The following is a 144,179-nucleotide window of genomic DNA, read 5'->3' on the forward strand; positions in this document are numbered from 1 at the left end:
AGTGGAAAAGACCTGTCAATCTTTCTATTACAAACTATATTTTCCATCAGTAATAGTTATCACCATATCTTACCTCTAACATTAGTCCCCAATGTGTTGCTTCATCACCATCATCATCATCATCATCATATCAACACCATCACTGACATGCTGTGCTCTAAAATTGGTGAAACACTTCACATACACCATCTTGTTTGAGCCTACCTTAATGCAGTTTGAGGTCAGGTTTAGGATTCCAAAGTGCAGTCCAAGGAAGATCAGGAGACAGAATCAGCAGAAAAGAAAGAAGATGCAGCCCAGCCAGTTCTATTCTCTTACTCAATTCTAGGTCTGGCTCATTTTCCATGGACAGTGCTTGTCCCAGATGTAAGTACTGTTGGATGAGCCCAAGAGATGGCTGGACATTCAACTCTATGTCATAGACAGAACAGTAGGAATTATATGGCTCAGTTAGCCCATCTCTTTTGGATGATAATGAAATTGCTTGAGTTGGTTATTTAGTATTCAGGGCTTGATACAATCAGCACAATTTCACCTCCAAAGAGCAGCATCTGGAGGACCTCACCATCTAGCCCAGGGGTAGCCCTTTCAGGAAGAAGATTCTCCAGCATCAGCACCAACTCATCAAATAAGGACCCCAGTGGAAAAGCAGCCAAAGACCAAGTAATTATAACAGCAGCTCTTCAGGGAAATATGTAACAGCAGCTCTGGCTAATTGAGAAGGCACAACTCTATGGGAAACTGAACTGACAGAATCAATTAGTCAATGAATAAACATTTATTAAATACCTACTATGTGTCAGGGATTGTGTAAAGAGCAAGAGATACAAAAAGAGGCAAAAGACAGCTCCTGCGATTAAGAAACTTACAATGTGAAGGGGGAGACAACATGCACACAAATATGTACAAAGTAAACTATATTCAGGATAAATAGGAAATAATTAACAGAGGGAAGGCACTGGAATTAAGAGGTGTTGGGGAAAGCTTCTTGTGGAAGGTGGGGTTTTAGCTGGGACTTGAAAGAAGCCAGCAAAGTTAGTAGGTGGATCAGAGGAAGAACTGTTAGCAGAATTTCAGCTGGCAACACCTTTAGGAGCATAAGTAGTCTGTCCTAGGGAAAGTTCCCACTATTTCACTGGTATCCTGTGGGAAGTTGTAATCCTTTGCATATGGGGGATTTCCCTTTAATATGTAACCCTGCTATTATATTTTAATTGACTGCATTTTGCCTTTAATGAATACCATGTCACTTGGTCTAGGATAAGATATATTGGTAAAGGCCAAGATATGATTGACCCCCAAATTCCATAAACCTGGGTCTAGCTGAGAGGGCTCTGGGCAACACCAGTAACTAGGCTGCTGCCATGTTTCTTTGTGAATAAATACTTACCTGAGGCTCTCTTTCTTACCAACAAAACTGGTTCCCCACCATTAATCACCCGTCTTCTTGGGATGGGGCTTCTAGTACCAACTGCGGAACTTCCCTAAGACCAAATACCTTCCCTGGAAAATAAGATGACCAAATTGACCTCAGCAATGAAAATCTTCGTGTATCCAAGGCTAGAAAAACAGAGTAACTATGGTTAAGACTAAAGCATTCTGAGTTTGTCAGAAGGTAGTGTTGTAAAGAGTGATTTTTATTCCCCTCCAAATTCATGGTAGAATTTTCTCTAGAGGAAACTGTGTTTTCATTCTTTGGTTTCTCGGGTAACAATGTTTTGTTTATCTGGTGTCTTTTTTTCTATTTTTGGAAGTGTACAAGGCCCTCTTTTGGATATTTGGTTCTCCTGGGGGTTTTCTGCATGTGAGGAGAGTTTCTTCTTCTTGGCCTTTTGGGGAAATAAATGCACTTGGTGTTTCTGGTCCCACAAAGTGCCTTTTGCAGAAATGGAGTCAGGTTGCAGATATTTAAGGAAGTCATTTGGAGGATGACAGTGATGAGTTAGTAAGGCATCCCAGACAGAGGAATGGAATGGCACTTGATAAAAGGTGTGGAGCATGCGATACAAGCCAACCCCCAGAATATATACCTGACTGGAGGAGAGTGACTGAGTCAGGGGCTAACGGGAGATGACGTTCATTAGATCACTGGACTTGGCGAAGAACTTGATAAATGAATGAGAATACTAGAGGGGGGAAAAAGGCTTGGAAAAACAATTAAGAGCTATGGAAGAAATAATTGGAAAGGGAATGAAAAGCATGGCAAAGAGATACAAAACTTTACCCAAGCAACAAACTCCCTAAAAATTAGAATGGAACGAATAGAAGATAATAACTCCATGAGACAACAAGAAATATATAAAAAGTCAAAAATTAATCCATGTACAGTGCTTTGTAAACTGTATAGCACTATACAAATGTTAGCCATTATATATGCTTAGCAGTGATATTGCTAGGTCATTGGATATCCAAATTTTAGTTACTTTTGGGGTATAGTTCTACATTGATTTTCAGAATAACTGGACCAATTTACAATCCTCACAATAGTGCATTAGCTTTCTTGTACTTCCACAAAACCTCTGACAATTGTAAATTTCCTTTTCTTTGTGCCATCTTTGCTAATATCATGGACTTGATATGAAGCCCCAAATCATTTTAATTTGCATTTTTCTCATTATTTGTGATTTGACACATTTTCTTATGGTTGTTGATAAATTGATTTCTTCTCTTGAGAACTGCCTATTCATATTCTTTGGCCATTTACTTACTGCTGTTTTACTAGATTCTTGCTCTTATATATTTGAATCAGTTCTCTATGTATCTTGGATATAACACTTTTATAGGAGAAACTCGTAAAGATTTTTTTCTCCCAAATTAACTGTTTCCCTTCTTATTTCATCCACATTTATTTTTACTTGGGCAAAAGCTTTTCAGTTGTATGTACCCCAAACTATCCATTTTGTCTTTTGCCATTCTTTTTCTCAATTGTTTGTTCAAGAAGTTTTCCCCTATCCATACTTGTAAAAAGATATCTTCTTCTATTCTCCTGTCATTTGTTCATGATATAATCCTTGGTGTCTATTATGTTGTATGGCATGAGGTAGTGGTTTAATCCTAATTTCTGACAAATCTGCTTTCCAGTTTTCCCAGTAGTTTTTGTGAAATAGTCTTTGGATTTATCAAACACTAGGTTCCTATGTTCATTTGCTTCTGGATCTTCTGTTCCTCATCTGTCCCACTGGTCAAATTATATATTTTTTAAAGCATTACCAAAAAGTTTTTGGTGATCATTGCTTTGTAGCATAGCTTGAGCTCTGTTACTGCTAGGCCTACTTTCTTCTTGCTTTTCCCCCTCTCCATGATTTCCCTTTGGGATTCTTGATCTTTGTTCCTCCAGATGAATTTTATTATTTTTTTCCCCAGCTCTCTAAAGTAACCCTTTGGCATGGCACTGAATAAGTCAATTAATTTATGTCTCATTGTTAATTTTATTATATTGTCATGGTCCAACCCTGAGTAATTAATATTACTCCAATTACTTAGGTCTGTCTTTATTTTTGAAAAGAGTTTTTTATAACCGTATTCATAGAATTTCCATGTGTATCTTGGTAGGTGGTCTCCCAAATATTTTATATGTTCTGTAGTTATTTTAAATGGAGTTTCTTTTTCTATTACTTCCTGATGAATTTTGTTGATAATATACAGAGAGGCTGATGATTTATATGGGTTTATTTATATGCTACTACTTTGGTAAAGTTATTAATTTTTTAAATTAATTTTTTACATAAATCAGTAGGATTCTTTAAGCAGACCATCACATTATTGGCAAAATTGGTAATTTAGTTTCCTCTTCACTTAGCCTTATTCCCTCAGGTAGTTTTTTCTTATCTTATTGCTATACCTTGTACTTCTAGTGCTCTATCAAATCATGGTGATGGCAGTGGATATTCCTGCTTTATTCTTGATTTTATTAGAAAGATCTTTAGCATTTCTCCATTCCATATAATAGTTTCTCCTGCTTTTAGATGGGTAGCATTTATCATATTTTAAAAGTTCTATTTATTTCTATGTTTTAAAAAATAACATTTACTTTTGACATTCATTAAAAAAATTTTTGTTCCAAATTCTGTCTCTCCCTTCCATCCCTCCCACAGTCATTAACAAGGCAAGCAATCAATTTTACACGGGAAGTCATGCAAAATGTATTTCCATATTAGACATGTTGAAAAAAAAGGCAAGAAAAATAAAGTGAAAAAAAGATATGCTTCAGTTTGCGCTCAGAGTTTCGTCAGTTCCCTCTCTGAAGGTGAATAGCATTTTTCATCATGAGTTCTTTGGAATTGTCTTGGATTATTGTATTGATTAGAGTAGCTAAGTCCTTCATAGTTGATCATTGTTATAATATTGCTATTATTATGGAAAATGTTATCATAGTTCTGTTCACTTCAGTTTTCATCAGTTCATAAAAATCTTCCAAAGTTTTTCCAAAACCATCTTCCACATAATTTCTTACAGCACAATAGTATTCCATCACAATCATATACCACAAGTTAGTCAACTATTCCTGAACTGATGGGCATATCCTCAGTTTCCAATTCTTTGCCACCACAAAAAGCAGCTATAAATATTTTTGTACATATAGATCCTTTTTTCCTTTACTTTAATCTCTTTAGGATACAGACCCAATAGTGGTATTGCTGGACCAAAGGGTATGTACAGTTTTATAATTCTTTGGACATAGTTCCAAATTATCTCCAGAATAGTTGGATGAGTTCACAACTCCACCAATAGTGCATTAGTGTACCTATTTTCCTATATCCCTTCCAGCATTTATCATTTTCCTTTTTTGTCATGTTAGCCAATCTGAGGGGTGTGAGGTGGTACCTCAAAGTTTTTTAAATTTGCATTTCTCTAATCATTAGCAATTTAGAGCATTTTTATATGACTATTGATAGCTTCTCATATCCTTTAACTATTTACCAATAGGGGCATGACTCTTATTTTTATAAATTTGGATCGGTTCTCTGATCCTTTAAAAAGGAGGCTTTTGTTAGAGAAAGAGAAATCTGCTGCATTTTTTTTTCTGTTTCCTGCTATCATTCTAATTTTGTCTGTGTTAGTTTTGTTTGTGCCAAAACTTTTTAAATTCATGTGATAAAAATTATCCATTTTATTTCCCTGTTCCTTTCTATTTCTTGTTTGGTCATATACTCTTCCCTTTTCCATAGATTTGTCAGGTAAATTTTTACCATACTCCCGAAATTTACTTATGATATCAGGTATCTAAGTCATCTACCCATTTTGACCATATCTTGGTATGTAGTATAAAATGTTGGTCTATGCCTAATTTTTGCCAAATTGCATTTCATTTTTCCCAGCAATTTTTGTCAAATGGTGAGTTCTTGCCCCAACAGCTTAGATCTTTGGGTTTATCAAGCACTAGATTACTATTGCCATTTACTACAATGTATTGTGTACCTAATCTGTTCCACTTTATTTCTTAGCCAATACCAGATTGTTTCGATGGTTATCACTTTGTAATATAGTTTGAAATCTGGTGCTGCTAGACCACCTTCTTCACATTTTTTTTCATTGATTCTTTTGATGTTCTTGACCTTTATTCTTCCAGATGAATTTTGTTATTATTTTTTTCTTGCTCTATAAAATAATTCTTGGTAGTTTGGTTGTTATTGCACCGAATAAGTAAATTAATTTAGGTAGCATTGTCATTTATTATATTGGTTTGGTTTACCCATGAGCAATTAATATCGCTCCCATTATTTAGGTCTGTCTTTATTTTCATGAAAAGTGTTTTGTGTTCATATAGTTCCTAGGTTTGTCTTGATAGGTAAACTCCCAAGTATTTTTTACTGTCTGCAGTTGTTTTAAATGGTATTTCTCTTTCTCTCTCTTCCTGCTGGGTTTTGTTGATAATATATAGAAATGCTGATGATTTATGTGGGTTTATTTTATATCCTGCAACTTTGCCAAAGTTGTTCATTATCTCAGCTAGTTTTTCAGTTGATTCTCTAGGGCTCTCTAAGTTTACCATAATATCATATACAGAGTGATAGTTTTATGTCCTCATTGCTTATTTTTATTTCTTTGATTTCCTTTTCCTGTCTCATTGCTACAGCTAACCTTTCTAGTATTGAATGATATTGGTAACAGTGGACATTCTTACTTCACCCCTGATATTATTGGGAAGGCTTTTAGTTTATTTACATTTCAGATACTGTTTGCCCTTGGTTTTAAATGGATACTACTTACCATTTTAAGAAAGACTCCATTTAGCCCTTTGCTTTCTAGTGTTTTTAATAGGAATGGGTGTTATTTTTTGTTAAAAGCTTTTTTTTTTTGCATCTATTGATATAATCATATTATTTTTGTTGTTTTTGTTGTTAATGTAGTCAATTATGCTGGTGGGTTATATAATATTGAACTCGCCCTGCTTTCCAGGTATAAATCCCACCTGATCCTAGTGTATGATCTTGGTGACATATTTCTTTTTTTGCCTTGCTATTCCTATGTTTTAATATGGTTGTTTTAAATTAAAAAAAATTTTAAGACTAAAATTTTAAATTCTATCTTGCCCTGGCTAGAAAGTACAAGGACCACTCATAGATATAATCTCACTCTGACTGGCACGAGAACTTTGACTTGTTCTGTTTCTGACTGGGGTTGATTTGTCCATTCTTAGACAAACTGGTGGGTGGTGCTCCTGAAGGCTTACTATATAAATACCAAAGGATCAGCATAGTCCTCTGCAGTTCAGAACTCTTGAGGGCAACAGATCCACCAACCTTAGCCTCTCCAGTAGATGGGATTGAAGACATGTAGTACCACACTAGGCACTTTAAAAAATGGTGGTTTTTTTAAACAAAAATTGCTGTCAAATCTTGTCAAAAGTTTATTCTACGTCTATTGGCATAATATTTAAATTAATTTAATTTTTTTGAATAAAGGCCATGTTTATAGTTTTCTAATATATTGATAAAATCTTACATTCCTGGCATAATCGATACTTCACCTCTTGGTCAGTAGCAGCTATGCATAGATCTTAAACCTTTAAGGGACTTTACATCTAATCCTACTCCATTACTTTACAGATAAGGAAACTGAGTTGCTTCATTTTTTTTTATTCCTGAAGACAGATTGGTTTTTGAACTTGGAGTCAGAGGACCTGGGTTCAAATTCTTAGTTTATAGAACTAAGGCCAAGAGACTTGCTCACCCAGGGTCATTTGATTTTTAAGTGTCTGAAGCATGATTTAATAATAATAATAATAGCTCACACTTACATAGGGCCAAGTGAGTGCAGAATGTCATGTAGGGCTGTTTGACTGGAATGGAGAATATGAAACAAGTTGTGATTATTAATAAGGGAAGTTTGCTAAGAAGGGGAGAATTGGAGCAGGTCCTAATTGTACTTTTAACATTATAACAACAAAGCTAGAAATTATATAGCATTTAAGGTGTGCAAAGCAGTTGTACATATGTTATCTCATTTGAGTCTCCTAATAACCATGGGAGGTAGGAAGTATTACTATCCACAAAGAAACTGATCTCAAAGGAAGTTTAGCCACTTGTCTGGGGTCATACAGCTAGTGAGTGTCCTAGGCAGGATTTAAACTCAAGTCTTCCTGACTCTAGGTCCCAGCCAGGAGCCATTAAAAAGTTCTGAAAAGCAGAGTCTTATGTCCAGAATTACATTTAACTAAGATAATCCCTGTGGTCTCAAGTAGAACAGACTACGGAAGGAAGTGTCTGTAGGTAAAGAGGCTAGTAAGCTTTTGCAATGGCCTAGCTAGGCATTTGTTGGCCGCCAGTCAATAACATTTATTGAGTGTTCACCACATGCGGAGTACTATAACTAGGTACCATGGGAACAAAAGGCAAAAATCAGACCCCACTGATATCCTGGAGTTTACAGTGTGAAGTCCCTGATCCAGGGCCCTGGATGTGGGAATGATGAGAGTCACATTTAAAGAAGTGGCACCAAATTTTTAGAATTCTGGTAACAGAGTGGATATGTGGCATGGGGAGAGAATTGCCGAAAGTGGTGGCAAGTTTTTGCACCTAGGGAAACAGAAGAAGAATGCTCTAGACAGGAAGGACAGGAAGTGACTGAATCCAAATGGATTCAGTCAAAGGGCCACACTTGAGGACCTCGAGAGTCACATGTGTCCTAGAGGCTGCAGGTTCCCCACCCTGGAGATAGAAACATTGCAGACAGAGAAGGCAGAACATAGAGCTGGGGAAATGGACAAGGAATATTGTGAGCAACGTTCACCTATAAGAGGTAACTGAAACTGACTGTGCAGCTGAGCTCTCTGGAATGGGTGGTATGGGACTGAAGCATTGAAATTCCTGATATTGGGACAATTAGTAGTAATGGGAAAGAAGGGAAGAGAATAGACCCAGATCTATGTGGTCAGAGGTGTGCTGAAAAATGATAATAAATTTTAGCCAATCTGGTAGGTGTAAAATGATATCTCAAGGTTGTTTTAATTTGTATTTCTTTAATCAATAGTGATTTGGAGCATTTTTAATATGACTATAAATCATTTTGATTTCTTCATTGGAAAACTGCCTGTTCACATCCTTTCATGTACAATCACTTTTTTTTATTGTACTATGTTATGGAAATGCTTGCTTTATTTCATAAGTTAAAAATAAAATTAAAAAGAAAATTATAATAATCCAAATACTGAGACTAGAAAGGGTTTTAAAGAAGAGAGGATGTCCAGTCTTGTCAGAACCAGTGGGCGGAGCCTTGTATATTGAATCTTGTTAGAAGGAGGTCACTGCAGATCTCAGCAAGAGAAGTCTCTGTTGGACTGTAGCTGTGAAGCCAAACCTATTTTATTTGAAATGCATGGGCCTGTGTAGGCTTGTGAGGGCAAGAAGGGGAGTCTTTCAGAATAAAATACAGTACGGCTGGGCTCCTCTATAAAAAAAAAACGCAATATACAAAAACCTCGGTTTACAAAACAACTCAACAAGGGGCTAGTATTAACATTTCCAAAAGGTTTTCTTTTGCTTTAGCAAACCATTCATAACAATTTGACTTACCAAAATTTGGTTCATACTTAGGGTGAAGTAGCTTCTGCAGAACAAGGTGTACCAAGACAAGATGGTATGGACTAGAACTGTGATTTTATTGTTATAGGAAACTCTAGATAAGGAAACTCCCTCCAGTGGTGTAGATTGGCGACTGCTAACGAGTTGTTAAGGGTATTGAGTGGTTAAATGGCTTGTCTAAAGTCAGAAATGGGACTTGAGCTCAGGTCTTCCTTCAGTTCATTAAACCACCATAGGGTGTCGTTCATACTGTGCTGAATGAGCCCAAATCCAGAGAAGTAGTGAGAATCCCATCCTGACTCTGCAGGAATTATCTTCCATAATATTATTTGGATTCCTGCCTACTAGCTCTCTTATCTCAAACTTTGTCCTGATTGTTTCTTTTAAACCCATATAACCATTCTTCTCTAATACACTTTCCCCAGTGTTCCCACTTGGAGTACATAGGTCTTTAGCTGACTCGTGGCACTGCTCTGATCAGGCTGCTGTTGGAGACTCTGCGTAGGAGGGGTGTTCTTCCTGCTGCCTGATTCGAGCTTCCAGTTTTCAAAGAGGAAATGGGGGAGGGGGAGAGAGGAAAGAAGGGAATGCAGGAATGGTATCCAGCTGGCTATTGGCTTTCCAGACACCCTCACCAAGGAGTAGTTGCTCAACTCTTGATTTTGACCTGACAGTATTTCATTGCTTTCATCATTGAGTGTTTCAAAGCCATTTCAAACAAGGATCTGAATTCAAATAACTCAAAGCCTAAATTCTGAGGGGCCACAGAGAAATATCATCTCCTCTCCACGCTCCCGCCTCCTTGTCAGTGAGCTGACAGGTTGATTACAGTACAGCTCAGTCTTAAGACTGTAATATTATGCTCGAGACCCTTATACAACACTCAATAAATCTGCTGGAACTAAATAAATAATGAATTTATTTAAGTCCATGTACAAGTGAAATCCAATACAGCTATTACAAAGCATTTTTTTTTTGCAAAAAAAATATCCATACAGTGATGTGAGCTACTTTGTTACACTAGGATTTTACTGGAAGAATACTGTCCAAAACACTTAGTGGCACACACGCATTCACAGAGATTCCATGCAAGCGGAATGTGAAAAAGGGCAGCTCTGGGCCCCTGTTAGCCTCCCTCCTCCTGCATAGTGGCTTTTTGCCTTGACACATTTAGATAGCTAAGACAAAAAGGACGTTTGGGGATTGAACGAGCCAGATAGTTCCCTCAGCTCTCTATTTCCCTTTCTGTGTGAGTCGATTATGGCCTCAGATTGTGGAAAGGGAAATCAATTACTTTTCATACTGGACACAATTGTAAAAACCTATTAAATGGGAGCACGATAGGAATAAGTGCCTAGAAGAAAGCAGGTGCTTACTTTGCTCCGAAAACCAAACTTCTATTTACAAAAAGCCAAAATTCTCATTTACAACTTGGTCTCTATAACGTGAGGCAATGGTACGGAACTTGTTCCCTCTATCATTAATCTACTTTAGAATTCAGTTTTTCTTTGAGAGCAGCATAATGGAAAAGATATAACTTTATCCATAAATATGGAGTCATGTGTGTATGTATATATATATATTAATTTTTCTTTTTATATAAATGTATATATACAGATAGATATGCTCTCTATATAGCAAGTGCATATATACTGTGTGCATATCTATATATGTATAATCATACATTGACATAGATATATATATGGACTGTATATATGAGGAAAAGTTTGCTTTTTAAGTAGTGTATAATATTATAAAGACACACACTTTATTATGACATCTGAAAAAAATCCAATGAAATGTTGCTTATTGTTATACCAGTACAATGTTAAGAAAGCAAATACATTGTCAGATATACAAATTCACAAATTACCAAAAAAAAAAAAAAACCCCAAACAAACCCAAACAACATATCTCTTACCTTTCCACTAGTGCATCCTCTACACTTCCCCACCTTCACCAGAACTGCTTACCTTACACTGCAGAACACTAAAATTCGTTCAAGGTACTGCCTAACTCTTGGGTAGTGCATCCCAAATGTTTAATCCTTTTTCTAATTGAAAAGGGTGACCTAATTGTTAAGAAGATAGCTTTGGTGGGGATATGGGAGTTAAAAATGTCCATTTTCTCAACTCAGGGAGCAGTTGTGTCACAGTGACAATACTTCCAATTAATATCATGCCATTCTCTACTCTTTACATGACCAACCCACAATAAAACCCATACACTAGCCTTCCAATGTGGGAGACACCCATTTTAGAGATCAGAAAACTGAGGCACAAAGAAATGGAGCTTAAGGTCCTAGAACTAGGACCAGAATCCTGCCTTGAATCCACTGATCCTACCTGCTTCTGCTCCCTTCCACTTCCAAAACCACCCACTTCTCCACTATGATTCGACGTAGTCATTGGCTGTACCCCAAATGAAGAGGACTGCTTTTCCTTAGTTTGCTTGAGGGGTATCATTGCTATAATGAAATGGTAGCAATTAACCATATTTACATTTCTCCACGCCTTCCTTTTTCCCTCAGATCTAACATTCCTTTGAGTTGTTGAGTTAGGAAGCTGGAAAGGGACCAAAAGGATGACTTAGAATAACCTCTTTACAGATAGGGAAACTGAGGCCCAGAGGGGTCATGATTTGACCATGATAACACCACCAGCTTGTGGCAAGAACTAGTGTTAGAACTGATGTCCCATCAAGGTCTCTCTGGGTCACTGCTCTTTCCACTAGGTCACATGACTCACGTAGCCTGGTCTCAGGCAGAAAGCCACCTAAGTTTCCTTTCCCAGGAACAGCAACAACCCTCAGACCAATAGCAAACACTCAGCACCATGCTACTTACTGCCTTTCCCTCCCCATGTTCAGTGCTCCACACCACACATTAAAAGGAAACACCCACAACTTTGCAGACCACGAGAAAGCTGTTAGTCAAACCATCATCGCGATCTAATAACAAATAAATTATTTTAAAGGTTACAATGCATTACATTCACTCTGGACATACACGAACTATGCTCACAGGTTAGCTACCAATCGTCTGACAACTTCCCAGAAAATGGTTGGAAGCACCAATAGAAATAACCAACAAAGGTGTGAGAAAAATATCTTAAGATCATCTGAGTAGAGATTACTACTATTTTTTACCAAAAAGAAGGCCTCATCTTGGAATTATAAACATAAGCAGATATAAATTTATCTTTTACAAATATATATATGGTTTTTATGGAGTACATAAAACAGCATTTTGAGAGGTGGCAGTGGCCTCAAACGCATTCATTAAAAACACTAGGAGACTACAGTATATTTTTTTAAAGACCTCTCTGTAGAGCATCATGGCACAACTTTGTAGTTGCGCCCACACCTGAGAACTAGAGCTAAATATTTAATAGAAAAGAAAATAATATTCTTTATGCAAATCTGTAAGGTGGGTTTTTTTAAGTGAAAAGCAATTATAAATTCAGCACATTTTCTGTTTTTGCATGGATATGCCAACACTTCATTCAGAAGGAAAGATGATCCCAAATGCTATAATTAATAAACAGATGAATACACTCTCCCCTTTCCCTTCTGATCCAGTCCCTGCTGTCCCCCTCCCTTTCTCCAGTTCTAAAATCCATTCCTGGAGACATAGTTCACTGGGATTGCCTCCTGACTGAAGCTCAGCTCCTGCCTCAGGACTGGTGATAGTGATGATAGTGGTGATGGTGGTGATGTTCGTGGTGGTGGTGATGCTCATGTCTCTGAATGACAGGAATGACGTAGCCCTCATTGGTTAAGACAGGGGGTAAATCCCGGATCACCTCGTGCTCCAAGACAGCAGGTTGGGAGTGAGTGGCTTTCAGAGGGGAGTGGGCATCCTTCGCCTTCTGTCGGTACTTCTTGTGAGGGTGTAGTTGTTGCTGGAGGTGGTACACATCCTGGGCTGCTGGGGAGGGTGTGGCTGGCAGGTAGTAGTTAAATGCTTTCCCTGGCTTCCCACTACTGTTGCCACCTGTCATGGCTGGCATTTTGCCAGAACCCTTGGGCGACTTCAGGAACTGCTTCTCTTGGCCTTTTAACCTTTGTTGCATCTCCAAGATCCTCTGGCTGGGTTCAGCAGCTGGGACAGAATAATCAGCAAGCACCTGCGACCTCCGGTGATGCACCATGTGGGCCTCGGACTCCTGGGAACGTGACCTGTTTTGGGAATGGGAGGGTCTGCCGTGGTGTTCTTGTTTGGGTTGTGCTGGAGGGGAACCTGCACATAGAAGGGGATAAAGGGTTAGGGCCTTTCTCCTAAGCCCCACCCCCTCCATACGGGAGTATGAAAATTCATATAGTCAGTGCTTAGTGCAGTGCTTGGCACATAGTAGGTGCTTAATAAATGTTGATTGATTGATTGTCTTCTTGTATGCTTTAAATGCATTCATAGATTTCAAGGTGGAAGAACCCTTGGACACCAACTAGCTCAAATCTCTCATTTTTAGGCAACTAGGAGGCACTTTGCATAGAGCATGGACCTGGAGTCAGGAAGGCCCAAATTCAAATCCTGCCTTAGAAATTATTAATTACGTGACCCTGGGCAATTCACTTAACCTGTTTGTGTCAGCATCCCCTTCTGTAAAATGGGGATACTGGTTAAGGATAGAATAATATTTGAAAAGTACTTTGTAAACCTTAAAGCACTGTATAAATGCTAGCTATTACTATTCAGATTAGGGAACTGAGGCCCAGTGATAGTGAATGCTTTTAGTAGGTTCTCTGACTCCAAATGCAGCATTCTGCTGCACCATGACATTGTATCAAAGGTAAATTTTCAAAAGCCTGGAGTTGACTCATACATAAGCTGTGGAAATGCCCGAGAAAAATTACCTGAAAATGGCTCTGAGTATCTGTGTCTGCCATTAAAGATTTTAAGTACAGATTCTATCTTGAATAATATGGGAAAGCCAGACAATTCAATACTGGGCAACTTAAGTTTATCCATTTTTAAGAATTCCCTTCAAATCTCCTTATTTTGTTTTTGTTTTTGTCTGAACCTCTGAACTTATCAGTATAGAAAACTCCTAGTGAAGAATTCCCCTCCACTAATGCAGATCAGCAACTACTCTACAATTTATAGCCTGAGAAAGTTTCCTGGCAGTAATAAAAGGTTAAGTGACTGACCCAAGGTCACAAAGACAGTAGTATCAGAGATGGGTCTTGAATCTAGAGCATCCTGACTCTCAGGTTGTTCCTCTCGCCCCCGCCATGCTGCCTCTTGAATGTCTTTCAAATATTTTAAATAAAAGCCAATTTAAAATGATTTAGTACAATTTTAGAAAACAGGCATCGTTCCTTTCTAAAGTGTTCATTTGGTGTTTTTCCCCCTCTATTCACAAGCCCCACTGCTGATGGAGGAGGTATCTGATAGGAAATACCCTTTAAGTAATGCATTCATCTGACCTGTTGTTAGAAAAACAGGATAGATGAGTTAAACTATTGGTACTTCCCGAAGGGGGGGAAAATTTGGATTTAAAAGTCATTAGGTGCTTTGGATGTTATGCCTCAATGTTTTGCTAATCCCCTGGGTCAGGATATTTCAAGAACATTTCTACAATAGTGTTTCCACTCCATGCTATTTAGATTAAAACAATCCCCCTCTGCTTTTTCCCTTTTGCTTTTCTTACGTCTTTAGAGACTAACAAAATGTAGCAGAAAAGACTGGGAAGAGGCCATTAAGAGCAAAGCAGGAAGCCTTTTGCTAGGAGCTCTCTTTCAACATGTTAAAATAGAGCATACTGGTTCAAGAAACAGGTCATGATGAAAATGTTTTGTAACACAAGGTCAAGTTGTATATTGACAAATGACCACCCACACCTGTATGTGTGATTTCCTACCCTAAATGTTTGCTTGAATTATACGATGATAATAATAATGATACGAGGCATCTTATAGAGCATTCATCATTATCCCCACTTTACAGATGAGAAACTGAGGCTGAGGAGGGTTAAGTGGGGCCACATAGCTAACATCTAACATAGGATTTGAACTTAGCAGGATTTAAACATAGGTCTTCCTAATGCCAAGACTGGCATGCTATCTACTACATCCATAGTAGTCTATGTTGCAGCTAGCTGTCTATGTATACAGGGCCCCAATAAATAACAGAATCCGCTTCTTCTCTTTAAGAGAATGACCAAGCAGTATAATCTCTTTATCAACTGGAGTGTATTGACTGGTGCTTAGTCACTCGTCATTATAGATGATCTTTATGATGGCTGATTGACCAGGGATTCTTGTTCAGGTACCACGTATATTAGATGCCTCTGAGGTCCCTTTTAGACTCTGAGTTTCTGTGATAATTTGTGGATATAAAAATCTGGAAGAATCTAGGAATTACATGGGATCTTTCTTCCACCTATTGATAATACTATTATTTGACATATAAAACAACACGTTGCCTTATAAGCTGAGATGGAAGGATGCCACTGGCATTTTCCCGCAGTGTACCCCAGGAAGAAATGTCCTGCTACACTGAGACTCGTTGGTATATGAACACATACTTTATCATAGGTAGATAATTTTATATCACATGTAGTCATATGGAGGCAGCTAGAGGGCTCAGTGGATTTAGTGCTGGACCTGGGGTCAGGAAGGCTTCAGGTCAAAACCAGCCTCAGACACTTACTATCTGTGTGACCTTGGGTAAGTCACCTAAGCTCTGTTTGCCCTAATCCACCAAAAAAGGAAATGGCAAACTACTCGGGTATCTTTGCCAAAGAAAACCCCAGGAATAGTATGGTCCATGGGGTCAGGAGGCATTGGACATGACTAAAGGACTCAACAACAACAACAAAGTCATAGGGAAGAGAGGCTGGAAAGGTGAAACTCTCCTAATTGGCTTGCATTCATTTTATAAACCACACATTCAATAAATAAATGGGGCATGAGTTTCCCTGAACTCTGAAGAGTGATGATAAAATTAGATTTTATTTTATAGGAGCTTTAGAAATCCTTATCCTGTTTAGCTTCTGGATCCCCAAAAAAGAGGATTATCTGCATTTGAAGGTTCCTTGTATCTCATTTAGACTATCTACCTGGCCCAAACTTTGAAGTGTAGTTCTCAATTCCAGCAAGATCAAGGTAATGGTTTCTTCTCTCAGTATTTTCATCAACGCAGTACTGCTCACGCACGGTGTAATGGTGGTGGTCATTGTTTGGCCTCCTGTGTGGGTAGGAAACGAACAGGACATGAATATATTAGTTACAAGACAAAAACCATATTGAAGTAAAAATCCACACACACACATCCATAATCCCTACTTAAGTGTCTGTAAGAGGCTGTGTGATAAAGTAGAAGGAATGTTATTCTTGAACTCAAGAGGCCTACTTCGGAATCCCAGCTCCAATATTTATTATCTGTGTGACCATCTTCAATTCACTTAACCTTTTTGAGTTTCCTCTGTCAGATAAGAATAATGACATTTGCACCACTAACCATGCAACTATGGGGTGAAGAGTAGAGAAGAAGGGTTTTCAAAAACTTGTGAGTGCTATGTAAATGTAATTTATTATGACGATTATTTCATTTGTACTTAAAGCATAACAGAGGGCTAGTTGAGGTGTTAAGGCATTACAGTAATAATAGCTTGCATTGAGATGGGTTAATTTTGAGAGTTAAAATGATTGGCTTAAGATCATTTAATTAGTAAGTGGTAGAACTGGAAAAAAATAAACCTGGGAAAAACAAACTGGAAAGAAAGAGCTGCAGCCAAGTCCAGTGTTCTATAGGCAATGGACAAGAATTCATTACGCACTACTATATGCAAGGCACTATGCTAGGTGCTGTGGATACATAGACAGAAAAAGTGAAAACAGACCCTGCCCTCAAGGAGCTTATATTCGAATAGGAGAAACAGTAGATGTGTATAGAGGTATATATAAGGTACATACAAAGTAAATACAAGAAAACCTCACAATGGGATATACTAGCATCTGGGAGAATCAGGAAAGAGCTTCTGTAGAAGGGGATATGAGTTGGATCTTGAAGGAAGTGGGGAAGCCAGGAGGTAGAAATGAGGAGGAAGGGCATTCCAGACATGGGAGATATCCAGAGCAAAGGCACAGACACAGTGGATAGAATGTTATGTCTGAGGGACAACAAATAGACCAGTATGCCTGGATCATAGACTATGTAAGAGGGGATAATATGTAAAAAAAAATTGGAATGACACAAAGGGGCCAAGTTATGAAGAACTCTAAATGCCAAACAGAACGATTCATATTTGATCCTAGAGTAATAAGCAGCCTCGTGAATTCATTGAAGAGGGAGGTGACATTGTTGGACATTCACTTTAGGAAGATAACTTTGGCAGTTGGAAAGAGGATGGAAGGGGGTGAGGAAAGACGAGGCAGGTAGACCAATTAGGTGATTACTGTAATAATTCAGGGAAGAAGTGATGAGGCTTTGAACTAGAGCTGTCATGGAGAGAAGGGGAGAAATACAAGAAATGTTATAGAGCTAGAATTGGCAGAATTTGGCAACTGATTGGCTATGTGGGGTGAATGAGTATAAAAAGTCAAGGATAATATTGAGATCATGTGACCCTGGGTGACTGGAAGGATAGTGGCATTCTCAACAGTATTTGAGAAATGTGGAAGAGGCATGGATTGGGGGGAGTAGAGGGGAAGATAATGAGTTCTGTTTTGGGCATGCTGATTTTGAGCTGCCTATGGGTAATCCATTTTGAAATGTCTAACAGGTACTTGGTAAAATGAGATTGAAGTTCAGGAGAGAGACAAGACCTGAATAAATAGACCTGGGATAAGTAAATAGGGAGCTGGATAAATAGAGGCTGAACTTCATCAAGCTGACAACCAAATATATGGGAACTGATGAATTAATGAACTGAAAGAATATAGAGAAAAAAGAGAAGAGGGCCATTGGAGGATCCACTCACAGTAGTCAGTGTGATGTGGATGCAGATCCAGCAAAGGTGACTTAGAAGGCACAATCAGAGAGGTAGGAGAAAGATCCAAGAGAGACTAGTATCATGAAAACCCAGACAGGAAAGAGTACCCAGTGGAGAAGGAAATCAATAGTGTCCAATTCTGCAGAGTTCAAGAAGTATGAAGAACAGGCTGTTAGACTGGACAATTAAATGAAGACCATTGGTAACTTTGGAGAGAACAGTTGAAGTTGAACGATGAGACTGGAAACCACCAAACTTAGACAGCCTTTTCATGTCAAGATGAAAAGGAGAAGAGAGATACAGGACGATAGCTAGCAGAAATAGCAGCTTCTAGTGAATTTTTTTTTTAAGGATGCCAGACTTTAAGTGTATTTAAAGGTAGTAGAGAAGAAACGAGTAGACAGAGAGAAAATGAAGATTAGAGAGAGGAGGTATGAAAGTGGGGTCAATCTGCCAAAGAAGATATGTGATACTGCCTATAATGGGGATCAACAATTTACAGGAAACAAATCACATGATACATACTATACCGCATTTAGACACTTTAAGTGAATAACACGTATAAGAGGAAAAACAAGGAGGAAGTAAATTATTTAAGGGAAGTATTTTGTATTTCTAAATAGGTTTTGATCAATGGGCACACACCCCTACTCATTTAGGGCCATTCCAAAATGGAAGACTATCACTCTTTGAAAGAGACTGGGAGTAACGCACATGCCATCATCCCTTCTTAATTAAGCCTACTGAACACAACAATGAACCAGCTAGAAAGCTTGTTTTGCTTTTTTTGGAAGGTAGAGAAAAGCCAATAGGGCAGGATTTTGTTTATTTGACTGAGCTTAAGTCAGAAACCATGTGTTCACAAGAAGAATGGAGCCCCTGGTTCTTGCATATGAAGTATAATGAACAGAGGGGCACATCCTGAACACTCAACATCTTTTTCTGGTGGTCATCATCTTTTTAGTGTGGGGCTTCTCACTGGGTGTGACTTGACCAAAAATAGAAGCTTAGCCCTGTTTGCTTATATCTCCATGACCTTTCCTCATATGAGATGAAACCAAGGCACCTTCTGGTCAAGAGACTACAAACTTTTCAGTGTCTTACCTGACATGAGCAGATAGTCTCTTGTCTGCGATCCTCATTTCTTCAGGGTGCTCTCCTTCAGTTTTACATCGAATAGCTTCTCGATCTAAATGACACATAATTAAAACTGCTTTACAATGAAAAGTGACATGCGGTAGTCTACCAACACACACATATATTAGGCACATTTACCTGGATGTCCCTCCTTCCTCTTATTGGAGGGTTCTGGGCTCACAGTCAGTTTCACCCGGAGTGTCTTACTGTTGGTGGAGGAATGGTTGACTGAAGCATCTACAACTTCATAAATGGTGTGCATCAAGCTGGACATGTCCTTATGTAAGGATCAAAACAAGAGAATATCAGTATCCAGAATTAATGAATACCTTATCTCCAAAAATAAGCAGCTAGATGGTGCAGTGGATAGAGCACTGGGCTTGTAATCAGAAGACTCATCTCTGTGAGTTCAGATCTGGCCTCAGACATCAATAGCTGGGTGACCCTGGGCAAGTCACTTAACTCTGCCTCAGTTTCCTCATCTGTAAAATAAGTTGGAGAAGGAAATGGCAAACTACTCCAGTATCTTTGCTGAGAAAACCCCAGAGAGGATAACAAAGAGACGAATCTGACTGAAATGACTCAACAACATATATCTCCAAACAGCTTAATGTTAATCACACAATGCACACAGTCCCCACTTTGTTTTTCATTTTCAATTCATTCAAACAGCTCTGACAGAACTCTAGCATCATCTATCTAGTAGTCAGGGATAGAATTTCATCTTTGATATAGACTTAAGTTTAGTTCCAGCAACTCCAGAGAAAAGGGAAGTATTCTCATTGCTGTTAGAATGACATATCTCTAAATGACTGAAATTTCAAACAGATTTTGGTCTCAACACAGGTTTGTTTTTCTCTTATTCCTAGCCCAAACTCAAGTTCTAGATGCCTAGTTCACTTAGGAGGCTGGGGTGGTCACTTTAAAGTGCCTTAGCCATCTGAAGCTGAGGAAAAAATATAAAAGGACCTTCTGCACATGCCACTGAACTGACGGTGGGCACCTGCAAGGCCCTGCTAATGGAATCACCACTGTCTTAGGAGGAAATAGAGCAGTGAGTCATCAAAGGAGGTCACTGGCATGGGCAGATATGCAGAAGAGAAAGAGAAGAAAGTTGATGAAGTTGTGTTAACTGTACTAAGGGCAGCTAGAGTGACTCAGTGGATACGATGGTTTCAGGGAGACCTAATTTCAAATCTGGCCTAGAAACTTAGTAGCTGTGTGACCATGGGTAACTCACCTAACCTTGTTTGCCTCAGTTTCCTTCTCTGTAAAATGGAGATTATAATAATAGCATCTGCCTCTCAGGGTTGTTGAGGGGATCAAATGAAATAATAATTGTGAATCGCTCAGCGTGGTGCCTGACACACAGTAGGCGCTACATTAAATGTTAATTATTATGATTATTATTGTTGCTGCGCATCCAAATCTTGGTTGACTCTACCCAGTCCCTGTATACAAGGTCATATAGTCTATCTTTCCAAGTGCTCGGTCTATTTTCCAGGTAAAAACAAATATTACCTCTTTGGTTACTTTTCCACTGTTGTCAAAGTCATACAGGGTAAATGTCCATTCTTGACGATTGTCATCTTCCACTGAGACATCGCACTGAAGTTCCTGAAAACAAAGATTTCCTTTTTTACCCAAAACCAAAAATCCTCAATAGAATATGTGACATCTTTGCTATATGTAGCAAAAAATGGGAGCATGTTTCTGTTCCAGTTTTATAGAATATAATGGGAGGAAGGAGGAAGCCAACAATTTCTCCCATTTATTTTATGATGTGCATCTTACATGCTTTATGTTGGTCTTTCTGATTTTGTTTAATTTTAAGCAAATACCTAACTGAGCAGATATGATATATAAAAATCCAAATTTACAAAACCAATTAAAAGATTATTTGATTCCTTGAGAGTATTTTAATAAAATCATTCCATTTGTGAAAATTCATTTGACATTAGGGAGCACAGTGGATAGATTGCCAGTCCTGGAGTCAAGAAGACTCATCTTCGCGAGAACAAATCTGGCTTAAGACACTAACTAGATGTATGACCCTGGGAAAGTCATTTTACCCTGTTTGCCTCAGTTTCCTCATCTGTCAAATAAGCTGGAGAAAGAAATGACAAACCACTCCAGTATCTTTGCCAAGAAAACCCCAAAATGGGGTCATGAAGAGTCAGACAGGACTGAAATGAATGAGCAATGATAACAGCAAAAAAAAAATGGACTGGGTCGAGAGTTTGGATCACATCCTAAGCCTTTCACTTACTGAGGTAACCTAAGTTTTCTCATCTGTAAAAAGAGGGTGTTAGATTAGATGGTCACTAAGATTTCTTCTGGGCCTTGACAGTCTATGCTTTTTCAGAAGATGTCTATTGCATGAAATGAAGCATACTTGTGTGGGTTTTATGTTAGGGCTAGGCCTTTAATCATTTGTAGGAAATAATTTTCAAGGTCTGAAGGAAGGTCTCTAGTGCTTGCAATTTAATCTTTATGTTACTTTAAATAAGAACTTTAAATATTCCATCAGAAAAACCTTCACTTCGGAGAAAACATTGGGCCAAATTCTTCTCCCTCCTCATTCTGGGTCAGGGCTAATATTTCAATTTATCAGGTGTGGAATGCAGGGAATGCCCCCCCCACCCTCTTTCCGATACTCTCTGGGAGTTTCTACTTTGGCAATGTAGATTCATGTGTTCTGATGTTATCACTGAGATCATCATTCCTATTTTGCCGATGGGAAAGTTGAGGCCTCAAGAAGATTAAGGAAGTAAGTTACAGTACAGAGAAGAATGGGGGGATTACGACCATAACTCCTGCCCCTGGGTGCCACACTAATGCTGTCCCCAGTGATCTATGGCATACATTGTTGATAATGCCAAGAAAGTGGGTTATCTGTCATATACTATAAAGTTAATAACTGAGCATCATTTTTTAAAGTTTAGAAATGGAAGTGGTGAGAAGGAAAAGCAACATCCTTTTATTCCCCTCTACTTCAACTGTAGCTTACCTTGCAAAATAATAACTTTTTATTCCAATAATACCAAATACCTTACAATGGGCGCCTTGTGCACAAGCCAAGGAATTCTAAATTGTTTGTTAAAGTTTACTTTATATCATTTCTGTAGTACAAAATGTGCAAAGCCAAGCAAAACACTGAATTAAAAAATATTTTAATGCAATGCAAAACAATTTTAGCCTTATTAGCAAAATTCCATGGCAGGATCCTTTGCCCCCTATAAACTTGCCAAATTTAAAGTCAATTCCACTACATTTTAACACACTGTAATTTGCTAGAGTATAAAAGAGAATTTTGTTCCTGAAAAGTCAAATTGGAATCCAAATTTAAGGACCAATATGTATTTTAAATACACTCAAGACCTGATGAACTAATGTGTAGAGAAAGAAACATAGTACAAATAAAACAGATAAAGACACAACATACATCAATATTTAACCGCTTCTTCCCCATTCCTCGGTTTATGTCTTTATTTGCAATTTTTTCTCCATCTTCTAGATTAAAAGGCTGTATGTAACCTTCACATCCTTCTATTTTCTCAGGAGGAAGAGCAACTGTGAGACCAAAAGAAAAACTGGTAAGAAGAGTATAGAATCTCTCTAGCTTAGTTTTTAATTCAACCATGCTGAATATTCATAAATGACACTAGGGGCCAAGGAAGGACCATCCTCAAAAAGATTCCGAGGGTGTAAATATCAGGAGTCAGAAATATGGATCTGTGTTCTTGCCTTCTTAGTCTCTCTCACCCTAGTCCTTCAAGGCCAGACTCTAGGCAAGGGAACAGTATGGAAGAGAAAGGGTTTCCTTCATCCTTCTCTATGAAATAGCTTTGATTGGCTCTTTTAACAAGATAATAAAGATCTGTTTGGGGAATAAATGGTTCACTGCTAAGTGGATGGTATACAGAGAGAATAATCCCAACCCATTAGTAGAACTTTCTCATCAGCGCCTAGAGATATGATCTTGTCTCTCATGGTTCCTCCTCCAGGGTGGTAGAGAATGGAGTTAGGAGCATAAAGAGAGAGTAGAAAAGGGAAACAAAATGGTAGATGGGCAAGGGAGTATTAACCAAATCACAAGAACCTCATGAATGATCACAGAGTTTTTGTAACTCCCCCTGCCCCTTACTCCTTCTATTTAGGAGTTACTCAGTAAGTAGAGCACCAGCCCTGGAGTCAGAAGGAGCCAAGTTCAAATTCGGCCTCAGACACTTGACACACTTACTAGCTGTGAGACCTTGGGCAAGTCACTTAACCCCAATTGCCTTGCCTTCCCCCCTCCAAAAAAAATTCCAATTTAGGATTCTTATTGAGGGGATCTAAAGTAGAATACAAGGAGTGTAGAGTAAGAAGATTTGGGTTCAAATTCAGACTTTATGGCTTATCAGCCGTGACCATGCCAATCATTAAACTTTTCAAAGCTTTAGTTTTCTGCTCTGTAAAGTGGGTTAACAATTCTTGAAAAAAAAGTTTTATGGTTGCCTTTCATTTTTGTACCACAATCATTTACCTTTGACCCTTCTCATCTTAAAAACATCCTAACAAGCAAAAATCCCTGGCAAACACTTAAGCACGGCTGACATAGTAAACATGTTTGATGTTCAACATTTACAGTCCCCACCTTTACACTGGGAGGAGGGAAGTGTTGCTTCTATCTAGTTTACAGGGTTGTTATGAGGGTCAAATTAAAAACCAATTATGTCAAAGTGCCTTGTAACTATCAATTACTATATAAATGTAGACCGCTGTTTATTGTTATCACACATCGTCCAAACTTACAAAAATCAAGAAAATTATTCTTAGAAAATTCAGGCAAAATTTTGATTCTCTGAAAATTCAGATCTGTGTATAAGCCTGTAGGATGTGGGGAAACAGTAAATGCTTAAAGCATGTTGTAAGCTGCTTTTGAAGAAGTAATTACTTAAAATGAAAATAGCAAATATGTGTGTAGAAAAAGGTTGGCACTAAATGCTAGTTAGTTTAACATCTTTAAATTGCAAACACCATATTTTTAACCAAGGCATCAGTCCCAACTCTGCCTAGATTTAAATGTAGGAATGCTGATTATTTGAAAAGTTGATGAGGGTCTGCATCTCAATCCAGATTTCCAAAAGGCTATTAATGCTTCCTCTAACTTTTGAATACACATGTGGATGTTTTTAAAGTACTGGACAGGAAAGTGAACTTTTGAGTTTTCTCCCTAGCTGCGGGAGCAAGATTATGTACTTACCCTCCAGGGGGCATTGGTCCTCCCGAAAATGTCCCTCTTTCAGTTCCCCATTCAGTAGCTCCTGCAGGGAGAACAAGGCCCAGCTGTAAGTGAATATGCAGGATTTCAGCTGCAGCCCCAGTGAAAACAAACAGTTACAGGCAGAAGCATTTCCTACATCTAGAGGTCTGAGATGTGAGATCTGGGAACAAGTCCCATCATATGAACTGAACATCTGCAAGGGTTATTGTGTTACACTGTCTGGGTCCAAAAAATTTAACAACTGCCAAATCTTTTATGCCTCATTCAAGTTTCAGATTTTCAGAAATCAAAATACCACACATACTCTATTATATCGTCAGATTTCATTGTGACAGTCTTTATGACAAAAATAGGTTTGCTCAGTACATGATGGCTGACATGTCAAAAGAGGCAATTAGAGAAAACGCTGGTGAAAATGACACAAATGGCCTTCACTCATCTTTGCACCAAAATACAGAGCTTTGCACTCCATCAGTCCTAGATTCTTCATGTTGGCCACACATTTATCTCTCATCTGACGACAATGATACAATACATCTGAAGATCCATTGCTAAGGGGTGGGGGGAGAGAGACAGAGAGAGAGAGGGAGAGAGAGACACAGAGAGAGAGAGAGAGAGAGAGAGAGAGAGAGAGAGAGAGAGAGACAGAGACAGAGAGAGACAGAGAAACACACACACACACACACACACAGAGTAAGTTTTGGTAGAAAGTTCAGCCCCCTTCCCATCCCTGCTGATGACACTTTCTTCTGGAGTGGAATATAAGGAACTTAATTGTCCTGCTCAGTGATACTGTTCCCATGTATAATACCCAGGGTGGGTGAATTTCTCAGGGCTCTGAATTTTCTCAGTTGCCTCTGAGTATGAGGAGATGAAAGGTGAGCTCTATTGTGGATTTCCATGGGGTTTCTAAGGGCCAGAGTGAGGAAGCTCCTGCCTTAGAGAGATCTCTAAATCACTTCTGGCAACAGATTTCTGGATCAGATATGAGTGTGGGGAAGACTTCAAGAGCAGGTGAATAAAGAAAACAACATAGAAATCTTATAATGACAAACAATAAATTCCCAAATAGGGAAAAGTAAGATAGGAAAATATCATTTTGAAAGCACTCTTACAAATCCTTACACAATAATTTACAAAAAATGTAAGACTCTTGCTCCACAATTAGCACAGAATTATTATTTTTCATCATCTTTCTGTTTTCATGCAACCCCTACCTACTGTCACCACGTTCTCAATAATAGCAAAGTAATGCTCAGAGGACTGGCCCATGCCATGTAGCGGGGCTGGGAGGGGCGTCCCATCCTAAGGACAAATCCAGTGAGGGCATCCTTAAAAGTTGCTGTGTAGGTGAGAAACTGATCTTTTTGTTCCAAGCCTTAGCTGAAAATACCTCTCCATCGGATGAATATTGGCCTCTGAAAATGTGCCATCTCTCTCAGGTTGTTTCGAAGTGAATAATTACTGTGCTTGGTTAACTGCTTCAGACATTGCTATCATAATTCCTACAGTTTTATTATTTCTTCCTGACAAAGAGCTTTATCCTGTGTAACTCGAGAAACCTCATAATCTCCCTTTCCGATCTTCTGTGTGGCTTAAGTCCCAAAGCATCAGTGGCGCTCCGTAGAATCTGTCTTGGGCAGGAGGCCAGAAGGATTTACCCCAGTGAGGGCTTCTCAATTCTCCAGCTGCCTCCCTGTCGGGGTATTGCATCATGAAAATGGTTTTATCTCCAGCCAGATGCCCATAAACTGCACGCTGCCCACAGATGGAGGTAAATAGCCAGGGATCTCTAGGTCCCTCCTGCGAGCAGCTGTCATTAATCAGGGTCCCCAGCAGGAGAGCGGCCAGGAATGTTCCCCAGCACCAGACAGGGCCCTTTCCAGTTGCCCTCTGCTGAGTCCACATGGATGTTTATGAAGGGCCAATAAACCAGAGCTGGGAGGACTCCCTTCCCCCACCCCCCAAGCAAGGCTTCAAAATTGAGGCCTTAATAAAATCATCCCCCACAGTAAATTTTGAGTATGCCTTGTTATTTAGTTAACTAGAAGTTACCATATTGATCCATCACTTAAAAAAAAAAGAGAGGGGGGGGGATGGGGGTAGTGGGGAGGCAGAACCTTTCAACTGAAAGGTTAAATTCCAGGAACAGAGCTGCTGCATTAAGGAAGCACCGGCTTTGTGGGTTCCAGGCCAACTATTGCCTAGTGTATTACCTCACCATATGGTTGGGGTGGCTCCGGGCCCTCACCTTCCAAGGACTAGCATTCTGTTTTGGAATGACAAGTATTTGTGTTTGCTGAAACTCAATGAGGGAGGCCCATCTCCCCAGAAAGGCAGCCAGGGCTTCTAATAAAAGGAAGTGCCAATCTGCAAGGATTTGGCAGCCCAATTCGGCCCGGATGGAGGAGTGAGCCATCCAGCCTTTATGAGGGAAAGCTTGACTCTCTCCTCTCCCGTGTTATGTCTCATTAAAGATACACAAACCCCCAAAGGACACTGAAACGTTAATGAAATCCATCACCTTTGCAAATGACTGGTTGAGCCTTTGTTTATAGTGAAAGCCAGTTAGGGCTTTATTCTACAGTTACACACAGGGGCTGCGCCACAAGGACAGAGAGAGGTCTCTGATCGGCCTGATAGGCACTTGGAAAACAAACAAAAGAATCAGCTGGCTGTTTGTTCCTGTTTTTGCAACATCACTGCCAAGCATCCTTCAGCCGGGCCTTTTACCAGCCTTTTAAGTGATATCGGATTACTCTGAGGTTTTCATTGCTAAGGACCCGGTGACATCAGCCAAATCTTCAGCTCTCTCAACCCACCCCCGCTGGTTGGGGGAACACTACAGATCTTTGTTTCAACCTTTTCCTCTCAAGGAAAACCAGGCAAACTTATCAGACTATCAGAAATTCCACCTTTGGGGACTTGCACATGTCAGTCAGCAGGACTTAAAAGGAAAGGCAGCAGACTCCACAGAAAGGTTGAAAATGCAAAGCTGCTTAAAAAAAATAATTAGTTGGCTTTGTGATAAATGAAGAAAATAATTTCAGGAGTAACATTTTCCTCTGGATAATGCAACAGCTAAAATTAAACTAAAAAGAAAACCCTCCCCCCAACCTGTCCCCTCCTCCCTCAAAGTGTGCAAACTGTGGTTTTACAAAAGTTCGGAGGAAGAAGATTTTGAGACCACCATACAAAATTCTAAGAGGCCTCATTCCCCTCTCTCTCTGTCTGTCTTTGGACATTGATTTAGCACTCAAATAGTTACACAGCATATTACAGGCTCATGTGAGCCCAGAGGTGCGCAGGAGCCAGAATAAAGCAGCTAGTGAAAGCCAATTGTTAAATTTTCAACATGAGCATTTGCACCTCAGAAGCTGGCAAACACTACAAATTAGGCCTTGATTTATTGTTCTGTTGATTGTTCAGACTTACGAAAGTGATGGAGAAAATGTTAATAATGGAGATTAAATTTAAAAATATATTATTCTGGGGCAGCTAGGTGGCACAGTGGATAAAGCGACAACCCTGGGGTCAGGAGGACCTGAGTTCAAATCCAGCCTCAGATGTTTACTGGGTGTGTGACTCTGGGCAAGTCACTCAATGATGATTGCCTTTAAAAAAAGTAGATTATTCCCACACCACAACACCCCTGAAAGCCAGTTGATAAACATTTACCAGCACATCCCTTTGTGAAGTCCATAGGCCGGTAAGGTAGGTATTAGGAGAGAGGAGAGAGAAAGAGAGAATGACTTTTCCAAGGTGACGTGGCTGCTTACATCAAAAGTACGTGGTAACCCAGGTCTTGATTCCAACACCAACATTCTAGCTACGCTACCACTGTGGGAGCACCATTGTTCCAAGTGAAAATAAGGAAAAATAAAAGGGGTTTTCCTTAAATGAGTGAGAAACAAACTTTGGAATATCTTTCAAGTAAATAGAAACAAGGGTCTTCATGTATAGCAGGTTTTGATCATCAATCCAGGGAAAGTGTGGAAGGTTAGATGTTTCATGTGACATCCTCCTGTTGTGAATCATACACATTCCTTACTTGGAGGTCCATCAGATTTTTGGGATATCACTACTGTACCATGTCAGTGTAAGGTCAGAAAGAGGTCATTTCTTAGCTCAACTTGAGCAGTCAGGAAGAGTTCATCCAATGCCTTCAAATAAAAAAAATCCAACCCCTTCTCACCAGTGTGAGGAATCTATCATTATATAAAACCCTCCTATAAACGTTTCGTGGAATGAAATTAGGCACGCTAACTTTGATAAGGGCAAAAAAGCAATTGTGATGAAAAATGGGATAAGAGGTCCTGCTAAGCTTTCTGAAATAATCTCCATAGTACCTCCTCCCCAACCCACACCGTTCTTATTGCTCTAGGTCCCTTTTACGATAGTGGATGATACCATCATGTATGGGCTGACATAACTTTGGAATCAGTTCATTTCCGCAGGCAGTAAAAGTACATGGACTTGAAATGTCATCCATTTTTCTTATTTTTAAGTATTATTTCCTTTCTTCCATTAACACTGCCTTGTCAACCTAGCAAAGTAGCCAACTGAACTTCAAAAGGCTCTGATTTACCACACCAGCTCAAAAGACTTAAAATATTTTGGCTAGAGTTACATATCTAATGAATTTAACTTGGGGTCATATCTAAACAAGTTTCTTACTTAACAAACAACCTCAACTGCCCAGAACACAGGCACCAGAAAGATGTTAAGGGTTTCCTTGGGTTATCTGACTGCATTTCATCAAGGGTTCAGATCCTAATGGATTAAAAAAAAAGGCAATAATTTTTCAACGAAGTCAGCTTTTTTTTTTTCCCCAAACAGCCCGAAGATGTTTTTATGGAAAAGTTTTGTGTGTGTGTGTGTGTGTGTGTGTGTGTGTGTGTGTGTGTGTGTGTTTACAAAAAAAAAATAACCTAACCTGTTTGTGGCAAGGAACAACTTTACCCCTCATCTGTGACTGTCAGCATTTAGGTGAGGGAGTGGTAAATCTAACTTTGTGAATGGGTTATGGTCCAGAAATTAAAGTTTTTTTTGAAAAGCTCCTTCACAAGTAGATGGCCTAAGCCTTGGAACTCAGTCTTCTCCACTTGAACAATGTTATAAACAGTTCGCAAGCCAAACCACAAACACCTATTGAACCTTAATGCAGCTGAATTGTAATCCTAATAATAAGATGGAACCTTACCAATGCAGTGGCATAATGGATAGTGTCCTGGACCCAGAGTCAGGAAGACCCAAATTCAAGTCCTTCCTCTCATACTTACTAGCCCTGTGACAATAAGCCATTTAATTTTACAGGCAACTCCATAAGGCTATAAATTATAGACCATTTGTGATTTGCATTAGTGGAGAGAGACAGTTTCTATACCAGCTGTTCTAGCAACAAGGAAATCACATGTCCCTGACTATAATGACACAGAGTTTGTACTCCCAAACTGGGATGATATTAGGAGCACATCTCTAGGACTCTAAAGAAGTACCTTTCCCAAATTGCAGGAGTGGCTCTACTGAGACTCAAGGCTCCCTTGGGAGGGTGGCTTTTGGTGGGAACCACGCCAGTGGTAGGAAACTGGTAGGAAACAGGAACTTTGCCAACTGCTCAGATGTAGGGATTCTAGAAGTTGAGGGGGAGATGTTCTGGAAATGTATAGGTCTTTTGTGAACCAGGAGTTGCCTAAATGTACAGTTTTCATTTAAGCCATGTGGATTTTATAAATGGTTCACCACCGGTCATGCTCTATTTTCAGCTGATTTGGGGGAGTCAATATTCTCGATTCTCAGTACTAGGATCGATCTTTAATGATTAAGGATGACTTGGTTAAGATGTAGGATCCTTCAATGATTCCTCTGTAATATCACATAGAATACAGTTTCAGCTCTGAGTTCACGTCATTCAAGAAATGTTCAATGTCGTCAGAATATTGAATATGTATAAATTACTTTATCACGAGATAACACACTACTGTTGAAATTTTAACATCTTCTAATAATAGTAACTTCGGATATAGAAAGAAATTTTTCATACTTTGAAAAATTATCATAAATTAAGAAACAGTTTGGGAATTGAAAAAACAGGAAAGATGGTTTCTAGATTAACCAAAAGGTAAGTAGATTTCAATCAATCAATTGACAAGTGTTTATTGTGTCTATGATGTTCTAGTCCCTGTGCTAGGGTTGACCTTTCATACTGGCTTGGTTGCTGAAAGCTTATTATTGTAGTTATTATTAATAGTAATAAGGAAAGGCAACAGGCATGTATAGAGAGCCAGCCTCGAAGCCAGAGAGACCTGGTTTCAACTCCTGACTATGACACATACAGTCCCTGTGACCTTGGGCAAATTTTAACCTCTCTGTGCTACAAGCAACTGTAATGCTCAGCTGCAGAGAAAGTGACTATCTGCACCGTAGTAAGAGTATCCTTACCTGGAGTTTCCCTACCAGGGGTGCGGAACCTGTGGCCTCAAGGCCATGTGTAGCCTTCTAGGTTCTTGGATGCGGCCTTTTAACTGAGTCTAAGTTTTACAGAACAAATCCTCTTGTTAGGGGGATTTGTTCTGTGAAATTTGAATTCAGTCAAAGGGCCTCACTTGAGGACCTAGAGGGCCATGTGGGGCATTGAGGCTACAGGCTCCCCAACCCTGACAGGTCCAACCTCTCCCTAATTCCTAGTGATAATAATAATAATAATAATAATAATAATAATAATAATAATAAAGAAAATATTTACACATGACTAAAAATTTAATGCTGCATTGCATAGATGTGCTTCGTAAACTTACTCTGTGTTTGCTGTCAAAAAAAATAACAAGAAAATATAAATTTATTGTTTTCGTTAGGTGAAACAATCTAAATTGTTTTTTTTGGAGGGGAGTAATGGTTTTCCTAAAATTGGCAAAATATCATCAATATAGCCGTGATCAATTACTAAACTGGAGACGTTTTACTCCCAATGACTTCAAAAGAATCTGCTTCAAATGATTTTGCAAATAAAACAAACAAACCATTGTTCTTTTTTCTAATGTGCTCTTGATGTAAAATTAATCTTGAGGGGAAAAAGGGGGCCAAGGAGACTTAGTGCTTTTAAAATGCACAGTCTGTTCCTTCTAAAAATTACATCTGCATCTATCTCTAGGTTGTGAAGAACACGTATTGAGGTTATATGACAAACGACCAGAATGTCCTTTTTTGTTGAAAACAATTAAATCTAGTCTTGAATAGCGATTTAAATTGTGATTTAAAGGAAACCCAACCTAGTTCCAATAAATCTGCCCCTCTCCTGATCGAAGGCTGTTTTTGTTCAATATAAGGGGCCAAGAACTTTAATTACAATTTATTAAATCGTCTGTAGATCATTTACATCTGGCTGGGTTGGCCACACTAAAACAGATGTGATGCAGTGGTTCAGACTCCAACAGCTATTTCCTAAGTACTAAGATCTCTGGGTCTCCAAGGGCTCCAGGCACCGGTAACTATTGAGAGACACAGCCGTTTTTTCCCATTGGCTGGCTTTCCCCTTTTCATGATCAAAGCCAGACTGACTCTGGAAACTGTCCCTGTTTAAAAAAAATGCTTGGATGATCAAAGTTCAGTCTTTCACATTATTCTCAGCATGTTAGCAGTTCTCATACAGGCAAAGTGCTATCATTCCTATATTTACCACCTCCCACAGCACAAAGAACTCAGCTATCTTCTCCTCAGGCTTCCAATAAAAGAACATTGGAGGTGGGGGTGGGGTTGGAGTGGGGGGGGGGCGGGGAAGGAGGATGAGGAGATTTAAACTGTGTCCAGTGTTACTCTGATTCACATTTATAGCAGATTTGGGCTAAGTACAAACCATTGTTTCCTGGATCCTTGTACCAAGGCTTAATTCTTTACATATTCTGACTCAAGTTTGGAATATAAATTACATTTCCCAATAACAGCTAACAATTGCTGCTTTTATAACTAGAAAAAAAACCCCTTATAATAAAAGCTATATTCCACACAGAATGAAAGTGTTCCAGTCCTTTTAACAGGAAACCATCCCAGAGGAGTTCTGTGGATTTTTACACTGATGTTTGAATCAGTTTGGGCGGGGGGAGGGGAGAGGAATCAACAGTCCTCAAAGATCCTAAGTCTGATGAATTAAAACATTGAAAATAAAAGTCCAACGTCTCATTCAACGTCTGACTGCTTTAGGCAGTCAGAAACAACAAAAAATTCAGTTTAATGCATGTCATTGTAAAGGAGTGGACAATGGGGGGTGGTGGTGGTGGTGGTGGTGGTGATAACTGTTTCCTGACCAGCGAATTTCTTCTAAGAGGGGAGGAGGAGAGGCTGCCCAGCCTGGAGAGGTTAGCACCTCTTGCTCTTTATTTTCCTCTCCTCTCAGGCATCTTGCTCAGCGCTTTGTAGAATAGAGCTGACTGTTTGGCACCAGAAGACTCTTCCCTTGTAAAGCCTGTTTACTATTACTGAGACAATAGTGGCCTTTGACACTGAAGTGTGACCCTACAGGATCTCCTGTTTACAAGGAGCCTCTGAAAGAGTTTCAAAGTAAATATTTTCTAAGGGCTCCACTGAGCAGGGGCCATTAGGATGCCTTACCTCATTTTAAATAAGATTAGAGAAGTCCCAAATCTCCCACATAGCATGTGGGTATTGGCTGAGCTATTAATAGGTACAAATTATTATTAAATACTTATGTTGTGCTAATCCTAGTGATTTTGGGGCACACTTCCCAATTGTTTGGAGAATAGCTTAATCTCTCATGGGGCCACGATTCATTTTCTACTCATAATTGCCAGCTTTCATCAATGTACAGGCTCCTAGGTGGCCAAGTTACCAGATTCTGCTTGGTTCTTTTCCGGCAACATTTTCTCCAATCTGGTTTTCCTTGGCATCCTTTTGTTATATTTATAAAGAAAGTGAGGTTATAAGTACTCAGTTATTTATATATTGTTTTCTTCATTAGAATGTAAGTTCTTTGAGGCCAGGGATTATTTTTACCTGCCTTGGCATACCCATCCCTTAGCACGGTTCTTGACCCATAGTTAGCACTTAATAAATGCTTCTTTATTAACTAAACAACTGTTCTCCAGGATAAGGTGGGATAACCTTTACAAAGCAAATGCATTCTCAGGATGCCAGGCACTGGTCATTTTGGATCCTAGGGTGACCGAGAATCTCTAACCAATCCCTCCCTCCCCCATGTCTAGGAAAAGTGCAAACAATGCAGATTTCTCACTCCACAGGGTTCTGGGCACAAGGCTGATTGCCCCTGTGAGGATCAGCTCCTTGGCTACTCTCTTGAGGGTCTGAGACCCAGGGATCATCAACTGAACATCAATTCAATTGCTGACATTTTACAAATGATGGTAAAGTTAATGATGAGAGACTAACTTGATTTAATTAATGAACATCTGGCTCTAGATATCCAGCCACAGCTGTCTGTAACAAAGTCAGAGAACAGTGATATGCCTTCATGCTTTGCATAAGATAGCAACCATCCACTCTCACCTGACTCCTGACCCATGTGGTCATACTACTAAGGCCAAAGATACTGCCAACTTCAATCGTCAAGGTCTTGAAAGGAAAGTAGAGATGTGAGAGGGAAATCTGCGGTCAGGCAAAGAAGCTGATAGACCCAAGAGTCAAAATGAAGGTCTTCAAAAGTCATTCTTCAATACATAAGGGAGTCAAAAGATTGTAAACTGGTAACAATCACATAAAAATGCTCCAAATTCATAACGATGAATGTGAATCAAAACAACTCTAAGGTTTCACTTTACACCTGATCAGTTGTCAAAAATGAGAACAGTTACTGTTGGAGGGATAGTGGGAAAAAGGCATACTAATGCATTGTTAGTGTGTCTGTGAATTGGTCCAAACATCCTGAAAAGCAATTATACTTAGGCTAAGAAAGTTACTAAATGTCCATGCTCTTTGACCCAGAGATCCAAATTTTGAGCATATATTCCAAGTTCAATGATAAGAAGAAAGGCCCCATAAACACCAAATATTTTTAGCAAAACTTTTTGAAGTAGCAAAGAATTGGAAACAGAGTAGATGCCCAATGACTAGGGAATGGAAAAACAAGCTATAGTATATAAATGAAATAGAATACTATTGTGCTGTGATAAACAGTAAATATAAACACAGAAGCATGGGGAAGACTTATATGAACTGATTCAAAGCAAAGTAAGTAGAACCAGGAAAATAATACACTAGACAACTACCACAATTTAAATAAGCAAAAGCCAAGTGAACAAATAAAAAAAAATTAAAACTGAATGCTGTGAAAGTATAATGACCAAGTCATATTTTTGGTTTATTTGGTTTTTTTTTCAGTTATGTCTGATTCTTTGTGAGGTGGTTTTAGGGTTTTCTTGGCAAAGATACTGGAGTGGTTTGCCATTTCCTTCTCCAGCTCATTTTCCAGATGAGGAAACTGAGGCAAACAGGATGAAATGACTTGCCCAGGGTCATCTAGTTATTAAGTGTTTCAGGCTGGATTTGAACTCAAGATTCTTCTTGAAGTCTTCCTGACTGACTTCAGGCCCAGCACTCTATTCACTGAGCCACTTAGTTACCTAATGATTCCAATGACCAAGGCTGGCCTTAAAGAAGAAATACGAGAACGTAGCTAATCCTCTCTCCTCCAATTTTTTTTGTAGGACTATAGGTGTGGAACAAGGCATATAACACCTCATGTAAAACATTTTTTGGTTTAGTTTTTCTAAAGTATTTTTCTCTTTTTAATTTTTTGTAACTCTCTGGGTAGGGTAGGGCACATACGTTGGGAAATATAAATGATGTAAAAATAAAATATATGAATAAAAATTCATTTTAAAAAAGGCATAAAGGTGTGTTGCCACCAAATCTGCTGTTATGTTACTTCCCCTTTCCCTGCTTTTTGTCTTCATCCTAAAAGGGATAATGCATATTGTCAAATCCTAAGTTAAGGGACAGTGTGTGTATGTTTGCTCTCTCTCTCTCTCTTTCTCTCTTTCTGTGTGTGTGTGTGTGTGTGTGTGTGTGTGTGTGTGTGTGCGCGCGCGTAGAGAGGCAGTAGGAATGAATATAGTCTTAAAAATTACCAAGTATCTTGAAGCCAAATGAACAGTGGCACTAAATCTTTGATAAATTGGAGTATAGAAACATGTAAACCAAGATTTGATTAACTATTCATGAAAAGGACTGTCTAAATTAAAAAAAAAATTAAATTGCTAAATACAGCAATAAAATTAATAGCCTAATTAAAAGCTCTATTCATACACTACTATTTGATAAAATTAAAAATTAATAATTTCTTTTTTATCTATAAATAACTAAACAGATGAGTATTATGCATTGGATAGTCATTGTCTGACAATCTTCCCTGGAGAATCTGACTCTTTCTTCTGGGATATATTGGCAAACTCTAAAGAGGCAGGCTGAGGCTGGAAGAAGATAATCCTCTGCTGTTTCACATCCCTATCTCATTCCTTTTAGAGCAGCTCATAACATGAAAGGAACTGATCTAAGCCTCTAAAGTGGAGACTTCTTTCCACGATGAAGGTCAAGATCTACAATCCCTTCACTCACGTTTCAAGTTGAACACAGGAACTCTTGACTGGTTTTAGCAACGGCAACTGTCTCTCATTCTTTCTCACTGAAATTGCTAGGTACAGCCGGCTGCTCACAGTCACCTGCCTGTGCAGTCTAGGGAGAACATTGTGAAGTGCTGGACAGATGGAGCAAGGGGAATGCAAGAATGTCCACCACAGGACACTGGAGGATAAAGAAATTATCAGAGAGATAGAAGAAAAACTAGGAAAAAAAAGGGTCGTGGAACCCAAGGGAGGAGAAAGTATCAAGGAGTAGTGGTGGTAGCTGCCAGTGACCAATAGTTAGATAAATGATAGCTAGGTAGGTAGATTAAATAGATAATAGATTGATAGATTGATCAATAGATGATAGACATATAGATGATAGATGAATTGAAAAATAGATAGTTGAGAGATTGAAAGATAGAATATTTCTAGAGAACTGTTAAGTTCTGGGAATATAAATACAAACCAAAAGAAATAAAGTCTCTGATCTTCAAAGTGCTTATATTCTAACGAGAAGGAAGGGGAAGCTAACACATAAAAATATTGAAAACTGAGAACAGTGTTAGCAGAGTATTGGGGGAGGGGGTGACATCAGAATTCAGGAGACTGAAGGAGTGGATATGAAGTAAAAGCAGCGAGTGAAGAATTTGGATTATTTTTTTTCCCCCTAGAAATTTAGCAAAGAGGAGAGAGATTTGAAGGTAGCTTTAGGGTTGTAGCAGCTACTGGTGAAAGGTCGTTTTTAGGCTGGGGAGAACTGAGCATGTTTCTAGGAAGAAAGGGAAGCAGGCAGCAGAAAGGAAGAGACTGGAGATGAAAAATAGAAGCCTGGAGAAAGAGATGGGATTTCAAGGGTGAAGAGGAGGGTCACTTCATCTTCTGAAACTGGGTATAAGATGAAAGGACAGAAGGTGTGGAGGAAGGTGGGATGCAGGAATTCAGGAATGGAAGCCTTAATCCTCTTAGGAAAGGATGAGGTGGAAGTCACATGTTGAGAGAGGGGGATCTTGAAGGGAAACAAGTCTTGAAATAGTTGCTATGGGGAGTGTGATAGGTAATCAACTAGAGACAACAGCAGCAGAGAAGAACCAACTGTGTTTATTTGTTATGCTTAGTAAATGCCTGTCATTGACTGATTGGTTAGACTTGGCATTGTCTCCCAACTTCTCCTTCACATTATGCCTTACCACTCCTCTTCCCAGTCCCTTCTTGGGATGAGAAACAGAGCTAGTAGCATCTCATCTTGTCATTCACTATCCAGGGGGAAGTCCCTGCTCTGCACCTAGATTTGGATTTAGAAACCTGGTTTTACTTGGCTTTGTACTGAGAGGAAGCCAACTTCTCCCTCCTTCCAATTCTGCTCCAGCTTCTGTTACTACCTTCACTTCATAATCTTTATTTTGCCTTGACTTTGATCTCACCCTCCATTCATTTTACAGAGATTTTTTTTAACTGTAATTTGACAGCGATTTGAGAAGTAGCAGGACACAGTAGCTAGAGTTCTAGGGTCTGGAAAACCTAGGGTCAAAACTCACCTCAGACACTTCCTGACTGTGTGGCCTCTCTGAGCTGACAGCAGTGCTCTAAGACTATAAGTTACAGACAGATTATGATCTGAGTTGGTAGAAGAGGTTCCCACAACAATGAAAACACAGCTATCTCTGGCTTTGTTGCCATTTCTTCTGTCTTGAATTGATGTTTAACCTTACAACACTTAGGTCCAGGTTTCCAACAAGGCTGTAAGCTAGAAGGCCAGGCCTTTACCTTATACATTTTTGGATCCTCCCCCATGTTTTGCATATAGTTGATGGTGAGTTCACTCTTTCTTAAACCCTCTTGATTGAACTTCACAATTTCTCTCACCAGCCCCACCCTCCACCAGCTCCCACATTCAAAAGCTTGACATTCTCTTCGACTCTTTCCAATGCCTCACCACACACCAATTTTATCTACCCATAATTTCTGGAATCCATCCTCTCTGCTCTATTCTCACTGCTGCCATGCTAGCATAGACCATTATTACTTCTTTGCCTAGACTATTGCCAATAACCAGCTAACGGAGTCATCTGCTTCTAGTCTTTACCCCCCTTCCTTCATAGTAAAACCAGAGCAATCATATATATACATATACATACACATATACATAATACACACACACACACAGACACATATACACCTTGGCTCACAAATTTCCCATTGTTCTTCACAAACTCACTGGTTAAGGTTAAAGTCCTTTGTCTAACATTCAAGACCCTCTAAAGTGTGGTGCTTTTCTAGCTTTCTAGCCTTATTTCACATTGCTCCTTTCCTGCCTTCCTCCCCTTCCCCCCTCCCCGGGCAATCTTCTTAGTCTAACCTGAACTACTTTCTCTGCATCTAGTTGCCCTTGACGTCCAATCTCCTGTTCCCTGGCTCTGGGACTACCCTTCCTTCCCCTGTTCACCAGCTGAATTCCCACCCACCATATAGAGTAAAACTCAAATGCCATTTCCTCCATGAAGGTCTCAGTGATCCCTCCTGTCAATGGTGAACTTCTTGCTATCTCATGTAACATTTGGTTATGAACCTTTCTAATGCATTTGTTGTAAGACATGGCATATTATAGTTACCTGTGTTTCTTATTCCATCATAAAACTACAAACTCTCATAAGGGCAGTGGACATGTCTTCTATATACTTTGTTCTCTACCACTGCCTGAGACACTGCTTAAGTGGTGAATTGATTTGTTGAAAGGCTGAGATGAGAATGCCTAGGATAGTTAATTCTCCTTTTATCACAACTTTGTGATGCAAAGAAGGTAGGCATAACTGTAGGACAGCAGTGAGGATTGACTCAATGATTTCGGTGGGATGGGGAATTCTCTCTACCAAAGCAGACTAGTATCTTTTTTTTTCAACCAATCAGTAAATATTATTAAATGCCTATTATGTGCCAGGTACTGTGTTAAGCTCTGGGGATACAAAAAAGAGGCAAAAAACAGTCCTTGCCCTTACAGAACTCACAGTCTAATGGGGAAGACAACATGTAAACAAATATATACTAAGCAAGCTATATCTAGCATAAATAGGAAACAATTAAGAGCAGGAAGGCACAAAGCATGGGGTTTAGGAGGAGTTGGAGAAGGCTTCCCATAGAAGTTGAGACTTAAAGGAAGCCAGGGAGGTCAGTAATAGGAGTTGAGGAGGGAGAGTGTTCCTGACATGGGCCACAGCCAGAGACAATGCTTGGAGCTGAGGGATGGGATGTCTTGTTTGCAGAAGAGCCAGGAAGGCAGCGTCATTGGATTGAAAAGTACATGTTGGGACGTAAGGTGTAAGAAAACCAGAAGGGTAAGAGGGGGCTAGGTTATGAATGGCTTTGAATGCCAAACAAAGCATTGTATATTTGCTCCTGGAGGCAAGAGGAGCCACTGGAGTTAAGTGAGGGGTGTGTGTGTATATGTGTGTGTGTGTGTGTGTGTGTGTGTGTGTGTGTGTGTGTGTGTGAGACATGATCAGACCAGCACTTTAGGAAATTCCCTTTGGTGGGTGAGTAGAGGATGGACTGGGAGTTGGGAGAGACTTGAGACAGACAGACCCACCATCAGGCTATTCCTATAACCCAGGCGGGAGGTAATGAGGACCTGCAGTAGAATGGTGGCAGTGTCAGAGGATAGAAGGGGACATGTTCAAGAGATGTTATAAAGATGAGGTTGACAGGCCTGGGCTACAGTGTGGATATAGAGGACAAGAAATAAGGAGCCTGGGATGACTCCTAGGCTGAAAGCCTGAGGAACTGGAGGGTGGTGTTTCCATCTACACTAATAGAGAAGTAGCAGGAGAGGAAAGTTTAAGGGAAAAGATAATGAGTTCTGCTTTGGACTTATCGAGTTTAAGATGTTTGCTGGACATTGATTTTGAAATGTCTAAAAGGCAGTTGAAGATGCAAGATCTGAAGTCAGCCAAGAGATTGGGGCGGGATGGGTAGATTTGAGAATCATCATCATTGTTGCTGTTTAATTGTTTTCAGTGGCGTCCAACTCTTTGGGACCTCATGTGGGCTTTTGGTGAAGATACTGAAGTGGTTTGCCATTTCCTTCTCCAGCTCATTTTACAGATGAGGAAACTGAGGGAAATGGGGAGAAGCGACTTGCCTAGGGTCACACAACCATTAAGTGTCTGAAGTTAGATTTGAATTCAGGAAGACATCTTCCTGACACCAGGCCTAACACTCTATCCACTGTGCCACCCAGCTACCCCACCTCGTTATCAAGATGGGAATTAAATCTCTGGGAGCTGATGAGCTCACCAAGTGGAATGATATAGAGGGAGAAGGAAGAGGACCCTGAAGAGAACCCAGAGGCGGCACCTTAGGGATAGTTAGAGGGCATAATCTGGAAGAGGATCCAGTAAAGGAGACAGAAAAAAAGCAGTTGGACAGGTAAGAGGAGACTGGGAGAGAGGCCGAAAGCTCAGTGTGATTCAGGGATTTGTCCAGGGCCCCCCACAAACAGTGCATGTCAAAGATGAGACTTGAACTCAGGTCTTCCTGATTGGGAGGCCAGCTCTCTATCCACCATACTATGCTGCCTGTACATGCATGTGTGCATACACACACACACACACAACTTTGCACTTGCCTGGTTTCACACCCCACCCCCCAAAATGAAGATTTTATTTTCAGCAGGATGTGAAGGTTATTAGCAAGTAATCCATTCATTCATTGCCTGACTCTTGGCATTTTCTTTGGCTGTATCCCATGTGAGTATGTGTGTGTACATATATACACACATGCACAAACATGCACATACATGCCTTACCCTTGCCTGGTTTGACCACCTCCCCTGGAAACAGAAATCTTTTCCGCAGGATATGAAGGTTGTTAGCAAATAACCCATTTATATTCATTGCCTGACTATTGGCATTTTCTTTGGTTTTATCCCATGTATCTGTGTGTGTTATGTACACATACACACCAGTGCACACATATACACTCACACACGTGTGCATACATGTATGCGTATCACATACATATCTAGCTATAATTCTATCTGTGAATCTACATCTTCACCTAAAAATGGGTGAGGATTATGAGGAAGAATGGTTCCATGATTTAGGATCATAGGATTTCAAGCTGGAAGGATCCTTAGAGATCATCTAGTCCAACTTTCTTACTTTATGAATGAGGGAACTGAGGTTCAGAGAAGTGGCGACTCTCTGAAATGCCCTGAGGGAGTGAGTGGCGGGACCATGACAGCGTTTTGGCTCCTCTACTGTTGCTGCTTAAAGTTAAACAGTCAGTAAGCAACTGCACCACAGCTGGAATCCAGGTCTCCAGACGCCTTAGCCCTCTGCTGTCTTACAAATCCTACTTGAACGTATTAATGTCACCAGGACTTGCTCTGCACAATCCTACAATAAAGTAATGTAGGTTGAGTTAATGGGAGTTTGGCAAAACCAGCAGAATTTGAACTGCATTTTGTCAGAAAAGAAAAAAAAAATAACAACAAATCCTGATGTGCTCCTTTAGTGAACAAAATGAGGATTTTATTGCCACCCCTGGTATGATGCTTCCAGGTCTTGCTCTTTATTTTGTGTGCATGTTTCTGGCTGTATCTCCTAGCACGGGGGACTTGGCCCAAGCTGGGAGACCATCTCTCTCACAGCAGGGCTGTGTGCTCTGAAGAAGGTCTCTGGAATGTGGAACAAATCCCTTCAGCTTTATCAGCTATTGCGTGCACACCATGAGCGTGCTGGATGGGCCAGATCTTGGAATGGAGTGTTAAGAATTCACTGTGATCGCCAGAAACAGGGTGAACATCCTGTTTGAACTGTGAAACTCCTTTCCCACACTACTCTTGGCGGCCTTTGATATGGATTTGCTCTGTTTTCTTTGCGTTATCCTGTGGTCAGTAGGTTTTGCCTAATAGGCAATGTGAGTCTGGATTGAATGTGCAGAGATTTTATGCCCCACTTTAAAGCCACAGAGAGAAGAAAATCTGGCTTGGAAGCCCCTACATACATCAGCTCTGTTAGTGGATTGAAATGGCCCCACTGGTTTCCAATGGGGATGCTCATTTTCAGTTTTCATTTTATTCAGTTGAACAATTTCCCTTGGAATTGCTTCAGATAGGGAACATCTGTTTCATTTGAGCATTGTTTATATTTTTTGACTGATGATGATATAGAAATGAGGCTAAATATGCATGTTAACACGCTGGAGACCAAACAGGTGGGTTACCAAGTTTCTAAAAAGTTTCGTCTCATGCCTTAGCTCATTGGCAAAATTCAGAAAGGCATCGGCAGCCTTCCAGTTGGTGATGACTTCTTGCCCTTCCTCCTTTCTCTTTAATGTTTACATTCTTTTAGGTTGTTCTCTCAAGAAAGGAATCATTTTTTGGCTGTACTGTGCTTCTTAAGAAGTTTCTTGAAACAAAAATCTGTGGAAACAGTTCTTTTTGTTTGGTACAGGGGTTTTGTGGATTCCAAGGAAAACAGACCACCCTTAAAACACTGGAATGTGTTTGCTCACAGATTACAGATGAGCCTCGCCTTGAGGATACCTAATATATATGAATATACATATTTTCCAAAATAAATGAATTAAGGAATGACTGTATTACAAAAGGATTCTTTCTTTTAAGGATTCTTTAAATTAGGAGCTGTCTCATGGTACTTGAAGTAGGATTTTAGTTTTTCAGATCTTTGAAGAAGGGGTTCTTTCACCTTTTTTGGGGGTGTCCTGGACCCCTTGGCAGTCTGGAGAAACTTATGAATCCCTTCTGAAAATAATGTTTGTTAAATATATAAAATAAAATGCTGAGAGTTACAGAGGAAATCAATTATATACTGAAACACAGCTATCAAAACTAAATTAAAAACATGTTCATAGGAGCAGCTAGGTGGTGCAGTGAGTAGAGCACTGGCCCTGGAGTCGGGAGGACCTGAGTTCAAATTTGACCTCAGACACTCGATACCTGTACTAGCTGTGTGACCTTGGGCAAGTCACTTAATTCCACTTGCCCTGCCTTTCCCCCTCCAAAAAGAATACAACCCCCCCCCCAAAACAATCAAAAAAAAACACACACCAAAAAAACCCTGTTCATACACCCTAGGTTAAGTATCCCAGCTTTGAAGGATTACTACTTAAAGTGAGGTCCATTTGCATTTGCTTGGTTTCACCCTTTTTTAGAAACATATCTTGTTTTCAGCAGGATGCAAAAGTTTTTCAGCAAGAAATCCATTCACTCATTGCTTGACTTTGGGCATTTTCTCAGGCTGCCCCCCATGCCTGGAATGTTCTTCCTCCTCATCCCTGCCTCCCAGCCTCCTTCAAGTACCATCTAAAATCCCAGTTTCTATGGGAAGCCTTCTTCAAATCCCTCTCAATTCTAGCACCTCTGCTGATTATTTCCTATTTATCCTGTATACAGCTTATTTTTGCATAGTTGTTTGCATGCTGTCTCCTCCACTAGACTGTAAATCCCTTGAGGAAGCTTCCTTGAGGAACAGTCCTTTGCCTTTCTTATGTACCTTAAGTGTACAGTACATGGCACACAGTAGGTACTCAACAAACGTATGTTGTCTAAGCAGTTTCTTTCAGAAAACTGAATGCATGTATTTCTGAAGATAAATCAATCTTGTTCTAGAGAATATGTATGCTATAGTCAGTGGACAATAAGTATCCCAGTTTGGCTGGAGGAGAGAATTCACCTAAGCGTGTTTGAAGCCAAATTGGGCAAGGCCATAAAAAAAACAGAATAAGAAGTTAAGCTTGGGGTACTGGGACAAAATGAAGCAGTCCTTGCCCTTAATCACCTTGCTTGATATAAAGTAACCAGAAAAGAAGAGTTAGAGGAGCCCAGGCAGCAGAGGATATCCTGGAGGTGGTCCACAATGTCAAAAGGGGCAAAAAAAAGGTCTGGGAGGATGAAGACTGAGAAAAGGTCACTGGACAGCCATGGAGGATACCAATACCAGATAACCAGGAAAAGAGCATCTTTACTCTAGTGGTGGGTTGAACGCCAGACTGCAAGAGAGAGAAAAGAGTTGGAGAAGAGGAAATAAAGGCTGTGAAAGGGAGAAGAGGAATAAGGGGAGACCCTGAGGTGCTGGTAGGACTAAGTGATAAGTCTTCAAGGACAGGGGTGTGACGATTAAAAAGGTTAGAGACATAGTTTCTGGGTAATTTAATCATTTTATTAGTAAGGCCAGCATATTATTAATAAGAGAATGGTCATTTGGCTATCTCTCTCTTGGACTAAAGACAATAATGGTGGTGGGTTCACAGTTTATATACCCTTCAAAGAGTTGCTTGGTTGGATGTTGTCCATTCTCGAAGAGGATCAAAATGACATCACTATGCTAGAGTCAAGTTTCAATTTATCTGACTGTGGCTGGTCAAACCAATATGAGCTCAGAATGCTCTACCACAGGATGGGTACAAATAGTCCGTGTGAACATTTGGGGTGGATACTCCAAAATTTCTCATCCCGCATTTCCTTTGAGCTGTCTCAATTCTGCTTTGCTCATAGAGCACAGCACTTTCTCTGATGTGGGGACACCATGCTGAATGGTCCTGTGCCAGTGTCTCCCATGTCACACAATCAATTCCAAAGTTCTTTAGAGAGACCTTGAGAGTGTCCCTGTATTGCTTCTTCTAACCACAATGTGAATGCTTGTCCTGTGTGAGTTCTCCATAAAATAGTCTTTTTGGCAAGCATATATTTTGCATTTGAACAATGTGGCCAGCCCATCAGAGTTATACTCTCTGAAGCAGAATTTGAATGTTTGGCAGTTTAGTTTGAGTAGGGACCTCAGTGTCTGGTACCTTATCCTGCCAGGTGAACTTCCTAAGACAATTCAAATGGAAGTGATTCTGTTTCCTGCCATGGTGCTGGTAGACTGTCCAGGTTTCACAGGCATACAACAATGAGGTCAGCACCACAGCTCTGTAGACTTTCAGTTTGGTAGTCAGTCTAATACCTCTCCTCTCCCATACTTTTCCTTTGGAGCCTCCCAAACACTGAGCTAGCTCTGGCAATGGTTATGTCAACCTCATCATTAATGTGTACATCCCTGGAAAGTACACTACCAAGGTAAGTGAACGTATCCACAGCATTCAAAACTTCTCCACTTACTGTAACTGATGGTTCCACGTATGGATGGTGTCAAGGTGGCTGATGGAGCACCTGTGTTTTCTTGGCCAAAATTAGCACAAGCAGCAGAGAATTCATCCACACTTTGTTACATCTCAGCTTCAGAGGTTGCATTGAGTGCATAATCATCCACAAACAGAAAATCACGCACCAACACTCCCTCTACTTTGGTCTTGGCTTGTAGCCTTTTCAAGTTGAAGAATTTACCATCAGTGCGGTAGCTGACCTTGTACCCTTCAAAGAGTAGGTGTTCAATGAGGGGCTGAGAGTGACATCATATCACCCTTGGACAGAGAGACTTATATCTATACCCAGACCATCGCCAGCCTTGGGCAATCTATTCAAAGAATTTATGCCCTACCCAAGCCTGAGCAGAATGCAATGGCTAGGATAGGCTAGAATCTTGAACAAGAAAGTCCAATCTTATTATCAGCAATGTCCTTCAAGATGCTGAACTTTTAAAAATCAGGAGTTTAGAAGAAGGGGGAACTCTGGATCTCTCCAAATCATTGGTTATTAATAATCATTTCTCTCAGGGGAAATCTAGATGGGCGAAGTGGTAGAGAGTGATGAACTCAAAGTCAGGAAGATGTAGATTAAAATTCCACCTCAGTCAATTGCTAACTACATGACCCTGGGCAGATCCCTTAACTGTTCTTGTCCTCAGTTTCCTCACGTGTAAAGTGAGGGAGGTAGACTTGGATGGCTTCTAAGGTCCCTTCAAGTTCTAAATCTCTGATGCTTTGACCTACTCATGTATTTTAGCCAATGGAAGAGGAGCCAGTATATAAAGAATTTAAAGATAAGTGAGATTGAATGTTAGAATGGGCAAGTTCCAATAGCAGACCAGATAGGGTGGGATCAAGACTACAAGTAGAGAGACTGGCAAGGAGAAAGGTCACCTCTTTGTCAGGGATTGGAGGCTGGCATGTTAGAAAAGACATTAGAATAGTCATTGAGATCCCCAAATATGGGGGTAGGTGTTGGGGGAAGAGGAAAGCCACTATGTCTAGAGAATTCCTATTCGGGTCCCTTTCCAGTTCTCATACTGCACAACTCTTAGTACACCAATTTGGTTACAATGTGAGGTTCATTTAGGGGAATTTGGGAAGGCAAAAATGGGGCAAAACTGTAAAGGACCTTGACTGCTGGACTAAAGAGCTCTTGGACTTTATACTGAAGTCAATGAGGAAGGTTCCTGAGCAGCAGAATTAAATGACCAAAGTGGTATTTTAGGAAGATTAGTCTGACTGCAGGATCTTCTTGGCACTGACAGGCATTATCCATTCTTCACTGAAGTCTGATCTAACACACACGTTCAATTTCTGGCAGATCCTAGGTTTTAACAAAACTCTGTGGTTTTCCTAAGACCTGACTAGCACGGCAAACCACATGTTTCCTGTGTGTCCAGGTGAATACCTAAAGATACATTTGTTCCTTTTAATACAAATGAAAAAGAGTTTTCCAAAATTCTACAGAAGGTATTTACAGGATGCTCCGTGTGAATGAATCCTAAGCCTGAGCTGATCACTTTCAGATCCTGTCACTCTTTGCTGCTGACATGAGCTATGGGAGTTATGAATGAGCACTTCCTTTTATACTCACATATAACTTATCACCGTATTTGGCAAGTGGTTTGATTTTTCAGTATTCTTTTGGAACTCATTTAGCATCTCTGGTTTCACTTGGATAGTGCAAAGTTTATTTCAAAATAAAGGTTTGTTTTCTCATGGAATTCTGAGGGTTTTGCTTGTATATAAAAGAATTTGGAATTTTAGTGTTTCTTTTTTGCTCTGATGACAAGTAGCATCATTTTATGTACTCATAGCACAATGGCAAAGGCTTTGCTTATATATAAAAATTTCTGTCAATAGTCTGACTTTAGTTGTTTAAAAGTTAAAGCTGCTTGGCTTGTGTGAGCTGGCTTGTTCAAAATACTTTAGAAATGTTGACTTCTCTGATTGTCAGGCTGTCAGCACAAAGCTTTGGAGATCTTTGGATTCATGTTCATACCCAATAACCTGATAGCCGTCATTAGAATTTCCCATTTTCCGTGAGTTGTCTTTGGAAACAAACATATATAATTGTTCTTTTCCATCCCCATCCTCCACTTAGGATGAGTGCTAATGAAGATAATGTATAGTAATTATAAAAAGAAAACAAAACACTGGAAAACCTCTAGCATGAATAAATAGAATGATATATTCTTTAATTAAAGAACAGATTTAATAGATGACTATAAAGAGGCAGCATGGCATGGTGGATTCAGGTCAGTCATTTTTCTGTAATGTTTGACTGTTTATGACCCTATTCGGGGTTTTCTTGGCAAAGCTATTGGAGTGATTTTCCATTGGAGTGATGAATCTTCCTGCCTCCAGGCCTGGTACTCTATCCACTGCACCACCTAGCTATCCCTTGCATGGGATACAATGCTGGAACTGGAAACAGAAAAACCTGAGTTCAAACCTTGCTACTGACATTTATTAGCTATGTGACCTTGGGCAAGTCATTTAACCTCTGTCTGCCTCAGTTTCTTCATCTGTAAAATGAGGATGATGGACAAGCTGGCCTTTGAGGTTCCCTCTAGCTCCACATCTATGGGCCCTGGGCCTATAAGCATTTAGTTTTTCAATAATATGAGTGATAAATCAAGTGATGTCTAAAACATTAAACATACATTTGTTATGAAATCTATCAGGGCAAAGTAGAAAGAATAATCACAGCGTGCACACTGTAATATGCACATTTGTGCAAATGTGCACATTTGTAATAGTTCTCATTGATTCAGACAAAAAAGGGTCTGCTGCTTCCAATGAAGCCAAAGCATCCAGTTGGATCAGGGTGTATTGGGAATTCTAGAAACTTCCAGCTGCAGCAGCTCCTAGGGTTCGTGGTCCTATCACCCCAGAAGTCTCTCTACCATCATATTTTAGAATAAAATATGAGGGAAAGGTGAGAGGGCAGGGGTATATAAATAAATATACTAGTTCTCTCCTTGAAAAATTGTATATAAATCAAACCATACTTCTAGCACTTCAGGGGGAGTATGACATTTAAAAGAATCTTGGGGTAAATTTTTTTTTGTAAAGTAAAAAGTCCTCTAGTAATGGAAATAAACATTCCTTGATTTATCTTTTTTTGTAGGCCGAGTCTTTATAGTGTTAAGTGTCAAGATTCCTGGCTTAGGACTCAGAAGATCTGGGTTCTAATGTTGATTCTGTCACTATCTATGTAGCCGCAGACAATTCCTTCACTGTTTTGCTCCTCTTTCATCATCCTTATGATGAAGGGTCTAAAAGCAGATTTTGAAATATAAAGCTTCTTCGAAGTAAGATACCATGGTATTTACTCAGCAATTATTTTTCTGAATCGAGATGCCCATTTCGTAAAAGTTTATTTAAACAATCAGTTGAGGTAGAAATGCAGTTACAAATTTCCTTTTTATTTTTTTTTATTTTTCCTTTTTCTTTTATTAAACTGGTCCTAAAATGAACTTATCAGTAAATTGTTATTTTCCTAGAAGGCACCTTGAACTTTCTAAGTTTTGAACTTTGAACTTTTGAAATACTTATAGGTATGTAAATCAAACTTTAGCCTGTAGTCAATAGGCATTGGCAGCTAGGTGGCTGAGTGGATAGAGTGCCAGGTCTGGAGTCAATCAGGAAGACTTACATTCCTGAGTTGCTGAGACACTTACTAGCTGCGTGACCCTGGGCAAGTCACTTAACCCTATTTGCCTTAGTTTCTCCACCTTTAAAATGAGCTGGAAAAGGAAACGGCAAACTACTCCAGTATCTTTAAGAAAATCCAAAAAGAAAATCCCATGAAGAGTCAGACACAACTGAACAACAACTGTGGGCATTAAAGTATTTGGCTCAATACATTATAAAATAATTAAAAATATAATTAATTTAAATTATAAAATAATTATAAAAAGTTATCTTCTACTTAGACAAGCCAGTTAGTATTCTCAAGTCTATATTTAAGCCAAACTGGACTGCTCATTCCCCACTGACTACCTCTCCCACACACAACCTCACTTACAATCAAATCCACAAGAATTTGTTAAGCACCTACTATGTACTAAAGCCAGCACTAAGAGCTAGGGATACAAAGAAACAGTCAAAAAACAAAAGAGCCCCCAAAACAAAAATTTCTGAAGCTCACAATCTTTTTTTTTTAAATGTGAAATAAAATTTATCACCACTCAAATGACATCAATTCAATTGAAAGCATTTACAACAAATTACCTTACATAGAAAATTATTTCATGTTTATCCATTTTGGCACTCTATACAATCTACATCCAGATGCTTGCCAACTAATGAGACAGACAACATGCAAACTGTATACAAATAAGATAAATATGGGACAGGTTGGAGATAATTAACAGGGAGAAGGCACTGGCATTAGGGAGGCCTAGGACAGTATTCTTGCAGAATGTGGGACTTCAGCTGGAACTTAAAAGGAGCCAGGAAAGCCAGGAAGCAGAAAGGAGGAGAGAGACAATTCCAGATGGGGGGGAGGGGCAGCCAGAGAAAATACCCAGAGTCAGGAATTGGAGAGCGCAGTTCCTGTCAACATCCATGCCCCCATCCTCTCCTTCACTACTGCAATAGCCTCTTAATTGGCCTCCCTATCTCAACTCTTATTTCCAATCCGTTCTCCACAAAGCCTTCCAAGGGATATTTTAAAAGTCTGACCACATCACCCTCCTCAATAATAAACTCTAGTAGCTTCCTATTGTCTATAGGATAAAATACAAACTCATCTGTTTGGCATTTAAAGGCCTGAACAACTTAGTCCCCACCTACCTTTACAACCTTACATTGTATACCCTTACACACTCTACAATTAGCTGAACTTCCCCGTTTGGTTATTTTTCCTGGTGCATCATACATGGGACCTCATCTTCCATCTCCACACATTTGTACATGTTGTCCTCCATGCCTGGAATGCACTCCTCCCTCCACCCCTTCTCATAAAATCCTGAGTTTCCTTCAGAATTACAACTGATATGCTGCCTCATACAAGAGCCCTTTCTTGAGCCTTCTGGTTGCTAGTGCTTCTTCTCTTCTCCTCCCACTTCCAAGAAATTACTTTGACTCATTTTTTTATATGCTCTGTATTTATACTTTTAAGGGTACATGTTTTCCCCCCAACTAGAATGTAAGCTTCTTGAAGGCAGGATCTTTTGCATTGAATATGAACTTCCATTGCCTAGCACAGTGCCTGAAATATGGTAGGCACTTCATAAATACTTGATGGTGAGTTGATTAATTGTCCTCTGCTTTTCTGCCTCTCTACCTTCTCTCATATTTCTCCCCCACGCCTCTGTAAATATTAAAGCACCATATAAATATGATGATGATGATGATGATGATGGCGCCTGAAATGGAATCCCATCACCTGCCTCCCAGGGTTATTGTGAGGATCAAATAAGATAATAGTTGTAAAGATGATGATGATGTCTGCCTGTTGAAATCCTTCCCTTATTTTACATCAGGCATCATTTCTTCTATGACACATTCCTCGATCACCCCAGTGGGAAATGCTTTCTTCATCCTCAAACTTCTCATAACCCTTGGTTTGTTTATCTCCTTTGCATGTGCTACAATTTACCTGATATTACAGCTATTTCCATACATATCTGGACAGAAACTATGGCTTTGCATCCCTAGAACCTAGAGCAGTGCCTTAAGCATGGCAGATACTTGAGAAATATTTATTGAACTGTATTGAAATAACTAGTTTTGTAGCACTCTAGGGACCACTTTCTAAATGAGTTGCCAGAAATTTTCAAAGCAAATTAATTCAAATTAATATTTACAATGCATGCAACAATTCCTCTATCGCACCAGGTCTGCCATTTATTAGCTGTGTAACCTATTCGATCTCTTTGCTGCCCTCAGCAAACATAAGGTGGCTGATGACTGCCAAAGTGATTTCTGGTTCTCAATCTCAGGATCTGATTTCTCGTTAACAGGCACTTTGGTACATCTCTGCTATAATTAGAATTGATATTTACAATGATCTGGAGGTGCTGTGTATACTGAAACGCCTTCTTAATCATAAAGGAAAGAAAAGGAATCAGGTTCAGTTTGGTTTTGGTGTTAGGTGTATTTTAATCCTCTGAAAACCGATAATCCTTTTATGGTGTGTGAGGCATGGCTGTTTGTTGACAAACATAAGAGAACTTACACATCTCCAAAAAGATGGTGTCTTTTTAATAGGGGAGGGTTGTGTTTTGTTGTGGGAAGAATCCTAGATTTAGTATATTTAACCTCTCTGAGCCTCTGTTTCCTCATTTGTAAAATGAGGTGAATGATGCTCATGCCACCTATTTAAAAGATCTCCTTAAAAGGTTCTGCCAGTGCTCAAAATGTTTTTGAAAGTCCTCTTAGAGGACTGTAGTAAGAGCCAGACTATGCGCCACATAACTATAGATGTTTGCATGTTGTTTCCCCCATTGAACTATGAGCTCCTTCGGAGCAGGGCCTATCTTTTGTCTTTCTTTGTATGCCTAGCATTTAGCAGAGTGCTTGGCATTTAGTAAGCAGTATTAATAGCATTAACAAATTAAATAAATACCAACTAATATAAGAAAACCAGGTTCATCATGGTCCTACTTTGTTGTTGTTTGTATTGTTTTTTTTTACAAGGCAATTGGAGTTAAGTGACTTGCCCAGGTTCACACAGCTAGTAAGTGTCAGATGTCTGAGGCCAGATTTAAATTCAGCTTTTACAGACTCCAGGGCCACTGAGCTACTTAGCTACCTTGTCCTACTTTGTTTTTGACCAAAAATAGGGATGTTGAGCAACACTCATCACTCACTTTACTCAGCAGACCTGAATCTGAATACCTTTTAGTTGTTTCCAAAAATCAAAGCCACTCTCCAAAAAAACCCCGAGGCTTTGGCACTGGTGGCTATTCCAAATAGCATTGTTTCTGGCTTAGATGCCAATTCTTAGAGAGGAAGCTTTAAAAATGCTTTTAGTGGTAACAGCGTCGTTGGAATAGGGACATCATTCCCCGCAAGAAAACTCATTTCATTCCAGAATTACTGTTTATGTGCCTACTAGGGGCAAAGTGCTGAAGAAGGTATAAAGATAACTAAGAGATGGCAATTTGCCCTCAAGCAGCTCATGCTCTAGTAAGGAAGTTCTGCTATGGTTGTTAAAAATCCTGATGACTTTTATGGCTCCATAGAAGTCTTGTATATTAAGGCTTTCTAATTTCTCCTTTTTGTGAAAGGCACCATGAAAACTTGGGAGGCATCATGGACTTCTTGCAAAAGTTATCAAGTGTTGACTTCTCTATTCTCATAATGTTTCTCTAGATTACTTTTCCTCCCGTTCATGTTAGTACTACTCCAATCCAAGCCCTCATCATTTTACTCAATGCATCTGTGATCTCATCAAAACAGTCATTCCTTTTAACAACAAAGAACACAGCCCGTTTATGCCCACCCATCCTTGGCTATGCCTTCCCATAAGCTTGCTACGAAGGGACCTATACACTGTGCAAGGAGTCTTCCTTGAATTTTCCTGATTTTATTTGTCTGGAGGGAGTTTACCTACAGACCATTCAGGCTTTATATCAGCTGTCTCTCTGTGCACCTTTTAAAAAATTTGTATATTTTATTTATGCTCTTTTTCCTACCATTGCTTATCTGTGTCATGTTGCCTCATGCTCATACCCGTTATATATCTCTCCACTGACCTTTGGGTGATCCTCAAGGTCAATTCTTTGGAGACAATAGTATTCCACAACTTGAAGCCAAATTACATCACTGGAAGAATATTGTTAAAAATGTGCACCTTTGGGAGCAGCTAGGTGGTGAAGTGGATAGAGTATGGGCCCTGAGGACCCGAGTTCAAATTTGGTCTCAGACACTTACTAGCTGTGTGACTCTGGGCAAGTCACTCAACTTGGCCTCAGTTTCCTCATCTGGAAAATGAGCTGGAGAAGGAAATGGCAAACCCTTCTAGTATCTTTACTAAGAAAACCCCAAATGGAGTCACAGAGAGTCAGACATGACTGAAATGACTGAAAAACAAAAACTGGTTAAAAAATAGAAAACTAGAGCAAGAATGAGGAACAACCAAATTCAATAATCCAGTCTTTGATAAATCCAAAGAAAGAAACTCTTGGGTAAACACTCCCTGGGGAAACTGGAAAACAATTTGACAAAAAAATAGGTTTAGATCGGCGTCTTAAACTATATACCATGATATATGCCAAAGGGACATGATTTACATATAAAATATCACATTGTTTAAAAAATAATAGAGAAAAATGGATGGATGTTTCTTTTACAACTAAGGCAAGGGGAGAAATTCTTAGCTAAACAGGGGCAGTGGAATGATGGGCACATGATGATGGAGCTGTGAACTGGTCCAACCATTCTGGAAAGCAATTTGGAATTATACTTAAAAAGTGCCTAAAATGGCTAGAGCCTTTGACCCTGAGATCCTACTGCTAAGTATCCAACCCAAGGAGATCAAAGGTAGAAAGTAGGGTATTTTATATACATATACCCATATAATTATTGTTATTCAGCCATTTTTCTCTATTTTTTAGTGATGACCTTTTATATTTAAGTCAAGTGTCCATTTGGCACATAGCATGGTCTATACTATAGGGCTTCTTAAACTTTTCCCATTCAGGACCCTTTCAGCACTTCTTATTTAAGAAGTACTGGTAACTTAGTATAAGACGCTGGTCTAAACCTAATTTTTGTCAAACTGTTTTCCAGTTTTCCCAATAGTTTTTTGTCAGATAGGAAGTCTGTACACATAAACATTCACATATACATACAATGTATATGTATGCAATGTATACACACACATTTATAGTCACAAACCAGCTTGTTATAGTTAAAGAACTGCAAACAAAGTAGGTCTTCAATGACTGAGGAATGGACAAATTGTGGTATTTGACTGTAATGAAATTTCAGTGCACTAAAAGAAGTGATGAACATGAATTCAAAGAAGCACAGGAAGATTTATATGTACTGGTGCATAGTAATATAATTAGAGGCAAGGAAACAATATCTACAATGACTACAACAATGAAGAGCAGTAAAAACATGCTGAATGGTGCATCACTGTGATAGCAAAGTTGAGCCTTGAAGAAGTGTTGAGAAAATGTACCTCCCTTCATTGCAGAGGCAGGAGATTACAGGTATGGAATATTGCACATACTATCAGATACACATGGATGTGTTGGCTGGCTTTGCTTAACTGCTTTTCCCCCCTCTCTTTTAAAATCTTTGCTAGAAAGGATGGCTTACTGGGTAGGAAGTTGGGTGGGGAGTTGGGTAAAGCGGGAGGAAAGCTATATTTGGAAATGAATGTTATTTCAAATCAGAAAGCATCACTAAAAACAATTAATTTCATAGAATTTTAAGTCCTTAATCAAGCTCTTCTTTGCATCTGGGCAGATCCTATGTGGCATTGTGCTCATGGTTCAATGATTTTAGAGTATCGGCCATGTCATAAATATTGAATAATAGAAGATCAGAAGACCCATAAGTCTTTGTGCCATCCTTTAGCAACAGTATTAGAGGGTTATTGTTTTTGTTTTTAATTCTGCCAAAGAGATAAATCATTAATCAGCTCTGAAAAAGAGCAGAGGTGAGGAAAATGGCTGCCTTCTTCGCCTTCACTGGAGGCTTTCCTGGCTGGCTGGTGATGACAAGTGTATGGTGATGTATGGCTCTAAAATTATGAACAGCTTCCTGTGCCTAGTGGGCTGATCTGGTGGCTCCCAATGAGGCGTGCTTCATTGAAAGTGCCCACGTCTCCCCCAAAACGCTCTTTCTTCAGAGAATTCTGACTAAAGTAGACAGAGTGAAAACATTACTGGGGGCTCTTTGGGGGAACTACTTCCCCCAGTCTCACTTCCTTTTCTTTCTTTTACTATATCATTTATATATCAGTTGAATTCTTTTTATGTATCAGGTCAGAGAGAATGAGCAGCTTGTCTTGGGACATTTAGAAAAATCCTCCCTTTCAGTAAAGTCTTCATTTTAACTGACATCACTCTCACTCTGAATACATATGTATTGACACTGAGTGAATAAATCAAAAAGTGTTTATTAAGTACTTAGTTCCTATGTGCTAAAGGAGGCAGCTAGATGGCTCAGTGAATAGAGCCCTGGGTCTGATGTTAGGAAGGCTTGAGTTCAAATTCAGCCTCTGACACTCACTAACTATGTGACCCTAGGCAAGTCACTTAACCCTGTTTGCCTTAATCCATTGGAGAAGGAAATGGCAAACAACTCCAGTATGTTTGCCAAGAAAACCCCATGGACAATACTGGCCTGCTATGGTCCATGGGGTCACAAAGAGTTGAACGACAACATGTGTTAAGTGCTGAGGATTCAAAGAGAAAGGTTAGCTAGGGGTGGGGAATCTGCAGCCTTGAGGCCACATGTGGCCCTTTAGGTCCTCAAGTGCGGCCCTTTGACTGAATCCAAACTTCACAGAACAAATCCCCTTTTTAAAAGGATTTGTTGTGTAAAACTTGGATTCAGTCAAAAGGCCTGAGGACCTAGAGGGGCCTGGAGACCATAAGTTCCCCACCCATGGGTTAGACATTCCCTATTCTTAAAGAGCTGAGATTTAATAAAGGGACACACATCTAGGAAAGCTTAGTTTCAGGGAAAATGGATCCCTTTCCCTCTTAGATATTTGTGCCTCAGTTTCTCTTTTGTAACTTTCATAAACTCTCTTGAATCAATTCATTAAAGAGCATTTATTAAGCTAGATCTAGAATTGGAAGGGACCCAAAGATCATCTAGGACCAATCCTCTCATTTTCTAGGTGAGAAACTTGAAGCCTAGAGAAATTAAATGACTTGCCCAAAGTCATATAAGTGGCAAAGGTGAAATTTGAACTCAGGTCCTGTGGCTCCAAGTTCAGTGTTCTACTATAAAATGCCAAGCACTGTACCAGGCACTGGGAATGCAAAGACAAAAAGGAAAGGTCTTATTCTTAAGGAATCTAAGTTATTTGAATGAAGCAATACAGACACACACGTACACACACACACACACACACACACTAAATACAAGGTAACACTATAGATTATTCATATTCATATTCACACACACACAAAATACAAGGTAACACTATAGATTATTCAAATTCATATTCACACACACACACACTAAATACAAAGTAACACTATAGATTATTCATCACGTAGAGAAATGATTTACTAAGTAGCTAATTCTCAATAATCCACACAATTAACACTAACTCCTTTAATCTTTCCTTATAGAGTCAAGTGTCTAGCCTTTAATTAGGCAATAATTCTTACACACTCTGCACTCTCCTTTTCTATTCTTGGTTCCTTCTTTACACACAGAGTCCAGAAATGGAAGCACAGTGAAAAGGATTGTTTTTCCAGATCCTAGAAACCTTTATAGTCACCCATCTGTTACTATGTTCCAATGTCATGTCAGATATTACTATAAAAATGCTCATAATGTCAATTATGAAAGGCAATGTGATACAGTGGCAAGAGAGAGTCAGGGGACCTGGGTTCCAATTCTGTTTCTTTCATATATATGATCTTGGGCAACTCATTTAACCTTTCTGTACCTCAGTTTCCTTATCTGTAAAATGAGAAAGTAGGTTTCAGTGATTTCTAAGTATCTTCTAGCTCTAAATTTATGATCCTGGAAACCATCATATAGTCTATGACATAAAAGTAGGGACAATTGGAATAGGAAAGAAAGAAGAGAGAAGGGAAAATTTAGGAAAGAGGGACATAGCAACCGGGCACATACCAAATGCCCAGTGGCTACAGTGTCATCTTTGTTTTTCCTTGAATTTAAAGAACAGTTATAGTAAAGTGTGTCCATAACCGCCATGGAGTGAACAGGACTTTGCCCAAGGGTTTGACCCAATAGAATGGAAGCTTCTTGTGGGCAGGGATTTTAAAATTTTTGCCTTTGTATCTCAGCACTTGGAGCAATGCCTGGTGCTTAATAAATGCTGACTTATTGAATGATACAGGAGGTTCTCATCTGAGAAGGGGGGTGGTAGGTCTTCTCTACAGTTGCTACCACCACTTCTCTTGGCCCACTATGTACAACTATCCAGAGTTATTCCCCTAACCCCAGGGTTCCATCATTATCAGGCCCCTCCCTCAAGGTTCACCTCCCCAGCTAACTGCCCCTAAGGGTGAGGGTCAGATGATCCTTGCAGACAACTGCACCAGTGGTCTGACTGTCCCATGTACTGCTATTTACCCCCACTTCCATTACCCTGCCCCCCCAACTGTTTTTGCTCTTGGTAAAGAAGACATTCCCGGTTATAGTTCTGTAATACAGTTAACTAGGTGGTGCTGCGTTGATGGAGTGCTGAGCCTGGAGTTAGGAAGACTCATTTTCATGATTTCAAATCCAGCCTCAGACACTTACTAGCTGTGTGATCCTGGGCAACTCATTTAACCCTGATTGCCTCAGTTTGCTCATCTGTAAAACGAGCTGAAGAAAAAAATGGCAAACCATTGTAGTAACTTTGCCAAGAAAACCTCAAATGGTGTTACAAAGAGTTTGACATGACTGAAACAACTGAACAAACAACAAAATAAGGAGAAAACTGGAGGAAAGATATTTCAGGAAGATGTGAGAAATGAGAGCCTGTGATAGAGTTGGTCAGCTTGCTTGGGTGACTTTCCAGTGGCAATTAGTTTCCAGCTAAGTTTATAATGAAGAAAAAGTAATTAGAGAGCAGGTCCCAGAGGACTGATGGTGCAGACACGGTCTCTAAAGAGTACACGTTTACTTGACTGGCACTCACATTTATTAAACAAAAAGTAGGAATACGCTTTTTTCATCAGACTGAGTATGGTAACCTAATCAGCTTAATGCCCCCTGCCAGGGCTGCCCAGAAGCCTCACCAGTTTGCTCTCATTCCAGGCTAAATGTGTCCTTGATTTCCCCCCTCCCTCCTTCTAAGCATAAGTACTCTGCTAAATGAGTGCTAGAATATAAAGAATGAGTATGTGTGAACAGAGTTCTTAGGACCATAGGTGGGAGCTGGAAAGGTCCTCAAAGGCCACGTGGTCCAACCCCTTCATTTTACATGGGAAGAAATTGAGTTATAATATGTAGTCTTGGATTTGGAATTTTGGGGTTTGAATCTCGGTTTTGTTCCCAGAAGTCCATGGAACAAGTCACTTCACTAATCTGGGCCTTGAATCCTTTATTTGCCTCCTAGATGAAATTCAAGTTTCCTTTAAACTCAAAATCTATACTCCTGTGACTTAAAAGAAAGGGGAAGTAAGACTTTTTGGCATAGCAGCCAGCATGAATAAAAGCATGTGGATGGAAGAGGCGAGACTTAGGCTCACAGATGTCACAGACCCAAATAAGGGGACTGGACTAAATGATCTCTCAGCTTTGTTCTGGCTCTAAAATCTTATGATTCTCTGACCCAAATAAAAGGAAATAAAATTTATGTGACATACGGGTAAAATGTTGTTGTGTTTGTCCTTTGCTCTTGAAGAGGACCATGACATCAGGGAAATGATGACATGACTTGCAGTTGACTTTGACTTGAGTGAGGGAGGGCTGTGCAAGGTCACCAGCCTCACTTTCTCCTCCAGAACCATCTGGATCCAGTAACCTGATATTCATCAGGACAACTGGAGATGGCCCAGAATGCAATGGGAGACCTTGGCCCATTTAGGCTAAGATAGATAGGTAGGTAGATAGATAGATAGATAGAGGAGATGGAGAGGAAATAGATGGATGATGGATGAACAGATGGAGAGACAGATAGATAGATGACTATATAGATGGTAAAATAGTAGAGTGTGTGGACTGGATGGTCTGTGTTTTCAGGCACATCTGTGCCTGGCTGAATTGCTATGTCCAAAGTGTATTTGTTCATTCATTCAACAAACATTTTAAAGTATTTACAATGTGTAAAATGTACTAACACTTTCAACATGCAATGCCTTGTACTAGATGATAGAGGAAAAACAAAGAAGCAAACTATAATCTTTACCTTTAAGGAGTTTCCCGTCTAGTAGTGGGATATGCTCAGATAAATAAATAGTAATTAGGATATGACTGGGCAAGTAGGTGGCTCAGTGGCTAGAGCACTGGGCCTGGAATCAGGAAGACCTGAGTTTAAATCTGGCCTCAGATACTCACTAGCTCTGTGACCCTGGGAAGTCACTTAACCTCTGTTTGCCTTAATCCACTGAAGAAGGAAATGGCAAACCACTCCGGTATCTTTGCTAAGAAAACCCCATGGAGAGTATTGATATATTATGGTCCACCAGGTCATGAAGAATGGGACATGGCTGAATGACTGAACAACAACAAATTAGGGCATCATAAGAGTAACAAAGCAGACAATGAGGAAGCCAGTTTGGCTGGAGCACCGAGTGTGTGAAGGACAGTAATGTGAGACCGTTCTAGAAGGAAGCTTGGAGCCAGAGTAAGGAGTTTTCTCTTTATTTGGTATGCAGTAGGGAATCACTGGAGGTTTTGAGAAGTGGAATGGCATGATCATACTCAAAGATCAATCCATTAATGATATGTAGAACTTATTGGAGGACGAAAAAAAACTGGAGTCAGGAAGACTGTTACGGTATTCCACAACCCAAGCTGAAGGTAAAGAGGGTCTAAATTAGAATAGTAACAGAAAGGAACAATTAGGAGGAAATGGATGGGGAGTAAAGGAGAAGGGTTTAAATAGAATATGTTTTGGCGTGTGGGAGAAGGAGAAGAAAGAGCCAAAAATGATTCAGAGATTATAAGCATCAATCTAGACACCGAGGAATGTCCATTTCCTAACAGCCACATTCCCCTGTGTGGTGTAGAAAAAAACACCAGGAATCAGAAAGTCTATGTTCTGTTCCAAGCTCTCCAAGCTCCATGTTCCTCATCTGTAAAATATGGATAGTAATGATTGACCCATCTACTTCAGGGAGTTGTTGTGAAAATCAAATAAGACAGGAAGTAGAAACACTTTACAAAATATGAAGGACTATACAAATGTAAAGCATTAAGGCATCAAACTATCCATGGCATATCCTTATAAGAAGATTCTAAGCTGAACTTTCAGTTAGGATCCATTAGCCAACCGTACACAATCCTGGTAAACATAAGGGTGGAAAATGACACAGAAAATTTGTATCAATATCAATAAATAGTTTGGTGCCAATAAGTAGATGAGCTAAAGTCTTATCTAGCTTCTCTTATACTCAAAAGAAACCTAAGATATAGTCATTAGGCAATATGAGAATTTTTTGGAAAGTGGTCCTCTGAAGGAGGATGGGTGTTATCAACTCATGTGTATCATATATGCAGTTATTGGGGCAAGCTTCCACTCTGGGGTGTGGGTCCTTGAACCTAAGTCAGTTTCTCTCTCTCTCTCTCTCTCTCTCTCTCTCTCTCTCTCTCTCTCTCTCTGTTTTAGTCTCTTTCTCTCTCAGGCTCTCTCTAAGCCTCTTCCCCCCGTATATTTTCATTCATGCTGGTTGCTATTCCAGAATGTCTTGCTTCCCCTTTCTTTCAAAGCACAGGATCACAGATTTTGAGCTTAAAGGGACCTTGGGGTTCATCTAGGAGGCAGTATGGAACAGTGGATAACTAGCTGGGCCTACAATTAGGAAGACCTGATTGGGGATACAAAGAAAGGTAAACAACAGTCCCTGCTCTCAAGGATCTCACAGTCTAACGGAGGAGACAATCTGCAAACAAGTATGTACAAAGAAGATAGGTATAGGATAAATTTAGATAATCTCAGAAGGAAAGTGCTGACCTTAAGGAGGAGTAGGAAAGGATTCTTGCTGTCTTGTTCAGTCATTTCAGTTGTGTGTGACCCTTTGTGACCCCATTGGGGGTGTTCTTGGCAAAGATACTGGAGTGGTTTGCCATTTCCTTCTCCAGCTCATTTTACAAATTAGGGAACTGAGACAAATAAGGTTAAGTGACTTGCCCAGGGTCACACAGCTAGTAAGTGTCTGAGGTCAGATTTGAACTTAAGAAGATAAATCTTCCTGGCTGACTTCAGGCCAACAGTTTTGGGGACTTTTTCTTCCAGCAGAGTTACACTTTGCAATGCATTAATGCATTTGATTTTCTTCTTATTGAATGTAGGAATGCTAAGGGCCCAAACTAAAAGAAAAAAACAGAGCTAGTTGTTAGTGGTGTCCTTACATCATGGCAAAATTCATATTAGACCTCACATTTCCATGGAACTCTCAAGCTGACAAAGCATGTTCCCTTACAACAATAATGCTTGTGAAGCAGTCTTGTCTCTCCCCACTCTAATCCATCTTCCATTCATCTGTCAACTCCCCATTTTACAGATGAATAAACTGGAAGTCAGAGAGGTGAAAATCATGTGCCTAAGATCATATAACTAGTGAGTGGTAGAGACTTGAACCCAGATCTTCAATTTGAGGTCTGGGATTGCTTCTGCTATGTCATGCTACTCCAATGAAAAGGATAAAATGTGAGCTCTGAAAGACTACAGTAACAATTATGAATTATTCTTTTTCTTAAACCAGAGTTATAACTACAAAAGTTCACAGACAACTATACTTAGATGAAACATCTACATGCTTGGTGCCAAAAGTGAATTCCTCACAGCATATTCTAAAAAAGTTCTATCCAGAGTCTGTATATTTGAGAATTCCATTTTCTCCAGGGGGCAAATATTTACTCCTACGCGAATTATGAACTTTATCCTCTGGATTCAAGAGGAAACGAGATCATGGTTATATGCATGAGTGTGTGTGTGTGTGTGTGTGTGTGTGTGTGTGTCTATGAAAGGATCCAAGAACATTTTGTTTTAATAAAAAGCCAGTTTCACCTACATAGAGCCATAACTAAAGTTTGGCAAACATAGGCATTCCTTCATAGGCTCTAAGGTGAGCCCATCAAACCACTGGCATTTAAGGCTGCAATCTATACAAATGAAGTGAAATCATATAGGATTTACCCATATCAGTCTTCAATTTTTCATGGTCCCATTTGGGAAAAAGGCTGAATGGATGGGTGCCTGAACACATAAGGTTAGAGGGAAATTTATAAGCTTCATCTTCGTTCTTGTGTAGAGTTTCAACTTCTAAGAACTGACTAGTGTAGTGAGGCACACTGGTTGTAGTGATGCCTGGTTTGGGGCAGCTAGAAATGCAATGAACTTTTTATATGAATGTGGCTATCTGTTTCTACCTTAATAGTTTGTGATGGTCTGGCCCACTTTGGTGGTTATTTTTTTAAACCAGAGTTATGACTAGAAAAGTTCGTAGCCAGGGCCCTCTAGTAAAGCAGTGAGACTAGTTACTCACAAGGGGCAGCTAAGTGGTACAGTGGATAGAGTGCCAGACTCCTCTTCCTGAGTTCAAATCTGGCCTCAGACACTTCCTAGCTGTGTGACCCTGGGCAAGTCACTTAGTCCTGTTGGCCTCATTTCCTCATCTGTAAGATGATGAGCTGGAGAAGGAAATGGAAAACCACTCCAGTATCTTTGCCAAGAAGCCCTCAAATGGGTCACAAAGAGTGGGACGTGACCGAAAAATGACCAAACAGCAATAGTTATTCACAGAGGCCTGTGTTGGTCACCTACAAGGAACTCTGTGCATCAAAGCCATAACTTAGCCATAATTGCCATCAGGGCAAATTTAGGTGAGGGGCAGGGGAGTGACAAGGGTGCAAAAGATATTCCCTCTTCAAGAGGAGTGGGGCAATCCAGTCCATTAGTTAGAATCCAGGCTCCGCCCCTCAGGGGTTGGCTGGGGGTGGGGGGGGGAGGGAGGAGAGAGGGACAGCAGAACTAGCCCTGACTGGCCAGGAGGGAGGTGTGGGGATGGCGCCTGTCTGCCTCACACATAACTTAATCTGCACCAAAAAAACAGTGAAATAAATTTCAAAGTGCGATTAATATCATCTGTCTCCAGAAATAATTTCAAAGGAATTACTATGATGAAATAGGATGCTATTTTTCAAAAAGTTCGTTTTTGTACAAAATTCCAGACTAATAGCTTCTAAGAATGGAGCAGAATCCCTCTTTATTTCTCCTAAATGAACACAAATGCTCATTTGAAATAATTAAGAACTAGATGGTTATTATAGTACTGTAGTAATGACGATGATGATGGTAGTAGCAGGAGACACACCTGTGATCTGTAGCTCTCAGTGACTTTCAAACACTAATTTTAAAAAGCTTCTCAGTGTGACTGGACACAAGTAAAGAGTGGACAGCAAGGTCTGGACACCATAGCGAAGTGGTAGTCAGAAGGTGTGTGCTCTGCCGTGCATTGGTCCTGTGATCTTGGGCAAGTCACCTAATTGCTCTTCACTTCATCTGTCAAGTGGGGATAGGCCCTTCCTCCTTCCCTTAAAGAATTCTCACAAAGATTAATTGAGATAATATTTGTGAAAATGACTTGGAACTCTGAAAAACTATAAAAGCAAAGTTATTATTATGAACTGCTTTCATTGTTACAAGGGAGGGTTCTACAGGACTGAGGAGCATTTTGGGAAACTATGGTATTTGAAAAAAATAGAACCATCAATAAAACTTTAAAAAAAGAGCAAAAACTGACACAAAACACATAAACAAAGATATAATTATGACCCCTTGTTAGCCCAAGAAAGTTAATACCAACTTGGAGGAAGGTCTCCAGTAAATTGCCTTTAGGGGTCTGGCTTAGTCCCAGGTCCTGTACTTTTCAACATTTTTATCAATTCCTTGGATGACGGCACCTGTGAAATCTGAAAATGACATGAAACTGGGGTAAAGTAATAAGCATTTATTAAGCTCCTTCTATGTGCCAGGCACTGCACTAAGCTCTTCACAAAGATCTCATTTGATCCTCACAGGAACCTATGTGCTATTATCAATTCCATTTTACAGTAGAAAAAACTGAGTCAGGTAAAGGTTAAGTGACTTGCCCAGACTCATATAGCTAGGAAACCCTAACCTCTCCAGGTTTCTTACACCTCCTACCCTACCATGTACTCTTTGAAATCTACTGACACTGGCCTCCTTTCTGTCCCTTGAATAAGACACCCCACCTCTGGGCTCTGGACATTTTCACTGGCTGTCCTGCAGGACTGGAAGGCTGTCCCTCCTCATGTCTGCCTCCTGGCTTCCCTGACTTTCTTAAAGTCTCAGCTAAAATCCTATGTTCTATCGGAAGTCTTTTCCAATTCCTCTTAACTCCAGAGCTTTCCCTCCATTGATTATTCCTCCTTTTTCTGTATTTAACTGTTTGCATGTTGTCTCCCTCATCAGTCTGTGAGCTCCTTGAAAGCTGGGAACTGTCTTGCCTCTCTTTGTATCCCTAGCTTTGCAGTGTCGGTACATAATAGGCACTTAATAAATGTTAAGGGACTGACTGGCTGAAGTGATTGAAGCTGGATTGGAACACAGGTCTTCTGAATTTAGACTCTGTGCTCTATCCACTTTGCCACTTAGCTCCCATTGCAGCACTGGAAAGGACAACAAACATTTTGCAGGATGGAGTCCAGGTCCAAAAAGATCTCAAAAGGCTGTAAGCATGGACTGAGCAGAATAAAATGAAATTTAATAGGAATAAATGAAAGGTTCTACCCATGGGTTCAAAAACCCATCTTCACAAATACAGCATAAAATATGGTGTGATTAGATCACTGTTTTTGTTAAAAAGATCTAAGGGAGTCAGTGGATTGAAAGATCGATGTGAATCAACAGTGTGACGTGGCAGCCTATAACTTTAATAGGTAAGACTTGGCTACAACTTAGTAAAGTGAATCATGAATCTCCCTGATGTGTTTGTATTATTTGAAATCTTGCTGCATATTTCTTTTGGGCTGGAACCAATGACTTTATTTTATGTAATTTAAACTCTGAATCATGTAAATTCAAATACATATGACCATTTTGGGGGACCCATTGTTCACACCAATTGGGACCTGGTTTGTATTCCATTATTTAAGCAATACCCTGACTATTCATCAAAAAATTAACTGATAGTACAAGTCAATCTAGGTATATAATTTTCTTCCAAAGCGCACATTCTTCTCTGGATAACAGGGATCTCAAAATTTTCTCTGACCTTGGTTTCTTCCCTTTGATCAAACTGTCCACGGGACAAATCCCCCAAATTCCTGGAGTCAACTATGACCAGAAGATAGCCCACTGGTATGGTTGTGGGGTAGATATGGTTCACTAGGACCACCCAAGTGCATACTCTGAGCAGTTCTGAGTTCCCTCTGGAGCCTTCTCAGAGTGCCCAGGGGAACTCTTCAGCAGGTGGGACACCACTGATAAGGGTCCTTTGAAGGGCAAATTTCCTTCTCAGTTGTGACTATGACAAGTATCCCCTGGTCAATATCTGTGGCACCCAATGACCTTTAGAGTCACTATAATTTTTACAGCCCCTCTTGTGGTATGTAAGGACTCCTAGTTTTCAAGAAAAAATAACGAGGAACAATACTGTCAAGATGCTAATAACTGAACCAATTTAAAAAAATCTAAGTATCTTTTAATAAAATATTTAATGCTGATGCTTGAGGAAAAACATATTAAAAAAAGAGAGTGAAACAAGTGATAGAACTTTTATGGAGATGTTGCAGGGGACTTTGGGGTGCTTTTAAAAATTATTTTTAAATTCTGAACTTAAACAGGAAAAAAAAGAAAGATAGCATTTCTATACACATAATAGAATGCAAAAAGAGCACTCTCTATGAAACCATGAATCTCCATTTTACATTCCTTGCTTAACATACATGTATGACTCATACATAATAAATTCTACAAATTAGTATCACAACTGTCTCGCTCATCTGCATTTCTTTCTGTTCTCTTCTATGTAGGTTTAAAAATATGTGTGTATACATATATACACATGTGTATATATGTATGTATATCTGTACATATATATATATATATCAATATCAATGATCCTCTTTTTTTTGTTATCACTACTGCTGATCCTCCCTTCTATCTTGGGGGCACTTTTAAGAGATTTAAGACCCAGTTTACTGAAGTCTAATTTAAAGGCTTTTCTCTTCCCTTGTATGAGAGTGTCACTAGCATTGCTTGTACACTAATCAGTCTGCTCAGGGTTATTTTTGGGTGTCATAAATAAAATAAATAGAGATATATGAATAAGAAACTTTTTTTCATGTAATTGAGCAAAAATTATTAGAAGAAAGTGGGAGTGGTGTTAAAGAAGATGTATGTGAGAGAAGGAATTGCCTAAGCAGGAATTAACCATGTCTAGAATGGAAAAAAGAAAGGAAAAAGAGTATGGGAATACTTTGAGGGAATAAGTCATCTTGATTATTATAAATACCCAAATTAACTATAAAGGACATATGAAGAAAAATTCTATCTGCATCCAGAGAAAGAACTGATAAATAGAAGCATCTATAGAATGATTTTACATATATAGATACACACATATATACACACACACATATATATATACATATGTATGTATACACACACACATATACACCTATTTGTGTCTAATGGTAGCCTTCTCTAGGGCGGGGGAGGGGTAGAAAGAGGAAAGAAAAAAGAAATTTACATGATAACTTGATTATATGTTTAAAAGGGATAGCAAGTTGTACATAATGGATTTGCAGTTTCATGAGCAATTATCTTTTTTATTATACTATGTTATGGCAGTGCTTGTTTTATTCCAAAAATTTAAAAAAATTAAATTAAAAAGAAAACTGTGAGAATGTAAGGTCTTGGAGGGCAGGGATTGTTTTTTTTTGCTTGCATTTGTATCATCAGTGCTTAGCATAGTACCTGGCAGATAGTAAGCACTTAATTAATAAATCTTGACATGACTTGGGGTCCAATGGGCAACCCCCTCCCCCACCCCCCACCAGATGATTTCATTTGAAAAGAATGCATACCTTTTTTTAGTCCCTCCCCAGCTTCCCCACTCCTAAGTTAATGCATTAGTACTCACCAGATAGCAAACATTCAATAAATATTCCTATTTGACTCAGTAGCTTTTCCTTATCACTGTACCTCAGTTATGACAAGGATAAACGACCTACTCCTGTTAACATTTTTTTTTTTTGAGGATTTAAGTGACCAGACCTAATGACTGGAGCCTCTGGTGGGAACTTTAATAAGGACCCCCCACAGGGTTAAGAAAAATGCCTTACACATAGTAGGTACTCAATAAATATTTACTGAATTCCAGTGAGTGGGAATTTTCCTAAAGATACTTGTCCACTGGGAACTAAAACCAACAACTGAACTTAATCCAGGCTTTCAATCATTCTTCCTCAAGTTGGGTTTGGCCTATCCATCTATATACTAACAATGCTATATATCCCATTACCCACCACTTGCTTCAGACACATATGGGGTTTCTAAGGGAGCCAAAGTAGGGTGATGGTTCCAAATGCCCCCTTTAAAAAAAACATACAATTTTTAAAACACCATTGTACTGCAAAATCAGAGGCAATCACAACTCCCAAACTGTGACCAAGTCCCAATGTCTATGGGTGACAGTAAGCACATCTGCCTCCGTATGTCTAAAGAAATCAAGTTGTTTTTTTTTTCTTTAAATAAAAAGGAAAAGAAAAAAATCTGTTAAGGTAATAAAGGCACATTTTCTACATGTTCACCATCTGAGTGGAATTTGATTTCAAGGTGATCTGAAAGCCGGGTCTGTCTGGAAACACTAGGGCAAGCTTTGAAGTCAAAGTCTCCGTTTCAACAGCTAAACAGTTTCAGATGTGACAATGTAGTTTTATGGGCTTAATAATACCTACATATGTGCAGTTGAGGTCCACAGAGGGTAGATTACAACAATAATGAAAGATGGTTTCCATTCTAAAAGGGGCCTACTTTTCAAATGTTATTCTGAACTTCTGATTTTAAAACGAAAGGCTTAAAGGGCTATGAAAACCCAGGCATTCTTCCTGGAGGGGTGGGGGAGGGAAAAGGGGTCGGGATACAGAGTTCCTGGGTAGAAACTTCTAGGTCTTTCGGTATGTTTCTTTTTAAATTACACCGAAGGGCCAGGTTTTTAAAGAGGCTCCACTACATTTTCTACTTATTTGGATGCTTGCTTAAATCAGAGTTTTGTTGTGTTTTTTTTTTTTTGCCTGAACCAAAGAACAGATGCTAAATTTAAAAAAATGAGAAACTTTGGGATCAATTGGTCTTCTATCAAAAACATATTCCCTACTCTGTGAATGTTAAGTTCTATCATTTTCCACGAGATTATTGGGGAGCATAATAGTAGATTAGAAAAAAATCAAATTGCCCTTTCCCTCCCACTAGTCTCTGCTTCCCCTCTTTGTCTACAACTGACCCTTTACTCTCACCCCCATCAGATCTATTGCATGGCTGAGAATCATTTAGCAACAAAGAATGGGAAATGCATCATCATCATCATCTCCATCCCCCTCCCCATCATTGTGACCTCACAATAATTATAAAGAGCTTCCATTTCTATAGCACTTTATGATTTACAAAATACTTTCTTCACAATCCCATGAAATAAGCAGTATATTATTTTGCTCAGATTATGCCTAGACATAGTGCTTACAGAACACTTTCACAAATACTTTTTCATTTGATGTTCACAACAGCAATGTAAAGTAGGCAAGAAAGGTATGAAGTACTCAGACACTCACATTCATCTGTGATCTCATAGGTTTGGATGTTACCTCCTACAGGGGTGTTTGCCACCTATCCATACCTACCACCCTAGTAAATTTGTTCTCCTGTAAATTTGTCATAGGGTAGCTAGGTGACGCAGTGGATAGAGTGCTAGGCCTGGAGTCAGGAAGACTCATCTTCCTTAATTCAAATCTGGCTTCAGACACTTACTAGTTGTGTGACCCTGGGCAAGTCACTTAACCCTGTTTGTCTTAGTTTCCCCATCTGTAAGATGAATTAGAGAAGGAAATGGCAAACCACTCCAGTATCTGTTCCAAGAAAACCCCAAATGGGGTACTGAAGAGTCAGATATGGCTGTGTGGCTGAAATGACTCAACAACAACAAATTTGCCACTTGTCGCCCGTGTCTTCATATTATAGCTTTAGAGCTAGAGGGGATCTCAGAGGCCATCTAGTCCAACCTCATGACTTTACAGATAAGGAAACTGGGGCCCAGAGAAGTTGTCACTAGCCCAGGGTCACTCAGGTACTAAGGACCAGGCGGGAGTCAAACCTAATCCTCCTATAAATTCATTGCAAGAGCTTCCTCCCACTCAACATGCTAGGGGCCTTCCTTGACTTCTCTTGATATCACAAGACCTATAGACCATATTGGCCATCCAGTGGTTATGCCTTGCTTGGTGATGAATTCGTTTATAGGAGTATTACAAATGGGGAGACTGAGGCTTAGAGAAGTAAATGACTTGCCCAAGTTTACACAGCTATCAAGTGACTGAGCTGGGGCCAGGGCTTACTTGAATCCAGATGTTCCAATTCCCAGCCCAATGCTGTATGAATTACACCATGATGCATAAAGTAAATGGCATGCTGGGAGCATGGGGGTGTACACACACATTCATACACACAGATAAACACACCCTTTGATTCATAGAAATTTGTTTATTAATTCAACAAGGATTTGTTGAGCAACTATCATGTGTTCATCAATATGGTAGAAACTAGTTCACTGGGTTTGTGCACCAAGCTAAGCTTGTGGGTTTCATTTCCCTGTGTGTCAGATGGCTTTTCTTTGTCTTATAACTGCTAACTACAACCCAATCTCAGGAAGCCATTTAGAAAATTTGTGTCACTGAAGATACCAGGGATGGAAGAGAGAAATTTGAGGTAGATCCTTACAGCTGGAAAAATTGCTCAAAGCATATGCCTTAATAGTACTTTGTGTATATAAAGAAGATTCACAGGCAATACTAGAAGCCAACCTGGAACATAATAGGTACTTAATAAACGCTTACTGACTAACTGACTGACCAGGGAGTTCCATATACCAGTGACACCAAAGGACCGTTCTCTATTCCTATTCCTAAATAACTCCCCTGGTTCCAGCAGAGGATTATTGTGAAAATCAAGTAAGATGCTAGGATCCTAGATCTAGAGTTGAAAGAGATCTCAGAGGCTATGTATTTCAACACCCTCATTCTATAGATGAATAAACTGATATACAAGGAGGTGAGTAACTAGGCCAAGGTCATGGAACTAAAAGGGTGAGAGTAGGGTTGTGCTAGCAAACATTTAACAACCGGTTCTCTTGGTGGGGAAGTGGGGTAGAATGTTCCTATTAAACTTAATATGAATTACTAATATTTTCTCCATTACTTTGTTAAGTCTAGAAATCAACAAGACAATAGAAGAAGTCTTGATTTATAGCTTTGCCAATTTCTGAGGTGTAAATGCCTACACTGAAAATTTAACAAGCGGAACCAGTTCCAACTGGCTCCAGAACACCTTTTGTATCAGAAACAGGATTAGAACCCAGTTCCTCTGATTCTGGAACGAGTACTATTTTCATTATACCAATATGGGAAAATCTTTTCAAATTGGAAACCAAATCAAACCGAACCAAAAAACCTCCTGAATCTTATGAAATTACAATGAAAGAATAGCAATGAAAGTGCATTAGTCCTCCTCCTTTTCAGAGTTAGGGGACTCTGGATGTGGGACACTGCATATAACGACGGCCTCTTCTAATGAGCTGGCTAGCTTCGCTTAACTGTTTCTCCCTCCCCTTTGAAAAAACTTTTTTTTAAATAAGAGATGATATTTTGGATGGAGTAGAAGGGAAGTATATTGAAAAATGAATAAAATATAAAAACAGAAGCTTTTAATGAATTGTAAACCTTTAAAATGCAATACAGATGAAAAGGATTTATATCACTTTAAACTTTTATAATTTAACCCAATTTTCTAAAAACTTCACAATTTCTATTAGTTCTTCCTCCATATCATCAAGTCAGTCTTCCAGGAAGATTGTAGTATTAGGAGCCGAAAGTGACTTCAGAGATCATCTGTTCCTTTCCCCTCATCTTATAAACGGAGTCATCAAAGCCCAGAAATATGATTCCATTTGCTAGAAGTCATAAAACTAGGAAGCAAAATTTGAATCTGGATCTTTTGATTCCAAATATGGATATCTTTTGTTTCATACCAGGCTGTGTTTAAATGGACAATTCGTCATCTAATAGGCAAGGTGATGCTAAAAGTTAATGTCTGTTATTTTCTAAATAAATTATTATAAAGGTACAGATACTGCTGCTATCAACCATACTCCAAGACCACTTATAAGTTTAAAGACAAAATTTTCTTTGTACTTTTAAGCATACGCAGAAATCAAACTTACAGCCTACTTTAAAAATCAAAGCAAGAACAATGGCTTATCAGAACCACAAGACCCACTAAAATTGTCTCTATATTTGAAAAAAAAATCTAACTTCGAATCTTTTATTTTTAGAGTTGGCTTAATTGAGTTGAATTGTGTAAAATAAACGCCCACAATCACTCTATCTTTGTTCCCCAGTACAAGGGAAAAGCTCATTGGGACAATTTTTGCTTTCTTCCCTGGGTGTCGAAACCTCATGTTTCCTATTTCAAAGGAAGATTAATTCCAAAGCTGGAAAAGGATCCTACTACATTTTACATTTTTAAATTTAGAAGGCACCATATATTAAAGTGCAATGTGAATGTACTTAAGAAAGATAAACAAACTGAAAATGTTGAACTGGTTATATTTGATTACAGCATTAGGACCCTGAGGATTAGGCTTTTTTGAAAAAACAGTAATAAAACTTTTTTTTTTAAAGCAACCTACATAGGTTTATGTGGAAACATACCTTGCACACTACAATTTAATAACCTTTAAACCCAGCTCTGTTGTTGTTGGCTAGAAGCTACACAAGATCAAACGGGGAATGAAATCCAGCAGACTAAGCCAAAAACGTCTGCAGTAAGCCTCAACTTCAAGTCATGGTATTTTCTTTATGCTTTGATATCTGGCAACAAGGACTTAGATGAATTTTAAAGGGCCAGAGGACTATAAGTAATTCATGCAAACACGAACCAAAATCCCCCAATAAATTAAAAGAATTTGGTCAGGACCTCACATGATAAAGATTAAACACACACAGACACACACAGATACATATACGTAACACACACACACACACACACACACACACACATATATTATAAAATAACTTACACCCATCTTTACCGAACAATAAATTATCTTGTATCAGAGATGGCAATAGTCCTAAAACAGTAAAATGGTTTGAGAAAATCCAAGTTTGAACAGGAAGAACTGTGAATGACAGAAAAATGCTTACAGCACTTCTCATACAGGGGTTTTGACCATTATAAAGTTAGGGACACAAGGAAAACCCCAGTGTATCTTAAAATAAAGATGAAGCTTGGTTTTACATTTTAAAACTTGAAAGTTGGAAAAGAACTAGGCTTAACCCCTATGGTTCAGACTTCAAATGATTCAAATACATTCTTAGAAGACAGATACATGTAGTCTGTATTTAGGTTAAGAGGGGGCAGAATTTCATAATGGACTGAGGGCTGGAATGGATGTCACAATGACTGGGGATAAATCCTACCGGGGATAATTACTTGCTGTACGATCATGGACAAGTTGTTTAACTTTTCTTTGTCAAAGTAACTTTCTGCAGCTGTAACTTATAGATACTTTGGTAGAGAAAGTTCCTACACTAACAAAATCGAAGGTTTTTGGCATTGATACATAGGTATAGATATAGTTATGGATATGGGAATAGTTACAGATATCAATACAATTATAGGTATAGGTGTAATAGGTATGGATAGAGGTATAATTATAGGTATGGGTAGAAGTATGGGTATGGGTACAGGCATAGACATGGGTATAGGCATGGATAGTATGAGTATAGGTATAAACATAGGAATAAGTCTAGGTGTAGGCATGACTGCAAATATAAGTATAGTCATAGGTATTATAAGTATAGGTACAATCATAAGTATAGGTGTGAGTGTAAGTATGGGTGTAGTTGCAGGCATAGATATGGGTATGAGTATAGTTATAGATATAAGTACAGTTATAGGTATAGGTAGGAGTATAGGTAGAGGTATGGGCATGGCCACAGGTATGAGGATAGGTATAGTTATAGGTAAAGGTATATGTATATGCATGTATTTGGGTCTGTGACCTCATGAATATAAGGAACTCTCAGTGACATGTGTGTGCATACACAACACTGATACATATGCACACACATCATTATAAGTACATGCATGCATATATACACCAATATATTTTTCTAAGAGAGACAGAGATGGACAGAGAGGAAGAAAGGGGGAGGGGAGAAGGAAAGGGGCAGCCTGGTAGTGAGAGCTTGCCTTGAAGTCAGGAAAACTGAGATTCAGGTCCTGCTGTGTGACCCAGGGCAAGGCACTTAAGCTCTCATGCTTTAGGCAGCTCCCCAAGACACTAAGTGGTAGAGAAGTTGCCCACCTTCACTGGGTAGAGAGAGTTTCCTTCTCAGGGAATTCCTATACTGGTGAAATCACAGGTGCAGTCCCTACCTCTCCCCTTACATAAATAGCACATAACCACATCACCTCAAGTCGTGATTTCATCAAATCTCACAAGTTTATAAACTAAGTGGGCAATGAGGTAGATTGTTTCAAGAAAAAGAATCTTAACAAGTTGGTCAGCTCAGAAACCAGCAGAGCCCAGGTGTGGGTGGTGGTGGTGGTAGTGCGTAGCCCCTGCACTATCTAAGGTATTCTCATTCTGGTAGCCCCAAGCCTGATCCTGTCATGACAGATCCTCCCCATACTCCTTTGTCATCCACTGATCTGGGGGAATTCCAAGCTGGGCGATGGCCTCTCCTGCCTCTCTGTTCTTCAGCTAGCTCAGCACCTTCATTCTCTACACTGACTTTTCCTCTTGGCTCTTCTTGCTGGACCTCAGAAGAAAAAGGGAAAGAAAGAAGAGAAGAAACAAAAATAGAAGCCACCTGGTGGGGAAAAAAAGTCCCCTAGAGATAATCTCTCGGGGAGTGTTCTCATCTATGAAGTCAGGAAAATAGCATTTGCCCTCAGCTCATCTCACAGGAGTGTTGTGAGATCTAATGAGAAAATGTTTGTACAGTGCTTTGAGTTCCTCGGATGAAAGGCACTGTGTAAATACAGAGCATTATTATCTTAATTGAAGGCTGGAAGCAGCAAATATAGTTAGCAGTGTTTTGACTGGGAGGCTCTTCTTTTGTGGGAAATGCTTTGATTTATAGCTAAAAACAGTTCAGCACACAGCTCCTGGGGATTGGATCCCATGCCCTAACTTTTACATTCCTCACCTCCCACCCCTCCATCTCTGAGGCAGTGGTACATTCTTCACCCCAAATATACATCTAATAAACAGTCAACAGGGGGGTAGCAAATTTGTGCTGTATAAGAAAGAGTTAAAGAAATAAAGTGGCACTCCACATATCCTTCCCAAATTATGCCCAAACATGATTGAGACATTACTATACCCTCTGCCTGTGTTTGTTTTTATAAAACCATAGTTGGTTGCATCTTAAAATACATTCTAGACCCTTTCGGATAATTGAATGAAATGATTCAGGAGCTATATTTACCTTTGGTCCTAAAAATAGTTAGTTGTGTTTTTTTTTTCTCTTTTGAAATAAAAAAGTGGGTCATTAAGAAAAAAATCAGTGGAATGAGAGCAGATGGCAGTGCAATCCACTGTGTGGGTTTCAGTCTGCTAGGGGATGCCAATCTCCTCCCGTAGTCTTCACATCCTGGAGCAGAAGCCCAGGAACTCTCCAGAGTTAAACAGGGTTAGGTTAGGTCAGCAGATGGGAGAGCTCCAAGAAAAATCGGGTGCTTCTGGCATTGGTGCTGGTCCTTCAGCAGGTGGCACTCTCTCCTGAGATAAAATCTAGTGTGGTGTAAAGGAAGCCTGGCTGAGGGGAAGACACCAACACTATATGCTTCTACTCATTGACTCTCCCATGGATGGGCCCTGGCTTGTGAACATGCAGGTAAGTTGAGATTTAGTTTCCTGAGCAAAGTCAAATTCAGGTAAGGACACTCAGTTATAATTCTTCCTCAAACTGCAATTAATAGGAAATCCTGTTCTAGAGCTGACGGGCTCCAATTTACACACCAGTTGTGTTCTGAGTTTGTTTGGAATACGGAGTACATTTTTTTTTCCTCACAGAAATGGTGTGACAAAGGACTATTTTTGTCAATCCTTTTCAGTCACACCTGACTCTTCATGACCCCATTTGGGGTTTTCTTGGTAAAGATAATGGAGTGGTTTGCCATTTCTTTCTCCAGATTGTTTTACACATAAGGAAACTGAGGCAAACAAATTAAGTGACTTGCTCAGGGTCGCATAGCTAGTAAGTGTCTGAAGCCAGATTTAAACTCAGGATAAGTCTTCCTGACTCCAGGTCCAGTACTCTATCCATTGCAGTATATAGCTGTCCCTGATAAAGGACTCATAAGGTTCCACAAAAACCTGCTTGGCCCACAATGTGGCAACTACCTTAATGAATGCTTCTCTGAGGAGTTGATCATTGCCTTATGGGTTTCTCTTGTTCTTTCTTTTCTGCCTTTTGTTCCAATACAACCCAAAAAGCATTTATTAAGTACTTATATACCAGGCTCTGGGGATATCAGTTCACTATGAAAAACAGTCTTTGCCTTCAAAGAGCTTATTATCTTCTGGGCTAACAATGGGTAAATGGCAAAGAACATACAGAACATAATTTAAAGAGGGTGGGATCTGGGGGGAAGACATGTCAAAGTTGTGAGGGAAACCTGAAGTGCTATTGACCTTTAACCTATTATTACAGAGGCAGCCTGGTGGAAAGAATAGTTGCTAGACATGCTGGGAGGAGAGCCAGGTTCAAATACTGCCTCTTATACTAGGTATGTGATGGGTAATAAAATCATTTAACCTCAGTTATCCATGAAATGAGGTTAATAAAAACTTATAGGGTTATTGTTCGAGAATGGTTATAAAAATGTGAGCTGTTGTGTTATTTTCGTGGGGGCCAACCTTATAGGATTTAAAGGCAGCCAAGTAGCACCATGGACAAAGCACCAGGCTAGGATTCAGCAAGAGCTGAGTTCAAACCCAGCTTTGAGCTGACTAGCTGGTGTGACCCTGAACGAGTCACCTAACCTCCGTCTGCCTCAGTTTCCACAACTGTTAATGGGGATAATAACAACACATAATTTGTTGTGTGGATCAAATGAGAGAATATTTGTAAAGTTCTTAGTTCAGTGCCTGGCATACAGAAGGCCCTTTAATAATTGCTTGTTTCCTTCCCTTCCCCTCTGAAGGGGGAAAAAGAGCCGAAGGTTTATACCAACCACCACTTTACCTTTTTGGGCCTTGCTTTCCTGATGGGGTTTGACTAAGGATAGATAAAGTCCCTTCCTGTTCTAAATCCTATGACCGTTAGGATTATTATTATTATTTCTTCCCTTGACCCTTCCCATTTCTTCTTGTTTTTCAGCCATTTTATGAGTTAATTTTTTCTTAGCAATCCAGAACAGCTCAAAGGAACGATTATCTAGGAAGAAGGTAGAAGGAAGGTGGAGAGAAGAGAAAGCTTTGGACAAGTAGAAGAGCCTCACTGAGTATAGAATTTGAGAATTGGAAAGGGAGGGACCTCACTGGCCGTTTAGTACAACCTACACACAAAAGGAATCCGCCCTCTAGAGGTTGGACGAGGGATTGTCCAGCTTCTGCTTAAAGGTCTGAAGAGAGGGGAAGCCTGCAACCTGTCCGGTGGCCCACCCTACCCTTGGACAACTCAAACTAAATTGACCTCTTTGCAACGTCTACCCATTTTTATCTTGTTCTGCCTTCTGAAACCAGAAAGAATTAGTCTAATGCCTCTTCCAGATGACAAGTCTTTCAAATATTTGAATGAAAAAAAACCCCAGCATTTATCAAGTGCCAGGCATGTGCAAGGGGGCAGTTAGGTGGTGCAGTAGATAGAGCTCCAGGACTGGAGTCAGGAAGACCTGAGTTCGAATCTGGCCTCAGATACTCACTAGCTGTGTGACCTTAAGCAAGTCACTTAACTTGTCTGCCTCGGTTTCCTCATCTGGAAAATGTGCCGGAGAAGGAAATGGCAAATCTCTCCAGTACCTTTGCCATGAAAACCTCAAATGGGATCTCAAAGAGTCAGACACGAAACTACTGAACAACAACAAAAAACCATGTGCAAAGAACTGTTTTAAGCCTAGGGATAGAAAATCAGAGTTAGTCCTTGGTCTCATGGAGCTTACAATCTAATGAGGAAGACAACATCTGGGTTTCAGCTGCCAGTCAGATGGAAAGGTTCCAGGGTCCTTTGGTTACAGTGGCAAGAAAAGCAGATGGCAATCCCTTTTCTTCAATGCCATTTCCACTGATAAAATCATATCTGTTTCTTATTTTGAACAATTTCACAGTTAAATAAAGGCTTTTGTGGGCTGATGTGGAAACATAACTACAATTTATAGTACCATTCTCAGGGACAATCTGAGGAAGGAATGCATTAGCACCATGAATACAAGCTCCCCTCCTGACCACTATTAGGGGAGTTTCTGGCCTCTTAGGGAAAAGAACATTTGGTGATTTGAGAATGATTTCTCTTTGTACATCTAGGGGAAGGCCCTCCCCAGCCCCAAGTTAGTTTAGCTATTTATAGTATGAATGTTGATAAATTGAGTGTTCCTAACTTGGGAAGTACTTTCTATTTCTTTCCAAGGGACCATGTGAACAGATGACCACAGTGCCAGTGCCCAAGTAATCAGAGAAAGGGTTATCAAGAGTATTCAGTGCAAAACTTTCTGGAGTTGCTCAAGAAAGCAGATTCAGATTACAAAACCTTTCGGTTATCCAGTTTTCACTCATTTTCTATGATGGGCCTGCTTGACCTTCTAGAAACATTTGATTTGTCAAGGGTAATCCCAGGCATCAGTGCCTCACAAATGAAAGTGAAGCATCTCTGCTGGCCAAGTTATAAACCAGGGGATATTGAGCTCATCTAAGGAGCCATAGTAAATGAATGTGGTGATAATTTTTTAATAGACAATGATGGATGCTGAATATTTTGAGGGGCCACCATTGGAATTGGGAGACAGCATAGTCCAGAATAAAGAGTCCTGCTGGATAAGGAGCAAAGGATTTGGGTTTAAATCTGGACTTTGTCACTCAGCCTCTTCAACTGTAAAATGAGGGGGTGGAAACATATGACCTTGAAGGTCCCTTCCAACTCAAAATCTAGGATCCTAAAAAAAAAAAATCTAGGATCCTATGAATTTGCTTTGGGGTCAGGACCTCAAATGCTATAGAAGTGGATTAAGATGATATGATGAGGGGGGCGGAGCCAAGATCGCGGCTGGTAAGCACGGACTAGAGTGAGCTCCGTACCCGAGTCCCTCCAAAAACCTATAAAAATGGCTCTGAACCAATTCTAGAACGGCAGAACCCACAGAACAGCAGAGGGAAGCAGGGCTCCAGCCCAGGACAGCCCGGATGGTCTCTGGGTGAGCTCTGTTCCACACGGAGCTGGGAGCTGGGAGCTGGGAACGGAGTGGAGCAGAGCCCAGCCTCAGCGGCGTGGACGATCCAGACCGGAAGCCGGGCGGAGGGGGCCCTAGCGCCCTGAATACGTGAGCAGTTACCAGACCCCTGACCCACAAACACCAAAGACTGCGGAGAAGGTTAGTGGGAAAAGCTGCGGGAGTGGAAGGAGTTCGCGGTTCGGCTTCCAGCCCCGGGGGCAGCGGAGGTGGGGCAGCTACAGCTGTTGTTACTTCCGGCTCCAGGCCCACCTGGTGGGGGGAATTAAGTGGCGGATCACAGCAGGGGTGCACAGCCTGCCGAAGATCTGAGCCCAGTCTGGACTGGGGGTCCTTGGGGAAGGAGGAGTGCGGCTCTGACAGAGCTGGCACCTCCCCCCCAAACGTAGAACATAGAACTCTGTAATCTACAAGCAGTCATACCCCACTGAAAAGCTCAAGGGTCAAGTTAGTTGGTTGGGAATATGGCCAGGACGCGAAAACGCGCCCAGATTCAGTCTCAGACTTTGGATTCTTTCTTTGGTGACAAAGAAGACCAAAACATACAGCCTAAAGAAGACAGCAAAGTCATAGAGCCTACAACCAAAGCCTCCAAGAAAAACATGAACTGGCCCCAGACCATAGAAGAACTCAAAAAGGATTTGGAAAAGCAAGTTAGAGAAGTAGAGGAAAAATTGGGAAGAGAAATAAGAAGGATGCGAGAAAACCATGAAAAACAAGTCAATGACTTGCTAAAGGAGACCCAAAAAAATACTGAAAAATACACTGAAGAAAACAACACCTTACAAAATAGACTAACTCAAATGGCAAAAGAGCTCCAAAAAGCCAATGAGGAGAAGAATGCCTTGAAAGGCAGAATTAGCCAAATGGAAAAGGAGGTCCAAAAGACCACTGAAGAAAATACTACTTTAAAAATTAGATTGGAGCAAGTGGAAGCTAGTGACTTTATGAGAAATCAGGATATTATAAAACAGAACCAGAGGAATGAAAAATGGAAGACAATGTGAAATATCTCCTTGGAAAAACCACTGACCTGGAAAATAGATCCAGGAGAGATAATTTAAAAATTATTGGACTACCTGAAAGCCATGATCAAAAAAAGAGCCTAGATACCATCTTTCAGGAAATTATCAAGGAGAACTGCCCTGATATTCTAGAGCCACAGGGCAAAATAGAAATTGAAAGAATCCATCGATCGCCTCTGCAAATAGATCCCAAAAAGAAATCTCCTAGGAATATTGTTGCCAAATTCCAGAGCTCCCAGATCAAGGAGAAAATACTGCAAGCAGCCAGAAAGAAACAATTTGAATATTGTGGAAACCCAATCAGAATAACCCAAGACCTGGCAGCTTCTACATTAAGAGATCGAAGGGCGTGGAATGCAATATTCCGGAGGTCAATGGAGCTAGGATTAAAACCTAGAATCACCTACCCAGCAAAACTGAGTATCATGTTCCAAGGCAAAATATGGACTTTCAATAAAATGGAGGACTTTCAAGCTTTCTCAGTGAAAAGACCAGAACTGAATAGAAAATTTGACTTTCAAACACAAGAATCAAGAGAAGCATGAAAAGGTAATCAAGAAACGGAAATTGCAAGGGACTTACTAAAGTTGAACTGTTTTGTTTACATTCCTACATGGAAAGATGATGAGTATGATTCATGAGACCTCAGTATTAGGGTAGTTGAAGGGAATATGCATATATATATGCATATATATATGTTTATGTATATATATAAGTGAATGTGTATGTATGCATGTATCTATGTGTATATGTATGTATGTGTATGTATGTGTATATATATATATATGTGTAAAAGAAAGAGAGCAGACACAGGGTGAGTTGAGGATGAAGGGAAGATAGCTAAAAGAAATAAAATGAAATTAAGGGATGAGAGAGTAACTTACTGAGAGAGGGAGATAGGGAGAGATAGAATGGGGTGGATTATCTCCCATAAAGGTGGCAAGAGGAAGCAGTTCTAGGAGAGGAGGGGAGTGGGCAGGTGAGGGGGGAATGAGTGAACCTTGCTCTCATCAGATTTGGCCTGAGGGGGAATACCATACATACTCAGTTGGGTATCTTACCCCACAGGAAAGAAGAGGGAGGAAGATAAAAAAAAAAATAAAAGGCAGGGGGATGATGGAGTGGAGGGCAGATGGGGGTGGAGGTAATCAAAACAAACACTTTGGAAAGGGGACAGGGTCAAGGAAGAAAATTCAATAAAGCGGGATGGGTTGGGAAGGAGCAAAATGTAGTTAGCCTTTCACAACATGAATATTGTGGAAGGGTTATACATAATAATACATGTGTGGCCTAGGTTGAATTGCTCAACTTCTTAGGGAGGGTGGGTGGGAAGGGAAGAGGGAAGGGAATTTGGAACTCAAAGTTTTAAAATCAGATGTTCAAAAACAAAAAAACTTTTTGTATGCAACTAAAAAATAAGATACACAGGCAATGGGGCGTAGAAATTTATCTTGCCCTACAAGAAAGGAAGGGAAAAGGGGATGAGAGGGGAGGGGGATGATAGAGGGGAGGGCTGACTGGGGAACAGGGCAACCAGAATATACGCCATCTTGGAGTGGGGGGGGAGGGCAGAAATGGGGAGAAAATTTGTAATTCAAACTGTTGTGAAAATCAATGCTGAAAACCAAATATGTTAAATAAATAAATTGCATTAAAAAAAATCATTGTTGAAAATGTGATGCGGTGTACTTGGGTTAAAAACATTGAATAATAAAGATGGCATTATTCTACAAAAAAAAAAAAAAGATGATATGATGAGCACATCCTGAGAAGGACACTCACTTTTAGTTTGTGGGACATGACCTACACTCAGGGCCTTGTGAGGCCATTGGCAGAGTTGCATGAATTTTGTGGCCACAGGAGGAAGCTAAAAGATCCATGTGGGATCAAACCCACTAACCTGGTTTTATTAGCACACACTCCAAAAAAGTGAACCATAAATCAAGGACTAGGAGTGGGCACACCCCACTTGCCAGGACCACACTGGGTTGCATTGCATTGTCTTTATATTTCCTGCCTGAGGGCATCATGCCTTTCCTTGTGGGAAGAAGAGGGAGAGTCTGATGCTAGTTAATTGCTTTCTATCAAACACCATGAGAAGCAGTTAGGAGCCCTCATTACTCCTGCTAAGCACCAGCAAAGCCTCAGCAAAACCAATAAAGAAACAAAGCAAAAGAGATCTCTGAACAAAGGTTCAAAATTAATCTTTCCTCTGCCCTGTTCAATCTGCCCAATCCTGATGATGCAACTTCCTCCAGCCTAGCCTGTGGGCTAAGAACATATGCGGGGAGAGAGCAAGAGAGAATTCCCAAAAATCAGGGAAAAATAAAGAAAGCTAGCTGTAAATTCAGAGGTTGAAAGGAAGACTGGTGAGAGATGGATCAGTTTTCAAACTAACAGGATGGTGTCAGTTTTCTCCCTGTAAATTTATGAAATCAGAGAAAAGACCCATCTGATTTTAGGAGAGTTGTCTACATCAGGTAGCCAGAAAAAAAATACATACTGCTAATATTAATTCATTCAATCAAGAAACAATATATTCAGCACCATTATAAGGCAGTGTAGTATCAAGTGCTTTGGGGAAAATCCTGTTAATATTTATTCATTCAACCAATCAAGAAGCAACTTACTCAGTAACTATTATGAGCTAGTCATAGTATCAGGTGCCTTGGAGGGTGAAGGGGCTGGGAAAGCGGGAAAAAATGAGTAGAAAACAAAGTATCTGCTTTTAAGAAGCTTCTAGTCTACTTAGGGGAGACCAGGCTAACAGATGAGAAATAACCATAGCAAATAAGCAAATGGCAGTCACAAAAGCGCAGTGAGTGATTCAGGAATGCACCAGCCATGTCAATGACTATCATAAACCACCAATTAAATACAATTAGGATTTTTGTAGGTGGTAATTGTTTAGGTTTATTTGATCTGTATTATAATGGAATGCTATTAAAATTATGAATATAAGCCTACGCACACAATACAGTGAAAATTGGGTTCAAAGCTAACAGAAAAGGCATTATGAAAAGTCAGAAAGAAGGTGATTCAGAACCACAGAATTAAACCTGATTGTTCAACTCTTCACTTTCTTCCTTCACCCTTCTCCTCTTCTGTTTCAGCCCGTCTTGGGTATAGTTCAAATGCAGAATCACAGCATCGTCATTTAAAAATAGAAGGAACCTTGGAAACTGTCTTATCCAGTCCCTTCATCTTACAAATCAGGAAACAGAAGCCAGGAGACCTTAACTGACTTGCTCAAGGTTGGAGAGGTAGTAAGCGGAAGAGTCAGGATTTGAATCCAAGTCTTCTGCTCCAAATCCAGGGCTCTTTGCCTTATACTATAACCAATGTGGCTGGCCTTTTTGGACATGGATTATTCTAATGATGAGAAAGCACAGTGGAGCCCTCTTTAAAAACCAACAAAAACCCAAACTTTACAGAGAACTAACTATTAGTATTATTTATGAAAGCTAGAGGTTTTGTTTTTTTTTTAAAAAAAACCAACAACATTAGTCAGGCAAAGGTCTGCCCTCTAAAATTTTTTTTAATTTAATATATTTAGTTTTCAGCATTGATTTTCACAAGAGTTTGAATTACAAATTTTCTCCCCATTTCTACCCTCCCCCCACTCCAAGATGGCATATATTCTGGTTGCCCTGTTCCCCAGTCAGCCCTCCCTTCTGTTACCCCACTCCTCTCCCATCCCTTTTTCCCTTCCTTTCTTGTATGCCCTCTAAAATTAACTCCAATTTATCCTATGTATATCATTTTTTGCACATAGTTGTTTGCATGTTGCTTACCCCATTGGACTGTGAGCTCTTTCAGAGTAGATTTTTTTCTTTTTTTGCCTTTCTTTATATTTCCATGCTTAGCACAATGCCTGGCACATGAGGCTTAATAGGCAGCTAAGTCCTGCGGCTGCAGAGAGGAAGACCTGAGTTCAAATACAGTCTTATTTACTAGCTGTGTGACCTTGGGCAAGTCAATCTGACTTCTTCAGTTTCCTCAACTGTAAAGTGGGAATAATGGTAGCATGTACTTCTCAGGGTCGCTGTGAGGATCAAATGAAACAGCACAGTGTTTGGCACGTGGTGGATGATTAATAATTCTTTCCTTCCTTTGTTCCTTCCTTCCTTCTTCTTTCCTTTGTTTCTCTCTTCCTTCCTTTCCTTCCTTCTTTATTCCTTCTTTCCTATTCCTTCTTCCTTCCCTCCTTCCTTCCTCTTCTCTCCTTCTTTGTTTCTTCATTCATTTGTTCCTTCCTTCCCTCCTTCCTCTTCCTTCTTTGTTCCTTCGTTCCTTCATTCCTCTCTCCCTCCTTCCTTCCTTCCTCTTGTCCTCCCCAAACCATTAATAGAACTTTAACCCAAACTCTTTTCTTGGCCAAATTATCCCCAAACCTATCACAGTCTAATTTCTCACATCCAAAGAAGGTTTGAAGCCTTTTAAACACTATATATAGCGTATGTATTTGCAACTATTTTTTTCAAATGTGCTAGAGAAGTTAGTCTTAGTCCATCAAAATATAATACCAAAACCAAAACCAAAACATGATGACTTTAAATTCATTCAAATAAAGAGTAGATGGGACAGGACTGGCTTTTATCTCTAACATATGGGGAAATTTACTTCTTGACTGAACCAATTTTCTAGGAAATACGTTGAAATTTCACTTGTGTTGTCTTGTTTGACTTATGGTTTTTCTTGAAAGGAACACAATGTTCTCTTTCAGGTTCAGATGCCCGTCTGCAAACCTTATGGGAAAGTATCTCAAAAATGGATTTATAACTGGTAGGCCAAATCTGCAATCAAATCAAAATAAAATAAGTGCATTTTTATTGAGCACCTACTAGGTTCAAGTTTCCTTAGGGACTGATAAAAAGCTGAAGATACATACACCCTTCAAACCCTTCAAAGAGTTCAAACTCTATTTAAGAAATACAGAGTTGGAAAGTCAGATAGTGATAAACATAAAAGAGAACATGGGCTTTAGAACCAGAGGGGACTTTAGAGATTATCTAGCCCAATTCTCCTAATTTTACATGTGAGGAAACCATGGGCCAGGGAGGTTACACTGCAGGCAGGAAAGGAGGAAGGCCAAATGATGAAAGCTAGAAATTCAGGGAAGTCAAAAATCACCGTAGGCTACAGTGGTCAGAGAAGCCTGAGGGGAGGAGGAGAAATGAAAGATGGATCTCGAAAGATGGTTTGGATTTGGATAAAGAGAGAGGGCAACATTCCAAAGGAAGGAAGGGTGTGAGTAACAGCATGAGGGGAAGGATATTCTAGACTGATGTGAGGGATGATGAATAGACTAGCTTGGCTGAGATAGTTCATATAGGAGAGTATTATTATTATTATTATTATTAGCTATCATTTATATAGTGCTGACTATGTGCCAAGTACTGTGCTAAGTATTTTACAATGATTAGTTTATTTAATCTTCAGAACAACCCCAAGAGGTGGGTGCTATTATTATCCCCATTTTACAGATGAAGAAATGGAGGCAAACAGGGGTTACGTGATTTGCCCAGGATCACCCAGTTAGTAAGTGTCTGAGGCCAGATTTGAACTTTGGTCTTCCTGACTCCAGTCTGGCGCTTTATCTACTATGTCATCTAGCTGCCCCAATTATTTTATTTTTATTAACTGATAAAGTGGGGTGGGGTGTGGTGGGGAGGGCAAGTGGCAGTCAAATTATAGCGATCCTTAAATACCAGGCTAAGGAGTTGGGGCTGTTGTCACGTGGACAATGAGGAGTCATTGATGATTTTTGAGCTGAGGAACGACACAAAGCTCTGGCACTGAAAAGTAACCTTCAAGATTATCTAGTCTAACTTGACTATTTTAAAAGGTAAAAAAAGAGAGGTCTGGAAGGGAAATTACTTGTCTGAGCTCATGAAATGAATAGGCATTGTTTTAGGAAGATTAATCCGGCAGCACTGTGTGGGATGGAAAGGACGGCTTAGTTAGGAAGTTATTACGGTAGTTGAGCTGCCAGTCATGAACACCTGAATCAGGGTAGTAACAACATGAAGACAAAAGAAGAGATAAAGGCAAGAGACATCTCTTTGTGGATAAATTTATAAGCTTTGCTTGTAGTCCCTATCTCACAGTGTTGGTGTAAGGCTCAAAAGAGATAATATTGAGGAGGATATTAATAAAATTAAGGAGGATAATTCATAAAAGGATAATACGAATGATAAACGTAATAAATAACGAAGCATCATATAAACACCAGCTATCATCATTACTGCAGGATGTAAAGATGAAAGGAGCTTTAGAAATCACCTAGTCAATTCAACAAAATTAAATTCAGCAATCATTTACTAAACATGTATTAGGGACTGGTCACTGCATTAGGTGCTAAAGCGAGCCTGTACAACATAGGGCTCCACCATAGGATTTCAGGCCTCTGGAGAAAAATGTAGAGTTGCTACTGTGCATGCTCTTGTTTGTCACGTGACCCGAGGCAACCAACCATCACCAGTCTGTCTCTAGTCTAACCTATCTACAACCCGAAGAAATTTAGCCTATTTTAATTTTGGCCCCCTACCTACAACCAGGTTGGGCAGGTTTGTGCTAGAGGTTCAAAGATGAAAACAAAACAGTCCCTGCCTATAAGGATCTTATATTCTGTAGGCAGGAAATAACATGTACATTGATAGATAGATACAAAAAATTAAAGTAATTGAGGAAATTGAGGCTCCATAGTTTGCTCCATGGGTAGAGTCCCAGGTCTGGAGTAAGGAAAATTTATCTTCCTGAGTTCACATCTGATCTCAGACACTTACTAGCTGTGTGGCCCTGGGCAAGTCATTTAACCCTGCTTGCCTCAGTTTCCTCATTTGTAAAATGAATTGGAGAAGGAAATGACAAACAACTCTAGTATCTTTGCCATGAAAACCCTAAATGGGGTCACAGAGAGTTGGATATGACTAAAAAACACAATTGGAGAGAGGGATGACTAGCAACCTGGGAAATCAGGAAAGGCTCCAAGGTAGAGAGTGGCCTGTGAGCTGAGCTTTGAAGGGAGCTAGAGCTTTCAACAGGAGAAGATGAGGAGGCAGAACATTCCAGTAACGAGGGATAAGCCTGGGCAGCATCTCAGAGATAAGGTACAGAGTACTGTGTACAGGGAACACCCGGTAGACCAGTTCAACTGGAACAGAGAGTTCTGGAGGGAGAGTAATGTGGAATCATTCTGGAAAGGGAAGTTGGAGCCCAATGGTAAAGGACTTTAAATTCCTTAATTTATATCTAGAGAAGCTGAGGTCTAGAATGGGAAGTGACCTGCCCAAAATCATAAAAGCAGTAAGTAGTAGAGTCATGATTTGAACCTGGGTCGTCTGAATCTAAATGAGAACTCTTTCTATTACTAACATACCTCTTTAATGCTTCTACTTTATAATACATCACCTAAAACTGTAATGTGAGTACTAATGGGCATAAATCAAATCCCCACCCTCACCCCCCAGCCATACCCCACCTCCAGTTTAAATCTCAACAGCTAGTTGAAGAAATTCAGGACATGATGCATTTACAGTTGGTGGGTTATTTTAAATAGCTTGTCATATGGTTATACAACTCAAAATTTGATTAAAGTAAAATCTAATTAATCCCTGTGAATTGGAAATTCCATTACAATTTGCATTTTTGAAGTTGGAGATTACCCAAATCAAATCAGAGCATTGCTCTAAGGCATCTTGCAGATATTTGAGACTTAGGGCTAGGTGGCCTGAATTACACCTTTTCAATCAGAAATGGCTCAAGATATCATGGTTTAATGTCACTGATATTTTATGGAGGGATGTGGAGAGGAGAGAATATCAAGGAGGCAAAGAGGAAGGAGAGGATAAGCAGGTGGGAGCAGACGTTGAAGAAGAGAAAAAAGGAAATCATTTTGCAGATGAAAAAGACAGTAGAAATCTTCTTCCAAAAATGGGAACATAATAAGTCAGTTTTTTTTATGAAAATGTAAAGTATGTCGTAGGCAGCACAGTGGATAGAGCACTGGGCTTGAAATCAGGAAGACTCATCTCCATGAGTTCAAATCCAGCCTCAGACACTTATTAGCTGTGTGACCCTGGGCAAGTCACTTGACCTAAGCAGCCTCAGTTCCTCATCTGTAAAATGAGATGGAGAAGGAAATGGCAAACCACTACAGTATTTTTGCTAAGAAAACCCCAAATGAGGCCACAAAGAGCTGGACATGGCTGAAACAGCTCAACAACAAAAAACTACATTTTGGTTTATATCAGGTGCTCTGAAGAAACAGTGCTTGTGAAAAAGAAAGAACTAGAAAGTTTAAAAGAAAAGGTGAAAGGTTAAATTAACAGGTGGTCCCTTTTGTCTGGAATGTACTATCTCCTCACCTTCACCTCTGAGAATCCCTAACTTCCTTCAAGAAACATCTAAGAATCTACTTCCTATATTAGGCCTTCATGATGCCTCCGGTTATTAATGGCTTCTTTCTCCTGAAATTACTTTGTATTAGTAAAGACAGTATCCATAAGTAAAGCTAGGGTGGTCAAATGCTGCAGAGACATCAAGATGGACGAAAGCTGAGAAAAGGCCATTAAGAGACCAATGATAACTTTGGAGACAGTCCTTTCAGTTAAGTATTAACGTCCAAAGACAAACAAGAGATCCCTTTTACTCGTCAAATACAAATAAACTCTTCATGGCAGAGCACTTCCATCGGGGATTGCCTGTCCTCTTTGCCTTCGAAAGTTTCATTGTTCTCAATAAAGATGCAAACACTTTCTTGGAAATAGAGTCTGATTAATTTTTATATTAAGGCATATATGAAACAGCATTTTAAACATTTTTGTTCCGAATTTTCAAACTAGCTTTCTAAATATCTGTGGCTTGAAACGATCAATGATAATGACATCACTAAAAATGGTTGGTTGTTGTCCTATGTTCTTGAAGAAGAACAAAAATGATCACTATGCTAGTCAAGTTACAGTGTGTCCGACTGTGGCTGATCAGACCAATATGAGCTTGGAATGTTCTATCACAGGTTGGGCACAAATAGTCCATATGAACATTTGGGGTGGATTCTCTATATTTGTATATCTCATATTTCTTTTGAGCTATTTCAATTCTGTTTTGCTCTTAGAGCATAGCACCTCTTCTGATAAGGGCACGCCATGCTGGTTGGCCCTATTCCCCAATACAAATTGCATTTCCCGCCTCCATGCCTTTCCAGGCATTCCCCATGCTTGGAATTTTCTCCTTCCTAACTTTTGACTCTTAGAACCTCTAACTTCCTTTAAAGGCACAGTCAATGTGCTATCTCCAATGGAAGTCTTCCTCATTCCCTTTGTTGTTAGTACTTTTGCCTTCCTCCTCAACTTATCATGTATATACTTATTTGTTTTATATGGTGTATCCTTCAAGTAGAATGTAAACTCCTTGAAGGCAAGAACTGTTTTTCACCTTGTCTTTGTATGCTCAATACCTATAGAAGTGCTTTACCCATCAGGTAATGGGTATCCAGTCTTGGATTGAATTGGAAGAGAATAAGGGGTTTTGAGATCAATTTTACAAACACTACATATACACACACACACACACACACACACACACATATATATATATATACACACACACATACACATATGCATACACACATACATATACACACATCTATATTTATAAAGTGTCTGTGTATATGTGTATGTATGTATACGTATATATATACACACACACATATATATATTATAAATATTTCAATCCTCAACTTTCACCAGGTGATGTTACTAGAAAACAGAACAAAAAGTAAAAATTACAGTTGCTGATACATTGAACCAATGGGAAATAGGGGATTAGGTTTCCACAGCCACTAAAAATTGTAAACTTTCACTGGAAACTGTTAAAAATATACTTTTCTGCATAAAATTCTTTATAACAAAACATTAGGTCTGGTAAATATGCAATTTTCCTAACACAGTAATGAGGAAATAACCCATAAAATGCAGTACACAAAATAAAATTGGAAACATGCAAAACATTTTTTTTCACTAGTAATTTCCTAGAATTCTGTCATCTTTCATGCTCAATTAAAAAAATATTTCAGGCAATATTCACTTTTTATAACACATGAAATCTATAGTACCATAAACATTGTATAGCAAATAAAATTCTCAAAACTAAAACATTTTTTAACCTGAATCATACCTTTCACTGTCAGATGGTGGTGTGAGGGCATTATATATATACTATATGCTGCAAACCTTTCTACCTTGGTTTCCCCCTGAAAATCAAGGGAGAAATTACTGGGACTTTAGTTGCTGCTGTCAGAAGACTTGGAGATTGGCAAAGTCTTGACATCACCTCTAACACTGATCCTTCACAGCTGGTGGATAGCATTAGAGATCATGAAGGATGCACTAGCTTGCAATAATTGATCAGTGATGTCTATTTTGTGTGCCATTCTAGATTCTTAAAGGGTCTTAGCCACTGCAGACATTCTAGCCCAAAGTTTCCCTAACATCCTTATTTTCTCACTAAGCCACTCCACTGACTTTGCACACTTGGGCTTAGAGCCCAAAGGACTTGCACTACCCTTTGAGGGCAACACGAAACTCAGGTTTTAAAGGAAAACAATGAAGATATGCAATAAATGCATGGTGAGCTCTTTACAATGGTAGAGTGAACAAGACCAGTGAAGCACTTAGTAGGATACTAGCTCATCCAAAAACTTGGTGCATCATGTCTCTCATTTTTTTCTCCATTGTGCACAGTCCAGAATGTGTGTGGTTGCCCACCCAAAGTGAAAATGAGATTACTAATAAAATCACTGAATTCCTGAAGTCATGAAGGTTAAATGCATGAATGTTGAGGACTGACTATATACACACACACATATAAAATATGTGGAATCCCAACTCAAGGAGAGTTTGGAAAAATTTTCCAGGTAGCTGATATCAAATACAACTCTAAGTAATAATCTTGGTTCTACCACATTTCACATGTTACACTCCTATGACCAGAGAAAACTCTGAAGTAGACAAGAGTTATTTGTTATTAGTATCTAAAAGACAGTCTTTCTTTTTCTATTTGTCTCCTGTTTCATCTTCTCCTACAATAACTTCAACAAGAACAAGCAGTCTTGCTGGGAACAACAAAAAGCCCTTTGAGCTCAGGAAACTCCACAAGGCATCATCATCTGTGACAATTAACAAGCTCTCTGCCCACTGGCATTTCCAATCACCTCTGCCTGATTTGATAAAAGACTGTGTCCATCAGAGACCAGGCTGCTCGACTCAGCAGTTTCTCATACGCAGGTTATGCATGGGGACCTAGCCAAACAACTATGCAGTTGTCGCACCAGAGAGAAAAGGGTCGTGGTGTTCGTCTTCCACCTTCATTCTGGCAGCCCATTTGCAGAATTCAAATGCAAATTTTACAGTTATTTATCATTTGTCAGGCACTGTGCTGGAAATAGGGAGACAAAGAAAAAAAACTAAACCATTCCTGCCCTCATGGAGCTTCTTTTCTATTGGAATGATTCCCCTCCTTCACATCTGGAGCTATTTTAGGAATAATTAAATCATTCCATTCAGAATGGAGAAGAATTAGCCAACATAATGAGAAACACTTTTTATTCATTTCATCTGTTGTGAAATAGCTAGGCCACAGGGGAACCAGATACTTCCTTTCTCTGGGCCTCAGTTTCCACATTTGTCAAATGAGAAAAAATGGACTAGGTCATCTTCTAAGCTCTCCAACAGCTCACAACCCCATGTTTCTAAAATCTGTAACTTTTCAATGCATTCTCATGTATGTACTTTTCTCACCACAGAGCAGAAGGTATAGGTGAAATCCTCTCTATTTCCAAATGGGGGAGGAGGGGGAGGCAGGCAGGGGAAGAGGGCGTCACAGAACAGTTTCATGTCTGTCTTGCTTTACCCTCCCAAAGCCAACAAATGATCAAAAGCAGGCCCACAGAATCCTGGTGCCTCTTGAGCATCCCTCCCTTTTGTCCACCAGATCACATTCCCCAGAGTCAGGCACGAAGAACTGTTTGAGGAGCATTTGAAGTCACCATTTGCTAGGGCTCCAGTTTGAGCCTGGCATTTCTCTGTGCCCAGAAGCCTCTATGAAGGATTAGAAATGAGCAGGCACACAACAAAGGAACCAAAAAGCATATAATGAATCACACATGGGATTATTGGAGACGCATCGGGGCTCTGCATTGGAAAATAAATCGGGAGCGTCTTAGCTCCCTTCTCCTCGATGGCATGGCAAGTCCTAGCCTGAAAATGAGACCTGAAAGCTAAGAACAGAATGCTGGGAACCATGAGAAAAGGGAATTGACAGGAAGGGTCTAAGTGCACCCACAAAAAGCAGAGCTCATCCAGGGGTGTAGATCCTATTAAGATAAAAAACTATTTTGTCAAAGGTCAAATGAGAGTGTCAACCTCTCAAATTATTTTCAATTGCTTTCCCAATTAAAATGAAAGTGAATTGAAAGGCGAGAAAATTCAGTAACTAAATCTCTTTTCTTTTAGGGGGTACTACATACCATATGATCCTGGGTACATATTTAAGTTAAAACTTGGCTTCCAAAGCTTATAAATGGTATGAAAACAGAAAATGGAGGAGAGGGTTACCCATTGCTGACAGAACCCCTTGGGTAGAAAGCTCTCTCTGGTCTAGTCCTTATCCTGTGAGTCCTGAAGGAGCATGATGGCTCCCGTTAGTTATTATTCTTAACTCTCAGTTGTAAGCTACAAATACAACCCAACCACATCATCAGCAGTAAACTCAAAACAGCCCTGACATTTTAACTATCACATAAACATAATCCCCAATTTGAATTGTTTCATGTTAAAATATTCTCTGCTAGGAGCTAGCTCCCCCTGACTTCATAGCTCACAACTAGTTGCAATTTCCTTGGGAAGACACTGTGTAGAACAAAAGGAAAATAAATCCCCCTACTTCAAACTGCCAAGAGCTGGCTATCATTATAAATAAATTCGAGCTACAGCATAACAAACAGGATCTAACAGACCCAATTTGTTTAATGTTGGCATAAAAGCCTGCCAGCTCGGTGCCTTGCCAAATACTCCCCAGACATGAAAGAAGATGAGGGCTCACATAAACGAGAGCAGTTGATGTAATTCACTTTGAGGGGAGAGCTGGGTTTCTGAAAAGCATTATGTCTAATTACATTCAGGTTCTTAATGCTAAGAATTAGCATCCCAAGGAGATGGCCCAAACCAAAGCCAATGCTACATTTAAATTTTTAGAGCCTCACCATGGGACTTAGCCAAAAGCAGATCATTTATTATGCTGCGGAAAATGTCTCTAGTGGATTGATGGAATGTCTCTCAACTCAGGTTAGAAATTAAATTATTAGTGAGTGTAGCCTTAAAGGAAGGAACAGACAGGATTCCTTGACACAGACTTTGCTTTAGCTACCCGAGCTCCTGCTGAAGTCCCTTTGCATTAATGGGACAGACCTAAGCACATGCTGTCCAGCCAGCCCTTCTAGCTGCTGATCCAAGGAAACAGCGCCTAGCACCATTCTGTTCTGTAACTAGGTGCTTGCTAAATACCTTTGAAACATGGATCCAAGCCATGAAAGTTGGATAAAGGAGATGGGTGGTTCACATTATTATAATTAACTGAGGAGAAGAAGCTCTTCTCTAGTAACAGAAGAGATGAATAATAGGCACTCAGCATCCAGGACTATGCCTGGTTTCCAGATAATATGAAATGCAAGGTAGCTTCATCATGCAGGGTCAAAGCCATCTGCCAAATGCTAGCCCATCATGGCCACTTCTTGGAATATAGAATCCAAAGGGGTAGGGAAGGTATGATAGAATTAGCTTTCCTGCATTCATTACTCCCAGTTCATTGCTTCAAATAGATCTGTTGATTTCATCAATATGAAAAATTCCTTTCCTTGGTGTAGACTGTGACCCACCTAAAACTCCTTGTCCTGTATGCCTCTGGTTCTTTTCCATAAACATCCACATATCCTCCACAGAGGATGCACCCAGGTACTGGATCAGCTATGTAGGTCAGCTATAGAGCTGGAAAGGACCTCACAGGTCATCTTTCCACATCCAGTGGGCATTGGTACCTTGTTCAGGTTGTCTACCTGCTATCCCTTGATCTCACCACACAGTCCAGTCTATGTCTTTTTTCAGGGATGCATTTCCTTAGTGACAGACCTCAAGCCAGTTCTATTGCGTTATTTCTAGTGATGTAGGTCATCACTGGAAACACACTGCAGCCTACCTGCATCTACTAGGTACCTCTTGGGTTACTATTTATTGTCTGTTGAGTCATCCACAATTACTGCCAGAGGATACATAGACAACAGTTAGAAAAACTACAGGAAACACTAGGAGGTAGTGGAAAACAATGAACTAGGAGGACTAGTAATCTCTCTGCCTCAGTTTCCCCACCTGTAAAAGAATATAGTAATAATATCTGCTCTGCTTCCCTTACAAGGTTGTATAGATAAAATAAGATAAAGAATCTGAAAGGTATTATTCTCTAAGCAGCTGTGAGGGGAAAACAATCATTTGTCCCCTTCTTTCTTTCTTTTTTTTATTTGATTGCATTAGTACATTGATCATATCACAATCCAGGGGGGCTGCTACAATGCAAGCTGAAATTCTAGTCAGTATTCTAGTCAGCGTGCAAAGGTCCCATGGATCATCACTGGATCTGTGATCTACCCCTACATTTCCTGTGAACATCAATCTTATTCCTTAGATTTAGGATTAACCTTACTTAGCATTTCTCAGGAAAGTTGCAGGGTAGCATGCCCACCTTAAACCAGGGGTTCTTAATGTGAAGTACATGAACTCATTTTTTAAAAAATTTGATAATTGTATTTCAATATATTTAGTTTCCTTTGTAGTCTTAATATATTTTATTTTGTAAATTAAAAAAATTTATACTGAGAAGGGGGTCCATAATATTCACCAGACTGCCAAAGGGGTCCATAATAAAAGGAAGGTTAAGAATCTATGGACTATAAACAGAGACCCTCAACCTCAACTCTGCAAACTTTTCTAAAAATGCTGAGTGCAAATTTAATTGAACAATACCTAAATGTTAATTCAGCAAAATGGATTACAGACCTACTGTCTATAAGGCATTGGGCTAAATACTAGAAATACTTGCAAAGACCCGCATGATTTCAAAAAACCATATGTATATACACACGCATACACACACACACGTGCGCACACACACACACACTCACACGACTGCTCAGCATTCATAGTGAGTTCTCACTAAATGCCTGCCGATTGATTATCTGGTAGCTAGTAGACTGAATTCTATCGCTAAAATGTTAATTGAAGCATTTCTTTTCACTTAATAATCTTTTAATCTGAAAGAGTGGCTGGGTAATTGTTTGCCTTTAAATTCTAAAAATGTTAGTGGTTTCCACTTTTCCTGGGACCTGAAAAAAAATAATGCTTTTCTCTTAATGCTTCACGAAGTGGGAAAGAGAGAAGATTTGTAATTCAGCTCTGTATTTGCTGCCAGTAATTCTCTTTATTCTCCCAAGTAATTGAGACATGTTCTTTAACTCTCCTTGTGTGCTGTCATAATGTCTTCCTTTTCTTGATCCATTCTTTCTCGTGTCATGATGGACATGGAGCTGTATGGAATGCAGGGTTTCTCAAGGAAGGAGCCTTCAATGGAAGCACCTTGGTTAGCAACCTCATAAAGACAGGGAATATGATTGGAGGGAATAACTATGAAATAGTTGACATGTAAGCAACTTTTAATTTCCACCACTAGTGACAGGAGTGATCTTGCAAAAGTCATTCCAGCTTGGGTGGACTCATCTTAACCAGCTATAAAATGGAGATAATCTTATTGTAATTGCTAATATGTATATAGAACTTTGAGATTTGCTACTTTTATATACATTTTCTCAGGGGTTCTTATTTTCCCCATTTTATAGATTAGCTTCTTTTTTAGAGCCTAGTAGCCTCACTGGACCTCAGTTTCTTCATCTGTAAATAAAGAAAATTGAACAAGAGCTACATTTGTATGGCACGTTACGGTTGCTAAAGTATTTCCCAGATGTCGTGTCATTTGATCTTCACAACAACCCTGTGAGGTAAGAGATATTACTACCTCCATTTTACAGAGGAAGGAACTGAGGCTCAAGAGAGGATGAATGACTTACCCAAGGTCCCACAGCCAGTTAGTATTACAAATGGAATTTGGACACTGGTCCATCTGACTCCAAGTGCAGAAATCATTCCATTTCTCCAAACTACCACCTAATTTACCTTCATTCAAGAATCTTAGAGGGCGCAGTGGATAACTGAAGTCAGGAAGATGCAGCTTCCTGAGTTCAAATCCAGCCTCAGACGTTTTCTAGCTGTGTGACCCTAGACAGGTCACTTAACCTAGTTTGCCTTGGTTTCCTCATCTGTAAACCCAGCTGAAGAAGGAAATGGCAAACCCCTCCAGTATATTTGTCAAGAAAACCCCAAAGGGGGCCTTGAAGAGTCGGACACGAATGAAACAAATGGACTATAATAACACCATATAGTCAGTCAAGCTTCACTAATGTTTAGAAATGTTAACCTGTAAGCCATCAGATAACAGGAAGACCCACTTCATGATTGGAAATACTCTTGCTCACCAAATCAGCCAAAAGCAATGATCTGTCCTATCAGCTGCTTAGCTCAATGTTACAGTAGAACAGGGTAGGTAAAGGTGATTCATAACAACTTGAAATAAATCACCAAGTTAAAAAAAGTAATGAAATCTACATTTTAGATTGACAGCCAGTTAAATAAAGATAGTTGTTTCCGTAGTTTCATATATGACAAAATTTCCTACTAGCTTCATGTGAGCTAAGGAGATGCTATCCAGAGGCAGGTCATTTTATGTCAGTTTCATCTTGAATTGACTTTCTCTCCTCTCCAACTTTTTTTTTTCACAAATTTTGAAATAACATACATTAATTGCACCTAATATAATATTAAGTGGAAACCAAATGATGAGAGGAAATGATGTTTTAGACTAGCTAAAATACTCCCCCACCTCCATGCTAGGATGGATGTTTCCAAGTACCTGTTTTAAATGTTGTTGTTTCAGTCCTATCTGACTCATCATGACCTCCATTTGGGGTTTTCTTGGCAAAGATACTGGAGCAGTTTGCCATTCCCTCCTCCAGCTCATTTTCCAGATGACGAAACTGAGGCAAACAAGGTTAAGTGACTTGCCTAGGGTCACATAGCTAGCAAGTGTCTGAGGCTGGATTTGAACTCAGGAAGACTGACTCCAGGCCTGGCACTCTTTTCACTGCACCATTTAGCTGCTTCCGCAGTTATAGAGGACTGCAGTTATTCCCTTATTTACTTTGTGGTTATCAGTTAACCAAAACAACTAAGAAGCTAGCAGTCAAAGGACTATGAGACAAATATAATGGACATCTATGTGATTAACATATATGTTACAGAGAAAAGGTGACATTTGTGGTTCTGGTGGGCCACAATGTATATACCACACATAAAAAGATCCAAAGATGCTGAAAATACTTGCCATCTGGAATCTAACTCTGGACTACCTGCTTATGTGTAGAGTCACAACTCATTAGAGGCTGGCCTACCACCAGATCTGAATTTGTCACTTTTAAGGTAGGAAGACTGCTGACAATCATGGAATCACAGACCTGGTGGGAGGCACAAAAGTCTTTTGTTTTTCAGTTGTGTCCAAGTCTTCGTGACTCCATGGACCATAGATAGCATGTCAGGCCTTCTGTTCTCCATTATCTATTGAAGTCTGTCCAAGTTCATGTTTGTTGTTTCCACGACACTATCTATTCATCTCATCCTCTGCCATTCCCTTCTCCTTTGTCTGATATGGTGACCCTGCCTAACACTAAGAGCTCCTATACCCCAGTGCTCCAATACATCACCCATATGCATATTCCTTTCAATGACATAGTATGAACTGCCCCACTGGGGACCCAACTGGAACTGGCCAGTTGGGCAACGCAACTCTGTTCTTTCTTCCTTCCTTTTCCTGCCCTCCCCCTCCCCTCCCCTCCCCTCCCCTCTCCTCTCCTCTTCTCTCCTTCCTTCTCTTCACCCCTCTTCTCTCACTGTCCACATAGGGTATCATACCCTTATCTGTGGTTCTGGCCAAAGAACCCCTGAAACCATCCCAAGACATTATGAGCTATATTTCTTTCTTAAGGGCCATGCCTTAAGCCCAATTTACTCCTGTCATTGACTGGCCAACAATAGGTTCCAGCCCAAGCCCACTGGGTCATTGTTTGGGCCCTGATTTCTCAGAGTAAATATAAATAGCAATTATTTCTGTTTTGACCAGAAACCCTGAGGGTCTTCCTCTCCCAGACTGATTTTTTTTTGACTAGGTAAAAGAGGCCATTCTTTCCTTCATTTCTTACCTAGCCTTAATCACTGAAAGGTGCATTGCCTCGGTGAATCTGAGACCTGGGAAAGACCTTAGCTTAAAAAAGCCATGGTCTCCCACTACATCCAGAGCCACCTCCAGTGGTCCTGATCTATATCTTGCCACTGGACTCAGATGGCTCCAGGGGAGAAAGTGAGGCTGGTGACCTTGCATAGCCCTCTTTCACTTACATCCAATTCACCTGCAAGTTATGGCATCATCTTGCTGATGTCATGGTTCTCTTCAAGAACGACGGACAAACAACAAGACCCATACATCACAACCCAACCATTCCTACCTACTCTAATAAAAAAAACCAAATGACTACACGAAAAATTTCTACTCAATGCAGTTTATGTAACTTGTTAGTTAAAAAAGTAGTTAATTGAAGGAAAGAAAACATTTCTTGTATTTTTTTTGTCTAGACGTTTGATTTCAATAGTGTAGGGAAGTCCCAGTATGAAGCCTCCCTCTACAACCATGCAGATGAGAAAATCATCTGTAAATTATAGTTATTCAGTCAGTTAGCAGGCATTTTGTTAGTTAGTAAGCAATTACTATGTGCAAGGCTTCGTGATAAATGCTGGAGATACAAAGAAAAGCTAAAGACAGCCTCTGCCTTCAAAGAGCTCACAGTCTAATAGAAGGGACATCATTCAAACAACTATGTACATGCAAGATATACATGATAAATTGGAGATAGTTAATAAGGAGAAGGCACTAGCCTCAGGTGGTAATAGAAAAGCCTTAAAATCCTAGAGAGTTCCTTTTCTGGGGGGAGATGGGATTGAAGGATTAAGTAATAAAAACAAAATTATCTAACATATATAGTGCCTATTATGTGCCAGGAATGGTACTAAGTGCTTTCAAATATTGTCTCATTTGAGTTTCACAACAACCTTGTGAGGTAGGTGCTATTCCCATTTTACGGATAAGGAAACTGAGGCAAACATAGGTGAAGTGACTTACTCAGGGTCACATAGCTAGTAAATATCACTGTCAAGATTTGAATTCAGGTCTTCCTGACTCCAGGCCCAGCATTCTATGCACTATAGTGCCACCTAGTGACTGATCTAGGTTCACAAAGGCAATATATGTCAAAGTTAGAATTTGAACACTGGTCTTTCTCACTCTAAAGTCAGCTCTATCTGTAACATCATGCTACCTCTCAAGATGATCACTTGCTTCTGTGATTTTTATCAAGAGCTATTTTGATAACTCTTCCCTCCTCTCCCCACTGACTCATATCATGATCCCTCCATAGCTTACTGGACCAGCCATGTAAGTTACTAGGGCCAAAAATGTCACCACCTGTCCCAGTGATGTGGCTCTCTGAATTTAGTTGGGCTGGTCTTCAGATGACAGACACATGCAGACTGTTGTTGGAGCCCTCCCTACTCGGGAGTCTTCCCATCTTGTTAGGACCTGTTAGAACTTGCATTCCCCTGGCCTAGGACTTGAAGAACCCAGGGTCACCTCTAAGCTAGGAATAAGGCAACAGAATGGCATTGAATAGCTGCGATTATACTAATTGTTTCCAAAATTAAGCAATATCTATAGTGAAAACCATGGAAGCAATTTCCTGTCAGATGTGCAGATCCTACTAGGTAAATAGATCGTCTATGTTTATGAGAACCACAAAGTAAGAATTTACCATTCAGATGAAAGCCCTAAGAGCCCATGAATTTTGTTGAAGCACTTCTACATTGGAGTTCTGCACACGTCACAAAATTTAAAAGCCTATGTGTAATTTTTTCTTCCCCGTCTCAGGTTTTACAAGTGAACATCTTTTAATATAATTTTCTTTTGAAATACTTAATCCCAAGGTAGGCCCAGAGCTTTTCTTAATTGCTTCACAGACTTAGCGCTATAATGGACATCAGAGGTCATCTTGTTCAATCCTTCATTTTACACATTAGATGAGGTAACTGAGGCCCAGAAGAATGAAGTGGCTGGCCCAAGTTCACACAAAGATTTAAGTCCAGGTCTTCTAACTTCAAATCTAGTTTTCTTCCTGGAATACTACACTGCCTCCAGTGACTACATCTACATGTCTTACCTAGCAGGAAGAGGCAGAAAAAGAAATTCCAATCAAAATAACTAGAAAATGTATAAAATGTTTGGGAGTTTACCTACCAAGAAACTACATAAACATAAATGGTCTTTACAGAAAAGAAAAAAAGGTGCCCCTAGATAATTGGAAAGACATTCATTACTCATGTTTGGGCTGCACCAATATAATAAAAAGAACAATACTATCTAAGTTAATTTATTTATTCAGTGTCATACCAATCAAACCACCAAAGGATTACACTGTAGACCTAAAACAAAAAGAAAACCAAAATTCATCTGCAGAAACAAGAGGTCAAGAAACTCAAGGGGAATAATGAAAAAAAAAAGTAAAGGAAGGAGCCTGTCAATACCAGATCTGAAACTGTACTACAAATCTGTAACTGTCAAAAACTATTTGATATTGGTTAAAAAAATAAAGAGACTGATAAGTGGAATAGATTAGACACACAACATACAGAAGAAAATGAATGTAGTATCCTGGTGGTTGATAAATCCATGAAAACTCCAGTTCTTTTTAGAGAGAACGTTAAGTCTTTAAGATGGAAAAGGTTTGGGGATGTGTATGGGAATCCAAAGGTTGATACAAGAACCAATGGGATGCTACAAGAAAAGAGAGCATCTTGGAATAAGAGTCAACACTGGCACTTAACACCTCCATGGTCTCCAAGATGCCTCTTCCCATTACAATAGAAGGAGAGATAGTGTAACTTGCAGCAGAATCAGATGCAGCTTGCAGACTTCTGGCCAACTGCCTCACTGGCCAAAGTTGCATATTCTTGTGCCTAGAAGGACTCCAGGCAGGTGTTAGCTCTGCCTTCCAGCCAAACCAATAATTTAAAAAAAAAATCTGTCCTGGGGAAAGATAGAAGATAGAGCAGCTGGTCATGAGGCAGGACATCATCATCACTTTGAGTGATCGAAAGAGGGGCCTCAAATTCTCCCCCTTCAAGCTCTTTGATGTTTTGCTAGAGCAGATGGCAAATCCAATTAACCAACTGTTTGAGAAAATGCCCAACCATCCTCCCTCCCCCATTCCTTAAAAACATCCCCCAACCAACCTCTTCTCCTGCTTATAACCTATCCACCAACCTTCTCTTTGCCCTTGTAAAACTCTTTACTATTTCATTTGGAGTGAAAGGAAATTAGTGCTCAAAGCTTGAATTGCATTTAAATACATTTTCTTTTACTGATGAATACAAGGGAAACACTTTTACAAGGGCTATTAAAATTGGATATTTGGGACAAGGTTAAAAAAAAAAGCCCACCCTCTTTTCCAACTAAAACAACACGGAGGAATTATAGTAATTGGCTTTGGGAATGAAAGGAAAAAAGGCACAACCCTCCTTTCCCCCCAGCCCTACCTCCAACCTAAAATCCCTTCCAGGGGGAAAAAAGGGTTCAGCATGTAAAAATGTGGGTTAACAATATGGCGACACTGACACACCCCAGCTGGGTGTTAGAAAGCTTTCTCAAATGTAGGGGGAGGGGAACAAAAGTACAGCAACAACTAGGTTCATTGAGAAGTTCATGACCATTCCAGAAGAATGTATAATGTGGTAGGAGAACTCTTACTTGATCTCAGAAGTCTGTGTTGAACTTTTATGAACTGAGGGAGAAAGTTTAAATTATAAGATCTCACCCTGAGGAAATTTTTATCCTTCCTAAAGTAAAGAAATTCAGTGCAATGAAGTCCTTCCCAAGAGAGGAGTTCATTAGCTACAGAGGGTCAAAGAAGATCTGAAAGCTTTAGGACTAGGACTTCTTGGGAGGCAGAATGGTCTGAGTACAGAGCTTTCTCTACTATATCATTACATCCTCCATCACAGAAACCATCAGGGTCTCCAGTGCCACAGGGTACCTGTTCCCCATATGTGTAGAAGGGCCTGTTATAACCAAGAAATTCCAGTGTGCTACACGTTGAAAACTTCCTTTGGAATACCAACCATTCTCTAAACTAGTGGTATCAGACTCAAATAGAAATGGATCTTTATGGGTTGTTTATTGACTTAGAAAACCACAAGTTAACATTATCCATGCTGTATTGCATTTTAAATTTATTTTGCTAAATACTTCCTAATTATATTTTAATCTGGTTTGGGCCAAACTTGGGAGTTTTGCAGACCACAGGGCTGTGAGTTTGACACCTCTGCTCTAGGCCAGATGTTGTCAAAACTTTTGGTCTCAGTACCCTTATATATTCTTAAAAATTATGGAAGACCCTGTCCAAAGAGCTCTTGTTTATATGGGCTACAACTATTAATGCTTATGATATTAGAAATTAAAATACCTTGGCATTATTATTAAAATAGTTTTGGCCTTATGGACCTCCTGAATGGGTATCAGGGACCACCTGGGGTCTCTGAACCAAATTTTGAGAACTGCTATTCCAGACTGATGGAATGAATGAGGCTGGGATGATGGCGGGAAAAGATGATGACATTATAAGAGGATGGGAGGGGCACCTACAAGTCTCAGAGAAGAGAACCAAGCCACACCTCTGCTTAGCGGGTCAAAGCCAAATCCAAAGGTTATAATGAGCTGGTTTTTGTTCCTTATGCTGCTTTGCTTCTACATTTATGATTTTGGAAATTGAACCAAGGCAAATCTAGAATAGACTCTTCTTTATTTCCATGTGTAAGTGAAAACAAAGTTTCTCTGCCTAATGAAGAGGTTTTTTTTTTTCTGGGAAAGCTAAGAATTCTGTTTCAACTTCTTTGCTCCATGTAAAAGAAATGAGAAGAAAGTGTAGTCCTGTCACATAACTGATAGATGTCAGCAGACATTAGGAGGCAACCATTACTCCAGGCTGTACTATACTTTAAAAAAATGAAAAATAAAAAAACTCCAAACCCTGGGAGAAGTGGGGGGGGGGTTGTCTTCTTTCCCTTTTTGCTCTATTCTGTCTTGTGGATTCTAACTTCACTCCAAACAACACAAAGTTTAAACTCCAACATGAAAGGGTTTTTGTAACCTCACTACAGGGACTTTTCTACAAGCTTCTAAGAGCAACTAATGGAGGGGAGAAGCCAAAAAATAAAAAAGGACAACAAGAATCCCTTGGTCCCTCATTGGAAAAGATGATGGATGCTGCTGGCTTAACAGGCCTATCCAATAAGAAGACAATTTTTAAAAGAGGTGGCATCCCTGAGCAATTAGAATTTGGTAGAAAAGAGATTAGAATTTAGAAAAAGGAAGGAGAAGATCTGCACTAAGTGTCCTGACATACAATCTTTGATTCCTCTTTTTAAGAGCAGCCCCGTGGCTTCCCTGGGCACTGATCCATCCTCCAATATGTTCCTCACCTGCAGGAACTTCTGCCAGATGAAAACTCAAACAGAGAACAGAAGAGACTACAAATGGAATGATTTGAAAGGAAGGGAAAAACAGAACTCCCTCCAGTCCAAGAGGTAACTAACTAACTGTGAGTAGAATGAAAATAGCTGCTGACCAATCCTCCAGAAGTAATAAAAACAGAGAGCTGATGTTCTTTTTTCCTTCTTCTCACCCGTCAGTGGACAGAAGAGCACCTGGCTGCCTGGGAGAGAAGTCAAAGTTGAAAGGAACCTGTGGGAAACTAAACAAGACTAAGGAGGGCAGAACAGATGTCCTATAGAAATGGGCAGTGGCAGTATGAGAGGGAGGCTCAGCAATCAAAAGACCTGAGTTCAAATTCCATCTTTGTTGCTCATTCCCTGGGTGACCCTGGGCAGCCCACTTCATCTGATTTCCTCTTCTATAAAATAAGAGGATTGGAAGAGATGGCCTCGGAGATGGTGATATTTGGGACTCGGTAGATCCAGTTTTGAATTTGAAGTCACTCCTCCATTTGGATCTGTACCGCTTACTGAGCACATTTTTCACTTGCTTTGCCTTGGAAGACAGGGGTTCTTAGATTACTTGTACTCACGTCTGATCTAAAATTAACATGTGAGGCAAGGGGCATGACGTCTTGTAGCCATCAATGATATTTTCTAAAAAGTTCCTCAGAAGTAGGAAAGAGATTCAAGTTGGGGCCCCTCTATGAATAAATCCTTTGAGTTGCCTGCTTCACCACAATGCCCATAGGATCTCCGCAAGGGGAGTGCTCAGCAATACCTTTCCTCTCTTAGAAACAACTGTCAGGTCTCGTTCAACTTGGTAACAAACCACACACTAACACTGGCAGGGTGCCGTGACCGCATTTCATTCTGGACTTCCATAGAGTTCTGGATAATATTTCTCTAATAACTTCACAAGATTATATAAAGCTTTTCCTTCTAAATCTAGTTAGTTTTCTGAAGTCAGTTTATGGTTTCCTCACAAACCCTACTCAAACCCAAACTGGGAGAGGTTTTTGTAAGACACCTGCAGGATGTAACTCAGCCCTGTCCAGTTTGGGTCATTTTCCTTTGAAACGTAAGCACTGATTCAACCTGGTTTGCTTTCATCAACTCCTGGTTCCTGTTGGAATGACTCTGTGTACACTTCCAGGTTATTTCGGAAAGCTCCAAATGTCAAGAGATAAACTGTGCCTGACTCCGATTCAAAAACTTTTTTCCATTTAAAAAGGCAACAAGAAGAAGAAGTTGGTAACTCCCAGAAGCTAGCCAAAAAGACAGAAATGGCTTCCTTTCATCAATGGAGAAACAGCATTACAGCATGTCTAGCAAGAACAAATATAGTAAGTGAGGGACATGAAACTAAATCAAACGAGCAAGGAAGAGATACAGAGAATGTAGCCAAAAGGGGGCTTTCCATGCCAAGGAGCCTCTGTGAATCTTTCCACTGCCCTCCCTTTCCCTCCCCTCTTACAGAAGAGGGAAGGCTATTAAATTCTTTAAATCAATTCGATGAAATTGAGAGTTCTGAATCTGGGGCTGCGAACTAAAAAAAAAAATTGATAACTACTTTGGTGAAATTATTTATATTTGTAATCCTATGTATTTTATGCATTTAAAAACATTCTGAGAAAGGCTTCACCAAAGGGACCCATGACACAAACATTGGAGAATTCCTGAATTAAGCAATTTAACAAATATTTATTAAGTTTCTATATGTGTAAGGCACTGGGCTAAATGCTGAGGAATACTCCTAGAATCAGCCAGATTCTACCAATAGAGACTTCTTCCACCAACAGAAATCACAATCAGTCTGACTCAGTATATAAGGAGTTGATCAAGGCATAAAAAAGTTAAGTGACTTGCCCAGAGTTACAAAGCTGTCAGAGGCAGGGTTTGAACCCAGGTCTTCCAGATTCTAAGTCCATCATTACATCTGTTACAGTTGGCTGCCCACTTGTCTGGGAATACAAAGTTTAAAGAATGCCATAGTCCCTTCCCTCAAATGGTTTTTACATTCTAAGAATAGTTTTTATTTTCAGAGTGGATCTCTGGCTCATTTACCGACTAGCCCTTACCAGGGGTCATAGAGGTGGTACGGTGTATAGAGCACTAGGCTTGGAGTCAGGAGAACCTGAGTTCAAATCCAGTCTCAGACATTTACTAGCTGTATGACCCCGGGCAAGTCACTTAACCCTGTTTGCCTCATCTGTAATAAGGAAATGGCAAACCGTTCCTGTATCTCTACCAAGAAAACCCCAAATGATGTCACAAAGAACATGACTGAAAAACAATTCAACAGCCTCACCAGACAGACAGGTAACAGAATTTATTGCTCCCTTTGGGAAAGTTCTGTGCTGCTCATAGTATGGAAAGTATAAAATTACCAAAAAAAAAATCCCAACTCCTATCTTGAGGTTCTCATCACTGAGCTGTATTATTTCTTTGGGAAAAACAGATACAGACTGAGACAGAGAGACTTTCCCAGAGTCTGGATATATAAACACTCAAAGTCCCCCAAAAGCTTTATCAACTGAGTACCCTTATCAGCTAAGGAGATAAGGAAAGAAGGCGTGAAAGATCCAGAAACTATCGGATCAAATGATTTGTTTATGAATTCCACTGGGTCTCTCTTCTGCTGGGTCCCTTTACTTCAGCCCTGTATTCCATACACAGATAAGCAAGAGGTAACAGGTAGATAAATGTGAATAACGGAGGTATATGGGCTAAAACTGGGGTAGTATACGGGCCTGAGGGCCCCTTTAGGTGGGCCCACAGGCCCACCTTTTTCTGTTTTCCTGAACGTATGAAGATTTAAGTTATGGTTGGCTAGTTTCTAAAGAAATGGCAGGAATTCTCTCAAACATTAATATTCCACCAAGTTTAGATGAGAGCCCAGATGTTTTCAGCCACCAGGAATAACTTTAAAGAAGTAATAGTCAAGACATCTATAGTAATATTCTCCTCATCATTTAGCATAGCTGTTCACACATCACAGGTACTTCCAAATTAGAACTAAAACCAAACCTTATTAACAACTGTCATACCAAACAGGCATATGCTCAATAGATTTCAATTGATAACAATAATATTTTTATAGAGCTTTAGACTTGTAGTGTTTTACAAATGTTATCTCACTTAATCCTCATAACAGAGGCTGGTGCAACTATCATCCCCATTTTGCAGATGCTGAAAATGAGGCAGACAGAAGTTACGGAGTTAGTAAGTATCTAGGGCCAGACTTGAACTCACATCTTTCTGACTCTCTCTTGGTCTAAGACTCTATAGCTGCCTTTGTGATTGACCCCCAAAAGCATGTTATCAAAAGATTATGGCACCAATGATAAACAGCATAATCACTATTTCCATTGAGAAAGAATAAATCACTAAAAGTGAAGAGAGAAGTCTCAATAGCTTATGTCCACCATAGCTCTAACCTTTAATGACTTTTAAAAGGGCTTTACATAAATCCTCAAAAAAAAAGACTTATGAGATGGGAACCACAGGTATCTCACAGATGAGGAAATGTAGACTCAGAAAGTTAGCTGACTTACCCATGGTCACATAGCCAGCAAGGGTCAGGGGTGGGATTTGGACTGAGGTCTCCCAGGATGCAAAGTACATTCTTCTTTTCAGTATTCCACATTGTCTTCTCATATGACCTACAAAATCTTGATGGTTGCTAGAATTTTATCTGTTGAGATCTATTGAGAACATCATGAGATGTTCATTTCCCAAGTTTAATGATTTTTTTCTCCTGAAAAGTATATAGTCCTGTATGGAAAATCTGTCAAGTTGTCTGGAAGTTGACTGTGTATTAGTCCTAGTTAAACCATAATCCCAGATTTTACTATAATATTCCATTCTGGACCATAATGACTCACCATGATCTTAGAGTCATTTTTCTAGTAGCAGAGATGGATTTATGCCAATCATCCATACTCCCACCCAGTTGTTCTTCCTAGCACCCAAGGAAACTTTGCAAAGAATGTTATACAGACCTGGATGGGGAGTCTGTGTTCTGAGAACACAGGGATTGTGGGACCTTCGACCATATTTTGATTAGCACCATATATTAAACAACTTCACTAAGTGAACCCAAATCTTTTAAGTGTAATAATTTGCTATTTGCATTTGTAATAGTTCCTTTAAAATTAGGCCTCTTTTTAGATAGAGGGCAACTTACAGGCCATGTATTCATGAGTACACAAGGGGGATGATGGTTCTCCTTCAAAATCTGAATTTCTGATAGTTATAATAGGCCTTATGTTCTTTTAAGGAAAAGCAATATGTAAGTTCTTAACTAATAAAACTAAAATTCTGTAGGTAAATAAGCCACAAATATAAAAGTGACAGAGAAAGAAAACAAACTGTTACTCAGTTGGCACAAAATTTTTGTGTATATTGGCCGTTTGTTTCCTGCCTATGAATTTTTTTTTCTCAAAAACTTCCAAAAATCAGCTAATAAAACCATGGCAAATGATGCAGACTAGCTGGAGGGGAGTTGATATTACAGCTCAAGAGCTCTTTGCTTTTAGAAATTGGAATTTTCAGCCCATTGACTCATATACAACATAGGACATTTTCTCATATTACCTCTCCTTTCTGGACACCAGAATTTGTCAGTTTGTAAAATAGCTAATCTCATAGACACATGCCATCTCCAAAAGCAGGAAATAGTTCATAGCATTTACATGTGGAAGAAATCTTTCAGATCCAATTTTATAGTTTTAGAAACAAGAGAGGTTGGATGACTTGAAAGGTCACACAGCAGAGTCAGGATTTGAACCCAACTCTCCTGAATCCAAATTCTGTGCTCTTGTCACGTACCATAGCCCATTTGTCCAATCTGCTTTGGAAGACAGCTCTTCCTTTTACTTTGTTTTTTTTTCATATCTGTCTTTCATGGGAAATTGAAAGACCACTTTTGAGTTATTTGGGATAATTCCTTTGTGTCAGCAATGTTCTCTGGTGAAATATGATGTCATTGCTATTTCTTGTTTCAATTACCCCTCATTTAAAAAATTTCTTTAAAGTTCCAAACTAAGACTATAAACTTTCCCAACCAGGAGCTAGTTAAATCCACTCTGAGTATAGATCTCCTCTTCACTAGCTAAAACCTCAGTGCTTTTCAGTGGCAGGGTCATTATTTTTAGAGGCCCGTATGTCAAACATAAATGTGACTGTGTCTGAGTGACAGTGATGAATATACATATATTACTTCTCTCCATAGGCCACTTGATATATGCAACACTTTCAGTCCATATTTTCTTAATTTTCAAACCATCTTAATCTTTTAAAAAGGAAATCACTCTGGAGGAGCTATCATCAGCTTAGAGGGAGGTGTCTTGGGGACCTTGCTGAACCAGACAACACTTAGAGGGCCTTCTTCCTTCTCAGAATGGTATGTAACAAAAACTGGGCTAGATGATCTATCGCCAGGGTCCTTCCTTGCAGGTCTTACATCCTATGACCTTATGGAATTCGATCACACAAGATAAACTGCAAATGAAACCTCAGTTCTTCAGAGAACTCTTAGGGTGCCAAGATGCCACTCTTCATCACTTTAAGAAAATACCTAATTTTTCTATGTAACCTTAGACCAGCCCACTCATGCCTTGTAACCTTAGGTTACCACACCTTCCTCATCAGTGAAATGGATAAGGCCCTTTCTGCTTCCAACACTTAGTGATTCTTTGTCTCTCTATTAAACCATTCTGCCAGGATCTTTATATTATACTTATTGTCCCTAGCAGATGTGACTAAAGATAGTTTTGCGGCTGCCCATTCTAATAACCAGACAATTGTCAGCTGGGCCATTTCCTAGAAGGGCTATTATATTGTGCCATCTCCCTCTGCTTTTGTCAAGCAGACTTCACCATAATATTTGGCCAGTCAATTAACATTTATTAAATGCCTACTATGTGCCAGGCACTGTAGTAAGCAGTGAAAATACAAAAGGAAGCAAATAAGGGAGACAATAAACAAATAAAGAAGAAATAATTCAAAGCAGGGAGACACTAGAATTAAGAGGGGTTGGGAAAAGCTTTCTGTAGAAGATAGGATTTTGGTTGGGACTTGAAGAAAACCAGAGACACCAGGAGGTGGAGATTAGGAGGGAGGGTATTCTAGGTGTAGAGGACAACCAGAGAAAGTGCCCAGAGACTAGAGATGGAATCTTGTTCTTGGAACAGCCAGGTGGCCAGTGGAGAGTATGTGGCAGGAAATGAGGTGTAAGATGATTAGAAAAATAGGGAGGTGGGGCAGGCTAGGTTATGAAGGGCTTTGAACTTCAAAAAGAGGTGAATGAAGGATAGATTGGAGTGGGGAGAGACTTGAGGCACATCAGCAAGTTGAACAATGAGCTGAAAATAATAAAATGAAACTTAACAGGAATAAATGTAAAGTTTTGAACATTGGTTCAAAAAATCAAGAGTCTAAGTACATAGTGAAGATCTGTCCTAATAATCTGTAGCAATTAGTGTGGAAAAGGCTAAGGGATTTAATTGGACTGAAAGCAAGCTCATTATGGTCCACTGCAAATACACTGCCAAAGAAGGAAAGGCTTTACTAGTGGAACACCCACATTTTTGAAGGTGACAATCTCTGTTCTCTGAACTAGTTGGCATATACGTGGAGGATTTTGTACAGTTCTAGCTAGCATCTTAAGACAAACAGTGATAAACTGGAGTACGTCACAAGGATGAGGAAAGGCTTGAAAACTATGGTGTATGAGGAACAATTAGCACAACTGAAGACATTTTCCTATCCTTCAAAAGAGAAGCAGAACATGATACTTGTCTTTATGTGTGTGAAGGGCAGTGATAGGGAAGAGGGACCTATGTAGCTCAGGAAGAAAGAAGTAGGCTAACCTAGAAAATTAGTAAATAAGAAGCTCATTAGGGACAAGAACTGTCTTTATTTTTGTCTTTGTAGCCTCTGTGCCTGACTGATGAAAGTTTGAGGGAGCAGATTTCAGCTGCACAGAAGGAAGAACTTTGTCGCAATGAAAGCTAGTCAGAAACGGAATGAATTGCTTTGGGAGATAGTTCCCTGTAACTGGAGGGGTACAAGCAGAGGATGTCATGCATGTTAGAGAGGGATTCTTGAATCAGGTAGAAGACTAGACTTGAAGGTCTTTTTCAACTCCAAGATTCTATGGGTTTAAGAAGAGTATGAGCATAAGCTTTTCATATCTGCCATAGTTGAGACTTTTTTTTTCTCTTCAAGAAACACTGACCCTTTTAAAACAATCCTAAATTCAGTAAGATGCAGCACAATAACACACATTAGTCATGATAATCAATTCAAATTTTCAGAGGGCTACAATATCAGATACACTTGGGTGAAAAATACTTGAATCTTACTTGTTTGAACCTGCTTCTCCTCTTATTTTCCCTCCACGCCCTATTCAGAACAAGCAGTGAACTTACCTTTATCTAATAGATAAGTTTCCCAAGGCATTTATTATTGATTTGATCACACCCTATGGAGCAGTTAATAAGTGCTTTGTCACATGTACTAGCTGTGTGACCTTGGACAAGTCACTTAACCCCAATTGCCCTGCCAAAAAAAAAAAACAAACCAAAAAAAAAGTACTTTGTTTTCAGATAAGGGAGGAGGAGCTAGGGAAGATAGAAAAAGACCTAATGTCATAAAGGAAAGAGACTTAATAGCTAGTTAGGAAGTCTTTACATAACCAGTAATCTACAACTACCCCTTCTCTAACCCTGAATACTAGTTTTTATGGGCCATTTAAAAAATTGTGCTTTTTTTTAAATTGAGGAAGTTAATGACATATAAATGAGAGCTAGATAAGATGTATAAGACCAAGCTGTGGGAGAGGAGAGAGACAGAAAGGGGGCGGGGGAGAGGGAGAGAGAGACAGAGAGACAGAGACAGAAAGAGACAAACAGAGAGACAGACAGAGAGTCAGAGAGAGACAGAGACAGAAACTCAGAGAGAGACAGAGACACAGAGACAAGGACACAGAAATAGACAGATACAGAAAGACACAGAGAGTGCACAAAATTGATTGGTTTTCAACATTTCGCTATCACCCTGGGACAATATGTAATCCACAGAAAAGAAGCAGACAATAATTTAATTCTGCCAAAAATAAGAATAGGTAAATGGTCTTAAGATAAGTTTATAGATGGAGAAAAATGTTGAGAAATAGTATATAGGTACGTCCTGTAAATTTTAAGAACATTTACATAGTTGGTAACTTTTAAAATGTTATCATCTTTGCAAATATTTAGTTTAGTAAGATTTTTGTGTTCCCTATGTAGAAAGTGGTAGAACGTATCAGCACAAATCTTATTCTAGAATCTTTGTGCTTGATACGTTCTACCACTTTCAATACGTGATTGGATAAATTGGTGTGTATGTATACATACACACACAGATGCACCCACATACCTGCCTGGCCTAACCATACACACATACACATACACACACACATACACACACACACACACACACACACACCTATACACATACACTCCTAATATATCACATTGTAACTTCAGTTTCAGGGAACTACACTAGTGTTATGCCCACAGCAGTAAATGACTTTAAATGACTGATAACTATACAAATAAACATAACATACAGACTAGAAGGATGATGGTCCTTTTGAAAGCTGCTAGTGTCTCAGCCAATGCTTGTCTTAAATGATTTAGGTTCAGACTCATTTATGGGAAGAGGGCAAGACTAAATGCTCTGGAGATCAGTTTCATCAGCACCGTCTTGCAATCCCATTAAGTATCATGCCATAAAATCCACTGGAGAGTTTGAGGAGGTGTGTTTGGGGGGGAAGGGGGGAAAGGGAGGGGGTGAGTTACTTGGTTTGGCAGTCCACATTGATCACACTAATGGGAGGACTGCCAAACAGTCATTTCATTCTGCCTGGGGACAAAAATTTGGTGGGTCCTGTTTACCAGATGTTGTCTCCACACATGAACAAATGTGCTGACTCCATGTGCCTGCCATCCACTTTGGCCATACAATCTGAGCTTATGAATGAATCCAAGCCAACTATATTTTTTTTGGTAGAGCCTAATCTGGCCACGATTGTATGAGCCATCCTTTATGCTCCATTGATACTGCCTGAAAGCTGACTCTAGCATCTGAAAGAAATGTTAAAGAACCACCTCCCCTTTCATTTTCTATAAATGAATTTTCCTATCTACTTCCAGTCAGTTTATGCACATAGGCAAATACAGAGGTGAGGCTCTGGCAAAACTCAGACAGCATAACAATGTCTGACACTAATCTAATACTTTACAGGTATGATCTTATCTGAACTATACAACAATGCTATGAGGTATGGGGATTTAGTATCATCATTTTATAGGTGAGGAAACTGAGGTGCAGAGAGATTAAGCAACTTGTCCATAGTCACACAGTTAGGAAGCAGCAGCATTTGAACTCAGCATCTGAATTTTGAGTATTCCATCAATCGATCACTCAATCAAGCATTTATTAAATGTCTAAGATATCCACAGGGGACATAGAAGCTGAAAATGAAACAATCCTTGCTCTCAAGTAGCTTACACTCTACCACAAGACCATGATGCCCCTACTAAAGGGGAGATCCCCTCTACTTTAGAAAATACTCCTCTATACCCAAAACACCTACCAATATGCTTCATTACATCTAAATCAGGGGTTCTGAACCTTTTTTATGTCATGGATCTCTTTTTCAGTCTGGTGAAGCCTATGTATGGACCCCTCAGAATAACATTTCAAGTACATAAAATAAAATACAGAAGATCACAAAGGAAATTAAAATTATATTGAAATATAGTCACCATTTTTTTAAAAAGTATGTTCACAGACCACAGATTAGGAACTCTTGAAACTGTATATTTCAAAGGGAGGGTGGGGAGAACAAGGAGAAGAATAAAGAAAAGAGAAAAAAGGTCCAGTTACACTTCATGCAACAAGGAAACTCCCATGGAATGAACCATGACTGTGAATGCATTTCCAATACATGTTAGAGCTTAATCAAAGGTTCCATCTAAAGTCTAGCTATGCCAGCCAGAAGTCTCCATTAACCTCCTAGACCCATGAGTCTTCCCTTCTCTTCCAAAGAATATGATCTCTTTGGTCAGGAAGAAGAGGTAAAGTAGGCGACAACTGAGGGCATTTGCTCTACTAAATGTCTCCAGGCTTTAGCATGGTTGGTAAATGCTAGGCACTGGCATTCTTACTTTGATTCAAATACAAAAAGGCATTTTTGTTTCCACTTTACAACTAAAAACCTTTACAACTAAAAACTCGATGTGCTATTGAGGTTGTTGTACCCCTCTATACTTCCACAAATGTCTTAAATCTTCTTAGTCCCACAAGTGGCAAGCAGTAATTTGGAGAAAGTGTGACACTGAATCACCAGGTACAGATACTTTATACTTCTGATGCATAATTTCACAATAGGAACCAGCTCCCTCCCTATTACTTCTGAATACAATACTGGGGTTTCTAGTGAGGGTATAAGAAGAATAATTCCTTATCTCTGGAAGAAGCTGGAGCACCAGCATGAGCTTATCACTAGAAAGGAATCAAGCGGATAGAACGTAAGGTCTTTCCCCTGCCCTGTTAGGCAGATGCCGAAACGAGGCGGGATGGATGGTAGCGTCTCTCACCTGTTTGTCTCTCGACCTGTGCTCGCCGACTCCAAACCTGTCTCCTTCTTCCAAACCTTTACGGTTGCTCACGTAGGAGTTCACCACAAAGCTGTCCCCTGCAACACCCGGTCAGCACCGGACACACGGGAAACAGACAACCCAAAGGAAAGGGGGGAAGAAAACTATTAATAAAGGCAAAAGCACACATTTCCTAGTGGTTACAAGATGCGCTGCCAGTGACAAGCCAGAGGCAAGAGGCAAGAGGCAACCGGACCTCCGACTCTCAATCTACCGGCTCGCACCGGATTGGGGGATGTTCGGAGGGGGGGTCGTATGGGCGGGGAAATCCTATTACTGGAGAGAGCCTGACGGGGAGACGCAGCCAGGAGGGGCTCACCCAGTCTAAAGTGAGGTCCCAAGGTAGCTAGCAGCCTTTCCCCGCCACGGTTTAACTATTTCCTAAACCGCTCTCCAACCCCAGCGGAGAGAAGCGAAATATACAGAATCCCGTCTCTTCCAAGAGAGTAAAATCACTCGTCTTTCAGATTCCCATATCAAAGGGAGATCAAAGATTCTCCTTCCGGGGGTAGGAAAAGGTAAGATTTACGGTCGGAGGAGACGACTCACCCCGAGGGCTCAGGAGATAGCCAGGGTTACTTATTAACTCCTCCTAATCCTCCCGAGTCAGTAAGCCAAGCAGAAAGGAACCACAACGGCTGCAGGGAGAGCAGCATCTTCTCCCCAGGACCAAAGGCAGCATCCTCATCCCTCCTCCCGAACACCCATATGGAAGCGAAGGAACGGAACGAAATGCAGACCCGGCTAGCACCCAGCAGGCCCGCTTCAGGCAATCCGCAGCAACAGCCCCTGTCGGGTCGCCAGTCCATCCACCCTCCCACCCCAGCTTCCTCTTTCCTCTCACCTTCTGGGTTTTCTCTTCTCTTGCATGCTGCTGTCGCCAGTTGGCAAAGGCAGAGTAGAAGAGAGGAAGAGAGACGAGAGGTGGGGAGCCGGGGGGGAGGGAGAGGAGAAGGGAAAAGGGGGAAAACACAGTTGAAATGTCTTGTTTTTCAACCCTCAAAAGGATGCAACATCCCGATGTAAAGTGCCCATCGCAATCCCTCCCTCCTTAACACACCAACCCCAGGAGCCCTCTCCCCTGCCCGCTTCCCAACAGCAGCAAGAACTCCAGTGCTTACCGTGTTTGGACTGAAATTTCCCCATTCCGCTCTCCACACTCTCTTCTCTTGCCAATGCAGCCCGTTCAATTCGTCCGCCTCTTGCGGGAGCCTCTTCTTCCCCCAGGGTTCCCACCCTTCCCACCCACCCACCCCCAGCTCTTCTTTGCGGGTCTGCAGCCGCTACCGCTGCCCGCGACGCAGATTCCCGGCTCGGGACAAGGCGATCATTCAGGTGCAGATTTGTAATCCAAAAACCAGAGGGGAAGCCCGAAAGATCCACATGGAATCCGCTCAAGGAAAGCGACCGTGAGCAGCAGCCTTTTCCGTGGTCAGTCTTTCTCTCGCTGGCTAGCTCGCTCGCTCCCCACGCTCAGCTCAGCCCGGGGTCCTAGGTCTTTGGGAAGGTGGGAGCGAATGAAAGAGGGGAGCAGTAATGGTCTTTCACCTAGAGACAATACACAATTAAGGATGCGGAATGCACCCAGAGATGGGAAGGCGGGAGCGAAAAGCAGCCCCCCTCTGGGCAAGCACCGCCGGGGTAGCGTGGATGCAGATGCGCCAGCGCCAGCGCCAGCAGCAGCAGCAGCAACAGCAGCAGCGATTGCAGAAACGTGAGAGCAGCAGGAGAAGGCAGGAGTGACCCGAGCCTCCCCAAAAGGCTGGGGGAGGGGGCGGAGAGCACAGAGAGGCACAGGGGAAAAAAAGGGGAAAAAAAAGAAGAGGTGCAAGGAAGGGGAAGGAAGGAAGAAGAAAGAAAGGGGGAAGAATAAAAGAAGCAGAAGGAAAAGAGGAAGAAGCTCCAGCTGCAACAGCGGCAGCGTGTGCGGGCCCCCAGCTGCACTCTGAGAGCGCGCGCCGGGCGCTTTGGGGTTTAATCGCAGCCCTGCGCAGCGCCCCTGGCGGCCGCAGACTGCACAGCATACAGAGACCAACTCGGTCTCTCCAGGCGTTTAAAAAGCAGTCGGCCGAACATGGTGGCTGCCCAGGAGGCTGGCTGTTCACTCCAGGGGGTCTCAGAAGACCCAGGGAGCTAATTCTCTCTCTCAGCTCCAGTGGACAAGAAAAAATGGTCATTCTGCGGGGAGCCAGAACGACAACCCTGTTCTTCCAAGAGGATTTTCATTTTTGCCTCCAAATGGTATTATGGACTCGTAAGAAATCCACAGGCGCTAAAGCTCTGTCTGCAGACAGGAAGATGAAGATTTGACAATGATTCTAGAATTCATTAGTGTTGACAGCCCAATCGAAAAATCTTAGCCAAAAGATGGACATTATGACCTAAATTACACAATTTGTGGTGAACACGGATCCGATCACCTTCATTAACAAGATGCTCCCTTTGTTTTGCGCTTTAAAAAGAGTATATTTTCATATAGCGTACTTTGTATATAGATATGCATTTATTTACACTTACACACATATATACACAGGCATATGCATAGGTATAAAAACAACAATGCTTTAATTTTATGAACTATTATCAAGACATCTAATCTCTCTGGGTCTCAGTTTCCCTTATCAGCAAAATGGAGGGGGGAGGGAAGGAGAAGTGACCATCTGTCCCTAAATCTATGCTTCTATGATTTTGCCAAATGAGCTAATGTACATAAGTGTGTTTTGCCTACCAGAAGGGACTATAAGAATATCAGCTACTATGATTATTTTCTGTTAGTATATGTGACATTATAGTTCACACCAATTTAAGGATTCACATACTCAGAACACTAGAGCTGGAAGGAGCCTTAGAAATTGTCTAGTCCAAATAGCTTCATCGTATGGATGAAGACACTGAAGTGAAGAGAGTATCTGTAATTGAAGTCCTACAATTAGCTAACACAGCTAGTGGTGAAATAAATTCAGGTTTCCTTACTCTTTCCACTCTGGCTCACCTGTAGGAGAAGAGAAGGAAGGAAAGATATGTAATAAGTTCTTGAAAATTTTACTCCAAAAAAAAAAGATGTAAATAGTTGTAGTTAAGAGATAAATTCCCTTGACAACCTAGTTAACCCAGGAAACCCCTAATTCAACTCCCCTGTAACCTGATTCAAGAGATCATCGCACTTTTATGGTTGTTTCTTCCTCCTCTTCATGTTTCCACATAAAAGGGGGAGACCAGAGAAATTGTCCAGGATTTGGTTACAATATCATGCTTCCAAATCCTTCTTTTGCTTTCCTGGAATTAAGCCCTGTAACCTGGATCGCGCTGTCAGAAACAGCCACATGGTATGCATGACATTTTCTGTATGCACACACATGAACCAGTAGGGGTCATCACATACCTCAGTAAGTAAACAGGCAAGATTTGGAAGAGATCCTCCCTGGCCTTTGAGATTAGCTCCATAAAGGGATTTTTCTGCTGCACAGCTCAGTATGCTGTCCCTGGGAGAATATTTACATTGATGACCATTGAAGTGAAGATTAAAGACCTCCTACCAGCTAGAGTAAATCATTTGGAGAGCTCTGATCCTTTCCCATCTCTCTTCTCTCCGTCATTTTCAGGTCCTCTCTCTGCACTTATTCCTTCTCTACCTTCAAATGTATACAGCACTCTCCTATACTGAAAAAAAAACTTCCATTGACCCCATTGTCCCTCTCACCCCAAGCTGCTATCCTATCTTTTGTCTTTCTCTAAGTCACCTCGATTTTGTCACCCCCTCCTCTTGACCCTTTAAAATCAATCCTCTGTGGCTACCATTAATCTGAAATTATTTGCTTGTTGTTAAGCTTTCTGAGCCAACTGTTCTGCCTTTTCCCGGTCTTTGAGTTTTCCTTGATCTCTCAACAGTAACTGGGCCTGATGATCACTCTCTCCTTAAACTCTCCCTGTGCTTCCCCATGTTAAGTTACCCTAATTTTCCTTCTTCTATGATCTTTCCATGCCTGTTTTGCTCTCTAGATTCTTTTCTTTTTTCCAGAGTCTGATACAACTTCCACCCCCTCCCACCACTAAGCTGAGTCCTTGATCCTTTCTTTTCTCTGTACAGTCCGCTTCTTGGAGAAATCATCCTTGCTCATAGCTCCTAAATCTGTACCACCAGTCATTACTTCCCAATTAAGCTCCAGTTCTGTAATTCCAACTGTGTATAGGACATTTACACTGATATTTCATACTGCAATCTGAAATTCATTATGTCTAAAATGAATTGTTTTCTATAAACCTGCTCCCTCACTCTCAGTGTTTAAATCCCTCACTTCTGATGTTGAAATCCCTTTCATTAGCAACATTACTTCCTCATTCATCCAAGCTTAACATCTTGAAGTTATTCATTCTTTTAGCTAACAACCCTTTTTAAGCATTGTAGGAGGGTACAAAAAAGTAATAGAAATAGTCCCTGTCCACAAAGAGCTTACAGTCTTAAGTGGGTGTGCAAGATATGCACACTGATGAAAGCAGTAAACAAGGCAGTATTTTATATACTCTATTAGTCAATCGACAAGTATTTCCTAAGTGCCTACTATGTTATGAGCTAGGCACTTGGAAGAAAAAAGCTGCCCAGTGTAGGGCACTGACTTCAGCCCCTGGGAACTCTAAAGAACAGTGCTACAATTATGTCTCACACTGAAACAGAACCTTAGGGGCCAAGAGAAAGCAAGTTCATCTCCATGGCTAATCAGAACACAGAGCTAATGAGGCCAAGGTCACTAGTTCAATCCCTGTATAGGTCAATTAACTTTTCTGTCTTCTGTGGTAATAGACTGAACCCTTACAAGTTCATCATCTTGTAAACATGTAGGAGACTTGGGGTATGAGGTATCCGGGACTGGGAGAGGAGGTTTGAAGAGAAATGGGCCAAATCTTATCATATGAAAAGAGATAGAAATAAAGGCAAAAGACCAACACTATTTTAGAAAATAGAATGTACAAGTACAGAATCAGGGAAGTATGGCTATACAATAGTTCATGGGAAAAGAGAGCTGAGATTTTCGGTGGACTGCAACCCCAATATGAGTCAACAGTGTGACATGGCAGCCCCCCTCCCCCCACTCCTACCCCAAAGCTAATGCAGTTTTAGGCTTAGGTCATACAGAATGGTGTGTGTGTGTGTATGTGTGTGTGTGTGTGTGAGAGAGAGAGAGAGAGAGAGAGAGAGAGAGCTGTCTGGGTCAGATTACATATGGAATATTGTGTTCAGTTCTGGTTACCACATTTTAGGAAACACATTGCTAAGCTAGAGTATGTCCACAGGAGGGTGACCAGGATAATCAGGGAATGGGAGACCATGACATATGAGAATTGACTGAAAGGACAGCCTGGAGAAGAGAAGACTGGAGGAGAAGAGACAAGGGGAAGCTGACAGTGTCTCCAAGGAGTTGAAGGTTGTCTGATGAATGAAAATTAGACTCTTTCTCTGTGGCCCTAGGAGGTCAGAATTAAGAACAATTGGTGGAAAGTTGAAAAAAGGCAAATTTAGGTTTGATGAGAAAAAACATCACAACAATCAGAGCTGTCTCAAAGTAGAATGGGCATCTAAGGCAGGTAGATGAAAGATCCATTCATTTGGAGTGGTGGTAGTGAATTCCATTCCTCATGGGGAGACAGGGACCTTAGAAAACCATGAGGCAGCTGTTGATGAAGAGGTTGCCACTAGTCCTTCCCCCTCCCCCCAAGAAATTGGACCATTTGGCAAACTTCTTACTTAACCTAATGATTCTTAAGAACTAGTCACTCAGGTCAGTAGTTTCTTCACTTTGGGCATCAAAGAAACTTGATTATTGAGGGTTAAGGGTAGATGGGTAAGTCTTCCAAACGTATATGCTTTTAAGGGCAAGGCTAAAGGAAGACTTGAAACCAACCTCCCACCAACCACCCAACTCTAAACCTTCGAAGTATTGCGTTCTGAAAAAGACTTTAGCGATCATCTAACACAATTTGTTCATTTTGCAAGAGGAGGAAATTAAAGCCCTGGAGGAGAAGTGCCTTGTCCAATGTCACAGACGAAGGCTCCTTCAGTCCTTCTTGATGCTCAATCTATGCCAAGGTGGAGCTGGAGGCTAAAAACTCAGACTGTCAGAGCTGGAAGAAACCTAAGAAACCACCTTGTACAATCCTCCTTCGTTCACAGACAAGGAAGCAGAGCCCCAGGGTTAGTGTCAAAGTAGAGAATAGAACTCAGTTCTTTTAATTCTTAGGCCAGAATCTGTTAGCTAAATTGTGGAAATTTGGCTAGGGGTTGGGGGTGGGGGTGAGGGTAGCACTAGCTTTTCTGTAGCAGAAGTCCTTGGTCTAAAGGTTTAGAATAAGCAGTTAATTAGGTGAGTTGGGGAAGGGGTTCAGTCCTTTCAGGCCTGCCCAAGCTCATAACTTCCCCCCTTCCCAATCCTGGGAAAGTTTAAGAAGTTTGGGAGAGTGCCCTTCTTTGTCTTCTCCCTTTCCTGTTCTGTGCCACCAAAGTAACCCTCTGTCCCCACTTCCCCCTTGAGGGGTAGAAGTTGCTGAGTGGGAGATGACAGTGGAGAACTCCTCTCTTGAAAACATTCCCACCTCCTAGGTTACCCTTGGTGATAGGGCACTTCCTTCTGAAGCCAATTCCAACCTCTCCACCCCTCCCCCCAACCCCCCATTAATCTTGGGAAACTTTGAGAAGTCAGGGAGGGCAAAACTTTAGTCGACAGACAAGGGCTCTGGGAGGAGGCAGGACTCAAGGAAAGCTCAGGCTTCCAGCAGGTGATTACCATGAGGCAGCTGTTGATGAGGTGGTTACCACTACCCTCCCTTGCCCTCTTTCTCTTCCATCCCTGACTCTATGCCCCCAGCACCATACCAAATACCAGGCTCCATCCCTGCTCCACTCCTCGGCCCTTTCCATCACTCTGTCCCACCCAGCCTTCTTTTTTAGAGGAATAGAAGGGCAAGGGGCTCTGGGTCTAATTCACTGGCAGTTGTCTGCCCTTGGGCAAAGTCCCTATTGGCCCTACCTTAGTTACTTCTTTGGGCACTGTGAAGATTTTGCTGCTAGGACTCTGTTCAGAACCAGGATTTCAGAGATCAAAGCTAACCAGGAACCAAGTGTCAATGACATGTTTTCTGTATATTCTGGATGTGCATCAACTCCTGCCCTGTTGGGATGAGGGCGAAAGAAGTGGCTTTAGTCAATCAATCAATCACTCAATCGACAAGCAGCTAAGTGGAGCAGTAGATAGAATGCTGGGCCTAGAGTCAAAAATACCGAAGTTCAAATCTGGCCTCAGATACTTACTAGGCTTAGATACTTATCTGGGCCAGTCACTTAACCTCTCTCAGCCTCACTTTCCTCACCTGTAAAAGGGGCATAAGAATAGTACCTATCTCCCAGGATTGTTATGAGGATCAAATGAGATATTTATAAAGTGTTTAGCTCAGTGCCTGATACATAGTAAGTCCCATATAAATGCTATCATTAAGCATTTATTAGTTGCCTACTATGTCAGTCAGTCAGTAAACATTGAATAAGTGCCTACTATATGCCAGGCACTGTGCTAAGTGCTGGGGATACAAAATAAAGTAAAAGACAATCTCTGCCTTCAAGGAGCTCACAGGCTAAAGGGGGAGACAACAAGTAAACAAATATGCACAATTAAGCTCCATACAGGATAAATAGGAAATAAGCAAGAGAGGGAAGGTACTAGAATTTAGAGGATTGGGAAAGGCTTCCTGTAGAAGGGCCATCTCATTATTAGATACTATAGGGAAGGAGGAGAGAGTGACAATGGAGTGATGTCAAGATGATGCAGAGAATGGAAGAAGAGGCAACTTAAAACCAACTCTCTCATTTTCTCAGTAAAGAGGGAAGGTCTGCAACTGAGAAAGTATGGGAGTCTGGAGGAGGGAAGAGATGGTTTAGAACAGCTTTTGTGCGGAGTGGGATAATAAATAAGTTGGTAAGTAATTTTTCAGTTGTATCCAATTCTCCATGACATCATTCAGGGTTTTCTTCATAGAGATACTGCAATGGTTCCACATTTCCTTCTCCAGCTCAATTTAAAGATGAGGAAACTGAGGTCAACAGGGTTAAGTGACTTGCTCAGGGTCACACAGCTAGTAAGGGGCTGAGGCCGGATTTGAACTTGGGAAGATGAATCTTCCTGACTCCAGGCCCGGCACGCTATCCACTGTGCCACCTGGCTGCCCCAGTTAGTGGGCATTAAAAGAATTTCCTATGTGCGATAAGAGCCCAGTTGAGGCTTGATAATATACATTTGTGGTGTATCCATTGAACTTTGTTCTGTGACTTTCTTCAGCTCCATCTAGCAACATATAAGTTGATTTGGAGGAAGCAACAGGCAGAAGGAATCCAGGATTGGAGTTTGCTAAGGAATGAGTGACAATAGGAAAGAAGGCAAGAGAGCTCAAGTTCATCTTTGAAGTCAGAGGACCCGAGTCCTCTTGACTGTGCAACTTACTGTCTGGAATCTTGGGCAAAACCTTTATTTCCTCTGGGCCTCTGTTTCTTTACCTGTAAAATGAAGAGATTGGACTAGACAATATCTAAGTTTCTTTCCAGCTCTGAATTTGGCTGTTTAGGACTCAATCGCTAAGTATTTAATGTTCCAGACATACAACTCAATAGTCTTGCTGCTTCTATTCTCTGCTTCATGGCGTTTGGAGGGAGAACAGGCTGATGCCGCCCTCAGTTGTCACAAGATTCAGAAAGGTGGGGGCTCCAGACACTTGGTTCTGTCAGAAAAACTTCTACCTCCTCTCCTTATACCTGGCTGTCATAGGATCCCAAAGTACTAACCCAGAAATCGACTCATTTGGCTTTCAAAATTACTCATGATAATTTTTTGAGCCCCACTCATTAAGCTCACCTTTTAGACCAGGCAGCATATATCACATTGCCTCGTATTGTAGGGAGAACAAAAACAAAGATACTTAAAATCGAAAGCATTATGATACCAAGAAAGTATCATACGATGACAGATAGCGTACAATGTATCCAATGCTACCACCATGTCAAGCCACCTGTTTGCACAACCTTACACCCAGACCTCAAGAAGCTTGGTTTAAGAGTTCTAGGTCTCTGGTAGAGGGGCTTCTCAATCTATGGAGACAGGGGTAGGTGTAATAAGATTTGTTTAAGCTTCAAGTGTCTACTCTATGCCAGGCACTGTATTAAGTGCTGAGGATACAAAGATAGGCAACAAACATACAAACAAACAAACAGCTCTTTCCATCTCCCGTCACCAGTAGAAACCTGGAACCCTCTGGAAGACACCGCGTCCCAGACTATGTTCTCTAGTACTGGGTGTGCTTTCTCTAATATCATCTGACATTCTTGGCCAGAAACAACAGGCTTACTTCTTCTTCTACAGACTTGCTCTTCTTACCAATTTCAGACCTTCCCATTGCCTCCATCTCTCAGTGATTCCTCGTCTTCTGAGGTTCATTCTATATATCATAACTCCCTATCTGGATCCATGTATAATAAGCTAGTACTTCAGATTCAAGAGTGGAATTAAATAACATGCCTTTGTCTCATTTGGCAGTTAACAAACATTTATTGGCTAATAATAGTTAACATTTAGCAATTAGCAAAAGGAGCTTCACCTAGTCGTAGAATGGAAAGGATGCTCACCAACGATATAGCCTTGATTCTGTAGAGCACTGCTTCTCTACCTCTGTGTTGCCCATGCTGGTCCACGGTCAGCAGTCTAAGGGAGCAATTAGTGGTCCTCATGCTCTTGGCCATTTTTATAGTTGAGATCAGGAAGCTATGGTGATGGCTGAAGCCTTTGTCCCCTGAGCTCATTAAGTCTAGATCACAGTTTCAATATCTTTTAAGAAAGAATTAGCTTAACTTCATGGAGTGAGGCCTTAGGAAAAGCTAGTTCAGCCCATGTGACAGGAACCTAGAAATGTTTATTGCTCCTACCACAATCTACCATGTTGGTACCCAGGTCTAACTGTCTTCCAGAGGACCTTCTACTACTTAATGATTTTATAGACAACCTTAGCATTGAGGATATTAAAAGCCTGTCATAGGTAGCATTGAAGGAAGAAAAGAAAGAAAACATAAAGAAAGCAAAGAGGCAGCTGGCTTTTAAGCTAGGAAGACCAGGGTTCAAGTCCCCAGCTCTGATACATACTGGCTGTAAAACTCTAGGCAAGTTATTTAAAGTCTCATTACCAAATCTTTGCTTCTGTCCCCTTTTCTCTGAGGGGGATGGAGAGAGACTATTTCACCTCTCCTTTGATTCCAGCCCTCACCAACACAACCTCTTGGTCCTCCAAGTTGTCCTTGGGGAAGAATTACCTAATGACCTCTGGGTTTTTGGTAGCAATGTGGAGGAACATCATCTTTTCCAGATTATAGTGAATAAAGTTTTACATTGGGCTTGCCTTTCTCACTGCTCATATTGGTGTCCACTCTTCTGGGGCCTGGTTTTTTGTTTTTTTTGTTTTTGCCTACTCTCCTACCACTGGGGCCCTCAACTTTGCCACTGGGGCTTAAGATGCTGCTTGCAGTTTGCTGCTGCTGGGGAGTGTGCCACTGCCTGCTGCCACCACCCTTGGGGCCTGTGCCACTGTCCCATGTGCTGGACCAGCTATAAAGCCCAGACTGTGGCTGTGTTGCCTTCTGCCTGTGCCTCAGGCCAAAATGTCATGGATCCTAGCTGGTCTGCCACATTGATGAGATCAGGAATAGTCACATGATGGCTCAGGCAACTCCAAGGGCTTCTGTTCAGCTAGGCCAGAGCTTGGATTCCTCCACCTATTAGTGGTCATCTTCTCCAATACAGAAAATTCCTCCTGCTGCCACTCATCTCAAATTGAGGGACCAAGGAACTCCTCATATCTTGGATTTCCCAAGCTACTGCCAAGGCTAGGATGTCTAGCTCAGGATTAATCACCTATGCTCACAGAAACAGATACAAAGCAAAAGGGATGGCCAGAGACTGTTTTAGGCCAATACACATGATCTATCTGCCATGTACAAGCAGTCACTTTTTCTGTCAGGATAGGCAGAGACATAGAGAGACTCAGATAGAGGTAGAGAGTGACAGAAAGACAGATATATAGAGAGACATAGAGACAGAACCAAAAAGTTACAATTCACTGTGCCAGAGTAAGAGTGGAAGCTGTCCCTCTTTTTAAACATTTTAAACTATAAAAGCTCCCCTCCCTCCCCCCCTTCTCCCCACCTGGGGTGCATTTGTCTATCTCCCATTCTGGAAAGGTCTCTGGACTCCTGGGGAGGATTAAGCTCTGTCCTCTCAAGTGCCTCTCCAGTATCCTGCATTAAAAGTAACAATAAAGTCTATGTGGTACAGATCGTAATGGCTTCCCAAATGCCATATAAAAAGTCCAAAGCAGTTACTTCAGCAAAGTTTTTAGACAATCAATGAATTCCAGTCCCTGGCTGGGATGGGACTGGCACCCAGACTTACTGCAGCTGGTGGGTCTGGAGATCACTATCACTCCCCAAAATAAAGATAATGCCTGTTCCACAAACAGCAGTTACGGCAGTTATCATCTTCAGGACGTAGTTCTTAAGAGACACAGAGCATTTGTCTCTAGTTGCTAAATGGCCACAGAGAGTTTACTGTAATCTCCCAGGGGCATGGAGGACAGTTCTCATCAGCTGCCAACATCACCAGAAGCATCACTAGGCACAGGAACCACCTGGGGCTCACCTTCCTCTGCATTCCCTTCCTCCACTTCAGGGAATCTTTTCCATTCCAATCCTGTCTACTGTCATCAATGTAATTGACCCCGCCTGCCTTGAGTCAGGCTAGTGGGTCATGTTCAAGAGCATTATAAAATGAGACAGTCGTGGAACATTTAGCAGTTAACAAAAGGGTCTTTCCTTAGCTATGACATGGAAAAATACAAGAAGAATATAGTCTCAATTTAGTTAAATGCAGTTTCCCTGGCTCTGTGTAGCCTCTGGTGATCCATAGTCAGAGACCTGAAGGAATAATCAGAGCTGCTCATGCCCTTTGCCCTTTTTGTACTCAGATGGCCAAGAAGCTATGTTAATGGCCAAAACCTTCATTTCCTGGGCCAATTAAGTTTTCAGAGAGTTCAATTGCTTTTTAAGAAAAAATTCATCTAACATGCATGGGGTAGGGCTTTAGAAAAAGCTCACCGCAGTCCATGTGGCCGGGCCATAGGAAATATTGCTCCTATAACACACTGATGCAGACGACTGCTGATGATGCTACATTTTGTTGTCTGGGATGTTGTTGTCTCCCACCCAGGAAGTCAGAGGCTCCCTGTAGCCCCAGTTTTCCGCATAAAAAGCAAGTTCTCAAGCATTACATGGCTTCCTGGAATCCATAGCTTTGGCACTGGCAGGAGTGAAAGAGCCTAACTGGTGTACCACGAAGCTATCCCATCAATCCTCACACTAACATTCTTTGGAATGGGAACCTACCCATGCTTGCAACAGCTCAGTAGGACAGGATAGGGTTTGAAGGGTGCTCCTCCCCAGGACAGGATAGGGTTTGAAGGGTGCTCCTCCTCAGGACAGGATAGGGTTTGAAGGGTGCTCCTCCCCACATTGTGGTAATCATTCTCTTTGCTCTTCATTTCCACCTCATTCTTATCACTTGGTGTCTTAGCCTTCCTGTTTCTTGCTTTTGTATATTAGAATGAGAGCTTTGCCAGACTAGATGGCTAATCTCACAACAAGTGGGTGCTGAAACTGTGCCCCAGTGTCAAGGAATGGATGGCAGGTGCTGCAAAATGAAGCTCTGCTGAATGTTGCGGTCAGAGCTATTAAGACATGCCTGCCCCTTCCATGAGATTCAGTCACCAGTTATGGTTTGGAAACCCCTCTTCCCTGTGACTTCTCTTATCTTCATCCAGTTCTGTTGTACCTCCCTGCCAGTGCCTGTTCCTCCGTGCCCTCTAAAGTCCCAGTTCTTTAACCAACAGACTATCCTTCGTCCTATACTTCTTCCTCTCTCATCTTCAGTCAGCCAACAAACGTTTATTAGTTGTTTACTCTGTGGGGCAGTTAGGTAGCACAGTGGATAGAATGCCAAGCCTGGAGTCAGGAAGATTCATCTTCCTGAGCTAAATCTGGCCTCAGACACTTACTAGCTGGGTGACCCTGGGCAAGTCACATAACTTTGCCTCAGTTTTCTCATCTGTAAAATGAGCTGAAGAAGGAAATGGCAAGCCTCTCCAATATCTCTGCCAAGAAAACCCCAGATGGGATCATGAAGAGTTGGACATGACTGAAAAGTGACTGGAAAGTGACTGAATAACATGTGCCAAGCACTGTATTAAGTGCTGAAGATATGAAGAATGCCCCTCCCCCAACCCCTCCCCCTCCCCACACCAAAAAGAAAAAAAAGTCTTTCCATCTTCCGACACTAATAAAAACCTGGAAGCCTCTGGAAGACAACCTTGATTACATTCTCTAGTACTGGGTGTTCTTCCTCTTATATCACCTGACATATTGGGCCAGAAATAACAGGCCCTCCCATTCTCTCTATTTCTCAGCAATGCCTCCGCTTCCAAGGCTCATTCCATGTGTCTGTAGCTCCCTGTCTGGATCCTTGTTGAAATCATTGGCCAGCCTTTAGCCTCCTTTTAAAAAAGAGTTCAGGAGCTATTGCTGTCCATCTCTGGTCCCTAAGCACTGCTCTCACTCTGGTGGTAGCTTTAACAAGCTGACAATCCCTCTAACTTAGTGACCTCCCAGTTCATCAACCTCTTCCATTTGTCTGCCTCCAATAGTTAATATTTCGCCTTATCTTGTCCAGAGTCAGGACTTTATGCATTTCCTGTCTCCTTACCATCTTCCCTACACTTTGATCATTACTCTCATTTTTCTCCTGTGGCATCCTTGGATTTCACTCATGGGTCTCCTAGGTCTTTTAGGTGAGATTAAAAGTTATTCAATGGAATTTTTAAAAAGAAATTTTCAAAAATTTTATTTTACTATCTTGTTCCAATTAACATATATTTATTTTCTCTTCCTCGCCTGTTCCTCTCTCACCTCAACAATAACAAAGGGAAGTAAAAGCCTCATAACAAATATACATAGTCAAATGAGGCAAATTCTCTCATTAGCCACGTCCAAAAATGCTGCATCCATTCTGCACTTCGAGTTGATTACCTCTTTGTCAGGAAGTGGATAGCATTTTCCATCTTCTGTCTTCTGGAATGGTTGTTGTCCTTCGTTCTCGAACAGGACCAAAATGATATCACTATGCTAGAGTCAAGTTCCAGTGTGTCTGGTTACAGATGATCAGACCAATATGACCTCGGAATGCTCTACCACAAGTCAGGCACAAATAGTCCATGTGAACATTTGGGGTGGATTCTCTAAATTTGCACATCCTGCACTTCCTTTGAGCTGTTTCAATTCTGCTTTGCTAATAGAGCACAGCACCTTCTCTGATGTGGGCACAGCATGCTGGGTGGTCCTGTGCCAATGTCTCCCATGTCACATAAACAATTCCAAAGTTCTTAAGAGAGACCTTGAGAGTGTCCCTGTATTGCTTCTTCTGACCACCATGTGAAAGCTTGACCTGTGTGAGTTCTCCATAAAATAGTCTTTTTGGCATGTGTACATTTTGCATTCGATCAATGTGCCCAGGCCATCGGAGTTGTACGATCTGAAGCAGAGTTTGAATGCTTGGCGGTTCAAGTAAATAATTTATCATTATATTGTACAGAATTTTAAAGTCTTTCAAAGTTGTTTTGCTCTATAATGTTGTTCTGTTGTTGTAGCTAAGTTGTTTAGTCATGTCTGACTCTGTGACTCCTTTGTGGGGTTTTCTTGGCAAAAATACTGGAGTGGTTTGCCATTTTTTCCTCTAGCGTCCCCATTTTACAGTTAAAGAAACAGAGGCAAACAGAGGTTAAGTGACTTGCTCAAGGTCATGTGGCTAGTAAGTATCTGAAGCTTGATTTGAACGCAGGTCCTCTTGACTCCAGGCCCAACTCTAGGCTGCTCCTATAATGTTTTTTTTTATCATTATATACATTGTTCTCCTAGTTCTGCTTGCTTAACTCCATATCAGTTTATAGAGGCCTTATTAATTTCCTCTGAAACTATCCAATTCTTCAATTCTTATGGCACAATAATATTCCATTACATTCATATACCATAATTTGTTTAGATGTTCCTAATAGATGGACAACTCCTGTACCCCATTCCCTTTGTTTTCAGTTTTTTTCTGCTGCTACAAAAATCTATGAAGGGTCCTTTTCCTCTTCTATCTCTTTGGAGGTTTTGCCCTACCTACAATAGAATTTTAATACAATGATACAACAAAAAATATTCTTTTCAAACTTTTTTCCTTAGAAATAATTTTGGTATTGAATAACAAAAACAGAAATAAATGCAACTTTCAAAATTTCAAGCACAGGTTTTTTTTTTTTTTAATTGCCTAGCTGCAATTGATCTGTTCTATCCAAATAGGGAGAATCATTTGTGGCCACTGAAAACCACTTAAGGTGTCAGCATATCTAATCAACCAAGACTATTAGTAGCAGAAAAGGTTAAATTATCTCAGCCAGGGTGAACCAAATAAACAAAATGATGAATCCATTAGAGAGATATTTGTTAAAGCTTCCTGATTTTGGAGCTTTAATGATTTTCAAGAGCAAGAATTGGCAAAAGTGACTAATTTCCCCACGAGTAGGACTTATAATGATTCTGCTTCTCTCAAATCAGAGTTAATACGATAGGGTTACAAACTAGACCTATAATTTCATTGCCATAGGGACTTTCTGGGGGAGGAAGCTCCCTCACTTTTCCATGCTGCTTTTCTCTAATATAATAGAACCAGTTAACATGGGAATAATTGCCATCATGATAGAGAAACAGGAGCTCTTTTTTGTGTCCTGGACCCCTTTGGTAGTCCAATAAATCCTATGGGCCCCTTCTCAGAGTAATGTTTTAAATATATAAGATTGCAAAGGAAACAAATTATATTGAAATAAAGATTTAATTTTGTCCCCCATCCAAGTTCACAGACCCCTTGAAATCTGTCCACAGACCCCAGGTTAAGAAACCCTGCTGTATGGCTGAACAAGATATGGTTTATGGTTGTGATGGAATTCTACTGTGCTATAAGGAATGACGAGCTCAATGATCTTAGAAAAGCATGGATAGATTTGTATGAAATAATGAAGAGTGAAATGAGCAGAACCAGGATAACACTGTATACAGTAACAGCAATATTGTTTTAAGAACAACTTTGAATGAATAAGTCATCTTGACTGTTATAAATACCCAAATTAACCATAAAAGATGTATGAAGGAAGATACTATCAGCATGAAGAGAAAAAAATAGGTAAATAGAAGTATGTATAGAATGGTTTTACACAGACACATTTTATAAAGAGTAATTTTGTTTTAATTATCCTAGACAACCTTTAAGTTATCTTTCATTTCCAGAATACTAAGTAACTTCTAATGACAAGGACCTGCTGTACTTGTGGAAATCCATGGACAAGAATTACAGAGGATGGACAATCACAGATGGGCTATGACCCATGTGATAATGACCCATAATAATTATATGATAAATATTTGTGGTTGGAGGGAACCCCAAATCCATGAGACCACATTTGAGTATTTGGGTATATTGAGGTAGATTGCCACGTTATAAAATTATTTAAGTCACCAAGTTCAGAACAAAAACTCAAAGTTCCAGAGCACTAATTAAGAAAATGATAATTTGCTTCAATGTGGTCCATAGCTGAATCAAATAAAAATGTTGAAATGGAGCTATTCCTTTCCTGGCCTATAAAGTAAATGACATGGAACAAAACTAATACTTTTTGATCCAGCAAATAGAACCTCAGGGCTTCCCAGAAGAGACTAGCTGCAAAGAAGGGTTGGACACTGACTTAAGTTTTGGTATGAATTATGCAAGGAAGCTGTAACATTCTGTGGTTCTGGTTTTCTGTGGTTCTGAGCTTCATAAGAACAGGCAAAAATAAATATATCAGGCTAATTTCCTTGTTCCTTTTAGATATTTTTTTCTATAGAATTAGATGCTTTGATTTAAATTTTTTTTTTTTTGCTTATATACCACTACTAGTTTTGTATCCCAAAGAGATAAAAAACAAAAAGGGAAAGGACCTATATGTACAACAATATTTATAGCAACTCTTTTTGTGGTGTCAAAGAATTGGAAATCAAGGGGAAAACAATTGGGGAATGGTTGAACGAGTTGTGGTATATGAATGTAATGGAATAATGTTGTGCTTTAAGAAATGACAGGCAGATGCTACCCAAGGGCTCTCATTGCATTACTATTAGGGCTCAGGGTGTTGCTTTTGGATACTTGAACCAAGAGAAAACTCTGGAGTTGGTTTGGATCATATTTTACTGGCCCAAGATGGCCTGGAAAACTTTCACAATAGGCAAGGTATTTTGGGAGAAGTAATTTTCTATGCATGCATGCCTTTTCCCTGTCAAGATATATTCTGATTAAGAATCAGATTAAGATAGGAACTGATGGAGGGAGCAGTACCAGGAGACCAATTAATTCTATTATGATATTAAAAAATGGAAATATTTAAGAATTTTGATCACTGCAGTGACCAACTACAATTCCAGAGATACAATGATGAGCATGCTTTTACCCACCTCCTGACAGAGAAGTGATGGACCTAAGATACACAATGAGATGTACCTTTATGGATGTGGCAAATATGTGGACTTGTTTTGTTTCACTGGCTTACTTTTTACAAGGATTGTGTTGTTCTTCTTTTGCTTGGGGGGACAACTTGGGCGGAGGGAGAAAGGAGTTGGTGATATTGTGATGGGCCTGAGCAGAAAACCCAGTAAGCTTAGGATGATGACTGCAAAATTCAAGAGAAATAATTTCTGGGTAATCAACAATAATTTTTATTAATTATGGCTAATGATTAATTAATAAAATGGTCATTTGGCTTTCTCTCATAAACCAAAGACACCCTTTGGAGAATACTGAATGCTTAAATAGATTTGGAAAAGGGGGTATTCCTGAAAGTGGGAATCAAGTCTGATTGGTTAGCAATCAATGAGGGATTAGACATATTAATAAGGAAGTGGGCAAAAGGTCTTCAGCTCCTCCTGCAGAGGACACGACCTAATCATGAGACCTAGCCGCCTCCAACAATCTGGGCAAAAGAATGGTTTTCCCTTTCATAATCTGGGTCACCCTAAATTCTAATGGAAGTTTCCAAGGAGGGGCTTATTTCCTAAGGGCAAGATCTTGCTTAGACTGGATTCTGTTCTGTGGGAGTCCCACCCAAGATTGAAAAAACATGTACCCCAAGGATTTGGGCAATCTCATACAGATGAGCGATGTCTTTCAGAGTCTGGCTAAACCTCATTTCTGAATGAGGAAATAGAAAGGAAAAACCTTAGTCCTAACTTAATAATTGGTTATTAATATAAGGGGGAAATAATCATTTCTCTCATTAGCATGGGGCCTTTCATGAGTTAGTATATAATGCCACCAGGAATGATGCACAGCCTCATGTATTAATGTTTGGGTAGGAGACATAACCACATATTGATCTATGCCTTGGAGTCTTGGAAGATGGAAAAGCTATGGAGACTCATAATCAGAATATCACTTGATTGAGAGGTCATTTGAAAGAGATTGACTATCCACTTATAGCATCACATCAGAAAAAATAAAAAAGAAGCAAGGAACAAGCAGTATGGTGCTCATGTTCACCATCTAGAACTCCAGTGAAGGGATAAAGTATAGATTAAGCACTGCTAAGAAATCTTGGTATCTAGGGAAAATACATGATATCATCATGGTGAAGAGCAACCCCATATCAAATTGTTGAAAGACTGAATAAGCTACTTACCTAAAAATATTCCTAGAGAATTGCTGAACCCCTGCAAAGATGATGCCTCATGACTACTTGTTTCCCTTAGCAACTGTGAGGACAGGAATAATGGAAATTCAAGAAACACAATGTAAGTGTCCATTTACCAGAAATTTTTTTTCTCTCTTAACAATTATTTTATTATTTAATATTTTAGTTTTCAACATTAATTTCCACAAGATTTTGAGTTACAGATTTTCTCCCCATTTCTACCCTCCCCCACTCCAAGATGGCATATATTCTGATTGCCCCTTTCCCCAGTCACCCCACTCCCCCCCATCCCCTTTCCCCTCTCTTTCCTGTATGATGAGAGATTTCTATGCTTCATTCCCTATATATTTTATTTCTCAGTTGCATGCAAAACCAACTTTTTTTCAGCATCTGCTTTTAAACCTTTGAGTTCCAAATTCTCTCCCCTCTTCCCTTTCCACTTACCCTCCTTAAGAAAGCAAGCAATTCAACATAGGCCACATGTGTATCATTATGTAAAACACTTCAACAATACTCATGTTGTGAAAGACCAACTATATTTACCTCCATCCTGTCCTGCCCCCTTTATTCAATTTTCTCCCTTGACCCTGTCCCTTTTCAAAAGTGTTTGCTTTTGATTACCTCTTACCCCTATCTGCTCTCCCTTCTATCATCCCCCCTTTTTTTCCCCTTCCCCCTACTTTCCTGTGGGGTATTGAGTGTGTATGTTATTCCCCCCTCAGGTCAAATCCAATGAGAGCAAGATTCACTCATTCCCCCTCACATGCCGCCCCCTTCCCTTCCAACAGAACTGCTTTTTCTTGCCACTTTTATGCGAGATAATTTATCCCATTCTATCTCTCCCTTTCTCTCTCTCTCAATACATTCCTCTCTCACCCCTTAATTTTTTTTAGATATCATCCCTTCATATTCAACTCACCTTGTGCTCTCTCTTTCTCTCTCTCTCTGTATATATATATATATATATATACATACATACATACATACATATTCCCTTCAACTACCTTAAAACTGAGAAAGGTCTCATGAATTACACATATCATCTTTCCATGTAGGAATGTAAACAAAGCAGTTCAACTTTAGTAAGTCTCTTATGATTTCTCTTTCTTGTTTACCTTTTCACGCTTCTCTTGATTCTTGTGTTTGAAAGTCAAATTTTCTATTCAGCTCTGGTCTTTTCACTGAGAAAGCTGGAAAGTCCTCTATTTTATTGAAAATCCATATTTTGCGTTGGAGCATGATACTCAGTTTTGCTGGGTAGGTGATTCTTGGTTTTAATCCTAGCTCCATTGACCTCCAGAATATCTTATTCCAAGCCCTTTGATCCCTTAATGTAGAAGCTGCTAGATATTGTATTATCCTGATTATGTTTCCACAATGCTCAAATTGTTTCTTTCTGCCTGCTTGCAGTATTTTCTCCTTGATCTGGGAGCTCTGGAATTTGGTGACAATATTCCTAGGAGTTTTCTTTTTGGGATCTTTTTCAGAGGTGGTTGGTGGATTCTTTCAATTTCTATTTTACCCTCTAGCTCTAGAATATCAGGGCAGTTCTCCTTGATAATATCTTGAAAGATGATGTCTAGGCTCTTTTTTTGATCATGGCTTTCACGTAGTCCAATAATTTTTAAATTATCTCTCCTGGATCTATTCTCCAGGTCAGTGGTTTTTCCAATGAGATATTTCACATTGTCTTCCATTTTTTTATTCCTTTGGTTCTGTTTTATATCTTGATTTCTCATCAAGTCACTAGCTTCCACCTGTGCCAATCTAATTTTTAAAGTAGTATTTTCTTCAGTGGTCTTTTGGACCTCTTTTTCCATTTGGCTAATTCTGCCTTTCAAGGCATTCTTCTCCTCATTGGCTTTTTGGAGTTCTTTCGCCATTTGAGTTAGTCTATTTTTTTAAGGTGTTATTTTCTTCAGTATTTTTTTGGGTCTCCTTTAGCCAATCATTGACTTGTTTTTCATGGTTTTCTCACATCACTCTCATTTCTCTTCCCAATTTTTCCTCTCCGTCTCTTACTTGCTTTTCCAAATCCTTTTGGAGCTCTTCCATGGCCTGAGACCAATTCATATTTTTCTTGGAGGCTTTTGATGTAGGCTCTTTGACTTTGTTGACTTCTTCTGGCTGTATGTTTTGATCTTTTTTGTCACCAAAAAAGATTTTAAAGTCTGAGTCTGAGTCTGTGTCCTTTTTCGCTGCCTAGTCATGTTCCCAGCCAACTTCTTGACCTTTGAGCTTTTTGTCGGGGTATGACTGCTTATAGAGTACAGAGTGCTTTGTCCCAAGCTTTAGGGGCTGTGCTATTGTTTTCAGAGCTACTTCTACTCCATTGTCACCACAAGCTCTGACACAACAGTGCTCCTGCTCCCCCAAGAACTGCCAACCAGGATTGCGACCTAGATCCAAGTAAGGCAAAGCAAGCCCTGCACTCCTGCTCTGGTCTGCTGCTTGATTCCTCCTACTTTGTGAGCCAGGGACTCTGGAAGCAGCTGACGCTGGAGCTCCACTGACGCACCACCTCCACCCCCAGGGCTGGTGGCCAGACTGCTCTGTAGCCCAATCTAGCAGTTTGCCCACTAACCTGCTCCATGGTTTTGGTGTTTGTGGGTTGAGAAGTCTGGTAACTACCACAGCTCAATGATTCACGGCCCTAAGGCCTGCTCCAGGCTGACTCCCCATCTGGTCTGTTGTGGCGTGACCCATGCTGGGCTGGGCTCCACTCCCAGCACCATGCATTAGACCCTTCCCAGTGACCAACCAGGCTGTCTTGGGCTGGAGACCTGCTTCCTTCTGCTATTTTGTGGGTTCTGCAGCTCTAGAATTTGTTCAGAGTCATTTTTACAGGTGTTTGGAGGCATTTTGGGGGAGAGCTTAAGCAAGTCCCTGCTTTCCAGCCGCCATCTTGGCTCTGCCTCCCCCAGAATTTTTTAAAAAAGGAAACTGTATGGTGGTCTTTGTTGCCATTGTTTGTCCTTCATTTTTGAAAAGGACCAATGACATCATGGGATGATGACTTTTGTGTAAATTGGATTTAAGTGAGGCAAAGTTGCTCAAAGTCATCAGCCTCACTCTCTCCCTTAGAGTCATCAACATCCAGTGGCAGGACAAAAATCAAGAGGAATGGTGGTGGCCCAGGATGTAGTGGATGACCTTGGCATCTTCAATGTCTGACAAACTCTTAATGTCCACAGAGCCTGCTTCGGCTGCCTTCATGACCATTGGGACAAATCGTTGTCATCCATCCATTCTGCAGGGGGAAGTCTTCATATGCTTGGGGTAGATACACTCCTGACTTACTGTACCTTGGTGCCCAGTTCACCTAACATGGAGGCATCCTTGAAAGACCTTTGGACCATGCCTAGGTTGTCTGACATGGAAGCCTCTTGGTCCTCTCTACACATGGGTAGGGTAGCATCCTTTGATTAGCTCCTTGTATCTTTAAAATTGACAAAACTTTCTGTTGCTCTCTTATTGGCTGCATCCAGATACTAGTTTACTCACAGTGTGGACACCACAAACTGAACCAATGAAAGGGGAAAGACTTCCTTTCCCTGCTCCCTCTTTTTTTTTACCCTTGTTCAGGGAAATGGGCCTATGGGTGTCTGTTTCTGCTCTGTATTGTTTGATCTCCTCAGTTTCCAGTGCTGGTGGTGATCCCCAGTGGACCACGATTTCGAGCCATGGTGACCTCAGAGCCAAAATTGTACGGGTGGTGGTGCATGCAGCCAGCCATCCTGACATGGAAGTCCTGAGAAGCCAAGGTGCCTGGGACTTGAGCCCAAGGTGGAGTTTGGACTTGAAACTGGAGCTGTGATCTAGGGGAATCAAGCTGAGATATAAACCTAATCCCCTTCTCGTCCTGGGAGACTGAGGTGGTACAAGGGCCTGGGGGGAGAAGGATTATTCCTCTCATGTGTTGAGGGTGAAGGTTTGTATATTTATGATTATATCTTCTGAAGCAAATATTTCTGTATAAAAACTCAAAACAAACAAACAAAACTCAGTCCAGGCTGAGCCCTAGTGAAGCCTTTCCCAGATCCAGTCTTCTGCTGGTCCTCCTTTTCCCTCATTACCTTGTAAAATTTTGTAAATATTTTGCAAAATATTTGTAAATATTTGCAAAATATATAAACATTTAAATAATTTTGTAAATATTGTCTGTGTGGTCAAAGTTTATTTTGCGAATATTGCACATGTTGTCTTGCCAACCCCTTGAGGGCAGTGACTTTCTTTTCTGTCTATATTTCCTATCATGGTATAGCATTGTAGGTGCTTCAATTCTTTTGATTTATGGATTTCTAGAGGAAAGAATGCTGGACATGGAGTCAGAGGACTCATGGTTTTGGGTTACTCATGCAGCCTTCTAGACCTCAGTTTCATCACCTATAAAATGCAACTGCAGTAGTTGGAAGAAATGACTTCGGATGCTTTGTAATATGTACCTGAAGTTATCTCTATCTGGGGTGATATGCAAGGACTAAAATTTTTCGTTCTTGAAAGAAACAGGTGAGAGGTGGGGTTTGAACAACATAAGTGACCCTTAAATTATTATTTTGTTCAAACTTCATATCATGCTTTCTGAATATTCAATTTCCCAATAAGGAGAATTGGACTATCACAGATAACCCTGAAGCAGTGGAGTTGTCTTGAAGCCTTCAAGGGCCCTAAGTAGTTTTGCTTCTGAGATCCCTTTGATAATAAGTGGGAGAAAAGGGGTAAAGAATATCCAGGAAGAAGGGATTTTCTTTAAGTCTCTAAAGACTGCTGTTCCTTTAGTTTGGTTCTGCTGCTCTTGTTTGTCCTTTGTTTTGGAGAGGACCAATATAATCACTGAGTGATGTCTTGCACTTGAATTGACATGAGGCAGAATTGTACAAAGTCATCAGCCTCACTCTTTCTTCCAGAGTCATTGAAGTCCAGAGCCATGACAGAAGTGAAGATGACTGGTGATGACTTGGGATGCAATGGATGACCTTGGAATCTTCAACGTCTGATCAAGTTCTAAGAGCCCCCTGCCCCAGCACTTGCTTCAGCTGCTTTCATGGCTTTGGAACTAATTGTTATCTGTTTGTTCTATGGTTGGGGTAGACATCCCCCTTAGTCACTGACAAGTTTGAAGACTGTTGGCTACCCTCAACCTGGTTTAGCCTGTCTGCTGAGATGGTTTTACCAGCATGTGGTCATTGCACATGCTGTACTATCTTGGAGTTACAGGTAAGAGTTGGGTGACAGGTACAAACTAACTTGCTAGAAATATGTAGCTAGAGGTGAGGAGATTAGACTAGGAGATGGAGTTGATCTAGTAATCCATCAACCAAACATTAATATTGCTGAAGTAACACAGAAAACACCTGGAAAAGGGGACCATAGATTCTCTTTAAAACCTAGGTGGGGACCCCTATACCCTAGTCCATTTATCCTCCATCTAAGGCTAGCTATACCTTGAGCTTTTGTGATGGCTGCTGAAGTTATCTTTCCTTCTAAATCAGAAGCAGCTTCTTGTCTTTCCTCCTTAGAAAGGTAAATAATGTTTCATTCAATCCATATTGGTTGCTTTTCATTTGTGTAAAAAGTTTCATAAATGAGCTAATCTTGCCCTCCTGAGACCCAGACTAAACTTGCATTGATTTCCAAAGGGCCCCACACAGCTTTTAGTCTGTGTCTGAGATCTCTGTGACAGCAATGGGGATTTGGTTGGGGCATTGAGTGTTCATCATGCCTCCATGGATTTGTTGCTTTTTCTGTTGAAAAATCGAGCTGATTAGAATTATCCTGCACTGATTGAATACCATCTCTGAAGAGGCACATCCTCAGCTCTGATGTTTCTTCCCTGAACCAAAGCAATGGATAAATAATTCAGAAAAGAAAGAACAAAAGTTGCCCTTTCCTTTACATCCTCTGTCAGCTGGGTAAGTTACATTTTGGCAACAGAAGAGAGAAAAAGCCAGTCTGGTCTAGCTGCTGCCCTCAGTATTTCCCTTTTCTCAGTCAGATTTTCCAAACCTGCATCGCATATTTTTAGGGCTTTAAGATGTGGAATCTGAAGAAAATATGAATAACAATGATGATTTTAAAAGCCCACACAAATAACACCAATTAGTCTGATTTTGCATGTTTTCCTCCCTGACCCTCGCCCCTCTCTAGGACATACACTCCCTTACCTCTAATTGGAGTTGATAGAAGAGAAGTAGACTGGTGTAAGCAACGTAGCCTAAAAAGGGCATTGTAGCATAGTAGAAGGTTGTCCTTGGAGGAAGGAAGATCTGGGTTTCAGTCCTACCTCTGAGATACCTTGATATGCCTCAGGCAACTCCCTAAGACTATGTTAACAATCAGCATCACTGGTGAGAGTTTATGTACTAGGAATTCCATATATCAATGAAATCACAGATCTAGAATAAATAAATAAATGCATATGCTGTTGTTGTGTTGTGTCTGACTCTTTGGGATGCCATTTGGGATTTTCTTGGCAAAGATATTGGAGTGGTTTGCCATTTCCTTCTCCAGCTTAGCAACCAGGATTAAGTGAATTGCCCAAGGTCACACAGTTAGTAAGTGTCTGAGGTAGGATTTGAACTCAGGTCTTTCTGACTCTAGACCTGGTGCTCTTCTATCCACTGTTCCACTCACCTGCCCAAATGCATATGTAGAGAGTGTCAAATTGATTAAAGAGGACCCTCATTGGTACAATACTACCCTCAACATATGCGATGACCAAGAGACCTGGGCTATGTCAGGCCTGAAAAACAACCTAGATTGTGTTTCTCCAGTGTATTTTGTTTAGGTTCCTAGACCTGATGCTATTTGGATCAAAATGTAGCATGGAACTGGGCACAGACCCCAAGGAAGTTGAAGAGTGTTAGAACAAGGTTCTACCATGTAGGTGGCAACTGAGGCATTCCTCTCTCACATATGGAGCTCTCAGAATAGGTTCAAGGTTTTCTACAGGTCTACATCCATTCAAAAGGATAACTCACATGTATTCACTGATGTGTTTACTTTTTCTTATGGGTTTTCAAGGAAGGATCACACTTGCGGTTTGAGGGCTTGCCAAGAGACCTTTTTAGGGCTGCTCATCCACCTACACCAACTCTAACCTGTGACTCTAAGAAGCTGCAGCATGCACAGCAGCCACACCCTGGTAAAAGCAGCCACACCTATCTAGGTGGATGGGCTGAACAAGGTTGAGGGTAACCGACAGGCAACAAACCTGTTGGTGAGTAAGGGGAAGGTCTATCCCAAGCATGTAAAGACTTACCACAGTGCAATGGGCAGATGAGGACAATTTGTTCCAAAACAGCTGAAGCAGAGGCTGTGAATACTTAGAGCTTGGTCAGATATCCAAAGATGCCAAGGTCATCTACTGCATCCTGGGCCATCACCAGTCATCTTGACTTCTGTCCAGGCACTGGACTTCAATGACTTTGGAAGAGAAAGTGAAGCTGACAACTTTGTGCAACTCTGCCTCGCTTAACTCACCCTGTGATGTTATTGGTCCTCTTTGAAAACAAAGGACAAACAACAGCATCAAATCAGTCGATTGCCTAGCATTTACCTATTATGTGCCAGGCACTGTGTTAAGCACTGAGGGTGCAAATAAAAGCAAAAGATATTGCTTGCTTTCAAAGAGTTTACATTCTAATGTCAGGGAAAAATGATTAATTAATTCGTAAGACAAGCAGTTGATGAGATTGAAATATTGAAAAGAACATTCCCTACCACACACTCATCCAGAAATAAACACCACATCATCAGTGAGGAGAGTGAGCATATATGGGGATCACATACATGGGAACTATAGGTGGAGGAGCAAGTCACACATTCCAAGCTGCAGGACCATCCGTGTTTTCTAGTGATGTCATCATCTGTGTCCCTTCTCCCACCCTCTTTGATGCAGAAGCAGTCTATGCTGATGCCTTCTGTTACTCAGCTGGTACTTCGGTCTCAGTGCTGCTCAGGCTGGTGGTCTCCGCTAAGCATTGCTCCTCGCTGTCATCTTCTGGGCTCATCTCTTTAAGAACATACAGGCTATGTCAACCTCAGTCTGAGACTCCAGGCTGGTGAAAACAATGGGTCTCTTTCTAGAATACAGGGTTTTTTTTTAATGCATAAAACAAAACACAAAGAAAGCCAATTATATTAAATTATTAACTATTTAAAATAATAAATTCACCAACCCCAACCTAAGAACCTTTGTGCTACAATGTAGTGGCTAGAAGCACTCTGGAGAAGGGCTCCTAGCTCTTTGGTAACAGCCACCACACCCAGCTAACTAAAGTTGGGCATAGTGTCTCCAGGCTAAGCTTGGATCTTTCCTTTTCCACTCCCACATCTGGGTGGAGATCAAAGCTTTGCATTACAGATAACTATCTAACTTAAGGTTAGAAACTCTCAGATTCCCAAGGTCCTCTCAGGCTTCTGTGCAAAAGTACTGGAGTCAAAACAAAAGGTGAGCTTAGGAAGTCAGATTTCTTGGCCTCATTCTGGTCTGGATGTTTATGCTTTTCTGTAGGCATTAAAGCCTGATTACTCTGGTGCTATATTTTGGCCACAGATGGTATGTACAACAACAAAATATGCATAGAAGTATTCTCTTTCTGGTAGCAAAGTACTATGTAAACATATTAGTTGCCAACTGATTGTGCTGAAAAAATAAAAAACCAAACCGTGGTATTGGTTGTTGTTCTATGTTCTTGAAGAGGATGAAAATGACATCACTATGTTGGGCTCAAGGTAAAGTGGGTCGGACTGTGGCAGATCAGACCAATATGAGCCCAAAGGATCAGCCACAGGTCAGGCAAAAATAATCCATGTGAACATTTGGAGTGGAGATGTCTCTAAATTTGCACATCTCATGTTTCTTGACCTATTGCGATTCTGCTTTACTCACAGAACACAGCACCTTCTTTGATGTGGGCACACCATGCTGGGTGGTCCTGTGCCACTGTCTCCCATAGTTTATATTAATTTCAAAGTTTTCAGAGAGACCTTGAGAGTATCCTTGTATCACTTCTTCTGACCTCCACTTGTCTTGTGTGAGTTCTACATCAAATAGTCTTTTAGGTTAAAAGTATATTTGGTATTTGAACAACCTGGTCAGTCCAAAGCTGCACTCTTTGCAGTAGAGTTCGAATGCTTGGCAGTTCGGCTCAAGAAAGGACTTCAGTGTTCAGTACTTTATCTTGCCAGGTGATCTTTAGAATCTACCTAAGACTATTCAAGTATTAGAACGTAATGGACCATTATTGTGTGATAAATAGGAGAAATTTGGAGAAACATGGGAAGGTGTATATGGATAGATGCAGAACGAAATAAACGGAATCCAAAGAATGATATACACAATTATTCCAGTAATGTAAGTGAAAAGGTAATTAAAAAGAAGTAACTGAAAAATCAATGATGATCTCATGGAATTACCCCTTCCACCTCATGGCAGTGAGGCAAAGGACTATTAGGGCAAAATACTGAATATATCATTGTCAGATGTGAGTTTAGCATATAATCTTTTGGTTTAATTGTTTTTCTTTTATAGTAAGACTCTGAAATCACTCTCCCAGAGGGAGACCTGCTGTATTTCCTCTGTACCCATCTTTAACGTGATCAGCTCAGGCCCCCATTCTGGTGTGTCCTCCCCAATGCTAAGCACCCTTGATTTTTTCCCTAGTTTCATTCAACCAATTAACATCAAATAGCTTTTACAAAGGGAAATTCACTGAAATAATAGAGCAAGAACAGAAGTTACGACCATTCCCACCAACACCTGGGTGGAAGTTTTCCCCTATAACACCTTGGTCTCTAGCACTAGTGACTGCAAACCAAATGCATTTCCTATCAAATCCACTTCCCAAAGTGACATAGTCGATGGATGGATGAATCTATGTTTTTGCTACCCCTGGGCTGGGTTAAGCTCAGGCCTTTATTCCTTACCATCTGGTTTCTAGCCAATCCCCAAGTAGACTCTGGCTCTTGGACTTATAGGAGCTTGCCACGCTGTTTTCAAAGTTCACAAGTTCATAGCTGTCTCTAGTACTCCTTGACCTAAAATTAGGGTAGAGCAAATACAAAAAAGGCAATGAATAAAGGCCCCACATGACGGTCCCAGATGGGCACGGCTCAGGCTTCTCCTCTCCAGAGGCTTATATCATTGTGGCAAAGTGGATGGAGGACTGACTGCATCAGCTTGCCTCTCTATATGGAGGGGCTGGTAGCTTGCTTCTGGGAAAGTTGTGAGGATGTGAGTTTGAAGAAACAGTGGAGCATATTTGGACATTCTGTAACTAATTCTAGTCATCTAACTACATTTTGAAGAGGAGGCTTGTTTCTTGGCTATGGAAGCATTCAAAAATGCCTGTCAACTGTAGCTCTTTCTTCTTGGCCTCATTTGGTGACTTTTTACTCACAGTATCCTCTGTGTGTGTGTGTGTGTGAGACAATACTGTAAGGAGATACTGTTTCCCTTCTGAGCTTATTTGGCTTTGTGAAGAAAGGCCTTAGTCCTTGGCCTCTCTGGGTTTATTTATTTATTTATTTTTTTATTCACTCATTTATTTATTTATCTATCTATCTGTTTGTTTATTTTAGGTAAAGGAGATTGAAGCCTCCAGACCTTGGGAGTTCAAAACGTCAGGAGAGAATTTCAGTATTCCAAGATTCCAGAATCTATATTCTAGCATCAGTGCATCAGTACTCCAGTGTTCTGGATTTCCAGAATCTGGGTTTCAGAATAAATATATTATCCATTGCACCAAGAGTGACCTTGGGAATGACCTTGAGGACCTCAGACTAGTGGCAGCTGAGACAAGGACTAGTCTGGAAGAGACACTGTTTTGGATGTGGCTTGGGGCAATCAATGCTATGTAGAAACTGGGCTAAGTTTTGAGCCTAACTCCACTAGAGACAGAGGTGGTGTAGGAAAAAGTATGCCCCTGAAATGCTGGGGGGAAAATGTTTGCATTTTGTTTTTGCTATTTCTTTGAAGTTAATATTCCTTCGTAAAAGCCATTTTCTGTTGCTGACACCTCACTGCCAGGCTCTGGGCATCTTCCATGTGCAGGGATTTGAATTCCCGCTGCTACCTCATAGACAGCCTTCTCTGGTGAGAAGACCTCAGAATGGACACTAGTGCCT

At 40.3% G+C, this 144,179-nt stretch overlaps 1 protein-coding gene across 2 annotated transcripts; it reads right to left on the minus strand.

The window, feature by feature from the left end:
• Positions 1-9,944: 9,944 nt before the first annotated feature.
• On the minus strand, positions 9,945-115,382 carry NKD2 (NKD inhibitor of WNT signaling pathway 2). Of its 2 annotated transcripts, none has more exons than XM_036741645.1 (10): positions 115,292-115,382; positions 115,015-115,041; positions 114,111-114,208; positions 24,345-24,405; positions 22,542-22,669; positions 20,618-20,713; positions 19,235-19,373; positions 19,064-19,148; positions 16,085-16,212; positions 9,945-13,263 (listed from the first exon to the last, which is right to left on the minus strand). In XM_036741645.1, exons 1-10 carry the CDS (start codon positions 115,314-115,316, stop codon positions 12,698-12,700), a joined length of 1,353 nt encoding a protein of 450 aa, XP_036597540.1. In that variant the 5' UTR covers positions 115,317-115,382; the 3' UTR covers positions 9,945-12,697. The 2 variants fall into 2 exon arrangements, with proteins under 2 accessions (XP_036597540.1, XP_036597539.1); XM_036741644.1 differs by having other exon boundaries at positions 115,015-115,044.
• Positions 115,383-144,179: the final 28,797 nt, after the last annotated feature.

Source organism: Trichosurus vulpecula, chromosome 1, assembly GCF_011100635.1.
Source record: "Trichosurus vulpecula isolate mTriVul1 chromosome 1, mTriVul1.pri, whole genome shotgun sequence".
NCBI classification, from domain to species: domain Eukaryota; kingdom Metazoa; phylum Chordata; class Mammalia; order Diprotodontia; family Phalangeridae; genus Trichosurus; species Trichosurus vulpecula.

Coding starts and splice junctions, on each gene's coding strand:
- NKD2 (XM_036741644.1), bottom strand. CDS start 115,316: ATGGGGAAATTTCAGTCCAAACACG. Junction 115,045..115,291: donor GAAATTTCAGTCCAAACACG/GTAAGCACTGGA, acceptor AACTGGCGACAG/CAGCATGCAAGAGAAGAGAA. Junction 24,406..114,110: donor ACAGGTCGAGAGACAAACAG/GTGAGAGACGCT, acceptor TTCTCCCTGCAG/GAGCTACTGAATGGGGAACT.